This window comes from Tenrec ecaudatus, chromosome 14 (genome assembly GCF_050624435.1).
Source record: "Tenrec ecaudatus isolate mTenEca1 chromosome 14, mTenEca1.hap1, whole genome shotgun sequence".
NCBI lineage: Eukaryota > Metazoa > Chordata > Mammalia > Afrosoricida > Tenrecidae > Tenrec > Tenrec ecaudatus.
The window spans coordinates 35,474,387-35,615,456 of NC_134543.1; the positions used below are offsets into that span (position 1 = coordinate 35,474,387).

Here is a 141,070-nt window from a genome sequence, read left to right on the forward strand (position 1 = left end):
CTCATTTGTGATTAGGAGTCAGAATAGCAGTTACCTAGGTCAGGAGGCCGGCATCCCTGGGTAGAGTAATTAGTTTCTTCTTGACTCCTTGAAAGGTTGCTAGTTTGAACTTAACATAGGCTACAGCCCCCCACCATCCCCCCCACCCCAAAAGCCTGACAATCAACTTTCGTGAAGATTACAACTAAAAACTCCATTACAAGGGAGTACTCCTCTGAAAAACATGAGATTGCCTCTTCTTATCCCCATGTGGGCATTCTCCAGGAATGGCCTCAGGATGTCAGTCCCACCCATATGCACACCTGTCTACTCTAAGGGTTAGGACCAGGTGATTGACAGCTTGCTGGGCAAGTGGATCTGGACATGCTAAGGGTGCCTGCACGTGAAGTTCACTGTGTTCAAACTCAAACAGTGAGGTGGCCCCAAACTGCACCTCTTTTCTTCTCTATCTTGGGTGGCTCTACTTCCACCCTTCTCGAAGACATCGAACTAGAAACGTACAGTAAGTGTTCACGACCTTGGCACTGCTGATGTCTGGGCCCAGTACCAGCTGCTCTGTGGCAGAAAGATGTCTTCTACTTCCATAAAGATTTACAGTCTTGAAAACCCCCAGGGGCAGTCTACCCTACCCTATAGGGTTGCTATGAATCAGAATTGACTTGATGAAAGGGCAGTGTTTTCTCGTCTATTGTTTGGCTGAAATGGATACACAGAGGCCAGTTGAGTTCCAGATGTAAATGGTGACTGAGGGTCATGATATCTTCTCCAGTCTTACTGAGGGATACTTCTAACAGGAGCCCTGGGGTTACATCTCTGACTCCTCTTTCATGGCCCTTTGATATCAGGGAGGGGTCCCACCAGTTTCTCTCTGGTCTATTTTTTTGTGTTGCTGAGTTTTGTTCCACCTTATTCTCTCCCTCTATCCAGGACCTTCTAGAGCAGCCGTTTTCAACCTGTCGGTCGCGACCCCTTTGGGGGGTTGAATGGCGCTTTCACAGGGGTTGCCTGATTCATCACAGTAGCAAAATGACAGCGATGAAGTAGCAACGAAAATAATTTGATGGAAAAATAATAATTTGATGGCTGGGGGGATCATCACAATATGAGGAAATGTATTAAATGGTCGCGGCATTAGGCAGGTTGAGAACCACTGTTCTAGTTTTGATTCTAGGTTGTATTTGCATCTTCTAAGTATTTCTTGCAAATATGTTCTTCGCCATTTCTAACAGGGTTACTGCAACAACTTTGCAACCAGTCTCCCAGTTTACAGCCAGTCTCATTCCCCTGAGCTCTGCCCTTCACCCAGCTCATGGGCCGGTCTCTGCCTTGAGTTTCCAGCCCAGCCATGTCGAGAGACTCCAGACATTTCTCTGCACACCAGGCAGCTTCTGCCCCCGTGCATCAGCTCACACGGTTCCTTCAGCCTGGAGTACCATGCTATCCTCCTCTTCAGCTGGCTGACTCGATTCCACCTCCTCCAACAAGCCCTCCCCCAGCCTTCCTCTCTATGCTGGGCTGGCCAATAGTCCCCTGCGCTCCCACCGCCCCCTGGACAGCCGGCTCTCCTGGCACATGTCTGACGGCATTTGGTTTTTTGCTGCTGGGCTGGAAGGTACCGGGATTGTGTGAGTTCCTTCTCCATAGAGGGAGCATCCAGTACGTTCCCCAGCACACAGAAGGTGCTCAGCCAATATTTATTGAGTGAATACAGCGCCATCGTTACCCCCGGTGTTACCATTGGAGTCAGAGTTTAGAAGTGGTTATAAAAGAGCCCCTAAATCCGCTGTCTCAGTGGCTCAGAAGCAGTGCTTCCCCAGCCAGGGCTAACACTTGCGTCCATGCGGGGTTGACTAACGATGCAGGGAGTCGTGACAACCCGGCTCTCTGCTTACAGCAGCATCAGCTGGCTCCCAGTGGAGAATCGCTGCCACCTTCTTCACCTTCTCCAGCGCTGAAGACGGTGGCCTTTCAACTTCCCTTCTTCATGGCCCTTCCTCAATTAATCCCTTCCTCTCCTTCCACCCCACTCACCCCTGGGTTGGCAGACTTGGGGTTTGCCCTTCCCTAACCCATGATCACGTAACTATGACACGTGTTCCTTGGGCGCTGTATGCTGTGCGCCAGGGCAACTGGTGGCTTCGTCTGCGGTGCTTAGGGAGGGCTGCCTACCAGAGTGTGTTTACTACTGTCCTTTAGAGCTTGCGCCCCTCACAGGGGGGGAGGTCTGCTTCTGCCCGGCGTTTCTGTCTCCACAGGACCCTTCTCCCAGGAAGGCCGCCCAGGCCGCATTCCCAGAGGCCAGGGACAAAGCAGAAGTTAGAGGTGTTCAGTCAATCTTTCCCTCCTTCCTCCTCCAGTAAGGCTTTGTGTGTCCGGCGCAAGGCTACCGGCTTGGCTTGCAAACCTGAGTTCCTTTGCCCGGGCTTAGCTTCCGCGAGCCTCAGTTTCCCCATCTGTCAGGGGTGTGTGTGGGGGAGGGTGGGTGTAGAGGAGGTAGATCGCTCAGGGGAGCTCCCTGGCTGTATTCAGGATATTGCTCGAGTGTGTATTAAGTAGAAGGACGCTGGGTGGGCGAAGGCAGCCCCCCCAGCCCCCACCCCGCGCCCGTCCGGCCGTACCGCGGAGATGACCTAGCAGGGGAGCCCCCGAGGGCCGCCCTCGGGAAGCTGGCGGCCAGGGGCCCGATCCAGAGGGCAGGCCGGAACGGGCCGGCGGCGAGGCGGGCGGGCGGGCGCGCGGAGAGCCTCGGAGCGCCGCTCATTGGCGAGAACCCTGGCTCTAGGGGGCAGCGAGGTCTCCAGAGTCCCGCCCGGCGGGGACAGGGGGGTGGGGCGGCAGCACCAGGAAATTCCCAGGAAATTCCTTTCCCTGTGGTCCTCTCCCTGCCCCCCTTTCCTCGGGTTCTCATCCACCGGGACCCAGGGCTCCCTGGGAAAGCGAAAAGACCGCTTTTCGGGATTTCTGGTGGCCGCGCGGGGGCTTGGAGGGCGCGTGGGGGCACAGGAGCGGCCCGGCGCCCAAGGAAGGGGCCTTTCCGCGGGCGGGGAGCGATCCTGTCCCCCGAGGCTCCGAGCGCGTTGCCGCTGGGTCCCCGAGCTCGGCGAAGCGTCCCGTTCAGCCTAAGCTGGTGTCACATGAGCCACCGGGGAGTGGGAACCCGGGGAGTGGGCGGGGGCGCGCCGGCCGCGAGGGGGCCGCCCAGTCCACCTCTGTGCGCGGCGGCCGGGCTGACGGATGCCAGGAATTCCCAATGAGCGACGCTCGGGGGAAGTTTGGGCAACTCCGCCTGGCCAATGGGGAACCTCGGGAGGGCTCGGCCCCTTCCCCCCGCCCCCGCCCGCCGCCTCCCGCAGCGCGAGTGTGCCCGCCTCGCTCAGTGTGCGTGGAGATTAAGTCCGAGCGCCGGCCCCGAGGCAGGAGTCGCCCGCGCCCGCCGCCGCCGCTACCCGCGCCGCCAGCCGCAGCCTTGGGAGCAGCGCCGCGGCTGCCCTGGACGCACGGGAGCCAGTCCGCCCCCAGCCCCACCCGGCCCACTCCCTCCCCGCGCCCGGGCAGCAGCTGGAGCCGCCGCTGCCGCCGCCGATCGGTTGGAGAGAAGGTGGAGGAAGAAGCCCAGCTCTTAGCACGCGCGCCCCATCATGGACCATTATGACCCCCAGCAAACCAACGACTACATGCAGCCGGAAGAGGACTGGGACCGAGACCTGCTCCTGGATCCGGCCTGGGAGAAGCAGCAGAGAAAGGTTAGCCGCCGCCTCCGTCCCCCGCAGCCCCCGATCCCGGCCCGCTCCGCCCGCGGCGCGCCGGGCTCCGAGCGGGTTCCGGGCGCGCACGGGCGGGGGCGGGAGATACCGGGCGCTGGAGGTTGGGGGTGTTGGGTTACAGCCGCGGAGCGGAAGGGAGAGCGCCCCTGTCCCTGAGCCGGCGGGCTCCCACTCGAGCGCCCGGAGGTGGGGTAACCGGCAGACTGGTCGCCGAGGGGACGGGGATCCCGGCACCCTGGCTTCTGCCGCCCTGTCGCCATCCCGCGTGGGCTGAGCTCGGGGGCGGTGCTAGGGAGGTCGGGGCTGAGACCCCCGCCCGGAGGCTGCCGGCGCCCGATCGATTTTCCCTTCTCTTCCCCGCCCCCTGGCCACCTCTCCGTGTGGTGTGCTGTGGCTGCCGGCTCCGGGGCCGCCTTGGGCTACGCACCTGAGGGGACCGGCTTCCCGGGGCTCTGCGCCCCCAGCCCCCGCCGGCAGCCAGGTGGTAGAGCCGGTGCCCGAGGGATTAAGGCGCCCAAAGGATTGGCCGCAGCCTCTGGGTCTGCCTGGAGCGAGGACCCTCTGGCTCGGGCTGTGATAACGGGGTGGGGTGGGGGTGGTAAGCGAACTTCCCCGGTGGGCCCTGGGCAGGCGGGGTCTGGGCTGCAAACCGTTTTATTGCTTCACTCTGTGGGTTGGTAGCTGTGAGCCGCAGATAGGTTGGAGCCCACGTCCTGCACCTCCGAGCTCCTGTTTGTCTGTGGGGAAGGTGAATTTGGGAGCTGGAGCTCAGCCGAGGAAGTTCATCCCCAGCTACCCAGAGGATGCGGGGTCGGTCACTGGGCTCTAGCGATAGAGCTGTGTCTCCAGCGCCCTGTATGTGTGGCCACAGCTTCGGAACTAACAGGGGGACCTGGGCACCACGGCCAGAAGCAGGAAGACGTTAGAAAACCAGGCTCGGGGAGGAGGGCGCCCCAACCCTCTCGCTGCCCCTACCAGGTCGCTGCTTCCTGTCTGCGGGGTGAGCCCTTGCCCCAGGCGGCCACGTACCCTGAACTACACCCCCTCTCCCATCCGGCCCCTCCCTACTTCGCTCCCCCCTCCCCCCAGCTGATCTGGGAATGGGCTCTGTGTGTGTGTGTGAGGGGGGGGGTGCGGGGCGGGAGGGCAGGATGGCGCGTCCCTCTGGATAGTGTGCGGTTAGGGCTGGGCTTGAGGGAGAATGCTCATGTCCAAAAATGGTAACATTCATTCCCTTTTTTAAACTTAAAAGGGGGGGAGTTTAGGGAGCCGACTGAAGTTTTTTTTTAAGCCAAAGGCATCCTGTCTTAGCTCACTCAGGAATCCTAAGCCCTGAAAGGGCGCCGTTTCCCTCACTTCATCAGAGCCGCAGAGGTAATTTAAAACACACCACAAAGGCTTCCTCAAAACTTGGGGACCTAAGGGCCTCACGGGCGGCTTCCATACGGCCTTGGCCCTACAAAGCCTCCTGAGAAAGTGCCCCCGTTTTGAGCAGACTCCTTTGTCATGTGGCAGCTTCTGATCCACCTCCTCTCCCCTCCCTTTCCTTTCTGTCTCCCCTTAGGGAGAGGGGGCTGCTGGCAGCCTCCCCCCACTCACCCCGAGTTACCCAGTTATGTCTCAGAACCCTTGGGCTGGTGGCCGAGCTGAACGTTGAGTGGGTAATTTGATTTCTATGGGGCATTTCTCCAGGGTGAAGAGTTCTGAGAGGAGATTTTAAATTGATCAGGAGGGCGGGATGTGAAACTGGGTATCTTGGGGTCTTCAATGATGTGTGCAAGAGGAGGAGAAAGCCTTGCTAACTGAGCATCTACTTTGTGCCTAGGGGTCTGGTGGGTGTAAGAAGGCAGGACTGAGCCACATGCCTAAGAGGCAGGTCCCTCCCCTTAAAGGCTGTGAGAAGACCTTTCTGGGAGCCGAAACTTGTCCCTTTAGCCCCAGTACCTGCCCTGAACTTAGTAAACCCCAAACTCACTGCCCTGGAGTCAGCTCTGACCCGCAGTATTCATGAATGAATGGGTGGATGGAAGGGTGGAGGTGTTAAATGTCATTGGGAAGAAAAAGACTCAACACAGCTCTGATCTGGGTGGAGGTGGGCGCAGACCTCTGAACAGTCAGCTGGGAACAGGGTCGCTGGGGGGAATTTGGTCCCCAAGGGCTCTAACTCCCACAGTTCCTAGAGCTCACGTTTGCTGCGGACTCACTGTGTGCCCAGTGCTGGCTGTTGTAATCACACTGTGCAGCTAGCTCAGAGGCCCTGTGCTGGCACCTGGTGGGGCTGGATGCAGCAGCAGTCTAGGTACCTCCTCATTGGTGAGGGAGGTGGGAAACCTGGGCCAGGCCTCTGGGACCTGTGAGGATCTCTGGACCAGGGGCAGCCACCACCATCTCTGCTGGGGTTGATGGAGAAAGACCCTACAGGAGGAGCCTTGGGTCAGTTTTTTTTTCACTTTGCCCCTGAGTCTCTGTGTGGCCTCCCTGTGTAGGCCTCAGCTTCCTGATTTGTCAAGTTTCTGCCTTGCCTAGCTTTTGTGGGTTGGTGCAAATATTAGGAGGTGGCGTGACATGCCGGGAATCAGACTTAAGTAACTTGTTGCTTTTGACACCTTTCCTATGGACTATGGGAGGTGAGGGTTGAGTGGGACCGGAGCCGGAGCCGGCAACTGGACCAAGAGCGACGGGCCCGGATGGAGGCAGAGGAGTGAGTGTGAGCACACAGGGCGAGGACACGGTGTGCTGTGATAGAAAGGCTACATGGGGTGGGCGGGGAAGACCTTGAGTCTAGCTCTTGGGGGGGCCAGGGGGTTCTCTGTCAGATTTTCATAATAATCTCACTTCTCTGGGTTCCTGGATCATTCAACACCACTAAAGGGGCGCCTCCTCGGAGCCAGCCAGGGGTCAGATTGCAGCGGTTCTCAACCTGCGGGTCGAGACCCCTTTCACAGGAGTCCCCGGATTCGTAACAGTAGCAAAATGACAGTGATGAAGTAGCAATGAAAATAACTTGATGATTGGGGGGTCACCACCACATGAGGAACTGGCTGAGAGGGTCGTGGCATGAGGAAGGTGGAGAACCAGAGCCTGAACAAGACAGACACACGCCACTCCTGTTCTTAGGGTGCGACCCTTTCCCTCTTCTGTGAATGGGATGCTGGCCAGTCTCCCGACCCCCTCGGGGTTGTCACGGGGAGCAGGTGAACTGGGGTGGCCGGAAGTGCTTTCTTAGGGATCAGCGTGGCCAGGCGAGGCTGTGCAGCAGGCAGAATGCCTCAAGAGCCTGTCTTCAAGTAGTGTGCGGAGCAGAACCCGTTCGTTGGTGTCTGGAGCACGTGGAATAAAGGCATTATGTTTTCTTCTTGACCACTTACGAGGCTGGGCTCTGAAGTCACCTTTTCTGTGGGCAGCAGGCTGGAATGCCCATCTGTTCAGGGTGGTAGTGGCCCCTGCATCCCCACCAAGCTCCTGCAGAGATGTGTATGCTGGGTGGCAGGCAGTGAGTGGGGCCAGCCCCAGAAAGGCAGGACTTTGAGTACGATCCAGGCTCCACACTTCTGGGCTCGTGGCCTTGAGCAAGTTACTCAACCTCGCTGAGCTTCTGTCAGCAGCGCGCCTGCCCACCTCGGCAGCAGAAGTTACGAAACATGGCGGCTTCTGCCATGACTCTGCCCTCCCTCCTGTAGTCCTGGAGACAGTGGCTTAATGCGTATTTCCACAGGTGCCAGCCCTGGGGCTTTTTACATGTGGGAGCTTAATCAATATTTGTTGAGCAAATGGCTGTTGAAACAGAGGAGAGGTGGGTGAAGGGAGCGGGCCAGGCCTGACAGGTGAATGAAGATGGCAGCTAAATTAGGCCCAGGCCCCTTGCCTGCACTGAAGTAGGCGGGTGGAAGGGGTGGCAGGCTGGCTTACAGACTTGTGGATGGTCCTGGATGGGAGACTGAAGAGGAAGGCTGCCCATGGGCCTCCTGTCCTCTCTGAAGGTTAGGGCCCGTGGTCTAGATTCACCGGCCTACCTGTCAGGTGGGAATCGAGCCTGAAAGAGGAGGGGGCTTGGCTCTGTCTGCGTTCTCCTACGTCTTCCGTTTCGCACTTCTGCCTGCTTCACCCTGGACCAGGCTCCCCAATCCCTGAGAACAGGGGTCCTGCCTGTCTTGTCCTCTGCCTGGTCCAGGGGTGGGCTGGTTGTAGGGGGCCCGTGAGTGAACAGATGCCATCCTGTGTGACTCCCACATCTGGACAAGGAATGAAATGCTATCTGTTCCAGATCTCTCACCCCATTCTAGGACTGGTCCCAGCTTCTGCTGTGTTCTGGGTATACTATCGGTTCAAATCACGGTCCTTCCATTGTGTGATCTGGGGGGTGAGCCACTTACCTGTCCTGTGCCTGATGATGCTAATGAGGATGCAGGGATAACACCAAGGCCGTCCAGGGCCAGCTGTCGTTGCGTGGCGGTTTACACAAACTCAGGTTTGTGCAGAATATGGTATAGCCCCTAGCATTGGGTGAGTGCTCAATAAATGTTAACGATTTTTGAGGAAGTCCCTGGCTAACGTAGATGGTTAATGAGCTCAGCTGCAGACCAAATGGTTAGAGGTTCAGGTCTTTCCAGAGACACCTAGGAAGAAAGGCCTGGTGATCTACTTCCAAACAAGCAGCCATTGAAAACCCTGTGGAGCACAGTTCTGTTCTGAGACACAGGGCGGGGCAGGGGTGGGGGTGCCTTGAGTCGGGGACAAGTGGACAACCACTGCCACTTTGAGTGTTTCTGTGACCTTTCCCTACAATGCTTCGAGACAAGACAGTGTAGCTCAGCCTTTCTTTCCTTGAAGGAGCCAAGGATGGGTAGGTGTGCACTGACCTCTGTCCTTGCGCCCATTCTAGTTCATTTTCAGTCAGTTGATTGCTCTGATTTCTCAGCCCCCACCCTGAGATGAAGAGCCCTGTCTACCCTCTTTGCTGCTCCGGGGAGGGGGAGGTCAGGGTGGAGGGATGGAACTCAACGTGCCTAAAAGCCTGTTAGCGTGTATCAGGTCCCATTCCTGCAGTGCGTGTGCTTCCTCTTAAAGAGATTCAGCCAGACCATGTCCTCCACTCCCACTGTTAAATAGCCAAGGGCACCCTTTGAACCTGGCCCACACTTCCATCAGCGGCCAGGGCCCTGCTGCAGCCACATTCCTCCCCAAACTGAGAAGAAATACAGGCGGGGTGGGGCAGTGGTTGACAGAGCCTGAAGGAGAGATGGACAGGGACGAGGAGCTGGGGTGCCCATGGAGGCCAGCTGCTGGCTGCCTCGGGGCGGGCAGCGGCAGGAAGGCCTGGAAAGCACTGAAAACCAGACATTGCCGCTTTGGGAAATGGTAGGATCCGCGCCCAGGACACCGGAGGCGAGCTTGTCAGAGGAATAGGTAGGTTCCAAGCTCCTGCAGGTGCTTGGTCACCGGCCCTTCGGAAAGGAGAAAGGAGGAGATGGATTTCCTCAAGTCTGACTTCTGCCGCAGGGGCTGCACTACTGGGATGGGGCTGGGGTCCCTGGCCCCTTCTCATGGGGACTTGTGGGTATGTGGGGCTAGCCAAGTCCAATGGGAGTGCGGTTGTTTTGGGTCGGAGTTGTGGCCTTGTTTCTCCATATTCCCAAGGAAGACCCGAGGCAGGGTCCCTGGCCAGCAGTCACTCCCAAACCTGGCCTGAGGACTTATCACTCAAGACTCGGCCCTCCTACAGACCTGCGGCCAGGCCAGGGCAGCCGGGACTGAGAGATGACTGCATCACAGGCCCGATGCTGTGAGGCCCTTGTTTCTGCTCCTCCTCCCTCAGCGTGGCAGGCATTTCTGTGGAGCTCTTCCACGAATGCCAGTGGGCCCCTGGTAGGCACTAGGCAGCCCGCCTCGTGTTGGGCCCGGAGCACCAGGGCTTTATGGTGGAGGGGTCGGAGAGGCACAGGATCAGACCAGTGGTGTTCATGATGGCCAGAGGCATGGCCAAGACAAAGGCCTGGCCACTCCAAGGCGGAGCCCGCACTGCGGCCTGGGGTGGCACCTAAGCTGGATGCCACAGGATAGTCAGGAAGAGAAGAGGGGTGTGTGGGGAATGCTCACCCCTCTGGCAGTTAGGCCAGATACACGCGTGTGTGTGGGGTGTGTGTATGTGTGGTGTGTGTATATGTGTGTATGCGGTGTGTGTGGCACGTGTGTGTGGTATGCCTGTGTGTTTATGTGTGCATGGTGTGTGTAGTGTATGTGGTGTGTGTGCCTGTGTGTATGTATGTGTGTGTGGTATGTGTGTTTGCTGTGTGTGGTGTATGTTTGTATGTGTGGGATGTATGTGTGTGCATGTGAGTGGTATGTGTGTGTTGTGCATGTGTGTGTGGTGTATGTGTATGCATGTGAGTGTGTGTGGTATGTGTATGTGTGTGTTGTGCATGTGTGTGTGTATGGTGTGTGTGTGGTGTATGTGTATGCATGTGTGTGTGTGGTGTGCCCGGCAGAGAAAGAAGCCTGAATGGCCATCACAGGTGCAGGAGAGCCACCTGCCAGCTGGCACCACGCCCTCCCATTGTTCTTCCCGCCCGCCCAGAGCCAACTGGCCTCTCCGCCTCTCAGACCAGGTCATCTGTTCACTGGCCCCATGAGTCTTGCTGCCTGTCAGGTTGGCTTCGCCCAGCCTGCCTGTGCTGCCCCCAAGGGAACCCACCTGAGCAGGCATCAGAAGGCCTTCCTGTGGCCACTGGGCTGTCTTCCCTGTAGGGAAGAATCCGGGTGGAGAAGACTGGAGGGTTGGGGACTCACAGTCATTGCTGAGCTGGCCAAGCTAAGCCACTAAGGGTGCTTGAATGCAGTGACCAGACGTTAACATTGGTAAAGCGGGACGCCATTGATAAAACCCATATCCTGGCGAAATAGCCACACGACAGCCGCAAACAGTATACCCTAGCTTGTTGTGAATTTTTTCCAAAAATCGGGACTTTTTAAAAAACGCCGTGGGACGCGTGAAAAATTGTTCAAAATTGGGACTGTCCCGTCAAAAGCGGGACGCCAGGTCACCTTATGCTAGAAGGGTCCCTTGACCCACCCACAGTTCGTGACTGTGGCGGGGCTCTCTGAGGTCACGGCCGAGAGGCCACAGGCTGAGGAAAGCCCCTTCCTTCTCGGTAGCGTGGTCAGACCCTGTGAAGGCCTGATTCATTCCTGATTCACTCCATCTGCCAAGATTAGATGAAGTACCGCTTGCCCCGGCTGAGAAGGAGTGGCAGGGCAGGGCACTCACAAACCAGGTGTGTTAGTATGGGTACTTGAGAGAAACAAATACACAGAAACTCATGGATAGGAGAGAGTTTTATGTAAAGGTTACGTGCACATCAAGAAAATATTCCAACCCAGTGCTGCCCAAGTCCATAAGTCCAACATTAACCCATATGTCCAACACCAATCCACAAAGTCCTCCTCCATCTCACAAAACACACGCAATGATGCCGACTGCAGGAGGAAAGCCGAGTCAGTGAATGTGTAAGCATCTCAGCGCTGGCAGGGGTCTCCACACGGCTGCTCCAGCACCCAAGGCTGCATCAGGGTAGGTCCATGTGGCTTCTCCTTGGGGACGTCTTGCAGGAAGTCAGCCTTGCCAGCTGAAGCAGAGAACTGCTAAGGCAGCTGCACCCTGGTGTGACCATCACAAAGCAAGATACCCAAGAACTCACAGCCATTTATCCCTCCACCCTTCAATTAACCCCACATGTGTTTGTCGGCCAGATTGACCCAATAAACTAACTCACCAGGGCTCAGAACCACCCAGGAAGTCCACCTTACATTCAAAACAGCCAGTTGCTGCTGCGTTGGTCCGTGACCATGGTGTCAGAGTAGAACCGTGAACCTCAGGGTTTTCAACGGCTGGTAACCTCTATACCCCTCAGCGACTCCGTTCCTCTTAATACATGTCCACACAGTGCTCACTTGTCCCCCTCCTGAGCCCCAGGTCCAAGACCCCAGGAATCCTCCTGGTCAGCCAGGTTGGCCAGGGCTGCCTTGCTCTGTCTCGGACAGGGTCAGATGTGTGGGGCACTTCCAGTTGGGGCTAGTGCTGAGGGGGCCATCAAAGCTCCGTGAAGAAGCAGTCATGGCCTCAGCCGACCCCTCCACCCATGACCCCGTCAGCCATCCCCAATGCCGCCATGGAGTGCAGAGGGGGTAAACACAAGGACAAGGGCTTAGTCCAGGCCAGCCTGGACGTGGTCATCTTCCCAGGCCAGAGAGAGGAACAGGATTGGTTGTAAGTGTGAAAACATAAAATTTCCCCTCTTAGTGATCATAGTGACATGCCTTTTTGAGCACCTACTAAATACTGAAGTTCTCTGAGTGGTACCTCAAGGTCAGCAGTTCGAAACCACCAGCCAGCTCTGCAGGAGAAAGATGAGACTTTCTACTCTCATACAGAGTGACAGTCTCAGAAACTCAGAGGGACAGCTCTACCCTGTCCTATCGGATCGCTGTGAGTCAGAATGCATTCCAGGGCAGTGAGTTCGGTTTTGATTTTCTGGGTGGTGGATACCATCTTGCGCTTTACTACTAAATATAGCTTGGTGGTTCAAACCCCCTTACCAGCGTGGAGGAGGAAGTCTGGCAATCTGTGAGAAAGACAGCCAAGGACACCCTGTGCAGCGGTCCTACTGTGTGACACAGTGGGTCGTTAGGAATCAGAGTGCAAGCAATGGCTGTGAGCTATTTACTTTTTAAAAGTTATTTACAAAAAAAAAAGTTATTTATATTTTTATTTCCTTCTAAAGTGTAAAAATTTTAAATAAAAATAATTCAAATGAAGTCTCCAGCACTACCCTAGGGGCTCCGCGCAGTCACCCTGGGAGGGGAGCACTACTCTGGTCCCTGGTTTGCTGCTGAGGGAAGAGGCTCAGAGCAGCTCAGTCGCTTTTTCAAGAGCACGCAGACAGCTTGTGGTGGAGCCTGGCTCCCCCACCCCCCCTCTCATGCCCCTCCCCCCCCTTGCTGATCAAACAAATGCTTTCACAGGGAGGAACACAGAACCCAGCCAGACGAAACAAAAGCTCAGTGATGACAATGGCCTGGGGTTAGATGGTAGATGGTTGTACAGCCTTGTGCATCTACCAAAAGCCATCAGACCATAGACCAGTGGTTCTCCACCTTCCTAATGCCGTGACCCTTTCATATAGTTCCTCATGTTGTGGTGACACCCCCAACCATCAAATTATTTCCCTTACTACTTCATCACTGTCATTTTGCTACTGTGATAAATCGGGCGACCCCTGTAAAAGGGTTGTTTGACCCTCAGAGGGGTCGCGACCCACAGGCTGAGAACCACTGCCATGATCTGTTGAAGGGGGGATTTTAGATCCTGGCAAGTAGAGCTCCATTGTCAAAAGGCCTTCAGGAAATACTAATTATGAAACGCCAGGGGTCCGGAGGAGTGAGTGGGAGCCAGCCCAGCTGAAGAAAACGTCAAAAACGGCAGCTTTGGCAGAAAGCACGGTGTGTGAGATGGCACTTCTCCTGGCTGCTGCCTCAGAGGAGATCCCAGATAAGCACCAGCCAGCAGGGGTGGGGAGGAGGAGGAGGAGGAGGAGGAGGCGGCGGCAGGCAGGCCTTCCCCCTTTGGTGTCTTGGGGGAGATTCCCGTGGGCTTGCATCTACAGACCCTGCCTAGATGGCTTCTCACCCACAGACCTTCCTGCCATCCTCAGGGTGAACAGGAGGCCTGGGGCAGACTCTGGTGGTGCAGCGAGTTAGGTATTGGGCTGCTGACCACAAGGTTGGCGGTTCAAACCCATCAGAGGCTCCTTTGGATAAAGAGAAGCTGGTCTGTACCCATAGAGCTTTACAGTCTCGGCAACCCTGCAGAGTCACGTGACTTGGCAGTGGTGTTGTTCGTGGGTTTGGGGGTTGGGGAAGGAGAGAGGCGAGGAGGGTCGAGCCCTCCCTGGAAGGCAGCTATACAGCACTCTGGGAGGTTGCCTAGCAATAGTGAGAAAGGTGGCTTAGCCCACCACAGAGGTGGGAGGAGAATACAAGACAGTGGAGGATGGAAACCCGGAGTAGATGCAGAGGATGCGGTTTCCCTGGAAACCGCCTCCTTGGTCCTTGGCTACAGTGGGCTACTTACTTCTGGGACTTGGATCGGTTGTTCTTGGTTGAGAAGGGAGTAGGGTCCTCTCCAGGCCTGTCCCCCACAGGCTAGTTGGAGACAGGAGGTGGAGAGAAATCTTTCTTGCCAGGGACTGTGTGTTAGACATGTTCTGCCTGTGGCCTGGGTTAGCAATCACAGCAGTGTAGTGAGGCATGCGGGATCATCTCTCTTTGCAGATGAAGTGCTTGGGCGTGGAGATGTGAAATTACATGCTCACAGTGCACAGCCAGAAAAGGCCGGGAGCCGAGAGCTGGTGTCCTGGGTCCTTAACCACAAGCCTCAGATCCCGGGGGGGGGGGGGGTTAGCTGTAAACACTGCTCACCCCCTGGAAGGATGAAGGAGCTGAGCGAGGGGCCACTGGAAAAGGGAGCTGTCTGTTTTACATCATCCAGCCACCACCCAGCATACAAGGTGGACCTTCTTGGCATTCCCCAAAGAAGTGAAAAGATTAACAGCTCACCCTGATTGAAGGCTGGGTGGTCAGATGACCTCACCCTGTCAGACAACTCTCAGAGAAAGACACTGCTGATTTCCTTGTGGCGCTGGTGCTGGCAGCTCACTGGTTCGCCCCCAACCCCTGGTGCCCCCTCCCCCCCTGCCCCCCCCGCGTGGAATAAAAGACTTCCCGGGCCTGCACCAGCCCCATGACTGGATTTTGCTGGCTGTTTGTTTTTTCCAGATGTAGCTCGCCAGGCTTTTTCGTCATACCCGTCTTGGTCTGGAAGCTTGGCTGAAACTTGTTTCGTGCCCTAGCAACCTGCAGGCCTCTGCTGTTGGTTGCGGGGTGGCTGGAGTTGAACCCGGGTCTCCTGCGTGGAGATTTTTACCCCTAGCCCCCTAATGGCTCATTGCCTTGTGATATGGAGGCTCTGCTGCCGTGAGCTGACCACAACCACAGAGGCACCCTTTGCTGGAAGCTGTTTACGTCCATGATGTAGTAAGCTAGTAAGAGCATCTCTAGCATGGCGAACGGTTGAGTACTCCTATGATGCCTGGTTTCTAACATTTGTGCTTTCTTTTTTCGTCCCCCCCCCTTGGGGAGTTTCCTTGCTCCTAATCGTGGTGAGTAGATGGATTCCCATTCTAGGACTGGGAATGCGAGGCTCCCAAAGGGACTTTGGTGGCTTGATCAGGGTCTGTCTCACCGCTTGAATGTGGCGGAGCTGGCTTATTTATTTATTAATCATTTTATTAGGGGCTCTGCACACGCATACATGAGGAGGCTTCAGAAAGTGTGGAAGAATGCCATCATCTTTCAACTCCGCTTTTCCACTAACTCTCTGGAGTGTGTGTGTGTGTGTCTGACAAACTTTGTCCTTCTGATCATGTTGAGGTGTAGAATTCGGTGGCCCTGACAAGCCCCGGTTTCGCGCAGCCAGCACCACTAGTTCCAAAGTGTGTCGTTGAGAAAGCCTGTGCCAATAAACCACTCCCCGCGCGCCCCCGTGTCTCCGTGCGTTGCCCATTCTAGAGATTTCCCGTCAGTGGAATCAGACAATCTTTGCACTTTTGTGATGGGCTTCTCTCAGTTGGTGGGTTTTTCAGGTCTGTCTCCACTGTCCTCCGAAGAAGCAGCTTCTGTCCTGAGTAGATCCCATGATCCAGTGATCTGGTGCCCTGAAGCTGGAGGGCCTCAGTGACTTCAGCCAGAACCTTCTCATCCCAGCAACCTGCTGTAGGAGGTGGCAGGCGCTGCCCTCCCCCCCCACCTCCAGCCAGTTTCTGCTCCTTTAGTTTCACCTGCCTGGCCTTCCCCTTGTGTGGGGACTCTTCCTTGTGGTCACCAGGGAGCCAGGAACATTGTTGACGGATTTACAAGCATGTGCTCCTGGCTGTGTGGGAAAGTGAGGGCCTTGGGTTGGGGTAGCTGTGTTTGGCTTTCAGGCCTGTTGTGGGTCCCAGATGGTGAGCTTGTGCTGATGGGGGTTGGGGGTTTGCCCTTTTCTGACCCCCCTTGGAAACTTGCAGGGTCTAAATCAAAGGCCCCCAAATGGGTCAACTCCGGGAGCAAATGCAGCCTCCCGACCCCGCCTCCCCTCTGGTACCTTGTTTTTCCTGTTTCTTGATAGTTCCGGCTCACAGGGCCCTGTGGAACCTGGTCCCAGCCTGTGACTTCAGCCAGGCCAGGGCTTGAGGAGAAAGATTTACCTTTTTTTTTTTTAATCTTTTTATTGGGGGCTCTTACAACTCTTATCACAATCCATACATACACCCATTGTATCAAGCACATTTGTACATTTGTTGCCATCATCATTCTCAAAATATTTTCTTTCTATTTGAGCCCTTGGTATCAGCTCCTCATTTCCCCCCTCTGTCCCCCACAAACCCTTGATAATTTATAAATTATTGTTATTTTTTCATGTCTTACATTGTCCAAGATTTACTTTTTCAAAGCCATCTGCAAAGCGGATTATAACTCATAGGGGTAGAGTGGAGCGGTGAGCTCTCTTTTGAAATCCTTTGTAGGTGAAGGGAGCTAAGTAAGGAAGGGGGGACAGGGACTGGGGAAGTGGGTGACTGCTTGCAGGACTGACCAGCAGCAGGCCTTTGATGTGGTCTGGAGGGAGGGGTTGCTAAAACCAAACTAGTTTTTGTCTTTCTGATGTTTCTACCAGCCTGTGCTTTCAGGGATGGAGAAAGAATTCAAAGCTGAGTCTCAGCGTCCTGAACGAACGAACGAACGAACGAACGAACGAACGAAGCCACTGCTTTGTTCAGGTCTGGGTCTGGCACGGCCCTGGCACTGGCCCTCGGGGGTCCGCTTGCGCGTGCTGCTCTATCTCTGAGCTTTGCTTTTTGGCACAGCCTTGACTTTGACAGGAGTGGCCCTTTTCAAAGCCCGCAAACATCCTCTCTGGATGGCAGATAAGGGCTCTTCCCAGTGGAGTTCCCGCTCGCTCCCTTGGAAGGGCCTTTCTTTCCAGGAACCCAAAGTGCTTTCCCAGACTTGGCCCTGGGCGCCAGCAGCTGGAGGCGGGGCTCCGGGCCGGGGGAGGGGAGGGGAATGGGGGAGTGGGGCCACCTTCCTGGTCTCCTGCCTGCCACCCTGGGTGCTGCATGGGCCGGGCCTCTTTGTAAGTCTCTTCGCAGGCAAGAAGCCCCGAGGTCTCTCGAGAAATTTGAGTTTTCCCAAACTTTGGTCGCTGTCGTCAGGGGCTGTCCAGTTGCAGAATGCAACGCTGCCGGTCCTGTACCGTCCTCCCAATTGTTGCTTTGTTTGTGCCCATCTCCTTGAGGGTCTTCCTCACTTTTACTGAGACAGTGGCCTTCTGTCCTTCCTGGTGACATAGGACATGCTCGGAGTCTGAGCCATGAAGTCTCGCTCTCCATCCTTGCTCCCAAGACAGAGCTGTTTATTCTTCTGGCTCACTGCCACCGAGTGGTGCCGACGTTGGCTCCTCCTTTCCTTTTAAAAACCAAGCCACTGCCATTGAGACAACCCACAGCGACCGACCGTGTAGGACAGGGTAGAACTGCCCCTGTGAGTCAGCAGCTCTTTTTGTTGTTGTTGCAGTTGCACTCTTGACACACTATGATGAGTCAGAGTTGACCTGATGCCTTCTGTTCTTTATTCATTTATAAACCGGTTTATTGGGGACTCTGGAGCCGCTTCTCATGGTTTCAAACTGCGGACCTTGCAGTTAGCAGCCCACTGCACAACCACTGCGCCACTGGGGCTCCTCGTTGTCTGGTGGCTGCGGTGTGTGCTTTAGCCTTCACTACAACTGTCACTCAAAGGCATACACTTTAGGCGCAATGAACGCCACTCCCCCCCCCCCCCTTTCGAGTTAAGCAGCAGTAAATTTGGAGGTTTGCTGTATTTTATTATCAGTTAAACAAATTAAGGCAAGCCATGCTGGGGTCCATGATGGGGCTCCCTGGCACCCCCCTAAGCAGGCTTTCTGGTAGGTGCAGAGAGACCACCATGGGACCCAGGGTACCCGTGTTCCCCCCCCCCCCCACTTACAGGAGCCGCTGTTTCAGGAGATGTGCTCACCCTGCGAGCCCAGGGACTACGGAGCTGATCAGCCATCCTTCTCCTCGTGCCTCGCACAAGCTGACCTGATTCCTGCTAGGTACCAGCCACATTTCTAGGTGGCTCACTGATGCTACCTCATGTAATGTTCACAACAGATGGCTGACCAGGAGGCTGAGGAGCTTGGAAAGGAGCTTGCGTAGCCTGAAAGGTTCAGGTGGTCACAGTCCGTGTTTCTAGATTTCCTGATGTCAGAGACAGCTCACAGCGACCTCGTTAGCTCCTGTCTAATGTAAAGGAATAATACATTCTAGATCAGGGGTCGGCAAACATTTGAGACGGACGAGCCAATCCTGCCCCTCGAAACAATTGAAAAATGATTTGAGAGCCATAAATACATTTTTAAAAGAAAACAAATGAAATTGCCATGAGCTGAATAATGTCCTTCGATTTCACTTCAGAGCCACATGGAGGCACCTTGAGCGCCGCATATGGCCCCAGGCTGGTTGGACTTGAGGTTTCTGCATTCTCGGGCCTGCACTTGGGGTTTTCGTCCCCAAGCGCACACTTGCACATTCCTGCATGTGCAGTTAGGTAGCCTCCAGTGTCGCAACTTAAGTGGCATCGTACTCATGCCCTTTTGCACACACCTCACCTGCGTCCCTAGACAGCTGTCTCGGTGGCCCGACGTAGCCCTGTGCCCCCATTGGGTGGATCAGGAGGCTTGGGCAACTTTGGCCTGGCCATATAGCTTCATGCAGGGGGTCGGTGGAACTAGAACTTTGGCTTCCGCCTCTGTGGGTGGGATCCTGGGGTCTTACCTGCCACTACGAGACTGATTGAGCTCCCAGACTTGCTGGTATTTGATGAGAGAGGCAAAGAGAAGACAGTTCTGTTTTCTCCTATATGCATCTTGTTGGGCACCCGGTTCCTATCCCCTGTGGGTCCTGCACCCTCGCCTGCTGCTCTGTCTCTGCAGGGCTCTGCGAGGCAGCTCCTTGAGGGATCCACACCACTTGGCCATTGTTTTCTCTCCCAGGGTAGCAGCTGGGTGTGTCGTGTCTGTAGATGAGGCACGCGTGTGTGGCGACCAAAGGCCGCCGTGGAGTTGGGCAGGCTGCGGCGTGATTGTCGATTGCATGGCTCACGGTGGCATCTTGCAGTGGTTTGGAAACTAGTTGTCTCTGCAAGATAGGGACTGTACTGTTGTCCAGAGGAGCTGGGGCTGTGCAGAGGTGAGGGTGGGAGCCACAGCTCCGGACCACAGCCGGGGAGAGCACCATCATCGCCCCTCTGCAGGCGCTCGACTTTTTAACAAACTTCCAGTTGAAGTGGAAAGGCAGGAAGGAGTCTGTGCAGTACTGCTAACAGAAAGGTTAGTGTTCGAAACTGTCCACAGGGACCTCGGGGACCCTGCAGGACACAGTCTGCTCTCACTCACACCATCCAGGGCACCACCATTTGGGGTTGACTGGCAGCCACTGGGGCTGTAGAGGTCTTGAGTGACTTTGCTATTTTCTACCTTATAACCAAGACACCAAACCAGTGCCACTGAGCCCATTCTGACTCATAGCAACCCTGTAGGGCAGGTGGAACTGCCGCCTTGGGTTTCTGAGACTTTAGGTCGTTCTGGGAGAAAGCAACCATAGCTTTCCCCCCGCGGAGCAGCTGGTGGGGTCAAACTGCGACCTTGCAGATGGCAGCTCAGTTCCTAGCTGGCTCCTTTCCTTTTAAAAACCAAGCTCAGGGGGAGAGGGGAGGGAGGGGAAAAAAAAAGAGGACCTGATGCAAGGGGCTTAAGTGGAGAGCAAATGCTTTGAGAATGATTGGGGCGGGGAATGTATGGATGTGCTTTATACAATTGATGTATGTATATGTATGGATTGTGATAAGAGTTGTATGAGTCCCTAATAAAATGTAAAAAAAGAAAAGAGGAGAAAAAATGATTAGGGCAAAGAATGTACAGATGTGTTTTATACAATTGATGTATGTATATGTATGGACTGTGATAAGAGTTGTATGAGCCCCTAATAAAATGTTAAAAAAAAAGAATATTAGGTAAAAAGTAATAAAATACAAATGAAATATGTACTATTGCTCTTTAAAAAGAGAAATCAAGAAATTCCTGAATAAAGCAAGATATATCACCTTAAAAAAAACAAAAAACCAAGCTCACTGCCATTGAGACAACCCACAGTGACCTTGTAGGACAGGGTAGAACTGCCCCTGTGAGTTTCTGAGACTGTACCTCTTTGCTGGAGTAGAAAGCCCTGTCTTTTTCCTCTTGGAAGAGAGGGGCAATTCCACTCTGCCCTGTAGGGGTCCTTGTGAGTCGGCATCAACTTGATAGCCCTAAGTTTTGTTTGTTTTTTTCTGTTTGTGAGGCCCAGACTTGGGGAGGGAGACAGACGCGCAGCCAGCCCCCTTTGTTAATTCTCTGGAAAGCGGAAGGCGAGAGCTAGCAGGGAGTAGTTGCTCACCGGATATTGGGGTGTTAATGGATGGGGTGTGGGCAGGCATGTACCAGCAGGAGCCATCTGGCTGATCTGGAAGGTACCAACTGGTGAAGGTCAGAGTTTCCACAAACTGGCTGTTCCAGTGATGAGGTTGATGCCTGGGTCCTGGGCAGAGCCCCAGGCTGGGTCCCAGAACTGCAGTATGCCCTATACCAGCTGTTCTCAACCTATGGGTCGCAACCCGGGAGGTGGGGGGGGAGGGGGTTGAACAACCCTTTCACAGGGGTCCCCCGATTCATAACAGTAGCAAAATGACAGTGATAAAGTAGTAATGAAAATAATTTTATGGTTGGGGAGTCACCACCACATGAGGAACTGTATTCAAGGGTCACGGCATTAGGAAGGTTGAGAACCGCTACCCTAGACTCTAGGGCCTAGAGTCAGGAGGAGGCCAGAGGCCAAGGAAGCTGGACTTACGATTGGGACCAGGTCAGAACCGGGAATGACCTCAGCTCCTGCCATGCCATGGGGCCACCCCACCCAGGATTGTGGAGTGGGGGAGTCAGCCCCAGCCTCCCCGTTCCCTGGTAGGCAGCCCAACATGTTCTTTCCTCTTTAGGTCAGCTGTCCACTGCAGATTCCTCCCCCAGGTGCTGGCCGTGCCGGCCCCTCCCTCTACACCCTGCCCTTTCCTCTGGGAGGTGGGGGGGTCATGTGGCCACCGTGGACTGAGATCCCCTTCAGAAAGTCTTCTGGCATTTCTGTTTGTGGTGGGTGGCCTTAGGGTTCTTGAAGGAAGTAAAACCTGGCCGCAGTTTCCCTTCTCATTTGAGCTCTGGGGTTGCGTGGGGGACACCTGCTGGCTAGAGACCTCAGCCCACCTGCTCTGTATGCTTCTTGTCTCAGGTGAGGAAGCAGCATCTGGGAGAAGGGTAGATGTGACAGGCTGACCTTTCCAGACCCTCAGGCCTGGGTGCTGCTGCTGGAAACCTTCCCTGGCCCCTCGGAGGAGGAGGACAGTTATGCATTTGGGTTCCCAGCCTTGGGAGACCTGTGTTCACCTAGTGCTTCTCAGGATGCTGGACTAGCCACCTCTGAGCCTCCCTGAAGGGGTTCGGTCAGGTGTTGGTGGTCATGGCACCAGCATCAGCAAGGACTGTCCTTGACATGTGTCTTGGATTTTCACAATGCCGTTATCTCCAGAAGGGACCCTGGTGGTGTAGTGATTACCAGTGGTTACTGAAAGCGCCGACGGTTTGAAACCAACAGCAGCTCGTTGGGGAGAGGATGGGGTTTTCTACTCTAGTGAAGAGTTAGAATCTGGGGAACCTACAGGGACAGTTCTACCCTGTCCTGTGGAGTCGCTGTGAGTCAGAATTGACTTGATGGCAGAATTAAGTTTTTAAGAAATCATCTCTGTTCTTGAAGTGACCTTGAGATTGACCCTTGGGCTTCCTAGGTTGGCCCTGAAGCCCAACCTGCAGTCTCTTCAAAAGGCTTCTATGTTCTTCGCTTGCAGGAATGTGTCTCCACCCTTGGGGGAGGGTGTAGGTGGGGGCCAGGTAAATGGCTTCTTCTCCTCTGGACTCAGAAGCCATTGCTCTGCCTTCTCTCCCTTTGTCTGCAAATGCCTCCTTGGGATGTGGCCAAGGACCTGGGGAGGGGGTGGGCGAGGCCTTGGCTTGGGGCTTCCAGTTCCAGGTGTGGTCTGAGGGGGAGCATCTACCCACTGTGAAGTGGGCCACTGATAACCAGCCTATTGTGTAGGCTCCGCTGAGGGTAGGAGAAACGCCCACCAGGGCCAGGAGCAAGGGTTTCAGCCTGGAATCTGGCCCAGGGGCTGTGCCAAGAGGCAGCCTTGTCCTGCACTTTGTTTACTCCCGGAGCCCAGCTGGATCCAGTCGCTCCCTGACCCAGGTTCCAAGAAATCAACTCGTGACCTAAAGGCCACGGAATCCCTCAACCTCCCCCCAGATGAAGAGGCTGAGTCTGTGGTGGTGATCTGCCTGGCTCATCCGATCCTTGTGGGGCTGGTTTTATTCCAGGGGAGAGAGAGAGAGAGAGAGAGAGAGAGAGAGAGAGAGAGAGAGAGAGAGAGAGAGAGCGAGCCAGAGCCCTTGCTGGAAGCCTCCAGATCTCTAGCCAGAGGGTGAGCTTCCAGGCTCTGAAGTCAGCTGAGCTGCTGGGGCCTCTTCCTTAGCTGGGTGGTCAGTCCCAGGGGGAACTCACACATGCCGGGAGCTGGCAATAACTCAGCAGGCCCTTTGCATGGCTGCCTGTTCTTGGCTGCTCCTGGGATTGGCTTCGGAGGTCTGGTAGAGGGCAGGAGTAAGGAATGAGCTGGCGGGAGCAGGGGCAGCCAGCCTCAGGGCGGTGTGGTGCTGGTGTTTATCAGCCAGCACTTGGTCCTGTGCTAAGTTCTCCCCTGCGATGTGCCCATGGACCATCTGCCCACTGGCAGGATAAGCCCTGTTACGTTGCATCCCCATTACTCAGAAGAAATAGAGACTTAAAGATGGTAGGTGATGTGCTAACTCACACAGATTCTAAGTGGGTAGCTGGACTTTGAACCTGGGTCTGCCTGGAAAGAGGCCACCCTTCAAATCCCAGCTCTGGTTGCTTTTGCACTGAGCCCTTTGCCTCCCTCCCCCAACACACACACACACACACACGCACGCACGCACGCGCGCGCGCACACACGCACGCACACACAGTGTGGAGGAGACAAATTCCTCATTCCAAGTGGAGTTGACTCTCCAGCCTCCCTGGGTTCTAAATACTTCTCTCCTGACAGGCACATTCCTGAGGACTCAGGAAGGACCCGCCTCCGCTCAGGCCCAGAGGTGGGAGCAGAGGCAGCGCAGGGCCAGGCAGGCCACCTCTTCCCTCCATGCATTTCCTTCTTTCTCTGGGCCACCCTCCTTTTGCTTCTCAGGGCCCCATGGGCTTGGGTTCCTCATACAAATGCATGTGGAAGTTGGACATTGAACGAGGAAGACTGCAGGACAGTGGGTGAACTCGAATGCAGGTGCTGATGAAGAGGGTTGAGAGGACATGACGTCCAGAAGAACAGACAAATCTGTCTTGGAAGAAGAACAGCCAGGAGGCCCCTTAGGAGCAAGGATGGTGCGACTTTGTCTCACATCCTGTGGACATGTTATCAGGAGAGGCTGGTCCCTGGAGAGGCACACCATGCTTGGGGTAAAGTACAGGGGTAGCGGAACGAGAGGACGCCCCCGACTGAGCTGGATTGACGCAGTGGCTGTAACCATGAGAGCAAGAACAAGCGTGAGGGTGAGGAGGGCCTGGCAGTGCTTGGTCTTGTGCACAGGGCTGTCATGAGACGGAGCAGACTCACGGCACCCAACGACATCCTGCTGACGCTGGGCGTAGCCACAGCCTGTTGGCTCTGTCAGGGAGGCGTGGGACTTGGGTGAGGTTAGTACTTCAACCCTGCCAGCTGCTCCCGTACAGACTTACGGGCTTAGAAACCCTCTGAAGGGCTGCTGTCGATTGAAGTCTACTAGATTGATGCTAGTGGCTTTGTTTTTATGGGGGTTAGATCAGTGGTTCTCAACCTGTGGGTCGTGACTCCTTTGGGGACAGAACAACCCTTTCACCAGAATTGACCGAATTCATAACAGTAGCAAAATTATAGTTAGGAAGTAGCAACAACAATAATTTTATGGTTGTGGGGTCACCAGCACATGAGGAACTGTATTACAGGGTCACGGCATGAGGACGGTTGAGAACCGCTGGTTTAGATAGAGATCATTTGGAATCGCTGGGTAGCTCACATGGTGAAAGGTTCCCGAGAGGTTGGTGTCTTGTGGATCTGCCTCTAAAGGGTCCCGGCTGGGAAACCCTAGGGAATAACTCTTCTCTGATAGAGAAAGCCCTCTGTGACTCGGTGGAACCCCAGTAGGGTAGTGGATTACACGTGGGTCTGCTCACCAGGAGGTCCGCAGTTCAAACCCGCTAACCACTCTGCAGGAGCAACGTGAAGCTTTCTACCCAGGGCGGTTTGAGAGTCAACTTCACTTCCAATGAGGAGTTTTCCTCCTCCAGTCAGGCGCATACTGTGTGTGGTGGGGGAATGGAAGGATGGGGTGTTAGTGTGTGTGTGCGTGTGTGTGTATGTATGTGAGTGAGTGTGTGTGTGTGTCTTAGGGACTGGGAGTAGGGTGGAGGTGTTGAGCAGCACAGAAACAACCAGAACAGGGGTGTGAAGGGTGGGCTTCTGTCAGGCAGCCCAGGTTCGAAGTCCAGCTGCCCTAACTGTGGATTAGCAAATCATTGACCATCTTTAAGCCTCCATATCTCCTGTGGAAAGGGGATGCGCTGTTAGCTGGTATTGATTTTTAGGGCCTTCTATGGCCTGCTGGCTGGGCATTGCCCATCCCTGCCCTAGGGGAAGATACCAGTTAGAAGTGTTTGGTAGCGTGGTTATGAGTTGGCCTGCTAACCCCAAGATCAGTAGTTCGAAACCACCAGCCACTCTGCAGGAGAAAGATGAGGCTTTCTGCTGTAGATACACACCTGTCTGAACCTTGGAAAACACAGGGCAATTCTGCTCTGTCCTGCAGGGTTGCTGGGAGTTGGGATTGACCTGGTGGCAAGGGAGACTGAGTGAATGGCCAGGTTGGGGACAGGCGCTGCTCAGAAAAGCTCAGGCAGGAGAGTACACGATACAAGAGCGACCAGTCTGAGCCTGTCCTTCGATTCTGGCCTTTTCAAATGGAACCGCAGTGCCCATTTTCCTCCTGCCCCCGTGTGCAGGGCTGTGGGAGCCTGGTGAGCAGACCCACGTGTAATCCACTACCCTACTGGGGCTCCACCGAGTCACAGAGGGCTTTCTCTATCAGAGAAGAGTTATTCCCTAGGGTTTTCCAGCCGGGACCCTTTAGAGGCAGATCCACAAGACACCAACCTCTCGGGAACCTTTCACCATGTGAGCTAGCCAGCGATTCCAAACGATCTCTATTTAAACCAGAGGTTCTCAACCGTCCTCAGGGAGGTGACGTCTGGTGGAGCATCACAATGATGACAATGGTGGTGGCGTCATACTTGCTAACTCTTCCCAGAGCTGTCCTCTGCTTTTTCACTGTCAGCACCGGGACAAGTACTTTCCACGAGGCAGACACCAGAATCCCGTTTTACAGATGGGAAAACCGAGGCCCAGGGAGGTGACGTCATTTGCCCCAGCTCCCACAGCTGGAAGTGGCATGAGTCAAGGATTTCTAGCCCATAGGAACATCAGGCCATTGAGGGCAGGGCCTCCACATGACCTTAATTTGTGTGTGCCCAATGTGACAGAGTGCCTGACCCCGGCGAGGGGCCAGCAGCTGGACCGCTCGGATGAATGGCATTTGGAATTCTCCCCGTTGGCGGAGAGTTGCCTTTCAATTGGAGGGAGCCTGGCAGGGCTTCTGTGGGTGTGGGGCCTGGCAGCCACCCTAAGGTCACTCGCAGGGCTTCCTGCGGCCACTTACTGCCTGGGGGGAAGCCTAGTGTGTGGGGAGACTGCACGGGAGGTGGAGCAGTGGGGCTTGAACCTCACCCCGGAAGGCTCCCTGCTCCCCAAGGTCCCGGAGATGCGGTCCCAAGGGCCCACACAGAGAGGAGCGTCTTCATCTTCATCGCACAGATGCTGTTAGGCATTTTATTCCCAGGGAGGAACATGGTGGCAAATAATTTAGGATTTCATAAAGCGACCAATTCACCGGAGGACGGTCTGCTCCTCATTCAGTCCTCAGTGCCTGGCGTGTGGTTGACCCTTAAGGAAGGTTAGCCGTGGAAGCGAACGCATTAAATAAAGCACGAAACGCCGGCTTATGCAGGAGTCAAGCACAAGAGCAGGGAGAATAAGATGGCGAGATTCGCCACCGCCCATCTCCCTGGTCCCGCAGTTAAGCAAGAGAGCAAGTGATTTTGTGTGTACTTGTGGGCCGTCTGGCTGTCTGACAGTGCGTCTGATGGCCCAGTGACGCTTTGCCAGGGACTTGGGGAAAGGAAAAGCCTCTGCTGGGGCAGAAAGCTCCTGGAATGCTGGTGAAAGCCCACCTTCTGCTCTGACAAAGGTTTGGTCGTTGACCTGGTGGTGGTGAGGTCCAGTCCCCAGCGGAGCGGAACCCTCTGCAGGTGGAGTCAGTGGGAGACAGGAGAATCTTGAAACAGAGCGATGTGGGGCTACAGCCGTGCTTCCGCTCATTCAATCAGCATCGTACCCCCCCTTTCTAGGATCGTACCCCCCCTTTCTTTTGATGACCCTCCAAACATAAGCGACACCCACAGGTCTAGTTTTAACCAATGTTAAGCACCATCTCTTAGCAGGTGCCTCAGAGGAGGGGAGTGGGGAAATAGGGCCTTGACCCAGGCTCTTGATCAGGATCTGCCTCTGGGATGAGCAAAGGGAGCCCTGTGTGAGGGTCCAACACCAAACCCATACTGAGGAAAGAGGGGGAGGAGATCTCAAGGCCTCCCTGGAGGAGGCGGTCATGTGTTAGGGAATGTGAGGGTGAATCAGGGGGAGGAGGTGCTGTGGGAGGGGGGCCAGGCACGCAGTGGGGTCCCCGGTGTGTCAGGTTCGGGGGGAGGGGGAGCAGTGGGAAGAAGTGGGCAGGAAGCAGCTGGCATGGGTGAAAAGTGCCTGGGGGGTGGGTGACAGCACCCGGTGAGTCAGGAGGACAAACGGGCCATGTATGGGCAATCTCAGGAGCTGGACTTGCCCTGAGACGTGCCGAGCACAGGCTATCGGAACCCTGCACGGTGTGAGATGGCAACAACCCCCCCCCCATCATTAGTGATCCTATAGGATAGGACAGAGTCGCTCCGTGGGGTTGGGATCTGTACTGCCTCGTCTTTCTCCCTCTGGCAGCAACCTGCTGTTTAACCCCACAGCACCATGAGGGCTCCCGAGAGGGCTCTGGACCGGTGGGAACCCATTGACAGGGAGAGGTAGAAGGAGGGTGCCCGGCTGTGGTGTGGGGCTCCCCAGACGGAGCTCTCTACTCCTGGAAAGACTCACCCCGCCTTGGAAAGTCCCAGGGCAGTCAGTCCACCCTGTCCTTACAGGGTCCCTACAAGTTGGTATTGACTCTGAGGCAGTGGATTTGTGTGTGTGTGGTTCGTGTGGCAGAAAAGCTGTGGTGTTGGATTTGCTCAGGAGTGGGGCCAAGGGGAAGAAGAAGCAGGGCTTGGTGGAAGTGGTGCAGAGAAAAGTTCACAAGAGGGATTTTGGAAGGGTCAAATCCAAAGAAGAAATGCATTGCTGGGGAGGGAGAGTTATATTCTTGCAGGTATGCAGCTAGGCTCTGAGGGGTTCAGGCCTGGTGGGGGCGCGGGGAGCAGTTGGCATTGCCTGGCTTCTAACACCCCCTCCCCCATCCCTGTCCCAACACTGTGTTCTAAGGACTTAGACTGGGGGAAGTGACCCGTGGGCACAAGGAGAGGATGCTCCAAGGATGGTGACTGTGGAGGAGGCGCTGGCCCCTTGCCATGGGAACCATCTCTGCTGTGGGTTTTCATTTCAAAGGGTGGCCAGGAAGAGAGTGAGCTCACCCACCTGAAAAGGGATGAGTCAGCTCTGCCTGAGTTTCTTCTTGTATCCAAGGGGCCGCAGGAACCTGGAGCGGCAGACCTGCCCGACCCTCCCCAGACCCCACTGGCGGGCGGGACCCTCCGGGACCCTCCCCAGACTCCACCTGCAGGACCCTCCCCAGACCCCACCTGCAGGCTTGCTGTTGCCTTTGAGGAGGCGATGGAGGCGGCACCAGTTGCTGGTCTTTCTGGCTGCGCCAGCAGGGACATCCTGACAGCTGGCAGGGACTGCTCGCAGTCCAGTAGGCTGGTGGGCACGGAGAATAAGATGCAGGTGTCTTAAAGGAGTAGGACAGGCCGTTTGTGAACGTCTGTAGGTCTGGCCGAGGGGCAGCTCCTGGGGACAGACAGGGAAGCTTCCTGGAAGGGGAAGCGTTTTGATCCGAGACTGAAAGTATCACAGGGAACTAGTCTGCTGCGGGGTCCTAGGCACCTGAGGTCAGGGCTTAGGACTCCTGCTCCTTTGCGTCTCCCACTTTCCTTGTATTGTGTCCAGTTCAGGGTTCCTGGAAGGACATGTCACTTAATCACAGAATTACAAGACCCGCAAAAACAACCGTGATGTCAGAGTACCCAGCACCTTCCCCATGCCACCAGCCATTGGATTCCAGGCCTGAAGATCCACTTGGGGCCGTCTGGAGCCGGCCTTTCTTCCCAGGGCTGTGACCTGGCTGGCTGGCTGGCAGAGTTGGACGAGTCAGGGGAATGGCCTTTCTTGCTTCTGCGTCTTGCTTGCTTCTCCCATAAGGACCCCTGTTTCCATTCGAAAAGATGATTTAAACAACTCCAGGCCAGGGGTGGGTGGGAGGTGATCGTTGAAAGCCTTTTGCCTGAACACAACTATTTATGTGTTCACAAGCCTATTTTTGTTTCCATCCTCATGCACGCCTAATGTTGATAGTTGCATCCACAGTGCATGTAGAAATTAATTCGGCTTCTGTATTTCCCCCACTCGGCATGTTCTCAAAACCACGTGTGCCTCTATGGCGACCCAGAGGAAAGCAAGCCCCCAGGATGGAGCTTGCTTTCGAACATGTATTTGTGTGAGTCCACATTTCCAGCATTTGAGGCCGGCTCTTGACAAGGCTCAAGGGGAGCAGACTCTCACGCCACAGATTCCGAGCTTTGTCAGGACAGGGGTGGGGGTCAGGCCTTGCTTGAGAGAACTCAGCCCCGACTCTGCTTCGGAGCTTCCTGGCGGCTAGAACACTGAGGACAACCGGCCAGAAGCATCGCAGTGGCTCCTTAATAAAAGGGAGGGAGTATGCCCGTTGAGTAGACGCTTAACATTTTAAAATTGGTTTATTTCTGGAAATAAAGATTGGTTTATTTCTGAAAAAAAAAAAAAGAAAAGGTGTTGGCTGCACTAGCATTTCTATAGTGTTCAAATTTAATTCATTTAAATAACTTCCCACCAGATTGGCAGGGGGGACGGGGCTGTGTTCTTTCTTGCAGTCACCCTATTTTCCCCCATCAATGTTTTTCTTTAAGAAAAACAGAAATGCATTCATGACACCTCACCATGAAGAAAAAACGATTCCTCACAACTGACCCGCAGGCAACGCAATGATCAATGCGGAAAATATTCAAGTTGTCAAGCGTTGCCTTTCACTGGGATCAACGCCTGTTGTTGGAAGCAGAAGTCAAGAGTCAAATGACATGTTATTTTGGGGAAATCGGCTGCAAAAGACCTTTCTAAAGCGTTTGGAAGGAAGATGTTCCCATAAGCATGAAGGTGGATTTGATCCAAGCCTGGCATCTTCAGTCACCTCTCACAATGAATAAGCACCACCAGAGAAGAGTTGATACGTTTGAATTGCACCTCACTGCCAGCAAGTCGATCCCAACTCATCTTGAACCCAATAGGACAGGGCGGAACTGCCCCTGTGAGTTTCCGAGACTGTACCTCTTTATGGGGGGAATTCCAGTGTTGGTGTGGAATATTCCATAAGCCAGAGGAACAAACAGATTGATCTTGGAGGAGGTACAGCCAGAAGCTCCATAGAAGCAAGGGGTGGGGGATAAGGCTTCATTTCACAGGCGTTGAAGAGGAAGAGCCAGTTCCTGGAGGGACGTTATACGCGGTCAAGTAGAGGGTCTGTCAGCAAAAAAAGAGGAACCCCTTAATGGCTTAGCTTGGCACAGTGGCTGCACCCAAGGGCTCCAACATTGCCGTGCTTGTCGGGGAGTGTGGGGCCAGGCAATGGTGTGTTCCCTTGTATGTGGGTCTGCTGTGTGTTGAAATCAACTTGATGACCCCTCACAACATTGCTGTGTTGGAGGGACTGCCCCAAGCTGTGCCTGCTACATTGTCACCAGCAGGAGATAAGGGTTCCCGTTCCCCTCCATCCTCACCGACATTTCTTGTTTTCTTTACTTGTTTTTCCTATCTTCGCTCTCCGCCTTGCCATTGAGTCCATCCTGACTCATAGTGACCCTTTAGGGCAGTGGTTCTCAAACTGTGGGTCGTGACCCCTTTGGGGTCAAACGACCTTTTCACAGGGGGGGTTGCCTGATTCATAACGGTAGCAAAATGATAGTGATGAAGTAGCAACGAAAATAATTTTATGGTTGGGGGGGGGTCACCCCAACATGAGGAAGCATTAGGAAGGTTGAGAACCACTGCTTAAGGCAGAACTTAAATATTTATATTTTCTGAGACTGTAACTCTTTATCAGAGAAGAAAGCCTCATCTTTCTCCCAAGGAGTGGCTGGTGATTTCAAACTGCTGACCTTGTGGTTAGCAGCCCACTGCACCCCAGGGCTCTAACGCTATTCCAGTAGAAATGGACCGGTAGCTTACTGCGGTTTTGATTTCCATCTCTCTGGCTAAGCATGCTGAGCATTTTTTCATGAGTTTGGTGGCCATTTGAGTGTCTTCTTTGGTGAAACGACTCTTCAGTTACTTGGCCCATTTTATGATAGGTTTTTTGTCTTTATTTTGGTCAAGAGGTCAAGTTTCATATTTATTTTGAGAGTCTTGTCAGATGTGTGTCTTCCAGAGACATTCTCCCAGTTGGTCGTTTGCCATTCCACTTATTTGGTCAAGTCTTTTGATGAATAAAACCTTTTCATTGTTGTTGTTGTGTTAGGTGTCTTTGAGTCGACTCCGACCCATAGTGACCCTACAGGTCACAGAAGGACACACTGCCTGGTCCTGCGCCATTGTTCCTAACCACAATTGTTCCTCAACTTGAGCCATGGCTGCTGCCACCCTTTCAGCCTGTCTTGTCGAGGGCTTTGCGACCCCCCTCTTCTTGTGTAGATGTCCTTTCCAAGGACTGGACTCTCCTGACAAGATGTCCAAAGTCTTGCCATCCTCGACTCTGAGGAGCGCTCTGGCTGGGCTTCTTTCAAGACAGAGTGGTTTGCCCTGTTGGCATGCTGTTCATATGCTACTTTCCATCTTCTTCACCACAATTTAAATGCAGCAACGCTCCTTCGGTCTTCTTTATTCAGTGTCCAACTTTCACATGCGCACGAGGCCATTGACCATGCCCTGGCTTGGCGCAGGCGCACCTTCGTCCTCAAAGTAGCAGCCTCGCTTTTCAGCGCTCTGACGAGCTCTGGGGCCGCAGCTCGTCCTTTGAACTCTCGACTGCTGCTTCCGTGGGCCTTGCTTGTGGATCCAAGCAAGACAAAATCCTTGTCAACTTCAGCCTTCTCTCCATTGATCATGGTGATACCTATTGGTCCAGTTGTGAGGATGTGGATCTTCTTCACACTGAGTTGTCATCCACACTGACGGCTGCCGTCCTTGATCTTCATCAGCAAGTGCTCCAGGTCCTCCTCACTGCCAGCAAGAGAGGTGGCGTCATCTGTATATTGTGGGTTAATAATTTTTGGACGGTCTCGTTTATTTGTGTTTTTTTGGGTCCTTTTTAAAATTAATAAATCATTTTATTGGGGGCTCTTCCAGCTCTTATCACAATCCATATATCCATTGTATCAAACATATTTGTCCATATGTTGCCATCATCATTTGCAAAACATTTTCTTTCTGTTTGAGCCCTTGGTAACAGCGCCTCTTTTTTTCCTCCCTCCCCAGCCTCCCACCCTTGTGGACCCTTGATAAATTATAAATTGTCATTATCTTCATATCTACACCATCCACTGTCTCCCTTCGCCCAGGTTGCTGCTGTTCGTCCCCCTGGGGGATGGGTGGGTGTGTCTCTTGTTAGGATCTTAGCTAAAGCCTGGTGTAAGTTAGGCCCGACAGCATCATCCCTGCTTGTTCTTTCAGGATCTTCCTGGTTTTAGTTTGCACTTGTAGGTGTTTAACCCACTTAGAGTTTGTATTTGTGGATGATGTTAGGCCTGGGTCTGTTTTATTTCCCATGTGCGGAAATTCAGTTTCTCCAGCACCATTTACTTAAGAAACTATTCTTTCTTCACTGAATGGACTTAGCACCTTTGTCTAAAATTAGTTGATATGTGGGTTTATTTCTGGATTCTCAGTTCTCTTCTGTTGGTCTCTGTATCTCTTGTTATACCAGTACCAGTACGACCTTCTATAGGGTTGCTAGGAGTGAAAAATCAACTTGAGGGCAGTGAGTAAATTGTGTTCTCCGATGCAACCTGGCAATAGACCAAGAGTCAGTTCTTCAAAGAGAAAAAGGCTAACTGCCTGGGTTAAAATCAGGAAAGGTGGGTGTCAGGGTTGGATTCTTTGACTGTACTTAGTCAATCTGTGTACTCGAGCAAATGGTCCAAGAAGCTGGGCTGTGTGAAGATGCCTGTGACGTCAGGTGTGGAGGAAGGCTCCTTAGCAAACCTGTGACATACAGATGACACAACCTCGCTTGCTCACAGTGCAGGCTGACGTGTAGCACTTACTGATGGAGATCCAAGACTGTAACTTTCAGTATGGACTGCACCTCAACCTAAAATGGAAAGCCCCTCAAGTGGACCAAGATGTCATATAACAATAAGCAGAGAAATGTGGAAGATGTCAAGGATTTCATTTTACACCAGTGCCTATTGAAGCAGAAGTCAAGCAATCAACCTGCTGCTGCATTGGACGGATGCAGATCTTGTTAACGAGCTCTTGCAAAAGATTTGGTTAAAGTGTCCCAAAGCAGAGATGTCACTCAGAACTAAGGTCCGCTTTGACTCAAGCTAGAGTGTTTTCGATGGCCTCTTCTGTTCGTGCACAGGGATGAAGGAAGATGGGTGAATAATTGATGCCTTTGAATTATAGTATTGGCGGAGACTTGGGAGGGTACCATGGACTACCAGAAGAAAGACCAAGTCTGTCTTGGCAGAAGCAAGCCAGGATGCTCCTGGGAAGTGAGGGTGGTGAGACTTTGGAGGATGTTGTATGACTGACAAGGACAGACTACAGTCTCAGTAGTACCCAGCACTCAGCCTGGGTCACCAAGGGCTGGATAGAAACTAGGTCAAAAGTGCCCTATTAGGAACACAGTACCGGGCATCTGCTCCCCTTGGGTTCTATAAAAATATTAAAATATTAGTAAGTTTTTTTTCCTCCAATGGGAGCTTATCCACCCCTTCTCCAAGCCTCACACGCCTCCTCTACCCCCATATTGACTTGAATTTCCAGTAGGGTTCACTTACCACTCTTACAGGAGTACCTGTTGATTTGGGGTGACCTTAGCACAATGTTGTATGGCAGCCACTGAATGGCCTTCTCCACCTCCCGTCTTGTAGAAGCTGAGGTGAGGTCTCCTTTGTTGCAGTGGTTTTTAAGATGGACGCATAAGGGGGATCGATGACCTGTGTCCCTAGCACTCGCTAGGCAGGCCCGCTACCTCAGTGCCTGGGAGACTGGATTAGAAGACCGGAGAGCAGACGCCCGCCCTGCTCTGGGTGCTTCTCCTTAGAGTAGCGGACTCATCCCATGCTTGACTTCTGCCGATGGACACTTGGCTGTTTCCAGCTTGTTAACAACTGTGGACTATGCTGCAGTGAGCATGGGAGCGCGTGTGTCTGTCTGTGTTCTGTCCCTTATTTCTTTGGGAGCATAAATGCCCCGCAAACGCATTGTTGGATTGGATGACATTTTTATTCCGCGCTGTTTTAGGTAGCACCATGTCTCTTTCTGCTATGGTTGTGCATTTCTTCAAGCCCACCGACAGTGTGTGAGAGTTCGGATCTCTCTGGGCCCTCTCCAGCATTTATTGTTCTGTTTTTGCCTCCCCTGAATTCGGCTATTGTTGTAGGTGTGAGCTGATACCTCATTGCTGTTTTGATTTGCATCTCCCAGAGGGCTCGTGTTGGGAGCACTTCCTCATGTGTTCATTAGCCACTCCAGCTGTGTCCTTTGTGAATTGTCTATTCATGTCCTTTGCCACTTTTTAATTGGATTATTTGTTTTTTCCCTTATTGAGTGGTTGCAGAATTCTATAGATTTTAATAATCACTCTCTTGTCCCTTGTATCATCACCAAAGATTTTTTCCCCAGTCCGTGGGCTCGCGTTTTACTCTTTTGATGAAGTTTTTTGATGTGTACAAGTGGTTTATTATTTTTCATCCGTCCTCGTTCTCTATTTGTCTTCCACTCTGTGTGCTTCCTTTATTGTATTTGGTAGTTGGTGCATGTCCTGCAATCGGACTCTTACAATTGTCCCAGTTTTCTCATTGATGATCCTTATAGCTCTGGAATTGACATTTAGGTCTCCAATCCATTTCGAGTTCATTTTTGTGTATGAGTCAAAGTCTGGGGAGCCTGATTCCTTACAGGAGTAGAAAGTCTCATCTTTCTCCCACGGAGTGACTGGTGGTTTCGAACTGCTGACCTTAGCAGAACAACTGATAATCTAGTCAGGGTTTCTGACTAGAAACTCTCAAATAGTAGTTACCGTACATATTCGTGTATAAGCTGGGGTTTTCAGCACATTTTAATGCAGTTTCTGTGGTAAAATTAGGTGCCTCCGCTGATATTTGGGTCGACTTATACTCGAGTATATACGGTATTTGAAGAGTGTTGGTGAGCAGTTTGTGCGTACACCCTGGCCTAGCATTCAGAGGGTTTCTGAGGCCAGTGCAGAGCTGCTAAGAAAATGCCAGTGTGGTCTGCCTCTTTCTTTGTTAAGAAAATGTGAGCTTGCTGCCCAGCCCCCAGCTGCTCCCTGGAAGCAGTTTTGCATGTGCTCTGTGCTTCAGACTCTCCGGGGCCCAGAGCTCTTTGCCATGGACCAGGATCGGGTCCTAAGGAAGGAAACCATGGCGTGAGCTGCCTCATGGTTCACCAGGTGACACACGCGCTCTGACCATGTTCCCAGCATTGGACATTTGTGTGGTTTCTGGGGTTTGCCTACCCTAGATAATAGGTCAATAAGTAAACCTTTCACGTGGACACGTTTCTTTATTTTGGGATAATATGCAGGAGCTGGCTTAATCTGTCAAAGTAGATGGTTGCGTCTGATTCCTCTTAGTTGCCTTTAAAAGACTGACCAACGTAATGTGCCACCAGTGATACGCAACAATTTCCTTTTTCCTGATTGAAGAGAAAAGCACTGTTTATTGTGGCCTGCTTGGAAAATCCAGCAGCATTCAAGGAAGAAAACAAATCCCTGAAATTCTGCCACCTGGAAAGAGCTACGGAGGGCTGGGTGGGGTGGGGGGTGACTGTGCTGTGTCTGCTCAGGCAAGGCTTGAACTAGGGCTGTCTCCTGTGAGTGGCTGACATCAGGGATACCCCGCCCACCACCCACACGCCCACCCTCGTGCTCAGCCACCTACCTGCCTGGTTTGGGGACTTACATTTCTCAGGTTCTGAAGATCCCTTGAACCATGTTCATTTAGGTACATAAATTAATGCTTGGTATACAGGGGAAGGTGGTGAGGAAATTTAAATATTTTGGAGAAATAACTCCCAATTTAAATATTTTGGAGAAAAAGATGAAGTCCTTCTCACCCACTGGCAATCCGGCAGACTCTCCAGGAGCTACTTACAGGCCAGACAAAACCCCAAGGGGAGGGACTCTGCGCTGAGGGTTTTGGTGGAAGTAGTGGTCAAGGAACATTTTCCCCAAGTCTGGCTCCTGGTTCCTGTATGTGTCTGAGGCTGGTCTTGAGAACCAGGGGGTCTGGTAACGTTCAGGGGAAGTGGGGGAAGTCAGACATGAGGCCTGAACCTACCATCTCTGCGGGTCTCACTTCTTGGTTGCCACTTCTTGGAACCAAAGGTTCATGGTCCAGGTAGATGCTCCCTCCTGGTCCCCAGGCTTCCAGAGGAAGCTACTTCCGATGCTGGCCAGAGACCTTGCTGAACCCCTGGCGAGTGGCTGGCCGTGACTGAGAGTTGCTGGGAAGCTCCGTGACACCGGAGCAGTTCTGTGTCTGACGGAAGTTCCCCAAGCTGGGTCAGGAAGATGGCCTGTTCGAGGACTCGCTTGACCTCAAATCGAGAACGAGGCCTCAAAGATTTCTCGGGTGGCAGCCAGCGCCCAAATAGGTGAGTGTGCTGGGCGTGCTTGGTGCACACAGTAGGGCCTCTGACGATGGGTGAGCCCCGGCTCCGTATGTGGAACCGTGACGGGGAGAAGACTCCTTTCCCCTGCAGCTAGCTCCGGCTTTTCTGTTGGGTTCCACGGGGTTTGAACAGAGTCAACAATTGAGGTTCATGGGTCTGGCTTTGGGGAAGAAAAGAGCGCTGCTTCAGTGAAGATGTCTTAGGTCACTCCACCTCCCTTGTGCCATGTGTGGAAACAACGCTCAGCCTTCTGGAGGGGTACTAGATGGTGCTTCATGCCCTCGCTTGGCATGGCAGCCACTCTCACCTGCGTCGTTTTCCAGTTTCCAGGGACTGTGGGTGATCAAATTTTGGAGCCAGGAGGCTGACAGGGAACATCTTGGGGGTTTGGGGACGTCTCCTTGGGGGCCACTGAGGGGGAAGCCACTGGAATGTCTCAGCTGCTGTTTTGTGTTTGAGTAAGGAACTCCCTACTGGGGCCTCGCTACTCCTCCAGCTTGTGGCCATGTGGAGGGCCTGGGGTTGATTTGTTCTGTCTGGTGTGTTAGACACTCTTTCACTCCCCACCCGATTCCCCAAACCACAGTGAACTGTACAGACTGGTCCGGCTCAGATTCATGGTCACTGGGAGAGGGTCACTTGAAGACAGTGCCTCTGTGTTTCGGTCTGTGGAGAGGGCTCCAGGGCTGGAGGAGTGGAAGGCGGGCAGCAGCGAAGGGCCTCTCATCCAGTTGGTGTTCACGATCATCCACGCCAGATGACCACGGCATGGCCTGGTTCCCTGGCCTTGTCTACCCTCGCTGTCACCGAAGTAGAGTTTCATGTGAAAACCGAAGCCTCTGGGCCTGCAGAACGGAATGTGCTGGAGCCAGAGCCCAGGAATCTGCATTTTTAAAAACAAGTACCCTTTGGGCTGCTACCTGTTAGGTCAACAGTTCAAAAAAACCCAGCTACTCCAACGTCCGGACACCCACAGGGGCAGGTCTACTCTGCCCTCCAGGGTCGTTGTGAGCCAAACTTGGCTCCACGGCAGGATGTAGGAAGGACTACCCAGGAGGCTATTATTGCTTCCACCTGAGTGGTGCGAGTTGAGCTCAACAACCAGACTCCTTCTCTCTTACCCTCTCTTCTTCCAGGATAGTTTAAGGAAGCTTCGTCTCTCGTAGACTTGGACCATAAACTCCCTAGCCCCCAGATGTGAATCCTTAAAGCCTCCTGGGTAGCAGACAAGGTGAAGCATGGAATGGGAGACCTTTTGCCTGCCTGCCTGTAAATAGTTTTGGACATGGGGGCGGGTGGGCTGGTTGGTTACCTGCAAGGCTGTATGAAAGCCTTATCGCCGCTACAGCGGGAAAGCATGTTTTTCACATCCTAGGGCATCTGAGGCAGGTGACCCGCCCTGCCCACCGATCCCTCACATGCTGCTCAGCGGCTCTTCCCCTGCCACCAACTGGCACAAACATCTGTGTCCTTCAGTGACCGGCCAGCTCCCTTGTTTGGCTTCCTGTGGAGAGAGTGCTGTTCAGCATTCTGCATCCTGCCTCGCCTAGCTCCTCCTCCCTGCCCCACCTTAGTGACCTCTGACCCTCTGCTCTCAGCTGAGCCAAGTCCTGACTGTGGACTGTTGTCTGGCGTCTAGTTTTCATCTGAACTGCATGACAGCTGAGACCTGGGCTGGCTCGCGCGGGACTCCGTAGATGCTACCCTGTCATGATGTGGGATCGTTTTACCCAGGACACTGCCCAGCATTCATGTTTTTGCTGGGATAGACTCAAATGACTCCTGGGGGACAGAGGCAGTGGGAGACTGGATGGTTCCCAGAACTCTTGTTTGAGAGATTTCTCTAAAAACCCTACACCCCCAGGGGCCTCCATCTGGGAGGCTGTAGGTCAAGAAGCTCGCTGGCTACGCCTCTGACTTGGAGCCTTGGTAAACCCTTGGACTGCATCATGACCTTGTGCTGGGGGGTCTCCCTCGTCCAGGTGATGCTCCCGCGTCTCTGTTTTGTGTGTGTCCTACTTACGACTTAATTCGTGCGCTGCATAAACGCCAATGGAGATTTGAGTTCTCTTTTGTGCCCTAAGACAATCCCGAGAAACCCTTCCGACTGAAACAGAGCAAGACGTCACAAACGATCATCGGGAAGCTTCGATGGGAAGAAGATATTCAATAGACTGACGAGAAAGCGGACCGCTAGATCATCTGGACATGGCGACCGGCTGCAGCTGCAAAGCCGCCGTGGAATAAGGAAATAACTTGCCGCCATGGGGACGGTTGGGTGAACATGCTAAGACTAAGTGCGTTAGAGAAAACGACTGAAATGTTACAGCAAGTCAGGGCATTTCCATCTGAAGCGTCATCCTGCTTTAAATATTTTTCGGCTATCATCTGTCGTCCCTTAAAAAATTATTTTGGATCCTTTTTTTAGAATTGGGGTAGTTAAATCAATAAATAATGTGAACCTTTGTCACTTCATTGTGTCTCAGTGACCTTGATGACACCAGGCATGCTGGGGAGGCGAGGATGGTCGGTGTGTGCTGGGGAGCCTGTAGAGGGAATGAGACGTGGTCCCCGGACTTACAAGGCCAGGGGAGGTGGCCCTTCCCTGGGGAAGCCCGAGGTACCTGGGTTGGGCGAGCTGATTTGTGCTGGGAGGGAGGGCCCGGTGGTCTGGGCTATCAGCTTCAGTTGGCAGGTCCTCTGGGGGAGCCCTCAGGACTGGGAGCTCCCACCCAGAGCAGGGCAGCCTGGAAGACCACAGTGCCCAGTTAGGAAAGGCAAGGTCCTGGCCAGTGCCTTCTGCTGGGAGTGTGCTCAGAGTTAACAGCTATGCCTGTTAATGGTAATGGACTCCATTTTCTAGAGACTGCAATGAACTCTTCCAGGAACCTCTAGGATCCCCCCCACCCCCAACTGGTATGCAGACCGGCTCTCTGCGCGTTGGCTGTCTTCGCCAGCCCATCCGCGCACCACCCCTCAGACACAGGAAGCCAGCTGCTCTGTGGGTCCTTTGTGGACTGGCTGGCAGTGTTGGCGGTGGAGGGTCCAGCTTCCCCTCGCCCCCACTGACCCCTTCTTTTAACTTGGCCCCTGGCCTGCATGGGTGCTGGGCGCTCCTGGGAGGCCACCCGCCGCCCCGCTCTCCTTTGGGGGGAGCTCAGACATTTTGTTTAAACTGGGATGTGATTGAGAGTGTGTGAGGGTGAAGGCCGGAGGCATTGACTCTTTAAGGCTTGGCCCTCCAGTGAGTTTTGGCTGAGGAGATGCCCACGGACATTTAATTGGAGGGCCGAGGAGGGGGCTGGGAGTGGGGAGAGTCCCCGCCAAGCAGCTGGTTTGCGTTAAACCTTCCCTTCCCTTCCGAATAGGGTTGTGTTTATGGTTAAAATCCGGCAGACATGGGGAGAGAGGGACACCCCCTCCCACCCCCCTGCACTGGGCTGTGTGGTACAGGGGCAGTGGCACCACTTTCTGACTCCCATCCTCTGACCCCCCATCCCAAGTGAAACGGTTCCAACATTGAGAAGCCCCCGCATCCGTTTCATGCCCGACGTTAAAGCAAACACCTTCAAACAGCCCCCAGCGGCTGGGCTTGACTACACCGAAGCTCTGCCCCCGTGCCTGCGGGCTGGCCGGAGCTGGCTGGCTGTCGGCCTGCTTGGCTTGTCTGGAGTCGGCTGCATCCCGGGCAGGTCGCTGCTGGTGCAGCTGAGCAGGGGGCCCCTGGGAGCTGAGACCCGAGAGCTTGGTCCATAGGCTGCCTTCCCCTTCAGGACCAAGAGGTTGGGGTCTCAAAATCTCCTAGACTGCCAGAGCTGAAAGGCCCCACAGGCACAAACATCAGGACCCCGCACCCCCCCCCCCCAACCCTCGCCGGCACTTGGGCACATAGAGAAACAGGCCTAGAGAGCTGCTTCTTCAAGGCCACCCAACAAATCAGGGCTGGCCTCAGGACTCAAAGCCCGCTTTCACGACAGAAGCATCTTCTGCCTTGTCTACACTGCTCTTCCAGGGCTGGCTTTGGGGCCAGGGGCTGCAGGGTCAGAGCTTGAAGCTCAGGGGCAAAGTTTGCTAGGCTGAGCTCCTCGAAGACTTGGCTCATTCCAAGCTCATTCCTGGTACTTGCACGGGTACGAGATTGTTGTCGGTGGGTGAGGGGGGGGGGCTGAAGGATTGATGGGGGTGAGGGAGCTGCCGGGGTTCCGGTTAGAGCCCTTGCTGCTGGGAGGAACAGTGGCCGCGAGTCTCTGGGCCTATCTTCTGCAGCCCTTTCTCCGTCCTGCAGACCACCCCGCTCTTCCCGAAGCCCAGGGTTGAAGAGCTGCAAAGGCCCTTTCCTGTCGTGAGTGGCCGAGGGATTGCATCATAAACCTTAAGACACGCGCATGGCTAAATAGATGATTTATGCGTCTCTAAGGTGGCTTCTTCCCCACCCCCGTTGTCACTCCCCGCAGCCAGCACGGTTCTTGTTCCCTGGTTGCATGTACGACTTCAGTGGTGATTTCCACTTGGTATGCTTGCTGGCCGACGTACTGCTCTCAGGCATCGAGCAATCACCCAGTGAGGGGCTGCCGGGTCAGCAGAGCGAGCCCTGCACATCTGGCCGGCTGTCTGCGGAGTGGGCAGGCTGTCGGAGCTCCCTCAGAAGAGAGGCCACAGTGGCTGTGGGGGAGCTCTGGGGAAGCCTGCAGCAGCAGCAGCTGCGGTACAGAGACGCTCCGGCATCTTCTGGGGGACAGAACCAGATTCCCGCTGCCCTTCCCACCGACCTCCCGCTGCAGCCTCCTGGTCCCGCACGTCGAGCATGCGCTAGTTACAGACATGCCGGATTCCAGAGAGACCCCAGCCACGGCCACTGATAACTCAAGCCCGCGCTTCTGACAGGGCTTCCGAGACACTTGGTTCTGCGCCTCCCACTGTTCCGTGGACAACTTCCTTCCCGACGCTGGACGTCAGAGGCACCATGATTTTTGTCTTTTATCCATTGCACGTGAGGTGACTGACACTAGGCGTACCATACGTCAGGCTCCCCCGGGGCCTCAAAGTGCTTTGGAACCATGACGTGTTTATTGGCAGCAAGTCTGTCACGTGTTGTGTGATTTTGTGTGTGTGTGTGTGTGGGGCCATGGGTGTTGATTGTGGATCCAAGCAACATGAATTCCCGGACAACTTCTTGACAGTCTTTCTTGGTTTAGCCTGCTGTCTGTTGGCCCAGTGGTGAGGATGGTTGTTGTCTTGTTGCGGTGCCATCCACACGGAATCGGTTTCGTCTTTGGTCTTCGTCGGTGAGCGCTGCAAACCTTGCTTGCCCTCAGCAGACACGGTGGTGTCCTCTCCAGAGGGCTGACGAGTCTCCCGCCAGCGCTGCTCTTTGGGGCTTCGTCCTGTCTCGCTTCTGGTCTTATTATTTGCTCAGCATCCGGGTTGGATAAGCAAGGTGAAAGGATACCTCTTGATGTAAAATCAAAGAATTGTCTTGGCCTAGTAGAATAGCTCCTTCCTGATCTATGTACAGGTTCCGCAGGATCACAACTCGGGGTTACAGAGTTCCCACCCTTTGCGTCGTTCTCCATCCTGAGTTAGGGGTCACAGACCCAGTGCCTTTGCGTCGTCAATGGAACCCATCTTTCTGGTGTGCTCTGCTTTCAGCCACGGTCCAGATGCCGTGAGCAGTGATAGCCCTTGTTCCACACCCTCATCTGAATTCATCCGGGGTTTTTGGCAGTTCAGTGTCGATGTGCTGTTGCCGCTCTTATGAAACATCTCAATTGGCGTTCCGTTGCTCCTGCTGCCGGTGCCGTCAGTGCAGCTCAGACTTCTTCCATCAGCACTCTGCATTCATTCTTAACCGTAGGCTGTCTCCTGAAATGGCTGAATGTTGACCGGTTATTTTTGTTGATGTTTTCTGCATCATTCCATTTTTTACCCATAGGACCTTCTGGCATTGCACCTTAAGACTTGAGTTCTCCTTCATTTCTGTCAGTTTGAGAAATGCAGCACCTTTGGGCTTTCTAACGCTGTCTTTGCCTATTTCACTGTAATACTTGTCTTCTCAAGTTGTCCCTTGGAGTCTTCGAGCTCGGCTCTTCTCTCCATCATTTGCTGTAGTAACCACGTGGAGAGAGGCTTACCAGGTGGCAACGATGAAAATCATAGCAGCTCCAAGATCGACTCCTGTTCCCCTCGCCCCATCCCCTTGGCACGCTGAGGGGTCGCTTTGCCCTGGGACATGCCCGATGTGCAGTGGTGATGGGGTGGGCTGGGGTGAGTAGTGCAAGCCCCACTTGGGCTGCTCCCATCTGTCTCCCTTCTCTGGCTTGCACAACCTCTGGAGAGGGCTGTACACACCTGAGTCCTGACCACCTGCCGGTGGAATGGGAGGCCGCACCTGCCTGCCCATTTCCACGGACACCTTCCCAGCTGTCAGCTGCCTGCTCCCTGCTGGTCCTCTTGCCGCCCTGCCCCTCAAGCTAGGCTGGCCACGCCGAGGTGCTGGCTGGCCGGCCTGCTGGGCTGCCCTTTATGTGCGAACTTCTAATGGGTCCAGTGGTCCGCCCAGAGGGCAGGTGTGCCATTGGCTGCTCGTGGCCCACAGGTTGGCTGTAGCTCCCTGAAAAGGGCTTTTCGATTTCTGTGTTGCTGTTTAATTGTGGACCCGTGTGTCACATTTTGGGGAGAAAACACAATTTCCTAGCATGGCCGGTGAAGAGCATGCGTTGATCGTGTCTCTGGGTTCATGGTTCCCTGTCGTTGTGCGTTTATGCAAGGCCACTGTGTGCTAACCAAGCTCCCGCGGTGGACACCCAGGTCATCCCCAACACACAGAATGCCCTGTTGCCTGCCTGCCTGCCTTGGATGAGGGCAGGAAGTTCGCCGTAGGGGAGAACAGGAGCTCAGGACCTGCTGAGGGGAGCTACCCAGACTTGGGGACACACTGGGCCCCTCAGGGCTTCCAGAGACCATTGAGTACACTAACATCATTTTTTAAACAGGCCCCTGGAGTCCTTTAAAAAGTTTTTAGTAGTCAAGATGAATCTATACACCTTGCATTCGTCTGTATACGCGCACATACACATATACACACATGTGCGTACCTATGAGGGGACGTCAAACACTCATGGAAAATTGAATGAAAAGATAATGGAATTTCTCCTTGAGCTTTCTGAGCTCCCTCCACTCCCACCGCCAGAGAGAGAGTGTGTGTGTGTGTGTGTGTGTGTGTGTGTTTGTTTCAGAACGTTGCTCATGCCATCCTTTTGTCACGTACAGTGACATTAACTACAATCAGCCTGGTGTGCCGCCATCATCCCTGCTGGGAGCCAAGTTTGTGGTTTTCCACGGATACCCCGTCTTGCCTTTCTTCTCTCTTGTCCTCCGGCGGTGAACTCTCGCCACGTTACTTCTGCCTGTACCACAGTGAGGGGGGCCTTCCTGTCATCAGTTAGCTCGTCGAAGCCCCGTAACAATGCAGGGAGAAACGTGTGACCGCATTTTACAGATGAGGAACCCGAGGCTCAGGAAACCCCAAGAGTGGCTCAGGTCTCAGGGTTAGTAAGTGGCAGGCCCAGACTGGACCCGGGGCTTCTGCACCCCAACCAGGATCCTCGGAGCCACCAAACCCGTGTTCTTCAGCGTGGGGCTCGGTACCAGTGCCACCAACGGCTGCCTGTTGGAGAGAGCGGCAGTCAGCACCGGCCTCTGACTTCCCGGCTCGGGAGGCCTGGGACTCACTTCCCAAGCCCTCCGGCTCATTCGCATGCAGCCTTGAGCTGGAGCACGGCTGTGCCAGCCGCCTCTCTTTCTCGTCTCTGTGTGTCTTCTCGGTCCTGTTTCCCTGCCTGGTCATCAGGTGGGCTGAGAAGAGCTCACTTGTGAGATGTATCACAAGTCCCCGGGCGTCACCGGAAAACAAAACCCGAACCAAACTCCCTGCCAGCGAGTCGATTAGGACCCGAGTGACCCTCGAGGACAGTGTAGACCCGCCCCTGGGGGTTTCTGAGACCACATCTCCTTGTGGGAGTAGAAAGCCCCCTCCTCCTCCCCTGCAGAGGCCTTGGTGGTTTAGAACTGCCAACTTTTCAGTTAGCAGCCCAGTGCGTAAGGCCAGTATTGCCAGTTGGGCCCGGGGTCTTCTAGAAAAACCCTGCCCTGCCCGCCCCCAAAGCCACTTGACAGAGAGAGCTGTTGCCCCAGCGGCCAGCCCAAAGACCGTGGGCTCAAAGAGGCTGGGCTGGCCAGGCGTGGTCTCTGGACAGTCCCTGACAGAAGCTCCAGCCGGGGTGGTCGTTTGGGGACCCCCGAGGGGAGGCGCAGGAAAGGGCTTTGTCCAAGCAGAGTCTCCTTTCTTGCAAACGTGATGAAAAGCAGATTGAGCTCTGGCAGCTTGGCATCTAGGCAGGCTTGTCGCTCCCAGGCAGCCACGCGGTGTCAGCAGAAGGGACTGGAGGTGGGGAGCCCCACGGTGCGCCTCCATGCTGACCACAGCCCCAGGAGAGCGCACTCGATCGGACTCATTTCACAGGTGACCCGTGTGAGCCCGGACCTCTGAAGGGGAAGGTCCTTCCCCGGGGTCACACATCAGCGACGTGGTGGCGTGGAGGATGGGCCACCGTTCGGTCAGGCCAAATTCTGTGAACACCAGGTTGGGCCACATCCTTGTCCTTTGGGGACGTTGTTTGTGGGATGGGTGACCCGTAGCTCTCTGCATCTGTGCCAGGCAAACCAGATGACCTCACTTTGGGTGCCCTTTCCTTCTTTGGATAAAGGATGTGCAGGCCATTCCTGTGAGCCGGGGCGCAGTGGACTCCAGACGTGGGGGTGGTGGGGGGGGAGGGCGGGTTGTTCCAGGCAGGACCAGGCTCAGCATAGCTCTGGCGTTTGGCTGTTCACATTGGCTTCCCGACAAGGTCACAGGCTCCTAGAGCCCCCAGGGAAGCCCTGGCTGCAGTGCCACCCTCCTGAGATGGGCAGACTAGACCCCGCGTCACTCAGCTTCCACTCTGGGTCCTTGCTCAGTAGCTGAGCTCATCAGTCCCCGGGAGGGCGAGGGCCCGGGAGCTGCCCTGCCTTTGAGACTGGCTTCTTCCCTGCGGACCTTTTTACTTCCATAAAAGACTTAGCGGGGTCCTGGGGTATTTTTGTGGATGTGTATTTTACTTTTTTCTTTTCAAATCTACTTTTGTTGTTTCGTTGAGAAAATGCGCAAGATAATCTGGAACAGCGGTTCTCAACTTGTGGGTCGAGACCCCTTCGGGGGTAGAACGACCCTTTCACAGGAGTCGCCCGATTCATAACTAGCAAAATGACAGTGATGAGGTAGCAACGAAAATAATGTTATGGTTGGGGGGGGGGGTCACCACCACACAAGGAGCTGTCTGAAGGCTTGAGCATCAGGAGGGTTGAGGACCTCTGCTCCAGAACAATGTCACAATTTCTGCCATGTTTTCCAACTAGTTCCTCCTTATCCCTGTGAACTGCTCCGAGTGTGCCCTGTCTCATCTCTCAAGGTGATGTGTCAGCTTGGTCCTGTGCAGATGGTCCTTTAATTAGACATTCTTTACGACTTAAGCTAAGCTAAAGAGGAAGACCGAAGAGGAATCCGGGCATTTGAACGACGGTGCTGGTGAAGAGGAAGGCGGGCTGTCAAAGGGACAAACATCTATCTTGGAGGAGCGCAGCCAGAGTGCTCTCTAGAGGCAAGGATGGAGAGAACTTTGTCCATGTGCTTCTGGCCTGTTGGCAAGAGAGACCGGTCCCTGGAGAAGGACGTCATGCTTGGTCAAGTGGTAGGGCAGCGAAAAAAAAGGAAGGAAGGAAGACTGTCGGCAAGATGGATGGACACAGCAGCTACATAGATGGACTCAAACGGGAGAACAAGTGGGCCCGGGCCCGGGGCTGGGCAGTGTTTCCTTCTGTCATGTCGAGAAGGTCGCTGTGAGTGAGAACAGCACGATTTTGTCAGGGGCCTTGGCAGTGCCGGTGGAGGAGCTCGGCTGCTGGCTGAAGGGTCAGCAGTTTCAACTCCGGGCTTCTCCATGGGAGGAAGGTGTGGCGTCTGCCGATGACAGCCGGGAAATGGAGGTGGCTCCACTCTGTCCCGCAGGGTTTCTGTGGATGGAGACAGACTCAGCAGCAGCAGGGTTTGGCTTTGGTTCATTGTGGTGCTTTAAAGAAGGCTTTGCGGGACATTTTCAGTCTAACAAAGCCTCCGTGACTCCCATGAGTCTGGATACCGGGAGAGTTTGAAGTTCAGGTCTGCATGTTCCTCCTTTTGATCTGGACCTTTCAGGAGAATCATGGATCAAATGCCCAGGAGATCCCATCGTGCTCTGAGGGGTTCCCGGGGGCAGTGAGACACGAGTGTGTTTTCAGTCACAGCTTTATTGAGAGAGAATTCATGTGCCGTGCAATTCAAAGGGCCTGATTAGAAGATTTCGAGTATAATTTGTGGAACTGTGCATGCGTCACCTGGTCAATTGTTGAATGTTTTCATCGCCCCAGAGAGAAACCCCGTGTCCTCCTGCCCAACTCCCCTAGACGCCCCCTGCCTGAAGCAACCATTGGTTTGCTTTCTCCCTGTCACTAGGAGGGCTTTGGGTTTTTAGCATTCTGCAAGCCAGCACTGTGCCCAGCCTTTTGCACGGACTCTTCCCTTACAGCAACCAGATGGGACAGAGACTTCCTTTGCTGTGTTCACTGATGAAACCACAGCTCAGTGAAGCCAAGCAGCTGCTTCAGGATTACAAAACCCACAATTGACAGGTCCCGGGATGCCTGGGCAGTGGCTGTGGGCTCCCTGGCCCCTGGGGAGAAGTCAGGCTGTGAATCATGGCAGATTAGTGGTGGTATGAGAGGCAGGGAGGGAATGCGCGATGTGGGTCGGCATTAGCCAGGAGCTAAGAGGACAGACCTTGCGTCTTCCCTGGAACCATTTGTCCACCTGTCCACTTGTGAAATAGCTCTGGATCCTTCCAGGAGCCCAGACTCCACCTGCACTGGGCAGACAGGCCTCCCTGGGGCCTTGGCAGGAAGGCCATTCTTGGGCTTCCTGGTGGGTCTAGAGCCCCTCTCCAACCAGGCGGTGCTCCTGAGGTCGGAGAACCCAGCACTAGGTGCACCCCCAGCATGGTGTGACCTCTGGGCGACCTGCAGCCACAGCGGGCTGCAGATGGACATAAGCCAGCCTCGGTCTCCTCACCCCGGCCTGGAGACAGGTTTCAGAGCTTCCTCATCCGTGGAAACAGATAACAGGACAGAAACCAAACAACAGGATGGTGAATGATTAACGTTGGTTACATAGAAGGGGGCTAGGAAGTGAGGGTGTGATGACGTCATGGGGACAATTGCTGAGCGCCTCTTGTGTCCCAGGCTTCTCCGCTGCCCCAAACTTGAAGGAGCACTGGGCGGGGCGGCTTAGGTCAGGACTCGCAACCCAGCAGCCACTCCCCGGAGAAGGATGCTATCCTGAAGATTCCTGCCTTCCAGACCCTGTGGTTTTAAAGATGGCCTTGGGGCAGTACCTGGGAGAGGGGGGTGGGTGTCTTATCCAGAAAGTGTGGATTCCAAGAGAATTTGAAATTCTGTTCCCGTTTACCCTCCAGGGCTGCTGTGAGTTAGAATCGATTGGATGGCAATTTAAAAAATAAATCTTAATCTTGACAACATCCCCAGTGATGGTTGTTTCTTCCCACTTGGCGGAGGCAACCGGCAAGGTTTGACTTATTTTAGGTCAGCCACACAGCCTGTGAGCCACGAAGGTGTTTCTTCAGCATCTGCTGTGGACGAAGCCCTTAGTGCCTATGAGCTGATTGGCTTTTTCCTAACTTCCTGCTGTTTTATGGGTGAGGAGCCTAGAGACTGAGGGGTTAAGGCTCTTGTCCTCAGAAAGGGCTGAAGCCCCAGGTCTGTCGGATCCCAAAGTCTGGCTCCTTCCCTTTGGATGTCCACGCCCTGTCCGCCCCACACAGGTGAGGCCTGTGTTTCCAGGTGCTCAGAATCCCTCCCTGTGTCCCTCCGGGCCTGCTGTAACAGAGCTGGCCTTTCTGCAGAAAGGAAATTGCCTGGTGGCTCTCCACCTGCTCAGAAACCACTCCCAGCTGGGTGGGAAGTAACTGGATCTGGGTGGAGCTGAGCTGTGCCTGAGCCCTGTGCTTTTCTTCTGCGAGGGAAGCAGCTGACAGCCCGCTGTGCAAGGCTGGGCAGTTGGCTCTTGATAAGTGAACCAGATACCCTTATTTACGCCACCAGCAAACCGGACATCTGAGATCACTTCTGGGCAGGTCTCTGCTTCAACCCCGCAGTGCCCGCGCCCTGGCCGACCTGGCCGTGGGTGGGGTCACAGGACCTCCGGGACGCCGAGAGAGCGAAACAACAGTCCCCAGCCTCCTGCCGTGACCTACCAGCGACAGCAAAGGTTTCTAGAATAAGACTGGTGCACGTATGCTGGCCGGCCTCTCTGGGGGTCCTGGCTAGATGCTTGTACACCGCTGGCCAGCAGCCGCCCACCCACAGCCTCAGAAGGGGCTGGCTCTGCTAGCGGGTGGGCTGAGGGGCCAGTGAGTTGCCTTCTGACTCCATGGGCACAGAGGCCTACTCAGGAAAGACCGCCAGCCCCACCTGAAAGAGACCTGGAAGTGTGGATAGGTCTCGTCTCTAGGGGCACGTAGCATGGTGAGGGGATCTGCCTCCCATCTCTCCCCACAGTCATCAGTTTGCCCTCTGGCTGTTTGGATGGATGTGTGCCTGATGGCTACTTTGTCCTCCTGTCCTGGTCCCAACTTCCACTGCCATTGGGTCAATTCCACTTCAACAACCTGCAGCTCAGAGTAGAGCTACGCATGACGGTTTCTGAGAGTCACTCTATAGGAGCAGGCAACCTCAGCTTTCTCCCTCAGGAGCGGCTCATGGATTTGAACTGCCGACCTTGCAGTTAGTAGCTCAATGCCTAACCTACTGCACTCTCAGGATGCCTTGGTCCGTACCTGGGCCTCCTTTATCGTATCCTACACTGAGAAGGCACCTTAAGATAATTCACACAGCCCTCTCCTTACACAGCGTCTTACTTGGTCCTCTTAATAATTGGTTTCAATATGGGATAACTTTTGTCCTTTTTTTGGTGGTGGTGGTTGTTGTTTAAAACACCTTTTTTCTCCTTTGATAAATACATGATCAGTGTACACTCCTTATTCCCCCATCCCCACCCACCCAAGGGGGGAAAAAAATCCTAGAGGCGCTCGAAGTCCCTTCCCTCCCATCCCAGATCCAATGTCCATGTACACATTCAATGGGCTTTTCTCTATAGTCTTAAAAAAAAAACCCAAACAGGTAATGATTGAACAGGGTGCAGAACTCACACAGAACAAAAGGGTATTCAGCGAAAAGCGGCTGCCCCTCTGTCCCTGCCTGGAGCCCCCCAGGTCCCCTCTCCGGAGGACCGCTCTCCCAGCTCCTCCAGTGTGCTCCCAGCACTGGCCAAGAGCTTTTATGGCCTCCCCAGGAGGGTAACAAGAGGCATCTGTCTGGTGGGCTGTAAGGGCCAGTCTTGAGAATGACCAGGCTCGGAGCGCCGTGCGATGCAGCAGGTCGTGTGGGATGTAGTGGGCTTCTTGGACAGGGGGCAGAGCCCGCCCAAAGGAATGAGGCCCATGTGGGAGCAGACGTCTGTCACAGGGTGCTCTGTCTGATTGTGTCTTTTAATTAGGTGCCCTGTGGTGGGAGGGACAAGTCGCTGCGCTTCCGGCCTGCAAGGTCTCAGGGATGCGTCTGGGGTTACACAGCTGGGCGAGGTTTGCTGCTTTATCAGAGGCCCCATGCATGCCTGACAAAGCCAGAGCGGGGCCCAGGCCTCCTGACCCCTGACCCCTGACCCCTGAACAATACCTTCCCCTGGAGTGACCTCTGTGGTGTGGTCCACACGTGAGGCCCCGGTCTGGTGGCCGGGTGGGGTGGCACCCCCTGACCGCACGCACGGCCGCTCTCATTTGCCTATCCTGTTTGCTCTGCACAACCAGTAGGAAAAAGCGCCTTTGTCCACCGAGGCTTCTCAGGTGCCGGCTCAGGTGAGGTCAGCTAGGAGTGGAGGGGCGGGGAAGCAGTTGGAGCTGAAGGGCTGTGATTTTGCTTGAGGTGGGGGCCAGCGTTTGGAAACGGGAGGGTGGTGGTAATTCATGTTGCCGGGTTATACACCGGAAGGTGTTAACACCGCCAAAGACCGTATACTTTTTAATCCCATGCGCGTGCGCAAAGAAGATAGCCGGGCTTCCTCTAAACAGTCGATGATGTAGAAAGAAATGCTTAATGCCTCTGGTTCTGTAAAGTGAATAAAGAAAAGTTCTCTTTGCAACGTCCCCCCAAAAAAAAACACAAGCAGAGAGAAAGAACAGGAAGCTGATCATTCATTGTAGCCTAACCACGTTCAGACCACTTGGCACATAAAGCAGGGGAGCGGGGACCGACAGGTCAGCGAGCAGAGCCCCCAGCGCCGTGTGCCGTCAGATGCATCTTCCTGGAGCTGTGCTTCAGCTTCCCGTTCGACAGTGTTGTAGCCTGCAGCTCATACGGGTCCACATTATTCTGCTTTTGTTTGGTTGGCCTATAGAATGTCATTTTCCATCACAGTCCGTAATGTGAGTCCGCGCCACTCTGGCTCTGTGACGTCCCCATTAAATGGATGTGAACAGTATATGACTTACTTTAAAACCCAAAGAAAAAAAAAACCCACTGCTCTCGAGTCAGTACTGATTTGGACTAACCCCGTAGGATGGGGTCGAACTGGCCCCGGGAGTTTCCGAGACTGTTGACAGCAGTGGAGACCCCAACTTTCCCCTGCAGACTGGCTGGTGGTTTCGATCCTCCGATCCTGGGGATTGTGGCCCAACGGGTAACCACTGTTCCGCCAGGGCTCCTTCATTGACTCGACAGATGCTGTGTTCATAGAACATCGGCTGTTTCTGGGCATTGACGCTCAAGTAAGACTGCATGAATGGCCTCCTGCTCGCTGCTTTGCTTTATTTAGCGTTATTTACCCAGGGACGCGTGTCCCGGCGGAGCTCAGGGCTCATGCCCATTTTAGTGCACCTTGGCCGGCTGCTTCTCACCAGAGCTGTCCCACAGCCCCTCCTGCAGCCTCACACCCTGTGCCTCCTCGTCCTTGTTCCCTGACATTCTGAGTGTGCAGTAACCCCCGCCCTCCCCCAGATGGAACGAAGGAAGGTAGAACTCTTGTTCTAATTCACCAGGCATGGGCGGTGTGGTGTGTGCGGCCCCTGTGACACGTGTCGGTTGTTGAGCAAGCCTGGATGACAGGAAGCCCCCATCAGCTTTTGCTCCCAGGCTCGCAGGAGGCTAATGTTGCCTGGTGGTCTCTTGGGTGAATGCAGGTGTCTGCCGCGAGTGGGTGCTTGCCCCAACACACCCCTCGAGTCTGAGCGTGTATAGCTCTGCGAGGGGACTGGGAAGCATCTTGTAGGTACATCCCACTGTGGAACGAGAAACCCAGTGAATCGGAATTCCGGTCTGGTTGTATGTTTTTTGTGGGTGGAGGGGCTGAGGAGTGTCTTGCTTTAAGACTGATCGGGATTTGCCCATAAAAAGTCCAGATTGCTGACTCCTCTCTCGTGGTGAGCGGCGTCCCTGCTCCTGGACCCCCAGGTCAAGGCTCTGAGGGCCAAAGGCCCAGCCCCTGACTCAAACTTATGACTCGGTCCTCCACACCCAGATATCTGCTGCAGATGATGAACGGATATCCTTTCGGCGCCTGACATTCACATGCTCGCTTCCTGTATTTCAGGCTCGTGAAAGCATTTTATTAATATAAATCGGAAATATTACTGTCTTACTTAATCTTGATTACCATCCTGCCTGGTTAATGCCCAAGCCAAACTTGATTCTGACTGAAAGGACCCTATAGGACAGGTTAGAACTGCCAGCGTGGGTTTCGGAAAAGGCTGGAACCCTTGACAAGAGGAGGAAGCCTCATCTTTCTCACTCGGAGCAGCTGGTGGCTTTGAACTGCTGGCCTTGTGGTTCGCTGCAGAACACAGAACCACCACGCCACCAGGATTCCTACCCCATTTTACAGATGTGAAAACCGAGGCTCCAAGAGGCCTGTGTGACTAATGTCTGATTAGCTTGGTCTCCCAAGCCCTGCGTCTTTGAGACACGTGTTGAAGGGACGCTATTGAAATGATCAGGTTAAACAGAAGGAAAGTTTGCTAGTGGGATCTGTGTGAAAGCAAGGCCTTGAGCAGACACGGGGGACGGAGGGACTCTGAGTGCCGCTGCCCCGCCATGTTGGAACCTGGCCAGGCTCCCGTTTGTAACTTGTCCAGGCTCCTGGACAGTTACCGTTATTCTCGATTAGACGTGTAGATGGTTCGGGTCCAGGGAGCCCAAACAAGGTCCATGTTCTCTCTCAGCTGTCCCTTCTCTGTGCAGTCCAGTTGCGAGGGGGGGAAGGGGTAGACTGTGGGGAGGGGCTGCTGCCACTCTGCTAACTCTCCCCAGAATGGCCTGAACCCCCAATTCACTTTTCCTGAGACTGGTAGCCCTGAGCCCCTTTTCCAGAACAGAATCCTCCCTTAGCCGGCCTGTGAGTCCGAGCATGGCCTTGGAGATGACTGAAGAAGCCCAGGATGGGACTCTTGGAGCAAAGGGGTCAGTTTGTATAGGGGGTCGGGTTGGGACTGAGGCAACAAAGTGACCCTTTATCAAGGAACCGGGGGGTGGGGGCAGTGGGCTATGTGCTGGGCGGTGAACTGCAAGGTCCTGGGTTCAAACCTACCAACTGTCTGCTCTCCTGAAGATATATAGTCTCAGAAAGCCATAGGGGCCAACTGTACTCTGTCATCTAGAGTCCAGTATGAGTTGGTATTGACTATGGGTTTAAGGCAGTGGTTCTCAACCTGTGGGTCACGATCCCTTTGGGGATCGAACAGCCCTTTCACAGGGGTTGCTCAATTCATAACAGTAGCAAAATTACAGTTATTCGGTAGGAACGAAAGTCATTTTATGGTTGTGGGGTCACCACAACATGAGGAACTGTATTAAAGGGTTGTGGCATTAGGAAGGTTCGGAACCCCTGGTTTAGGGGGTCACTATCCCCAACTTACTGTTAAGGATGTTGAGACAGAGGGGTGGGGGTGTCATACAGCTAATTAAGGGTGCATACAAGAATTAAGCCCAAAACTGGCCGAATGGAATCCAAGCCCCACCATCTCCTCGTTGGGCCTGAACTCCGTGTGCGGTGCTGTTTGTTGAGGGAACAGGGTTGAAAATGGTAATGCTCAGGGCCTCGCTCGGTAAGTAACTGTGGGAGTCGGGTCTGGAGCTTGGGGTTTTAGAAAGCCCCGCCCTCGATGCCCACCACCCCTCCCCCCATCCCCCACCCAGACTTTGAGCTCGAGGTCTGAGCAAACACAGGTGTGGTTTTGTCTCTGGGCGCCAAGCCTGGCTTCCCCAGGAAATGTGGCCTGCTGCTTTCTCCATCAGTTTTCCGCTTTCAAAAGCAGCAGCTTCTGAGAAAAGCCTTCTCTTCCTCCTTCTCCCCGCCCCCACGCCCCAGTCCACGGGGCAGAAAACAGTGAGGTTACAGCTAGCAACGGGGAATGGGGTGAGGGGGCGCGCCAGACCATTCCCCCCAGGACCCAGACCACACCGGGCTTGACCAGTTGGGGGGAGGAGGCACGAGATGCTGACAAATGCGCAAAAGACCCCCAACCCAGACACGGGGGTTTCTGGGTGGCACAAAACGCTAATAGGTTGAGGACCAAACCCTCCAGAGACACAGTGGGATAAAGACCGAGTTCACATTCCCAGCACCCCCTGGAATAGTTCTCTGCCGACACACGTGGGCATGTCCGTGGTCAGAATCCACTGGTTAGTTTGTTTTTGCTCCAAAGTGATTATATCATGGGATGGCCATTGGGCCAATGGCATTGGACAGATGGGAACTGGAAAAGACTGTGCCCTCCAATAATAATAATAAAAATAGTAACGACAACACATTATTTCGTTATAAGATGCACGGTGCTTTCATACTGTTTTATAACAATAAAATGAAAGAAAAAGGAAACTCAAGGATCAGGTTCACAATACCAGCACTAGAGGGCAGGCACCCAGAAATCCCCTGTGTCTGCTGCCGCCTCCGAGCTGTGTCCGATTCCAGAGGGCCGGAAATGCTGTGTGTCCTGTCACTCCCCTGCCTACCACTCACAGGCCTCCGTGGATCTTGCAGGACCCTCCAGCTCCGCATCTGTTTGATGCCCATTCCTCGCCCAGGCACTCACGTTTCTCTCCCTAGCACGCTGACCGCACAAGGGCAGGGTTTTCACTCTTGTTCCTGGCTGTATCCCTGGCTCCGGACTGGGGACCCCAGAAATACAAAAGGGAACATGGGGCACTCTCTTGGGGTGCCCCCCAGGTGGCAGTAGAGATCAAGGAGTAGGGAGGGGACAGGGAGCTGACCAGTGGCCATGCAGTGTTGGTATGTGGGGTAGGATGGAATGAGTGGACCGCGTGCCATGGACTCTGTGTGCCCATCCCAGGCACGGCGGTGTCTATCTAGAAGGCTTCCTGGAGGAGGCGATATGCTAGGCTCAATCTAGAAAGATGAGTGTGACAAGCGAGAGGTAGTCCAGGCTGCCCATTCCCAGTCCGTGTGCCGGCAGAGAGAGCTGGGGGGTGACATTGTTCCTAGGGAGACATACCTTGAAGACCCTGGGGGACGGTGTCATACACTCTCTCGCTCATCCCCTGTCTGCACTCATGCCTCGTCTTTGCACTCCCACTCTTGGGGGCAGGCTCTTCGACCCTTCCCTGACATCTCTTTTCCCCTCGTGACCACTGCCATGCCATGCCCTCCCCCCTCCTTGCCATTCCGATCTGGAGTTCCCCAGGGGCAGGAGGAAGTAGCGTGGCTCAGGAGTCAGGTGACCTTTCCTAGGAGGAGGGGTGTTTCTAGGGTGGCCTGCTGCTGGTATGATGAGTAAGTCATTCTCTCGGGGGGGGCGAGGGTGGGTGGACAGCATGGGAAGACAACTCACTGGCCCTGCTGTAAACTGAACTCATTGGTGCAGAGTTTTGCCGTTGGCCAAAACACGTGTCTGATCGAAAGCACCTTCTCTCTGCCACAGGCCTGAGTTTTACAGGAGGGTGTGAAATTCGAGCTCCCACTTTGGTTCTCTTGTTTGTTGAATCACTTTGTTCCTGTGTGGGCCACCAGGTGGAGGTGTTGGCACAGGACAGCTCGGTTTGGGATCTACCTGATGGATCCTGGTTTGTGTCTTGCCACCGCCGGCTGCTCTCTCCCCACAACCTTCAAACCAAACTCTGCCATCGAGTCGATGCCGGCTCATCTCGACCCTGTAGGACAGGGTAGAACTGCCCCCATTGCGTTTCTGAGACTGTAGTTGTTTATGGAACTAGAAAACCCTGTCTGTTTCTCGAGCTGGTGGTTTCGAACTGCTGACGTTGCGCATCGCAGCCCAATGCGTACCCACTACACCGCCGGGCTCCTCCGGACAACCTTGATCATCCCCACCTCGACAGTCTGTGCATGCAGTCCCCTGGATTCCCTTTTTTGGAATTCTTCCTCTGTGTTTGCAGCGTCGCGTCTCTTCTCTGCCCGATACACACATGGACATTTTGGGGTACTAACCTTTTGCCCTTGCAGGACACACCTTAGACCATGCGACTTCGGGCAAGAGACTGACCACGTGCTCTTCTTTCCTTTGCCAGACGTTCACGGCATGGTGCAATTCCCATCTCCGTAAGGCGGGCACTCAGATCGAGAACATCGAGGAGGACTTCCGGGATGGCCTGAAGCTCATGTTGCTGCTCGAGGTCATCTCAGGTGGGCTGGGTCCCTGGGTCCCTGGCTGGGGCGGTGCTGGGGCAGAGGCAGTGCCAGGTGAGCTGGGTCCCCGGGTCGCTGGCCGGGGGAGTCCTAGGGCAAAGGCAATGCCAGGTGGGCTGGGTTCTGCCCTGACGCCTCTGCTGTGGCCCCTTGACAGAAGCCGGGGATGACACGGATGGATTCAGGTGCTAGTAGACCCGACCTCATTCCTGACTCTGTCCTGGACCCACTGTCCATCCTTGGGCAAGTCACTTTGCCGTTCTGATCCAGCAGCATTATTTATAAAACAGCAGAGATTTGGAGGGTAGTTTCTGAAGTCTTTCCTATGCTGACGTCCTAGGATCCTCTGGTCAAGGGCACAGTCAAGAATGAATTTGCAAACCTTGATTCTGCTCCTTCCTTCCTACCTACCAACCATCTGCCGACCTACCTACATACCACCCTACCTACTTACCTACCTACCTACTCTCTACCTACCTATGTACCACTCTACCTACCTACCCACCTACCAACCTACTATCTATTTACCTACCTACCTACCAGTTCACCTATCTACCCACCAGCCCATGTAAATCAGATGATCCCAGCCCAGGATCAACCTCTCAGCTTGGAATTTGGGTATCCAAATGTTTTGAGGGTCGTCTCCACTTGAATGTGCATTTCGGCCCTCTGGGTGCTTTTCCTTCACCATTCCCGTAAGGCTGGTGGCTTCTAAGGTTCCAGCCTGTTCAGACCGTAGGCAACCTCAACTACTCTCTGCACTTTGCTTTTTACCTTGATCCCAATTAGCCCAGATACAGACTCTGTACGGACTTCTCCCCTGAGCCCCTCATAAATACCACGCCTCTTTAGGCATCTCCACCCAGATGTCTCACCGTGCCCACAAAATTGCCATGTCCACAGTTTACTGCTGCTGCTCCTGTCCCTAAAACCCACCCCACTGTTCTCCCTGCATGCTTCCTTATTCTTGATAAATGATAACACTGTCTATCCATTCTCTTGCATCTAATCTAGAATTCCTTTTAGACAGCTCTTGTTCCTCTTTCCGATTTGGCATTCAAATTCTGTTCATTAGATTTCCTTTTTTCATAACCTTCTTTTACCCTCTTTGACCACAGTATCAATGCGGGCCTGTGCCGGCTCTCAGCTAGCTGAGAGCCTCCCTCCCTCTGTGGTGAAGGACAGGCCAAATCCGGTCATGCTGCTCCCTGCTCGAGACCTTTCCAGGCCTCCACATTCCTTCGCAGTCTGCTGGATGCTGTGTGAGGTGGCGCCTGCTTTATTTTCAACTGACTGTTCTCCAAAACAGGAGTTTCTTGTGGCACAGAGGCTAAGGCTTTCCGCTGCTAACCAAAAGGCAGCGGTTTGAATCTACCAGCCGTTCCAGGCGAGACATGTGGCACTCTGTTTCCATGCCATTTACAGGCTAGGAAACCCTGCGGGTAGTTTGGCTCTGCCCCCTGCAGGAGCGGTAGGAGCTGGGATTGATATGAGGGTGTGGGAGTCCACAAAGGTGCCAGACCCTCTGCCACCCATGGAGCCACGCAGCGCTCCCGGGTGTGATGCACCCCTGACCCCTGCCTTGGCGCCGCAAGCTCCAAGTGCCGGCTAGAATGTCTGCCCCTGCTTCCTTTCCCAGCACGCCTCCAGTTTCCAGAAAACAACTTGGCCTGACTCTTTCAACTTCCCACCAAGACACAGTTCCTTTTAGAGGCCTTCCCTGTCCCCCTACCCCCGCACCACCCCCCCTCACCCCGCTTTTGCTGCCTGTCCCCTCGAATTCCTGTTAGAAGGCAGGCGAGCAAACCAACCAACAAGCCAGTTGCTGTCAAGTTGCTTCTCGCTCGTGGTGTGGACCCTGGCCCCTGGCCCTCTGTGTGTCAAGAGTTGAACTGTGCCGGGTTTTCAGTGGCCGATCTTTGGGGAAGCAGATCACTGGACCTTTTTTCTTAGGTTCTTCTGGGTAGTCTCGAACCACTGGCCTTTAGGTTAGCAGTTGAGAGTGTTAACCATTTCCATCTCACAAGAACTATATAATAGCACCTCATTAATGAATTCTCTGCGTGCCATGTGCCGTGTGGTAGAGTCATTTTTTTGGCCGACGTGTTTTTAGCCCTATTTGATGCTGAGCTCCTGGGGGCAGGGGCTCCCTCCGCCCCACAATGCTGGGAACTGCACTTATCGCAAGTAGACAGACGGTGCTCAGAGCGGTTGGGCCGGAGCCTGCCCCCGGGGAGTCGAGCACTTCTATAGAGCCCGCCTGTCCTTGCCCAGGGCTGGGAGACATCAGGGTGCCAAGATACTCACTGCGCTTTCCTCCTCAGTTGGGTGTCTGGCAGGGTCGAGGAGAAGGAGAAAGGGGTGCTGCCTACAGAGACAGGCTCTGAAAGTGTGGCCCTTGGTCACCACTGCAAAACCCACTGATCTGCTCGTTCAGAGTGTGGACTCCCAGACTCCTCCCTAGATGCCCCAGGTTGGAAATTCAGAAGCAGGAGCAAGGGGAGCCAGCAGCGTGGGGAAGCAAATTATCCGGGTGATCTTTGTGCAGACTGTGTTTAACCTTTACCCCAACGCTTTCTTCACCGAAGAATTCCCGTCCCAGCCATCCCCATTCCTCCACAGAGGGGAGGTCTCCCTCAGCAGGATCGGGCTGGGGGCTGGACGTACATTAGCCAGTACCAAAGATCCTCCTCCATCCATCCTGTGGGAGAGAGCTCCTCATGAAAACAGCGCCATCTTTCATGATGGACACTCTGTTCCAACAACTGTTTGGTTTAGAGGTGGCTTCAAGGGTCGTTTCGGTTTAAGAGCGACTGTTTAAGATCCAGTCGGGGCCGTAGTTTAGTGGGGGTCATCCAGCTCCAGGGGCTCCAGAGTCTGGATTCTATGAAAGCTTGAAGTTCTGTACTGCACCACCCCTCCTTTTGACCAGGAGTCTTCTGTCAAATCTTTGCTCCAATCATTTAGTCATGGCAACGGCACCATCCGGCTCTGGTCTCATGACAAGAAGGAGGCTGTTAGTCCCCCTTATCTTTTTGGAGATCTCTTACTGTCTGTCCTGTTCTTTTGTGTGTCCCTCGCAGTAGGGTTCTCGGTCAGCCGTGCTTGCCTGTCGGTCTGGAAGCAGGTGGCTGGAAGCAGGACAGACAGATGTTCCCCTCCATGCCTGTGTCCCTGTAAAGCCGTGCCTGGGCTGAGGGTGGTGTGCTGCACTCCTGCCTCCTGGATAATAGCACCTGACCTTCACCTTCCTCCCTCTGATCAGGTGAGCGCTTGGCCAAGCCGGAGAGAGGCAAGATGAGGGTGCACAAGATCTCCAACGTCAACAAGGCCCTGGATTTCATAGCTAGCAAAGGGGTCAAGCTGGTGTCCATTGGAGCTGAAGGTAAGGCCTGCCCCTGGCTTCCCGGCGGAGCCTGACCTTGTGCACTCCAGGTTCCCGCAGCCTGCCCCCACCCTACCCCATGGGCAGACCCCCCGCACCTCCATCTGGTCAACTTGTGGGTTCTCTAACTAACAGCAGTCTTTCCAGCCTTGGAGTCTCCTCTTTCATGGTCTCACACCCAGAGCTTGCTCTCCTTGGTTCTTGTCACCCCCCGACATCCTGGCACTGTAGATTCTATGGGAGAGGACAGGTAGGGGAGGCTCCTGGCCCACAGACCTGCCTGGGCTCTGCTGCATGCTGTGAAGAGAGACTCCTGTGGCTGGGAGAGCATAGACACTGGGTGCTGAGGGGGTGGGGGGGACCCCAGAACCCGGAGCCTGGCAGAGCCTTCAAGAGCTTTCAGGCAGGACAGCCCCCACGACCGACATGCAGCCAGGTGCCCTTCCCTCCAGCCGACTGTGACTCTGGGCTGACCATGCGTGTATTAGAGCAGAGCCTGCACCCTGGGATTCAAGTGGCTGATTTTTCAGAGCCTGGTTATTGGGCCTTTTCCCCGATGGGGGAACTTGAACCCCCAGCCTTTGGGTCAGCATTCCAGGCCAGCGAGCGCCTCCTCTGTTTGCCCCCCGCCCCGGGCCCCCTCACCACTTGGAGCTGCTTGGTGGTCTTTCCTGTGCAATGCTAGGTCTGGTGGTGACGGACTCATCCCATTTGAAAAACAAAACCAGGAACCCAGATTTTTTAGAAAGAAAAATATGACAACTAACTTCAGGGGGGAAACTTAAAAAAAAAAATTCTAAACCACTCTTGAGTACCTAAGCGCCCAAACACTGCGCAGCAGCCTACTTACTATATGTGGATTCCAGCCCCCCTCCCCCCCACACACACACTTGCCCCCAGTATGTGTGCCAGGCCCAAGTGTGCCACCGCGGAGGAGGCTGAGGCTCCGTGATGATCGCCCCAGCAGCCGCCTGGGTCAGACACTTCATCTCCTCAGCTTTGCCGTAGCCGAGTGGAGGGGGGCGAGGCAGACTCTGAAACAGTCACCTCTGAGCGGGAAGTCCCTACCCCCCAGCTGGTCACAGCTATCCAATTTCTCTAGAGAGTTTTTTTTTAATCACTTTATCACCATCCATCCATCTATTGTGTCAAGCACATTTGTACATTTGTTGCCATCATCCTTTTCAAAACTTTTTCTTTCTACTCCAGCCCTTGGTATCAGCTCCTCATTTGTTTCCACCTCCCCTCCCACCTTCATGAACCCTTGATAAGTTATAAATTATTCTTATTTTCATATCGCACCATCTGCTGCCACCCTTCCCCCATGCTTCTATTGTTCGTCACCCTGGGGAGGGAGTTATATGTTGATCGTTGTGACTGGTTCTCTCTTTCTCCCCCCACCTTCCCCCTACTCTTCACCTTCCCCCTACTCTTATGGTATTGCTACTCCCATTATTGCTCTTGAGGGGTTTATCTGTCCTGAATTTCATATGTTGACAGCTCTTATCTGTATCAGTATACATGCTCTGGTCTAGCCAGATTTGTAAGGTAGAACTGGGGTCATGATATTGGGGGGCGTTTTCGGGGGAAAGGGAGGAAGCATTAAAGAACTAGAGAAATGTGTGTTTCGTTGGTGCTTTACTTCCTTGAAACCCTTCTGTGAGGGGATTTCCAATTGTCTACAGATGGGCTTTTGGTCTCCACTCCATCCTCCCTCATTTGCATCGATATGATTGTTTGTTTTGGATCTTCTGATGCCTGATACCTGATCCTGTAGACACCTCATGATCACACAGGCTGGTGTGCTTTTTCCAAGTGATGACTGCTTGTTTAACTTCAAGCCTTTAAGACCCCAGATCCTTGCTATATTTTTTAATATCTGGGTACTGTTAGCTTGCTTCACCATATTTGCTTATGCACCCATTTTGTCTTCAGTGATCGTGTTGGGAAGGTGAGCATCATGGAACACTAGGTTAATAGAACAAAGTGTTCTTGTGTTGAGGGAGTACTTGAGTAGAGACCCAATGTCCATCTTCTGCCTTAATACTTAACATATAAATATATGTACATAGATCTGTGTCCCTATCATTTTTATATACACATATATTTACATATGTACTTGCCTGTATTTAGACCTCTATAAATGTCCTTTGCCATCTAGTTCTTTCCTCTAATTGCTTTCTTTTCCCTCTAATTGCTTTTATCTTTTTCTTGTCTCACTATCATGTTCGACTTTCATTTAGCGCTCAGGAATTCCTCTTTGCTACACTGCACTTGATCAAACCCCACCAGGCATTCTATGCCCTCCTCGCCATCAATTTTAGATCACTTATTGTTCCCTTGTCCCTGGGTTTATTGGCTCCCCCTTTCCTCTCCCACTCTCCCATATCCTCCTGGAAACGGTGGTCCCATTGTTTTCTTCTCGGGATTGTTTATCCTGCCTAGATTATATAGATAGACATGAAACACAAAACAGAACTATAAATAGTTGCAGGTCTGTCTGTTCTCTCTGGAGAGTTTTTCAAGACCTTTAACCATTAGATTTACCTTATTGTCACCGCTGGTGCTTTGAGCTGAGGTGTCCTGGAGCAGCAAGGTCATGTCAGGGTGGCTGCCCTGCTGAGCCAGGGAGCGAGCGAGAGGAAGCCCGGGACAGGCTGGGTGTGTGCTGCTGAACTTAGAGAATACACGATGGAGCATGGACAGATGCACCCAGGGCTGCTGGGGTGCAGTACCCTCAGACCTCTGAAGGATGCTCTTGAGGTACGAGGACTAGCCTCTCCCTGTGGGCAGAGTCAGATGCAGGTGGGAGGCCCTCTGGGCAGGTAGATGGCGACCAGCGTGCAGAACCTTAGGGAGTGCATTGGGGAGGTCCTGCGCTCCCTGTCCTTGGAGATGTTGAAGTGAGGCTGCAGACAGGGAGGGTTCAGAATGGCCCCTCGGGCTTCTTCTAAATGCCTGAATTCTTGGTTATTGCTAGCTGCCCTTGGACAGGCCCTCTGGTTCAGAACCGAGACTGGAGACTCAGTGCTGTCCAGCCAATGCTGACTCACAGCGACCCTCTAGGACAGGCTGGCCCCGCCTCTGTGGTTTCAGAGATGGTCCCTGTTGACAGAGGAGAAGGGCCCGTCTCTCTGGTGCAGAAGTGGCTGGGATTTGTCCGGGAGGAAGGTCCGTGGAAGGGCTGTTATTTGAAAACCTTGGGGAGGGCAGCTTGACGGCTTCCTTTTTCCAAGGTCCTGGGGGTGGGCTCAGTGACCTCACATCTGTTTGCAAGAGGGAGCGGAGGTGGTGCCGAGTTCCCGTTTCTCTCATCCTAATCCTTCAGCATGTCATTGATTTCTCTGTCCAAACGGTGCGGGGAGAAGCGCCAGCGGGGAACAGCTTTGCCGTAGCTGTAGACTGGGAGTGGCAGACACACGCCCCAAGGCCACCAGGTCCCTGCACGAGCATACCAGCTCATCTGTTACCTGAGTTCCCTGTCATGCTTCGGGTGCACCTGGCATCTCCTCTGGGACCCAGTGGTCCAGATACGCCTTATTCCCACTAGAGATGAGGGCTGGGATAGTTATATAATTCCATGTCAGCTTGTTAAATAGGTTATAGGGGTGGAGTCTAGCCTGTCAATCAGGTCATACTCAATCATGCCTCTGTGTGGGCATGATCTTTTCCTGAGAATCATGGGAACTCCTGTCTTCCTCCCTGGAGGCAGGACACTCTCTGCCTAACATTCTGTTTTTTAAAAAAATTTTTTTTCTTTTCTGCCTAACATTCTTGATGACAAGCCACATGAAGCTACGCTGATGGAGCCAGAGCCCTGGAGCTGAAGGAGCCACATGGAGACCCACGCCTGCGCTGAGATGCTTACACCGCTGGATCTACAAACACTTTCCACCCACTGGCCTGTGATCTTCCTGCATTCAGTGTCATTGCGTGTACTATGTGAGTCTAAAGAGGAGGAATTTATAGATTGGTATCGACATGATAGACTGGTATCGGACATATGGGCTAATTTCAGACTTATGGACTTGGGTTGGGCTGTTTTCTCAATATACAATTACTCGTTTATATAAAGCTCCCTATTACACACGAGTGTCTCTGGATTTGTTTCTCTAGTCAATTTGGACTAACACAAGGCCCTTCCTACTGGGGTAGGGTCTGTCACTCCTCATCCCTCTGAGGGCTGGTGTAGGGGCTGGAGAGGCAGGGCACACCCCAGTTTCTTTGCCATAAGTGCCTCCCCTGTTTCCTGGAGTGGGGCTGCTGCTTTGGCGTGGTGACAATTCAGTAAGCACAAATCCTGGGGTGGGTGGCAGGGGGTGGACTGAGCACCTCGGAGAGCAGCAAATAGGAGAAACCACCCACAGAAGGCCTTGCTTAGTGCAGGGTGCTCGTCCTTGAGGGCAGATGACTGAGCTCAAGTCCAGTGGGCGGTCCAGGCATTTGACCTTGACAGAGTGGATATGTGCGAGCAAGATGGCATGGTGGAAGCTGAGCACCAGCTCTGCAGCCCCCAGGCTTCTGGAAACACTGAGCTGGGGGTTCCCAGCAGCCCCTCTTCTGCTGTCCAACTCAGGGCGGGCCCCGTGCACAACAGAGGGAACGACTGTTCCAGCTGGTGCCGGCTCCACCATTTGGGTGAGCTTGAAGCTATGGGGGAGGTGGGGTTGTATGGGCTCTGCCGGGAGCCACAAGTCAGCAGCTCGAAACCACCATCTGTGCTTGAGGGAAAGAGATGAGGCTTTCGGCACCCCTAAAGATGTTCGGTCTCGGAGAGTCCCAGGGGCAGCCCTGCTCCTCTCTGTAGCGTCAGCATGAATCTGGGTCCACTCGACGGCAGTGGGTTTTAACTGAAGCTGATCCTCCAGTACCGGCACCCACCACCCATTTGATGGCAGCAGACAGCCTGTGTCGGTACAGGTTGACTAGAGAAACAAATCCAGAGACACTCATGTGTATCAGAGAGAACTTCATATCAAAGAGCGATGGTGCATTAAGAAAACACCCCAGCCCAGTCCAGATCAAGTCCGTAAGTCCAATATTGCCCCATATGTCGACACTGGTCTGTAAATTCCTCTTTAGACTCACGCAGCCATGCAATGATGCCGAATGCAGGAAGATCACAGCCCAGTGATCCAGTGGTGGTGGAAGCATCTCAGCGCTGGCGTGGGCCTCCGCGTGGCTCCTCCAGTTCCAGGCCTCCGGCGCCATCAGCTTATCTCCATGCGGCTTGTCAATAGGAATGTCTCGCAGGGAGTGAGTGTATCTGGCCTCCCGTGGCTATTTATCTCTGTGGCGCCTCCAAATTGAGGTCATCAAGCTTTGACCTGGTGGATGACAGGCTAGACTCCACCCCTTATGTAACTGCCACACTGCCCCATCTTTCTCCCTCAGAGCAGCTGGTGGTTCAATGGCCGAGTTTGTAGCTGGCCGCCCAGGGCTCACCGTAATCCTGCCAGCACTCCTTTCCAGCACTGTATTGGACAGTAGTCTGCCGTAATCTTTAGGGTTTTCATGGGCTGCCAGGTATCTGTTCCTAGTCTTAGTCTGGCGGCTCTGCTGAAACCTGTCCACCGTGGCTTGATGCTGCCAGTGGTTGCAATTCTGTAGCCACCAGCATTACAGCTAGCCACGAGCTGCCATCATATTCCCAACTCACCGGCAGTGGTGGGAACCCCTGGGCCTGAGCCAAGTGTCTCCTCATCGTCGACCTGCTGCGCATATGGTTGAGCCCCTGCCTTCCTCTACACTCTCCACACGACTCGGATTCTCAGGAAGCCACAGAGCCCCACAAGCAGAATTGCTCGTGGCTGCACCAGGAGTCCAGTTGTTGACGCAGCTCTGCTGGGGGCCCATACCTGAGACCTGATCCTGCCAGGAGGGGACTGAGCGCTGTCCTTTGTTCTCGGTCCCACCTGCTCTGAGTGCCCGTGGGAAATCCATGTGTTGGACAGATACTGCTGGAAGAGCCTTCTCCATTCCAGGTGCTTGGCTGGGCTCTTAACGGGCCTACTGCCCAACATTCTCACTCACTCCCCCCAACCACAGCTCACTGCTGTCAAGTCCATTCTGACTCAGTGTGTTAGTCCGGGAGACTAGAGAAGCGAATTCACAGACACTTTCACACGCCTAGCAAAGAGGGTTCTATCCAAGGGCAGTTGAGTGGTGAGAAAACAGCCCAGTCCAGATCAAGTCCATAAGTCTGAAATTAGCCCATATGCCCTATACCAAACTGTAACATCCTCTTCAGACTCATGAGACACACGCAATGACCCCAAATGCAGGAAGATCACAGGCCAGTGGATTGGAAGTCTTCTGGAGCCAGTGGCGCTGTCAGCATCTCAGTGCTGACTGGGGTCTCCACACGGCTGCTCCAGCACCCAGGGCTGCATCAGGGTAGGTCCATGTGGCTTCTCCTCAGGGATATCTTGCAGGAAGTGAGCAGAGAGAGAGTCAAAGAGGAAATCCAGGAGTTCCCAGAATCCTCAGGAGAAGGCCATGCCTATACAGAGGCCCCATTGGCTATGACCCGATTGACAGACTATAGAGTCCACCCCTTCACTCGTAATCCTCTCAAATGAACACCAGATTATGTCGCTACCACACATAGTGACCCTGTGGAAGACAGCAGTGGAGCAGGGGTCAAATGGGTGAGGGAGGTAGGTCTTGGGGAGATGTGTGAGTGCAGGCTGGGAGGGAGAAGCCATGTGGATACTTGGGTGTGGGGTGCGGGGCAGAGGGACTCTTGTAGCTGAGCTGGATGGGAGGGGCTGAGAGACCCAGCTGGCCAGGCCATGAGGGCCTCGCTGCCCACTCACTGACTTTGACTGGGGGGCGGGCAGGTGGAAGAGCCATGTGGCTTTGAGCTGAGGGGAGGCGGGCCTGGGATTTACTCAGTCCGGAACTCCCAGCGAGTCCCCCGGTAAGAACAGGCTCACCACACATGCCTTCAGGTAGAAGTCTCCCTCGGCATTGGCTGGATTTTTCTCTCAAATTGTTGAAAAGTTGTTTCTGTGTTTCTAATGTTTAACCAATTTACACTTCTTGCTAAGGTGTGGTGACCTTGTTAACATCAAAAGGGTGTGTGTGTGTGTATGTGTGTGTGTGTGTGTGTGTGTCTGCTAATTTAATAGCCTGGAAAATGGGATTTCTTTGCTTACACATGGGTTTGAATGTTCTTAGGAACTGGCTGTTTATAGTTCTGAATGTTCTGTGAATTGTCTGTCTGTGAGTTTTGCCCATTCGTCTATTAAGACGTTAGACTTTTCCTAGCCATTTAGAGAAAGGCTTTGGAGGTTACAGATGCAAGTTGCAAATGCGATGTCACGTTTTTCGTTGCTGGCTCCTCAGACGTGATTCTGCACAGGGCTGGAGCCTGTTTCACCTGAGGATACACGTGGGTTTGTGCTGAGGAGCCCCTGGTGTAGGGGTGGGTTTGGCCTCTGGTGTCTGGGGCTCTGGGAGGGGCATTTGTGGGCCAGGCAGGAAGTGGTACACCTGGTCCCTGTCCAGACTGGGTACTGTCTGTACAACTTGGTGACCCCCAGCTCCAACACAGTGACCAGATGCCAGCCTTGCCCCATGTGCTGTCCCTTGTTGGTCTTAAAGCAATGTGTCCTTTTGCCTGGGCTTCGAGTGTGACTTCCATAACAGAATTCCGCTGTTGCTTTAAAGGGTTTGTGGGGGAAAACTAGCCCCAGGGGGCCTGGCTCACGGAATCACTGCTCCCTGGAAGTTTCTTTCTCTTGTGCTTCAGTCTGGCCGGAGGAGAAAACAAGATGTTCTTTGGGGGACACGCCGAGAGTGGCCCTTACCATTTAGCCGAGAGTGGCCCTTACCACTGGCCAGGTTACCCTCACGGGGCCAGAAGCAGGCGAGGGGAGGAAGTCGGCATTTCCACGTGTGTCACCTGGCCAGCCACGGGGACCATGACTAGCCTGATGTGTTTAGCTCCTTAAGGGGCTTGTTTGTGTCGTCCCTGCCTTCCGGCTTGGTGTGGGGGTGGGGATGGGGGAGGAAGCTTTTATAAAAGCTAATGGAATGTGTAGCATCAACCATCTAAAAAGCGTTTGTTGCTCGGACTGAGCACGGGGAGGCTGCCTCGCCACCATCTGGAAGCTGGCTGGCTTTTGGATACCCCGTGTTAATACCCAACTGATGGCAGTACGAGCTCGCTCACAGGGTGAGTCAGTGGGTCAGTCAAGGTGGCAGTTGCCCTGAATGGCACGGAGGTGGAAGAGGCTGACCTGGCTTCTCTATTTCGCCGGGGCTGGAGTCAGACCAGCCTCCCCGCTCCCTCCTTCTTTTCCTACTTGGACGCCGGCCCTTGCTCCTACCCCATTCTGCACCTATGCTGGGCTTGATCATCTGTGGCCGTGGCCCCACTGAACTCACAGGTGATGCTCACGGTTAAGGGGGTTTAGGAGGGGAGTCAATAGGTTACCACGGTCCTGTCTGCAAATGGCAAAGAGAGAGTCATTGGTCTCCTCAGCCAGCAGGGGGGGTCTCTCTTAGGTTCTTAGCCCCTTAGCCACGTGGTCCTTTGGCCTTTGCCTCTCTGGGCCAAGAAGCCAACCTGTCCCTCCACCTGATAGTCCCTTAGTGTCGGGCCAGGTGAGGAGAAGGTGTCCCGTAAGTCACGGCCCTGCCACTCGGAGTCTCCTTGCCACAGTCTCTGCCTGGTACGTCCAGTTGCGGTGGCCTCTGCCGCTTCAGACAGAGACGTCGGAGGTGCTAATCTTCAAGGTGCTCGGGGGTTCTTGGCTGCTTCTTCAGAGACGGCTCCTCCTTAGAGACAGAGGGGTGGTCACGGATCCTGACCAGTACCCTCTAATTGTGTACGCGTGCCCGATTTGCATAGCCTCATCCCCTCCTTGGTTGGGAGTTGCAGACTTGGGGAGAAGGGTCACGTTAAGACACTGCACTTCCCGACAGCATGTCTATAACAGATGTTGTTCAGCTTGCTACTTTCTGTAGCACTGGCTTTGGGGGGGATGGAGGGGAGCGGGGAACCTCCTGCTTGAGAACTGTGGTTGCCCAGGGCTCCTCTTCTCCCAGGGTTGTCGGGACATCCGTGATGGCTTAGAAACTCTTCTCCTACTCTCAATCTGCAGGGAGAGGCCTGCTGGTCCTGAAGACATCCCTTCCCAGTTGCCTTTGCTGTCTCCAAGAACAGCTAAGTCAACCATATGTGTTTGGCTAGGTTGACCAGAGAGACGAATCCAGTGACACTCACCTACGTGTGAGAAAGCGCTTTATATCAAAGATGAATTATATATGAAGAGCACAGCCCAGCCCAACTCAAGGTCATAAGTCCGCTAGAAGTCCCTCGTCAAGACTCATGCAGCCACGTGCAATGATGCAGAACGCAGGAAGTTATCACAGGCCCGGGGTGCAGAGTCCTGTGGATCCAGTGGCGGTGGTCGTATCACAGGGCTCTGGCAACAACCAGGTCAGGTAGCAGGAAGGTGAAGGCAGGTTCCCAGGACCCATCTTATGAGAAAGCCACACCTACAGGCTGATTGATACGTTGAACACCACTGCTACACTTGACACCACCCATGCCCTCTGGGAACACCTCTAAACAGACTTTTCTCCCGGGTACACGGGAGACTTTGTAATGTAATTTTTTATTGGGGTAGTTAGACCAGTCACGCAACCTTCACACAGAGTGTTCCGTGTACTGCATTTGCTCTTCACGTTCAGCCACCATCGTCCTTGAATAAAGCCTGCCCTAACGTGTCCGGCTGGTGTTTCCATAGAAATCGTGGATGGGAACGTGAAGATGACCCTGGGCATGATCTGGACCATCATCCTTCGCTTTGCCATCCAAGACATTTCTGTGGAAGGTAGGTCTCCTCTTCCCTGCGGCCACACCTCTGCCTCAATCCTCCATCTCTCGGGAAAGAGATGAGGCCCTTGGTCATGGGCCATGTCCTGGGCTTCTGACTGGTTTCTGGACCTTCGCCCGCCCTCACAGTCTATAGAGGGAAGAACTGTTTGGGGTGCTGGTTCTCACAGGCATGTTGCCCTCCAGGGAGCACTCACCCTGGGAGCACCCACCGTGGGAGCATCCAGGAGGTTGCCATGGGAGAGAGCAGATGTGTGGGAATGTAGGAAGAGTTGGTCCCATGGCTTCTGCCTCGCTCTCCGAGCGCCCTCTGGTGGCCGCTCAGCGAGCTGCAACTGTGTGGACTCTAATCTTTTTGATGGTTAAAGATCTGAGTTAAAATATCATGTATTGTTTTTACCTAAGTTTTATTCTTTCGTTGTGGTTAAAAATAATGTAATGGCATTTTCCATTTCAACACTTTTTAGACATGCAATTCAGCTGCATTAATGAAATGTATTATGTTACATTACCTTACAATTGTTTCCAAATTTTTTCACCACCACCTACACCCCCAGTCACTGTTATCATTTTATTGGGGGGGGTGGGGCTTGTACAAATCTTATAACAATCCATCCATTGTACTAAGCACACTTATACCTGTGTCGCCATCAACATTTCCATAACATTGTCTTTCTACTTGAGCCCTTGGTATCAACTCCTGTTTGCCCCTTCCTCCCCCACCCTCTCACCCTTGTGAATCCTCGTGATCAGTTATATATTGTTGTTATTTCGTGTCTTACACTGTCCGTTGTCTCCTGTCACCCTCATTCTGTCATTCATCCCCCTGGTGGGGGAAGGGGTGGACTTTATAGCCAACTTGCAATGGGCCCCAGTCACTCTTAACAGAAGCTCAGGCACCGGAATCCTGAAATAGTTTTGCTCAGAATCATCTAAAATGAGCACAGTGGGGTCTAAGATTGCTTCGCTAGGGAAGCCTTAGTTTCATGTTTGGGATGCGTGCAACCCCGTGAAGGCCCCCACTTGTTGGATGAAGTGGTTGAAAGGCCCACAGTCGTCCCGTGGACACGGTTCTGGTTCATGGTTACGGACCTGAATCTGTCGTTCAGATCGCCTCCTTGTCAGCATTGAACCTTTTGGGCCGACTTATTGTCAGTCCTGACCGAACCGTTCTGTGACACGGCTGAGACAGCGCGCGAACTGGGAGCTGTGTTAGATGCTGAAGTGGGATCACATCGCGGGCACACTCTGCTGGGTGCCGTGTACTGCTGAGGGGAAGGTCGAGGGTAGCCCTTCTGGGCTGAGGCACCTCTCGCCCCTCAGGCATCCATGACAGGTGGCTACTTCATACACTATCAGGAAGCCTGTCTTGTAGATGGAAACAGAATCTGACCAGAGCTCTGCCCATTCTTACCACACTGCTGGGTGCACTCCACGCTGGCACAGAAAGGCCCCTCCCTGGAGACTCTGGTTCCTTAGACTCCACAGGCCAGTAAAGCCCTCCTCACCAGCATGGTGCCCTGGCATAGGTCGCCACCTCACTGTTTCCCTACCATCTTGTTCATACAGGGGGCAGGGGAAAGACACTTCTGCCAGTGTGGCAGGCCGTGTGCTCAGGATTTCAGTGTGAGGTGCCTGGTTGCTTCTCTGCTGGGTGAAGAACTTTTCAAACTCTTGTCAAGGGGATGGTCCTCAGGAGCGGCAGGGCCCTCTGGTCGAAGGCGTAGGGCCACGTGGGCACAGTGGGGTGTATGTGTCCCTGCTCCCCCACTGGCGTCCCTGCCCACCCCTCCTCTCCCTTCACCACAGAGACCTCAGCCAAGGAAGGGCTGCTCTTGTGGTGTCAGAGAAAGACGGCCCCTTACAAGAACGTCAACATCCAGAACTTCCACATAAGGTGAGTGACTGCTCTAGAACCCGCCTCTCTCCCCCCTAGGGTGCCCTGGGCAGGGCCCCTGGGTTGGGTCCGTCTCAGCTCTAGCACAAACACAGCAGAGGCTTTATGGGATGATGGATGTATCACCATCCATTAGAATCCTACGCCCCCAGCCCCTTCCCAGGACAAGCTGCTGCCTGGGTACATCCCAGGTGACGCTCATGCTACTGAGAAGTTCCGACTGGTGCAGAGCCGGCTAGGGGCATAGATCTGGGGGTGGGAGGGTAGATGGGGCGGGCTTGTCCCAACTGGCCAACACCCCACATCATCTCAGTGCCTCGGTCCATGGCAGGGAGGCGTGAATGCCCCTCCCCTCCTGCCTTCCCCCGACTCCCCATCTCTGGGAACAAGACACCCCCGCTGCTTAGTGTAGTGCCTTTGGCTAGTGCCGAAGGGATGCAGCCAGGGAGTCTGTCCATCTGACCTCACTCACTGGTTCGCCCACCTTCTCTTCCTGGGACAGCTGGAAGGACGGCCTCGGCTTCTGTGCCTTGATTCACCGACACCGGCCTGAGCTGATCGACTACGGGAAGCTACGAAAGGTACGTGTGCTCTCCTTGCACCCACTGGTCTGGGGCTGCTACAACAACAACAACAACACAATATCACAAGGGGGTGCCTTTAAAGAACAGACCATTATTTCTCACTGTTCTGAGGCATGTGAAATATGCACGCGGATTCTAATCGCAGGGGTCAATGGAGTGCTGGCAGTGCTGTGGGCTAGGCGGAGCCCTGCTAACTGCACGGGCGCCAGTGCAGACCCGCCAGTCGCTCTCTCCACAGGAGAAAGATGAGGTTGCCCGCTCCCATAAAGATCTGCACTCTCATAAACCCTTTACAGGGTGTAGTCATCTCCCGCTCCCAGCCCGCCAAAGAAAGGCGTCAGGCGCTCAGCCATTGGAGGCCAAGGGAGCTTGGTAGGCCAAGGGAGCTTTGCACCCAACCCAAGCCAGGGGTATTTCTAATGGCGTGAAAGTTGGAGTGTGTACCCTCCAGACACAACCGCTGGAGACAAATGTGTGCATAAGCAAATGTGGTGAAGAAAGCTGATGGTGCCCGGCTATCAAAAGATATAGCGTCTGGGGTCTTAAAGGCTTGAAGATAAACAAGCGGCCATCTAGCTCAGAAGCAACAAAGCCCACATGGAAGAACACACCAGCCTGTGTGATCACGTGGTTCCGAAGGGATCAGTTATCAGGCATCAAAGAATAAAAAATCATATCATTGGCTGCACACCTCCATGATACGATCACTGAGGACAAACAGGTGCATAAGCAAATGTGGCAAAGAAAGCTGATGGTGCCCGGTTATCAAAAGAGATAGCGTCTGGGGTCTTAAAGGCTTGAAGGTAAACAAGCGGCCATCTAGCTCAGAAGCAACAAAGCCCACATGGAAGAAGCACACCAGCCTGTGCAATCATGAGGTGTCGAAGGGATCAGGTATCAGGCATCATCAGAACAAAAAAATCTTACCATAGTGAATGAAGGGGGAAGGGCAGAATGGAGTCCCAAAGCCCATTTATCGGCCACTGGAGATCCCCTTGCAGAGGGGTCTAGGGGAGGAGATGAGTCAGTCAGGGTGCAATGTAGCACCGATGAAAAATACAACTTTCCTCTAGTTCCTAAATGCTCCCCCCCTCTCCCCCCCATCATGATCCAAATTCTACCTTGGTAGTCTGGATAGAGCAGAGGATGTACACTGGTGCAGATAGGAGCTGGAGGCACAGGGAATCCAGGGTGGATGATTCCTTCAGGACCAGTGGTGTGAGTGGCAATACTGGGAGGGTAGAGGGAGAGTGGGTTGGAAAGAGGGAACCTAATATAAGGATCTACATGTGACCTCTTCCTTGGGGGACAGACAACAGGAAAGGGGGTGAAGGGAGACGTTGGACAGGGCAAGATATGACAAAATAATAATTGATAAATTATCATGGGCTCATGGGGGAGGGGGGAGCAGGGAGGAAGGGGAAAAATGAGGACCTGATACCAAGGGCTTAAGTGGAGAGCAAATGTTTTGAAAATGATGAGGGCAATGAATGTACAGATGTGCTTTACACTATTGATATATGTATGGATTGTGATAAGAGTTGTATGAGCCCCTAATAAAACGTTAAAAAAAAAAAGTTGGAGCGCAGATAAGGTTAAACTGGAGAAGAATGGATGCACTTGAATTAGGGGATGGACAAGGATCCTGAGAGTACCGTGGACTGCCGGAAGAACAGACACATCTGCCTTGGACAAAGTACTGCCCGCGTGCTCTTTCGAAGCGAGAGGGGTGAGACTGCCTCTCAACCTTTGGCCACGGCTTCCGGGGAGAGCAGTCCCTGGGGAATGGCGTTGTGCCTGGTGGTGAAGTCGCAGGGCAGAGAAGAAGACGACTGTCGATGGGATGAGGGCGCAGGGGCTGAAACAGAACACGGACAGCAGGGACTAAAGGCGGCGCAGCTGGGCGGTGGCGTTTCACGCCCTGGAGCCAGGGTCACTGGGCTAGAAGGAAGGGCTGGCCCGTAACAGTGGGGGCGCCGCAGCTCCCCTTGCTCTCTGCCCCTCTGTTGTTTTCTTTATCCCAGTCCGCTGCCCTCTGCCCCTGCCCATTTCCCCTGCTTCTCAGTCTCTTCCCTTTCCATTCAGGGGCGTCACTGTTAACTGTTGTCTGCCGCCCACATCCGAGCACAGACCCGCCCAGCTGCAATAGGAATGGTTTCCTGGAACAAGAGGTGGCCGGAGCCAAAGGGCGCTGCCGGGGGCCAAGCAGACTGGGATGCTCCTGCCCTCCTGCGCGGCCTTGGGGTCGGTGGGGAGAGCTGGTGGTCTGTCAGTCCAGCTAGTGAGCGTCACCTGGGGCCTGGAAACGGTCAGCCGCTGCTCACAGCCCTGGGCAGATGTGCCCACCGGTGTCTGGCTGAGTTTTTGCCATCCTGTCGGCTGCCAGAGACTTCCAGTGATGAGCCCTTTCCTCCTGAAGGCACCTCCAGGGACTGGGCTTCTCTCTCTGCTCCACCCTGTCATCCTCACCACGAGAGATGGGGAAACAGAGGCCCGGGCTGACGACCGCGACCGGCTCTTGTGCGTCTGGGGAGCCAGGAAGAGGGCATGGTTTCGGCGAGGTCCTCGCTCTGTCTACCGTGTTTTCTTTCGTTTGGATTTTTGAACCTGTGATTTGGGAGCCAGTTTTCCGTTTGCTCGCTCGCACACGCTTCACCTGTGACTGCTGGCCATGCCCACAGGGTAAACGGCCACAGGCCTCTTTGCCCTCCCTGGGGCTCCCGTGCCCTTCTGTCCCACCCTCTGCCTCGGAGCTCCACTCCCTGGCTGTGCTGCTTGCTGCTACTAGGCCGGTGAATGATCCTTGAGTGTGTTTTCCGGTCAGGGTTGGTTTCTTTAGGAGGCAGGCGCCGCCAAAATAGGCAGCCCACCCACTGCCATCTTATCGATTCCAACGGGCCCCCTGGCTGTGGATCCTTAGGACAAACAGGTGGCCTCATCTTGCTCCTGCAGAGCAGCTGGTGGGTCCAAACTGCCGACTTGTGGTCCGCAGCCCAACGGGAGCCCACCTTGTCGCCAGGGCTTCATTCCGGGCATAGGCGGGCATTCTGTGGGGTGTGTGCACCAAAGGGAACCGATATCGGTTACCCACGTTGGAGTGCCACCTGGCTGGGGCCGAGCAGAAACCAGAAGCAAGACTGCTGGTGCTGAGACCAGTCCCCTTCCCCTCGTCGCTGCCACAGCAGCTAGGATGTCCTCCTACACTCGGCCCGTGACCTCTGGCCCAGGGGCAGCCTGCCTGACCCAGGAGCTGGGAGCGGCTGTTACAGAGTCCTTCTGCCCTCCAGCTCTGGTCTGGCGGTCACCTCGGGACAGTTGGGGTCTGGTCTGGGCTCTCACTTCATCACCCCTTGCCCCCCTAGGATGACCCTCTCACCAATCTGAACACTGCCTTTGACGTGGCAGAGAAGTACCTGGACATCCCCAAGATGCTGGATGCTGAAGGTAAGGGGTTCCTGCCTCTTCTCCCACTGTCTCCCAGCAGCCCGGGGCCGGGGGTGGGAGTAGATAGGGCAGCACCCTGAGGATGAAAGGGGGAAGCCCTGGGACTCCGGAGTCCCCCGAGGTTCTGCGAGAGGCGGGTAGCTGACGCTGAGGAGGGCTTGGATGTTGGTGAGGCGGGTAGCTGACGCTGAGGAGGGCTTGGATGTTGGTGCAGAGGCTGCCTAGGGCTGGCCAGAACCCCAACGAGGGCTGTGCAGCCTCCGGCGAGGGGGCTCGGCTCAGCACCGCAGCTGCACTCCTCTCTGGGCTTCCAGCCCCAGTACCCTGGCTCACAGATCCCAGCCCGAGCCAGTGGGTCCCACGCAGAGTCGGGAGAGCCAGTGTCCCGGTGAGGACTGGCTTCCCTGGCCATGCCGAGGCCCGTGCGTGCCAGACCTTATAGCCGGCCACCGCCTTGTGGCCTTTGCTGTTGAGTTTGACCCGATCATCATGTCTTCACAAAAGACAGCCCTGGGTGGAAAACCCAAGTCTTCTTGTCCATGGAGCCAGCCCATCACCTCTCACTGAGGGGAGCTGTGCTGGACGGAGCAGAGGCACGGAATGTCTCTGGAGGGAGGAAGGGCCTGCTTCAAGGCTGAGCTCAGTCTCATCTCCTTGCCCCCATCTCCATCCTGGCCCCACCTGCTCGACCTCGGGCTGCCTCTGGCTGCCTCTGTTTGGGGCATGGCTGCTCAGGAAGGGCCAGGGTGGTTTGCAGAGGCAGGTGGGGACCGTGGTAGCCACCAAGGCTGCTTCCACGTCTCCACTTTCTCCTCTCCTACCTACCTGGTACCCTTATTTTTTAAAGATCATTTTGTTGGGGGCTCTTACAGCTCTTCCAACAATCCACACATCGATCGCACAGAGCGCATTTGTACATAGGCTGCCTCCCGATGTCTTTTGGACCTCATCATCATTCCAAGAAAATTTCCAAACACATCATCCCAAAGCGGAGAGGCGTATTCAGGAAGCTCCCACCATCAGATGTGACAGTTAACTGAGATTTTTTACCACACCTGCTCAATCTGGAATTTTCTCCCCCATACACACTTCCAGATCTCTGCCGTATACACAGGGATTTTCACACCCACGGCAGGCACTTCTTCACAGGCAGACCAACTGGCTGAATGGCCGCCCAGACAGCTGTGGCTCCAGGCTAGCTCTTGCCTCCATCCCTCCGATGAGCTCTCCTTCCCACCTTACAGAGAGAGGCTGAGCTGAGGCAATGTCTAACAGGGAAAACCATCCCTAGAGCCACCCTAAAAGGGCCACCAGTTTAGCAGACAGAGACAGGGTGGCCCACCTCACCTTCTACATCATCATTCGGTCCATCCATCCATCTGCCCCTGGTTTGTGAAAGTACATCCCCGTGCTCCCGAAAGGCCTTGTTCAATGCTTGCCCCTCCACGAAGCCCCCTGGCATTGCCTTCTCACTCCCCGTACCTCCCTTGCTGGACTACTGCTGCCACCTCCACCACCCCCACCCCCGGCACGTTCCCACCCTGGGCCAGGCTGGTGTAGTTGCTGTCCGTGCCCCCAGCTGGAAGCCGAGGGGCAGGCGGTGTGTGTGTGTGTGTGTGTGTGTGTGTGTGTGTGTGTGTGTGTGATTCTCCCACACAACAATCAAAACCACTCTACCTGACCGCCTGACGTGAAGGGTCTCTGGTCGCTCACCACGCGGCCTTTTAGAGCTGGCTGGCCTTCCCCGGGAGCTAAGAAAGCGGGACACAGAGGACACAAGTGGTTCTCTTTCTTAACTCTGCTCACCCAGAGCACATCCCCTTCCTGCCGTGGGGCTTCTCGCAGGGCCAGGGCCTCGGTCCCCAGAGCATTTCTTATTCTGGGATGCTGATGCGTGTCCTCGGTACGCCACCAGCGAGCTCATTCCTTGAGTTGTGTGTTCCTGAGGATGGAAGCTGGCACCGCAGTGCGGTGTGGCTTGGGCTGACCGTGCTGGCCAGGAGACCTGGTGGAACCGTGTCAGGAGATGGCAGTGGCGTGCTCTGACTCTGGGTATCTCTTGACAGACATCGTGGGAACGGCCCGACCGGACGAGAAAGCCATCATGACTTATGTGTCCAGCTTCTACCACGCCTTCTCCGGAGCCCAGAAGGTACCTGGGCCCCCAGCTCCTTCCATACCCAGCACACCTCATGCCGGACTCCCAATCCATGACCCCCCTTCCTGCCCACCCCTCCCAGGTCTCTGGATGATGTGGTTTCTTTGGTAGAGGTAGTGGCTGCTCCTCCCTCCCCATCCCCAGTGGCTTGTTTCTGTTCGGCTAGCCCACCCTGATCCTCCTCATCTTCCTCCACCGTATCCAGAAACATTCAGCCTAGTGTTCCCTCGGGGACGCAGGCGGCTGGCGGGCTGTGCGGTGTAAGCAGACCAGGTGCTCTGCCAGCCCAACGGTGCCTCCGTTGAAGCGACTGCAGGAGAGGGGTCTGGGTGGGGGGGACATCTCTTCACAGCCTGGAGAGATATCTCCTGGCCTCACTTAGCTGTCTTGTTTGCCAGGTGCTCTCCATTAATGGACTCGACCTAGATAGCCTGTCCAGCCCTGTGGACACCCTGCCCGAGTGCCCCATGTCGTTACTTGCTCTCTCTGTCCCCTGTGTTAGTCTGGGTAGACTAGAGAAACAAATTCATAGACACTCATGTGTATAAGAAAGAGGTTTATCTACAAGAGCAATTGAATATTGAGAAAATATCCCAGCCCCATTCAGATCAAGTCCATAAGTCCGATATTAGCCCCTATGTCCAATACTAATCTATAAAGTCCTCTTCAGACTCATGCGACACATGCAATGACGCCAAATGCAGGAAGATCCCAGGTCGGTGGGTGTGAAGTCTTGTGTATCCAGTGACGGTAGAAGCATCTCAGTGCTGGCAGGGGTCTCCACATGGCTCCTCTAGTTCCCAGGGCACAGGGTCTATCAGTGTGGTGCCCTGTGTCTTGTCAGGAGAGCGTCTCTCAGGGAGTGAGTCTTGAGTCTTATCAGTAGAGGGCTTCCAAGGGAGTGAGCAAAGAGGGACAGTGTCTCCCACCTCCAAGGAGGGAAAGCAGGGGTTCTCAGAATCCTCAGGAGGCCACACCCACACAGAGGCCTCATTGGCTAGATCCCAATTGACAGGCTAGCCTCCACCCCTGTACTCTTAATCCTCAAATTGACACCAGATTATGTCACTCCTACACTCTCACCCCCAGCCGTAAGCACAGCCCCTTACAGGGAGGGAGGGAGGTGCTCAAGGAGCCTGAGGTTACAGCCAGGCTTGGCTCAGGCACTTTCCTGCACGTATACCCACGTGGGCGTGCAAGCACACGCGCAGCAGGACCCCAGAGCCCCAGGCTGTCCTGTGCTCCTGCAAACACCCACCTCCGCATGGAGTCTGAGGCCTTGCCTTGAAATGCATGGTGGGCACCCCGCCTCCCTGCGGCTGCCCGAGCTCTCCTGTCCATCCCTGGCCTCGTCTCCCTGCCCCCTCTCCCGCCACCATCTCCGCTCCTCTTCTCTTTCTACTCCTTTCCGTCCCTTCTGTCTGTCTGTCTGTCTGTCTGCCTGCCTGCCTGCTCCGTGTCTTCTCTCTGTCCACCATGGCTGTTTGGTTTGCTCTGTGCTGCTGCTGCTGCGGAACTGCTCCTCAACCTCTTCTCCTTCTCTGTGCAGATGTGTAGGCACGCTAAGGCCGGATGGGAAGGCCATGTGACCTAATGTTTCATGTCACTGCCACGCCTTCTCGGGGGCGCAGAAGGTGAGCTCTCCCCGGCCTCGCCCACCCTCCCTGGGCCCTCAGCCCAGCTCCTCGACCTCCCAGGACTGGAGGAAGGTGCTGACAAGGCCCTTCTCCCTTATAGGGGACAGGGCGCTCTCAGAATTTGGCCAGGACACTTTAAGGCTGTCCTCTTGAGCCTCCGCCCTGCTCCCTAGGCAGAGAGCAGCCCACAGAAACCCCTTCCCTGGGCCCTGAGTCCGAGCCCACACTCCTGGCAGGACAGCCCTGGCTCTGCTCTTGCCCGTCCCTTCAGTGTCCTAGACCCCCTCGCTCCTCTGCACCGGCAAGGCCATCCTGGTGAGTTGAGCCAGAATCAGGCAGGGAAAGGTATTCAGGCCAGAGGCTCAGAGCCCTTCCTGATCCTTGTCCACCAGGCCTGCCGTGAATGGTTGTGCAGGTTACGTACCACCCCAGGATGCCTTGACTGGAGGGCACCATCCACAAGGCAGATGTCAGAGACAGGGATGCTACTGAAATTAACCTGTCGATGGCAGTAAGAATGCCTGGTGACAAAATCAGTATGAGATCTGCTCAACAGGAGCACCCAGAGGAAGAGGTTCTTTTAAAACCGACGATGACCGGCTAGCAGCAGCCCTGTGCCCTGCCTGGGTGGGCACTCCCAAGCCCTCCTCACCATCCTTCTAGGACCACTGGTTGAGAGCCGGGAGAGTAACTTCCTCTCATCGGGGTCGTGGTGTTCCGGGCCACCCTCACTGCTGCTTCTGGACCTCCCTCCCCCCGCTGCAGCACCCTCTCCACCTCCTCTGCCCCCTCACCCCTACCTTTCAGGCAGCATCTACCTTCTCGCCTCGCCCACCCCTGGTGGTCTCAGAGCCACAGCCCCACGCAGGCTCTCTCCAGCTTCCTCGCTCCTCTCCTGGTTCTTCCCCTCTCCTTCAGAGGCTCCGTCCTGGGCTCCCTGCCCACTGACACTGGCGTGCCTGTCTCTGAAGCGCCCCCTTCCCCCCGCCCCTGTGTTCTGGTGGATGGCAGTGCTCGGAAGAGTGTATCTGTGTGCGCGTGTGCAACAGCCTGCTCCCCACAGGTCTCCCCCGCCTCCTCCCGTGCCCCTTCCCCTCATCCCTGTTGCAACCATTTCATGCTCCTTCCGTCCCCACCCCAGGACAAGGTCATGTGACAAGGAACCAGCTGGGTTTGGGTGGTGGTGGGGGGGGGATGGGAAGGGGCGGCGTTCCTATTTTGTCCTGGCCTAGGGGTCTTACCTGGAGTCACCCTGGCCATTTCAAAGTGCTGAGCAGATTGGTGGGAGGGGATCCCACTTCTCTTTCTGGGGGGGGGCGCAGATAGAGGAGGAGCCTCCTTCACCCACCCGGAAGCGCTCCCAAGCCCCAGCCTGGTGCTCTGAGGGACAGGCCGACGGGGCTGATGTGAAGGTGGGCCGTGCTGGGCACCTCAGTGGGTCTGCAACTGGAGGGTGGCCGCTTGGCCCAGGTTCTGACCCTGCCTAAACTCCTGCGGCACAGAGGCTGTGTTTGCGCGTGGACAATGTGGGTTCACGTTCCTGGTCTGTTGGGGAACGAACGGGTCTGGGTAACACCCTCTGAGGCCTGAACCTTCACCCTCGCTGGTAAGGGACCCTGTCCCTGACCTTGAGGGACTGCTTCCACCTGGGCGATGTGTACTGATGTAGATGGCTGCCTGCTGTTGGATCCGTGGGAGGGAGGGGCAGGGAAGGGCGTCCTGCTCAGGGGCTCCGTGTGGACTGGGCAGCGGGTACACTGCATTTCAGGAAGTCGACCACGGCTTCTCCCACATGGCCACGGTCAGGAGTCCCAGGGCCTCCGTGCCGGCTCTTGCCCAGGTCTCAGTGGAGTGAAAGCCCGAGGGCCAGCCACACCCATCCCGGGGGCCCCTGGGGCTGAGCCCCCTCCTGATGTGTTAGCTGGACTGGGACCGCTGTGGATTGAGGAGGAGGGACAGGCGAGGCAGTGGGTAGCTGTGGGAGGAAGGACTGGGTAACTAGTTCGACGAGGGGGGATTTCACAGAAAGGGTCCCCTCCAAGCTCGCCGAGGCCCTCGGCCTGGTGACATTGGACTGTGTTGAGATGGGCGATTTCGTCTTCATTTAAGGGTGGTCTTCTCTAGACTCGACCTGCTGCAGGCAAGCTCCAGGGATGATAGTCCAGATAGTTTTAAAAGTCACTGTCAAACTCAAACCAAACCTCGTACTACTAGTGCCCGTGAAAGTGGTTCCTGGAGGAGATGGAACTGCCCAGGGAAGGTTAGCGGGCCTTTCTGGAAGCTGTTTCCCTTTGTGCCTGGAAACCACCATTGCGTTCTGCACCTGCAGCAGCTCTGCTCAGCCGGCAGAGGTCCCTCGCTTGATCAGCCTGCTTGATCCCATGCATAGTCTTCCTGTCTCAGGGAAGTCTGGGGCTCGGGCTCTGCTTCACTGGGTTTAAGGGGAAGGGTAGGGGTGGGATGGGCTCCTTCCACAGTCGCTTCCATTTCCGAGTTTCTTGTGGCGATCGGGACCTTCCTGCACTCTAGAATAGATCTCGCTTCGGGACTAAAACGCACGGCCACCTAGTCGATGCGGCTCAGAGCGACCCTGCGGAGCAGGGTAGAACTGCCCAGTGAGGTTCTGAGACCATAACTCTCGACAGGAGTAGAAAGCGCTGTCTTTCTCCCAAGGAGCAGCTGGTGGGTTCACGCTTCGGACCTCGGGGTTGGCAGCCCCGGGCACCACCACTAAGCCACCGCTTAGAAACAAACACACTGCATTGGAGTCTATGCCAACTCACAGTGACCCTGTAGGATGGGCTAGAACAGCCCCTGTGAGGCGCCTTGACGAAATCTATGGGAGTAGTGAGCCTCTTCTACCTCCTGAGGAGTGGCTGCTGGTTTCGAACGGCTGACTTTCGGGTTCGCAGCCCAGTGTCACCCTGTGTGCCACCAGGGTTCCACAAAACCGCCTCTACCTGGTGCTGGCTGTTTTCTTCATGGGTGGGGTTCTTGGATAGCTATGAGGGAAAAGTCAGCGACCTGGAGAATGGGGAATGGTGGGGCAGGGGCAGCTCTCCCCCTGGGTGCCCCCAGCGAGCTTCAGAGCAGGCTGCCGCCTTCTGTAGAGAACGGTCTCTTGCTTCAGGAAGCTGCTGCATTAGATCCATAGACTGATTGCCTGGCGACAACCAGGCCTCCTGGCAGTTTCTCCCCCTGGTGAGGCCACGCTGGGAGGGTGAGACCCGGGCTTGGCCAAGAGGTTGGGTTTTGGGGAAAAGTCTCCAGGAGGCACATTCCAGAATCTCCCTGGATGTCTTCCAACAGGAGTGCCCTTTGGCCCTGGCTCTGCACTCGATGAGTAACCTAAAGGTTGAGGGGGATTCGGGCCCCTCTTTGAGTGCTTTGGAAGAAAGGCCTGACACCACACCCCTCAACCAGTAAGCATGTCGCTCAGAAAACCAGCCCTGAGGAGCAGTGCTGCTGACCTACAGCATGGGGTTGGAGTCCACCGGCGGTGATAGGTTTGGTTTGGTTTAGTTTGGTTTGGGCTGCGGAACTGTCAGCTGTCAGCAGAGCTGAGGGATGGTGGCCAGACCCCCGGCACATGTGTCCTAGAACCCCAAAGAACGTGGACCTGCAGCTGTCAACCTGTTTGATGCATTGATACAGTTGCGGCCCTGGGTCCCGGATTCCATGGCAGATGAGTTGAAAGTCAAGGTGATGGTAGCCCTGTTTAAGTCATGCGGAGACTCATTCTGACCTCAGCTCCCTGTCGCCTCTTCCATGGTCACCTGTGTTCTTACAGGTGTGTCCGCGCCAGAGGAGAGCGAGGGGCCTTCTTGCCTTGCTGGCCGTTGGCCCTCCTAACTGGCAGGGCCACCCGCTACCACCTTTTATGGGTACATGGCCTGCACAGGGCCCTACTTGATATCTGGGGCCTACGTCTTTGGGGTGGGCTTGGGGGAGGACTTTTTTCTCCAGGCTGGTCCGTTCCCCGTGGTTACCTGGTTCTCAGGAGGGGTGACTTCTGGGTTTCCGTGTGAGGAGGGGCCAAGGTATCTTCAAGACCGAGTAGGGTTGGGGGCAGGGGCTGAGGTTTTGGATGTGACCCCCACTTTGGAGGACATATGTGTGCCACTCACTGCTCTTTTAGAATCTCAGCCCATCTGGTCCTAAAGGGCAGGGGCCCCTCTTGACTTTGCATCTGCGAGGGCCTTTAAGAGCTTCCCGATTGGGAGTGGGGGAGGGGATGAGGAGCTGATACCAAGGGCTCAAGTAGAAAGAAAATGTTTTGAGAATGATGATGGCAACAAATGTACAAATGTGCTTGACACACTGGATGGATGGATGGATGGATGGATGGATGGATGGATGGATGGATGGATGGATGGATGGATGGATGGGGGGATTGTGAAAAGAGATGTAAGAACCCCCAGTAAAATGATTAAAAAAGAAAGAAAAAAGAGATTCCCACTGGAGGACTCACAGTCATGAATTGGGGGGGGCAGGGGGGGCGCCTAGGTCTCTCCAGCTTGAGAAGTTCTTCAAGGAAAGCCCACCGGGAACTCCCAGCGTCTGGCCCTTCGTTACCAGAAAGGCCTCCTGGTGCTGCACCTGGGTTATCTTGTTCATCAGCCAGTTGCAAGGCCCGTCTCTGGGACCGTTGTCACCGGCTGGTCACCCTTCTCGGCTCCCAATGTTCCCCCGGGACTGAGGCGTGCCGGTCCTTTCTCTCCTTGCCTGGGACCCGCCGTGCGCCTAGCATTCCTCGGTGAATCTCATGTCGTGCTGGGTGTGAGCCTTGGGTCTCGCCTGTAGTGACTTTCCCTCGGGTCCCTCCAAGCCGGGGCCCTGGGGCGGCCTTGTCGGCTCAGGGGTATGCCACGGGCCCCGCAGCTGGAGGGCAGACCCTCACCTGCTCTGTCTTGTTGCCAGGCGGAGACAGCAGCCAACCGCATCTGCAAGGTGCTGGCCGTCAACCAGGAGAATGAGCAGCTCATGGAAGACTACGAGAAGCTGGCCAGTGATGTGGGTACCCGGGCTCCTCCTGCCGGGCTCCGGGCTCCACCACAGTGAACAGTCTGTGGTTCCCGCCTGGCTGCTCGGAACTCCCCCAGGTCTCCCCGGAAGGGAAACAGAAGTTGGGGGGGGGGGGCGTGTGGCAGGGCGTGTTTCAGGGAGCTGAGGCTCTTAGCGTCAACACATTCTGAACCTGGGACGTCTGTCCTCCCCCCCCCCCCCCCCCCGCCTCAGTTTTCTCACGGGTACAGTGAGAGCTGAGCCAGGGGCTCTTAAAGACCTTTCCAGCCGCCAGGGGCTGCTCTGTGGGTTTCTCAGAAACCAGGAACAAAGCGTGTGTGGCTGCCACGGAGTGGTGACCCTAGGACATGGCAGCCCTGGCCGCCGGCTGGCCTGCTGGTTGGGAGTAGGATGGGGGTTATTGGCATGTCTACTGCTGGCTACATGAAGTGGCCCCGTGAGCTGTCCCGCTCAGGCTCCTGGGTTCAAGCCTCCACTCCACATCCTAGCTGGGCCCTCACAGTCAGTCACGTCACCTCGAGGTGCCTCCTTTGTCCCCGCTGCAACTTGGGAACATCTGTAGCACTTAACCTTACAAGACTCCCTGGATGATCCAAATTCGCAAACTCAACGCAAGTGCCCGGCCGTCTGTTTCTTGTGGCTGCTTATACGCGTCCTCCCTCTCCCACACACATGCCCTCGGCTCAGGAGAAAACCAGCCAGCTCATCCCTGCGTGTGCCCCACTCCAGAAGCCCACCCCTGCCCTTTGGAGCCCAGGGGACCCCTTTCTAGAATACTTGATGTTCAGGTGGACAAGGGCCTGAGGGAGCAGCTAGCTCTTGGCCCATCCATTGTGCAGATGGGGATGCTGAGGCCCAGCCTGCTGGTAGCAGAGCTCCGGCCTTCCCACCTGCAGTAAGCGTTCTTCCTCTTGCAGAGCCGGGCTTGGGAGGTGCTGGCTGTGAGTGCCTGCCCTGCAGGGTCCCCCAAGGGAACCCCTGGAGTGCATGGGAAGGGTCGGGGGCGCCATCATCTGGTGTATGCCTGTGGGAAGGGCCCGAGCCCCCAGCCTCCGCTTGCCCCTCCCTCCCCCAGCTGCTGGAGTGGATCCGCCGCACCATCCCCTGGCTGGAGAACCGGCTGCCCGAGAACACCATGCAGGCCATGCAGCAGAAGCTGGAGGACTTCCGCGACTACCGGCGCGTGCACAAGCCGCCCAAGGTGCAGGAGAAGTGCCAGCTGGAAATCAGCTTCAACACGCTGCAGACCAAGCTGCGCCTCAGCAACCGGCCCGCCTTCATGCCCTCCGAGGGCCGCATGGTCTCGGTGAGCGAGCCGCCGGCCACCCACTGCCCGAAGCCTTGGCCACTGCCGGCCACAGGATAACCCCACTGCTCCTGAGCCCCGGGAAGGGTGCCTCGCTCCCAGGCTTGGGCCCTCTGCCTCTGCTCCCCTAGCCCCTCAGGCACCCTTGCCTTTCCAGCACCCATGTGGGTGCCTGGGGGTGGCCAGAAGAGCAGGAGACAGTTGGACTTTCTGGTAGGGTCTTGGTGGTTTTCCAATCACTTTTCCAGACAGCCTTTCATGACGTAAAGAGGTCGTGGTGTTTTCATAGGATACTTCAAAATACCAGTGAACAAAATGTGGAAAAGGGAAAGGACCCATCCCAGTACTGATTTTTTAAATTCCTTTTTAAGATCCTTGTAGTCTTCCTGTGGAAACATTATTTGAAGGGGATCTTTAAACAAGAAAACCCAGCCCTTTGCCAATCAGTGGGTTCCGACGGATAGCTGCCCTCGAGGACAGAGCAGGCTCATGACCCCGTGACCTCCCGCCTCCCATCGAGGGGTGCTTGTGAAGAAGGCTGGGTGGGGCTTGATTCTCAGGCAGCTGGACGCACCTCACCACAGCTGTCTCCAGCGGACTCTTCACTTCCATGTTATGACACCCCTCCCCCCCTTTCCTGGTTGGCCCTGGGACAACTGTCCTTTAGCACGAAGACACGTGTGCACTAGAGGCCAGCAGTGGACGCAAGTGGGGTGCGGGCAGGGAGGCAGGACCCTGGGGCATGTGTAGCTTGAAGGAAGAGTGACAGGCCTTTGATGGTACCGGTGCTATTTAGAACACCGTGCCCTTGCCGGAGGCACAGGGCTGAATCCTGCCTTGCAGGCCGCCAGCGGGGAGCACTGAGCAGATTCTAGAAGACCCCCTCCTTTGGGCATATTCAGCTCAGCGCCGGGCTGATGGGGGCTGCAGGGCCATGCTGGTGGGAGGGTGGGTGGGCTGGTGGACGAGCGGGTGGCGTGGGGCCGCCGGGCCCTGACCCCGTGACCTCCTGCCCCCCCCCCCCCCCCAGGACATCCACAATGCCTGGGGCTGCCTGGAGCAGGCGGAGAAGGGCTACGAGGAGTGGCTACTGAACGAGATCCGGCGGCTGGAGCGGCTCGACCACCTGGCTGAGAAGTTCCGGCAGAAGGCCTCCATCCACGAGTCCTGGACCGACGGTGAGGCCGGCCTGGCCCGACCCCGACCCTGGCCCCGCGGCCAGCCACGGCCCTTTCTTCTCCTGCTTGGTTGTGGGCGCCCTCTCCTTCTTTGACAGCAGGCAGGGCTGGGCCGCCTCGGTTGGCTTCTGCACAGGGGGAGGTTTGAGGGTGCGGGGAGGCCCCGTGTGTGAAACGTGGAGAGAGGGCCCAGCCCAGCTCAGCGAGAAATGTCTCGCATTCTTGTCACAGCGAGGCGCTCTTCCTCCCCGGGGTCTGTGAGCCTGGGCTTTGCACCCAGACCTCTGCCTCTCAGGCTGAACGGGTGGCCACCATCTCGTTAGCGCCAACTCCTGGGGACCTGCTTTGGCCTGGGTGGGGCTGTGTGCTCCAACAGAGGCTCGTCCACGGCCAGCCGGGGCTTCACAAAGCCCTCGCGAGCGCAGGAGTGGCCGGGAGAGATGGGTGGGCTTGTCTGTAGGGTCTCTGTCTTCTGGTCTTGCTAGAAGGTCCCCTGGGGATTCTGGGCTGAAGAAAAAGGAGGGAGGGAAGAAACGTCGTATTGGGATGCAGCCCTCAACCTCGAAGCCCCGCCTTCGTGGACCGAGGGGCGCTGAGCGTCTCTGCAGACAGGGGCTGGGGCTGGGCCGGGAGCAAGGCCTGGCCGGGGTCTAAGAGCAGTTCCCGAAATCGCTTCTCTTGCCCACTCTGCTCACTTGGAAACATGTCCAAGAAATGCAAGGCCTGCCCCGCTCGCCAAGGGCAGAGAGCCGCGCACCTAATGGCCCCTCCGGCTTGGGTGCCCACGAGTGGCCATGCTGACTGTCTGCGGGAGCGTGACAGCCACCGTAGCTGGTGAAAGTCTAAAGAGGCCTTCGCCGGAGGTGTTCCCCGCATGTTGTAAATGAACACGGTGCTCTGCGTGCTCGCCTGCCCTGGGTTCCTCTGCAGCCTTCATACTTACTGGGGGTGCAGTCGTTAAGGGTTCAGCTGCTAACCCAAACGTCAGCGGTTGGAGTCCACTGGTGGTTCCAGGGCGGGGTGAGAGACTTGGTCACCTGTCCCCCAAAAGGTTACAGGCTAGGAAACCCTGTCGGGCAGCCCACCGATCCAACTTCCTCCCGAGCCACGTTCTGTGAGCCTCTGAAGTACTCCTCCTGGGATCGTCAGGAGCCCTGGTGCCTTAGGGGTCACACGCTGGGCTGCCAGCCTCAAGGACGGCGGTTCGAAAACACTGGCCGCCCCATGGGAAAAGATGAGGCCTTGCCCTTCCTTAAAGAAAGGTGGACGGTTCTGCCTGCTCTAGAGGGCCGCTGTGGGTCTGCCGAGGTGCCATGGCAGCGAGTTTGGGCATGATGCGCCCTGGTACTGTGCTAGTTCGTTCACTCTCGAGCACCTCCTTGGGCTGGGGAGCTCCTGGGGCCCTGCGGGTGGGTGGTAGGGGCCGAGGAGACCGGCCCCTGGCTCCTGCCCAGCCCGTGCCCCTCTCTCTGCACCAGGCAAGGAGGCCATGCTGCGGCAGAAAGACTATGAGACGGCCACCCTGTCCGAGATCAAGGCCTTGCTCAAGAAGCACGAGGCCTTCGAGAGCGACCTGGCCGCCCACCAGGACCGCGTGGAGCAGATCGCCGCCATCGCGCAGGAGCTCAAGTAGGCCCGCCCCTGCCCGGTCCCTGTCACCTACCCCCCCTCCACCCCCACCCCCTGCTTGCCTTTCCCAGCTCCTGTGGGGTGAGGGGATGTGGCTGTTACCGGTGAGGTGTGTGGGTCCACACAGGTGCGGAGGCAGTCAGTATACAAGACAAAGATGAGGGCCCTGTCACAGGCCTTCCATGCTTAGCCGTGGCTAGGACAGAGCCAGCGGGCCCCTGAATCGTGGTTCTGAGCCTGAGCTGCTCTCAGGGCCTCGGCAGGACCCTGCTCTTGGGCTTCGGGGTCAGGGCTGCCGGCTCTTCCAGCCAGTGTTGGATGCGAGCCCTTGGAGAGAACCGCTGTCCTGGTCTAGCCCCCTCCTTTCAGAGGGGCGGGGAGGAGGGAGCACAGTGGGGTCCCTCCCACACCCCTCAGGCCCAGCCCCCCCCAGGCGGCCCTGACTCCTCGGCTCGCCGCTCCTCTCTGCAGTGAGCTGGACTATTACGACTCGCCCAGCGTCAACGCCCGTTGCCAGAAGATCTGTGACCAGTGGGACAACCTGGGGGCCCTGACTCAGAAGCGGAGGGAAGCGCTGGAGGTGAGGGCCGTGCAGGGAGAGCTCAGCCACAGCCAGCAGCTGGAGGCATCCACTGGGTCCCCTGACCCCCATCCCTGGTCTCTCTGTCCCTCGTTCCTTATCTCATCCTTCGGGTCCGGGCCACCCACTAGCCCAGCCACTTGAGAGCTTCTGTCTCTCACTGAGCAGACTCTCTGGGCAGGGCAGGCAAGGTCAGGGGGTGTCCTTCCGGTCCACGTGGGACCTGCACCCCAGAGAAGGGTGCTCCTCCGCCTGCGTTAGCCCAGTGCTGGCCCACCTGGGTTTGGGGTCCAGCCAGGAAGATCTTGAGGCTACCGGGTGGGGAGTTGTGGTAGCCCGCTGTTCAAGATGCCCCTCCCCCCGGCCCTCCCAGCGGACGGAGAAACTCCTGGAGACCATCGACCAGCTGTATTTGGAGTATGCCAAACGGGCCGCCCCCTTCAACAACTGGATGGAGGGGGCGATGGAGGACCTGCAGGACACCTTCATCGTGCACACCATCGAGGAGATCCAGGTGGGCACGGCCCCTCCCCTCCCAGGGACCCTGGCTGAAGCTGGAAGAGGATGGCAGGGAAGGTTTACAGAGGGGTCTCCCCTCCCCAGAGATAAGCAGCCTGACCAGACAGTCTGCACGTACCAGCAGATACCCGGGCCAGTTCAACCTCCCTTCTGCACACGAGCAGTAGTCTTATCTTACACACACGCTGCACTTACTAACATGACTCAGGGGTCCAAAGACCAGGCCGTTAGATGAAATTGGCATGATGCTAAGTACCACCCCCCACCCACCTACCCCATGTGTCTGGCTTTCTTGTGCACAGCTCCTCAGAGCTCACAGATTCTTGGCGGTGGCAGCGGTGGTTGGATATTGTCCACCGCCTCCCAATGGATGGAGGACCCTGCTAGTCCTCCATCCACTCTGACCCACACAGTCCTCTTCCCGCCTTCCCCCGCCAACCTCCCCACCAGCATCTTCAGCCCCTCAGCTGGCCTTCCCCGGCCTTCCTGCAGTGATGTGTCCCCACATCCCCTGTCGTCAGACCGAGATGCCAAAGATGAATGGGAGAAGGTGGCCCACACAGTAGACCACCGTGCCTCCTGTGGCCCAGCCAATGCCAACGCCCCAGTGTATGTGGGAGTGGCACTCAGGGTGTGGCATGGTCCTGGGTGGGGCCTGCACCATTTCAGGGTGCCGCCTGAGCTGATCCAAGTGGTTGTAAATGGGAAATGTCAGGTGATTGTGAGGAGCAGGTATCCACCGTATCCTGATCCGAGTAACTTCCTTGTGCATCGTTGTCTGTCTAAAACTTTCTGCCAAGAGCTAAGGAAGCCCTGTGGGGAGGGAGAGGGGGTCTGCAGGGAAGGAAACGTCTGAGGACACCCCTGGCTCCTAATCTGACGGGCGGGAGGTAACAAGATGGCACCGTATGGTGACTTCGGTCTGCCCCAGCTCCAAGCTTGGAGCCGTGACTTGGATGGCTCTGCCTTTACCTCCCCGGGGCCAGCTCTGCCACCTGGTTCTCGGGCATGCACATCCTTCCTTGCCTGCCACCTCTGGTCTCCCACCGGCAGTGGGTCCCGCGCTCATCTTGCCTAAAGATGGCGCCAGTCCCTCTGGGTGAGTGTGCCTGTCCTGCCCCCCACCCCCGGCCCCCATCTCTGTCCAGGGACTGACCACAGCGCATGAGCAGTTCAAGGCCACCCTCCCCGATGCTGACAAGGAGCGCCTAGCCATCCTTGGCATCCACAACGAGGTGACGAAGATTGTCCAGACCTACCACGTCAACATGGCGGGCACCAACCCCTACACCACCATCACGCCGCAGGAGATCAACAGCAAATGGGACCACGTGAGCTGACGGGGCGGGGTGGGCTGTGAACGGAGCCACTGTAAGGGGTGGGATTTGTGTCTGTCTGCCTTTGTCTTACTTTTTCATTGGTTTTCATCCATCCCACTTATCCGGATCAATTCCACATCCTATTGCCCCTGTATTCGTTTTCTAAGGATGCCCTTAAAAGGAGCGGGGGGCCTGTCCTCTTCACAGTTCACTGTTCTGGAGCGAGAATTGAAATCAAGGTGGTGTCAGTAGGGTCGTTAGAGAGGCCGTCGTCTTTGTCTCGAGTGTGTAGTAGCTTGACCTCGGGCACTCCTTGGCTTGTGGCAGCGCACCTCCGGTCTCTGCCTCCGCACGCTGTCCTCCCTCTGAGCCTGTCTCTTTTGGACTCTTCTTTTAGAAGGGTAGCAGTCAGGGGGCCATCGAACTAATAGAATCAGTGCATCTGCAAATAGACTATTTCCAAACAAGGTCACATGCACAGGTCCTGGGCGTTAGGGTTTGCACTTACCTTTGAGAAATGCTAATCCACCCACATTAGTCAAGAAGCAAATGTTTATTTGTTTATTAACAATATTCTCTTTATTGTAAATTAGTTGGGGGGTGTTTACATTTCAGATCATCAACCTTGTATTTAATAGTTTAATCAAACTCCCTATTCCCCCCTCCCTCCAAGAGCTTACCCATCACCCGATCTTGGGTTTCTCTTCCTCTTTCGGGTGCTGTCTTCTCCCATTTCACCCAAGTCCACACCCATCAACATCTAGCCCATTGCTTTCTCTGCCCTCAGATGCCCTCCGCCACCTGGAACGCTCCCATACTCTGGTATGGAAGTCTTTTTCTCTTATTTGATCATTTGTTTGCTTTCTCCCCTCATAGCAGTGGTTTCAAATATTTGATGACCTTTTGTGATTGGCTAATTTCACTCAGCCGAATGTGCTTCAGGTCTGTCCGTGCCACGAGGCACTTTGATTTCCCCGTGTGTGGATGTACCACCGTCTCTCCACCCACCCATTCCTTTGCTGTACCCCTCTAGGCGGTTTCCACCGTCTTTGCTCTGATGACCAGTTTTGGTCACATGGGCGCATGTGTCCTGCTGTCGTTTGCCTGTGCTTCTTTAGGATATACACCCAGCCAGAGGCTCTGCTGGATCATGTGCAATGTCTAGTCCCAGTTGTCTGGGCCAGCCCCAGGCTGTGCATATGGTATGGTTCCCCCCAGCAGGTTCCAGGTCCCCGGCAGCCTCTCCTGCAAGTGTTACGTTAACTGGGCTGTCAGAGTCAGAGGCTACCTTGTTTTGATTTGCATCTCCCAATGGCTAATGACCGTGAGTGTCTGTTTCCTCATGTGCCCGTTGGCTGTTTGAGGGTTGTCTTTGGTGAACTGGCTGTTCACGTCCTTTGTGCAATGGTTCGTTGGGCTGGCTTTTTCCTATTGAGGTGTTGCACTTTTCTGTGGATTTCAGACATCAGTTCCTTGCCAGTTGCCCACAGTTTCGTTTTCCTGGTCCTCGGGTTCCCTTTGTACTCTGTTGACGGAGGGTTTGGATACACATTGCTTCTTGTTTGTAAGCCCCACTCATTTCCCGTGTGTGTGTTCCCTTAGTTGTAGTTAATAGTACATCTGTACCCTGCAAGAGGGCCTGTAAGCCCGTCTCTGTTTTCTCACTGATGATCTCTACATGTCTGGTTTTCACACGCTCCATCTTGAGTGCATTTTGGGGCACCCGGGGTGAGGTGTGGGCCCTGCTTCCTTCTTCTGTGGCTGGAGAGCCAATTTTGCCAGCCTCATTTCTTGAAGAATCTCTCTTTCCTAGCAAGAGTGAATGAACCTGCATTTCCAGAATGGACCGGCATTTTGACTCCCAACTGCACAACCCAGCTACCCTTTGCCTCACAGCCCCTCTGTTTGCCTACGGGGAAAGCCAGATGGCAGCCGGCCCCAGCGTCCCATGTTGCAACCCCCCAGGTACGGCAGCTGGTGCCCCGGAGGGATCAGGCCCTGACGGAGGAGCATGCCCGCCAGCAGCACAATGAGCGGCTACGCAAGCAGTTTGGGGCCCAGGCCAATGTTATCGGGCCCTGGATCCAGACCAAGATGGAGGTGGGTTCTGCCGTGGGGGCAAGAATCATGGCCTCTCACCCCTTCCCAGAGCCATGTCTGACAGCCGGCCTTGCCTTGTCTCTTGGGCGGGACAAGTGGGAGCTGTGGGTCGTTAGTCCACATTTGGTCTGCTAACCCGCCGAGGAGCATGGGGGCCTGTGCAGGGAAGGCCTGACTTAGAAGCAAAGACCAACCCAGGGACATACCATGGAAGAGCCACAGGAGCAGGGCACTGCCACGGGAGGGATCAACTCCTGGGGTGGCTGGTTTGGCTTGGCTGGCTGACCAAAGCCAAACCAGACTCTCCCATGAATCAAAGCCCACTCACAATGACCCTATAGGACAGGAGAGAACTGCCCCTGTGAGTGTCTGAGACTGTCACTCTTACGGGAGTAGAAAGCCTCATCTTCTCCCAAGGGGTGGCTGGTGGTTTCGAACTGCTGACCTTGCGCATCGCAACCCAACACGTAACCACTCTGCCACCAGGACTCCTCTATCTGGTTGGCCAGGTCTGGTCTCCCTTTCATCCACCCGTTCCCAAGCGGTGAACTTGCCAAAGATCAATGAAAGAACCTCCCAGAAAGTAAAGCATATCTGGAGTGGGGAGAGGGGAGCTGCTATCTGAGGGCTCAAGAAGAAAAATGATGTTTCGAAATTGATGATGCCAGCCATTGTGCATGACTGCTTGATATAATGGGTGTGTGGCTTGTTAGAGAATATATGGAAGGGCTCCCGATAAAATGATTTATTAAATATAAAAAGAAAAAGAAAGAAAAGCATGCCTGGGGCCAGCATAAAAGCACGTGGGCAGGTGTGTTGGTTAGCTGATGGGGAGCGAGACCACTTGGGCAAGGATTCGGCATCTGAGTCAGTCCACATTAGTGGCCGCCACCCGCCTTATCACCAGCTTGGCACATTGTCTCAGGGGCAAGAAGGCTGACGTGAGTGACAGAAATGGGGATTGGGCTTGGCTTGCCCAGATTGGTGAACTGCAGGCATCCAAGAGTAGCAAGAGCAGGCCACTGGCCGCTACTGTGACACCCCGCCCTCCCTTGCCCCCCAACCCCCTACCCCCCAACCCCCTACCCCCCACCCCACCCCCCGTTGCTGATGCTGTGAGGAACTGACTGGCACAGCAGACACCGGCTCCCTGTGGGGGCACCGGATGGAGATGAGATTTGAGGAAGGGGTTTGAATGACATGCAAAAGCATGAGCATTTAGCTTAGCAGCCCCCTCCATCCTTGAACTGAACAGTGACCTGGCATCCCCCCACTGGGGTTGATCCACTGGGTGATGACAGTCCTGGGACAGAAACCTTGTGGTGCTGTTTCCATCCTGAGGTCCCAGGTGTGTGTTGCCTTACCTGTCGTGAACACCCGTGCCACGTGTGTCCTGCTCCGAGCGGACCACCGATGACAAGGGCTAGGTTCCATCCTCTGAGGAATTGACCATGGCCCTGGGGGGGTCCCTGGGGGACTGCGGGGGCTGTTGGAGGGGAGGGTGACCCGGCGTCTCCTCCCCGGGCGTGCAGGAGATTGGGCGGATCTCCATCGAGATGCACGGGACCCTGGAGGACCAGCTCAGCCACCTGCGGCAGTATGAGAAGAGCATCGTCAACTACAAGCCGAAGATGGACCAGCTGGAGGGCGACCACCAGCTCATCCAGGAGGCGCTCATCTTCGACAACAAACACACCAACTACACCATGGAGGTGGGTGCGCGGGCCCTGCTGCTCGCCCCTCCGTCGCCCCAGGAAGCTGCTCACCGTCGGGGGGCAAACTGTGGCCCCGCACGCTCTGGGTTTCTGATCTTCAGTGCTTTTGTGACTTTCCCATGCAAACTCTGCTTGGTGAGAGGGCAGGTTTCGAGGCCCTGCCCCCAGAATAAGGTTCACTAGGTCCCTTGGCCCAGGGAGGGCCGCAGGAGTCACGGGCACCGCTGGTGATTCTGGTGGGAGTAGGCTCCAGGCTGGCTCCGATACCTGCCTTCCTGGTTTGGACAAGGAAGCAGGGAGAGAGAGAGAGAGAAGAGAAGAGAATGTGCGTGAGCGTGCAAGCATCCTATAATCTCGCCCAGGACCATCTCTACTAAGGACCACCCTGAGGTGGCTGGCCTTTGTTGCCCTAGGCAATGAGTGCTTCCGCTGCACCCAGAGCCCATTCTCCCAGGAGGCTGCCTTGGTCTCGGACCGCCTTCCCTGTGGTGACTCTGAATGCAGACAGGACTGCTGGGGGCAGGGTTTTCCTGGCCCTGGTGCTTCACAGGCCCCTCACTTGCTGTCCCCAGCACATCCGCGTGGGCTGGGAGCAGCTGCTCACCACCATCGCCAGGACCATCAATGAGGTGGAGAACCAGATTCTGACCAGGGATGCCAAGGGCATCAGCCAGGAGCAGATGAACGAGTTCCGGGCCTCCTTCAACCACTTTGATCGGGTGAGAGTCCCACGCCAGCCCTGGCCCAGGGCCCTGGAGGACAGTGTCCCGGGAGGGATGGTGCCCAGGATTTAGGCTGACCTGCTGGGGCAAGAGAGGGACGAGCACCACCCTTGACCTGCAGTGCCCACTGCGCACAGGTGAGGCTGTCCTGAAAGGCCCATCCGTGCTCCCAAGGGCTCTCTCCAAGTCTGATCCTGGCCCTCTGGAGAGAGGACCTGTGTCCCTCCCCCCAGGCATCAACACCCCCCCACCCCTGGGAGGGAGGCTAGCCTCATGAGAAGGCCTCTGCCCACGCCTCCAGGCACCCTCTGGCCCCTCCACCAGGTTTTCCTCGGGCTTCTCCCTCCCGGGCCCTGGGGACTGGGGGCAGCCGTGAGGGTGGGAGCATGGGACCACGGGCCTGCCCACCTGCCTGCCTGCTTCACTGCCCTCCAGGTCCCTTGGGTGGTGGGAGGAAGGTTCGGAAACCCTGGGAACCTGGGGTAGGGGCGAGGATGGGGCAGGCTGGAGCACTTCCTGGGGTCTTTCCCCACCCATGGCTCCCGGGCTCCCCTGCGGCTCTGCCCTGGGGGCAGGGCTTCACCTACCAGGGCACAAGCCCCCTGGCACCTCCTCCGTGTGTCTAACGTGTGTCCTTTTATTTCCCCTCCTCCCTCACCCCCACCCCCCACCCTGCCATTCGCATGACTTTGTGTGAACCTCCCCCCTCCCTCCCCACACGCCCCCCTTTGCCTGGGGCATGGCCCACTCCCCTCACCCCCCCCCTTCACGGCTCCACCTCCCTGACACCGCATGGCTCGCTGCCTGGCGCACCGCCGCCCCAGGATCACTCCGGCACGCTGGGCCCCGAGGAGTTCAAAGCCTGCCTCATCAGCTTGGGTTATGATATTGGCAACGACCCCCAGGTACGCGACTCCTGCTTGGAGTACGTTCAGGGGAGGCAGCCGGGCGAGAAGTAACTCGTGTTTCTCCTTTTTCTCTTCTCTCTCTGTGTGGATCTCCCTGTTCCCCCTTCCCTGTGGGCTGCGGGGCGCTGTCCTCTCCTGCTGCCCTGGCCCGCCCTGGGCATCTCTGCCGGAACCTGGGAGCCCGCGTCTCTCTCCGCTCTGCTCGCTGCTCTCCAACCCCGATGGATTCTCTTCTCCCTGCTGCCTTCCTTCGATGGATTCTCTTCTCCCTGCTGCCTTCCTTCGATGGATTCGCTTCTCCCTGCTGCCTTCCTCCGTCCTGTGGACCCTCTCCACCGCTCCGCTCCATATTTGCATCTACGGCCCCCTCTGTGCCTCTCCCTGTCCTGTCTTCCTGGCCCTGGGCCGGCCCATCCTCTTCCCGCCTCTCTCTGCCTCTTTGGGTGTCGGTGCGCCTGCGTGCACAGAAGAAGACAGGCATGATGGACACGGATGATTTCCGCGCCTGCCTTATCTCCATGGGTTACAATATGGTAATGTAAACCCCGCCTCTGTCTGCTGGCCACGCCCCCTGGGGAGGGGCTGCCAGCTGGCCAGAGAGCTCAAGTCCAGCGGGCTCAGAGTGCTTCAGGAGGGACTGCCCATCCGGGGGCGCCTCCAGTGCCGCATTCCTGGGGAAGGGGTTCCTGAGTGGCAGGCCTGACCTCCCACCCCAACTCCGCGCTGGCACAGGGTACTGACTGTGGAGCCTGGCGGGCTCGAGGCAACTGGCAGTTCTAGGTATGGGATTATGTTACATCATCTCACGAGAGATGTGTCTACGTCCGTGTCTGCGTCCACCTCCGCCCTGACATGGCTCCAGCCTTGTCTGCCACCCCGCAGGCCTGACCTCTTGGGTCTGCCTGCCCTTTGTGCAGGCCACGGTCTCTGAACAGCAGGGTAGGGGCTTAAGCTGTCTCCTGGGCCAGGAGGCAAGTCAGAACCTACTGGTTGCCCAGCTCAGGGCCTTGGCCCATGGGCGCTATTAACTGAACCCAGGGTCAAACCAGCCTTGCCCTCCCCAGCTGTGGCACCGGGTCAGGGGATAGCTGCTCTCCCTGTGACACTAATGTAAGGGTAAATCTGGGTTCCCGCTGGAACGATTCAGGGGGGCTGCAAAGGTGGACACGTACACCTGGTCCTGGACTACGGGCAGCAGGATGACCGTCTGTCATTGCTAATGGGACACTGAGTAGTTTATTTTCTGTAAAGGGGGTGATGGGCCAAATCAGGGAGGGGGACTTGGGGGTAAATGGATGCTGAGCCACATGGCTAGCACGGGGTGCTGGAGATGGGGCCAGCCCAATGCACGACCCACCTCACCCGCTACCTAGCTGTGTGACCCTGGGCAAGTGACCCCTGTGTGGGCCTCCGTTTTCTCAGGGATACAATGGAAATAAGAGAACCCCCCATACGCTCCCCAGGAGTTCAGAGTTGTAATGCATTGTTGGCGGCGGCAGTACTGCTGGCTCCTTGGAGCCACAGACCAGGGTAGTGGAGTGGGGCGGGGGTGGAATGGCCTGAGCAGCACCTTGTGCATACTCATGCCCTCAGGACTGCCCAGGGTAGGTGGGGGCCCGCTGCGGTCTCCCCTTACAAGCCCAGTCCCAGGAGATGCGGCCGCAGCTGATGGCAGGGCTGGCTCTTCCCTCCCCCAGGGAGAAGCGGAGTTTGCACGCATCATGAGCATCGTGGACCCCAACCGCCTGGGCGTCGTGACGTTCCAGGCCTTCATTGACTTCATGTCCCGAGAGACAGCAGACACAGACACTGCAGACCAGGTTATGGCGTCCTTCAAGATCCTGGCCGGGGACAAGGTGGGTCTGCCCTGCCGGCGCGGGGGCCCGTGGGTACAGTGGAGGTATAGCGAGGCTGCCCCAACACAGTCTTACTTAGTTCAAGGGTGTCCCTTGCTAGGAGCACTGTGTATCCAGGAGGGGCTTGTTTAAGTATCTCAAGATGAAATGAGGGTAGTGCAGGAAGACGGGGCAGAGGCTGTGGTCAGGGGTTGGAGAGAGAACCCCTTGTCTCTTACCTCGTCCTAGAACACATGCTTGGACTCTAGGCGGGGAGCAGGAGGAGCCTCTGGGAGGCATGTCTGCATCATTTGTCTGCCCTGAACAGCAGTCAGCTCTGGGTTCCCAAGTCTCCCCGCGTACCCTGCTCTATCTCCCCTGACAGTGGAAAAGTGGGGAGCCTGCTACAAACGGGCTGCATGGGAGCCAGGGGCTTAGGCAGGACTTGGCTGACAGATGGCCATTGGTGGGCCTGGCCGTTACTCTGTACCACCACCTTCTCTAGTCGGGGAGTAAGCGGGACTGATGGCGCCAGGTGGTTTGGTTTGGGTACAAGCTACAGATCTCTCTGATAGTCTCAAAATAGCCCAAGGAGCCCCCCTGAGGAGACTGGATTCCCGGAGCCCAGGTTTCCTTTCCAAATTCATAGGAGTTCCCATGACAACCGTATCTCAGAGCCGAGTGATCCCCAAACCAAACCCACGTGGTGAGTCAGTTCTGTGTCAGAGAAGCCCTAAGAGACAAAGGACAAGTGTCCCAGACCCTGTCCCAAGGCCAGCTACAGCTCGGGGACATACACTCATACTGGGGACCAGTGTGAGTCGGGGAGACGTTGGGGTGGGGGTGGGGGGGTAGCTCATCGAATTAGCCTGGAAAGACAATGAAGGTAGGTATTGACGTGCGTTAAAAAGATATGTAGGTATATAAGCGAGCCATCACCACCAAACCACCAGATGTACGGCAGGCCCTAAATGTCCAGAGGGAGAGGTTTGCCGCGGCTGCGCCGCTCTGCGGCCGCCTCGCTTTGCGCCTGCGCTGACTCTGTCCTCCTGCAGAACTACATCACCGTGGACGAGCTGCGCCGCGAGCTGCCGCCCGACCAGGCCGAGTACTGCATCGCGCGGATGGCGCCCTACGCCGGCCCCGACGCCGTGCCCGGTGCCCTGGACTACATGTCCTTCTCCACGGCGCTGTACGGCGAGAGTGACCTCTAACCCCGCCTGGGCCAGCGGGCCTGCCCTGCCTCCCTGCTTTCCCCTGCCAGCCCGGGTTCGGTTCCCACGCTTGACCCTGATCGGGGTGAGCGGGACCCAGTGGCATCAAGCCTTCCTGCCCGCCGCGAAGTGACAGTTTACAAAATTATTTTCTGCAAAAAAGAAAAAAAAAAAGTTACGTTTAAAAAAAAAGTTTAAAAAACCACATATTTTATTATAGAAAAAGTATTTTTTTCTCCACCAGACTTAAATGGAAAAGAGGAAAAATTAACTATTTGCACCGACCTGTTCTGTTGTGTTGCGACATAGGAAGATAACCAAGCACAATCTTAGAGTCCGTCCTTCTTGACTTTTTTTTTAAATTTCTCTGTTTCATCTGCTGTATTCATTTCTCCTCTCATGTCCACCTTAGAGTGGGGGTGTGGGAGTGGGGGTGGGGGCCGGGGGATGAACTTGTCAAAAGGCACATTGGTGCATGTGTTTGCTAGCTCACTCGTCCATGAAGATATTTTATGATATTAAAGAAAATCTTTTGAAGTGGGCTGTTCTTGGTTTTTTGTTTTTCAGGAAAGGGGGGTGCGTTATGTGGCTTTTTTCCTTTTTCAACCCAGGCGTCTGGTTGGTCGTTATCAGCGCACACATTATACAAGCTTCTCATAGACACTTTAAGCAGGGCCACCTTGGACAGACTGGGCAACTTGGATTCTGCTTGGCACGAGCCCTATGAAAACACCAACTTCTGTCTCTGCTCCTGGCTTACTGCTTTCCTGATGGGCTAACACCCCAGCCTCAGCTCAGGTTTACACCCGGTCTGCACTGTGAAAAGGAGGTCATGGCGTGCTCCCAGGCCTCCTGGGAGCTGGACGTGGATACCTTCACTGCTACAACGACTCTGCCCCGCCCCCTGGACCCTCCCCACCCTCCCTTCCTGCCCCCTTTTTTTCTCCTTGCGATTCAGTTGTCTGCATGAGAGAGACCTAAACCCCACTATTCAAAATATGGCCCTGGGAAAGGTTGCTGCCTCCCGTTGCCTCAGGCTCCTGTCAGACCTGCCGAATCAGAATGTGCTTTTCAGCCAGACTCTATGGGGCTCTTACTAAAAGCAGCACTAACCATTTGCTGTGGAGTTATTTGAACAACTACCAAAAAAAAAAAAAAAAGGTGCCCAGAGCAATGTCATGGGAATAAGTAATAAAGCCAACCCCACTGCCAGTGGAGTCGATGCCAACCCGTAGCAGCCCTATAAGACAGGTGCCCTGTGAGTTTCCGAGACTGTAACTGGTTGCCCCAGTGTAAAGCGCCCTATCTTTCTTCAGTGGAGCACTTGGTCGTTTTGAACGACTGACCTTACAGTAAACAGCCCAACACAAAGCAACCCAGGGTCTGTGCACCAGACAGTGAAGAAAACAGCCGGAGCTAACAATCACAACACCACAATTGACTGAAATTCCGACTCCCTGGAGAGGCAGGATATGTAAGAATGAAATTCAGCAAGAATAGGTACATGAGGGGCTTCAGAAAGTTGGCAGGGAGGCGGGATGAAAATATGGATTCTTTTTAAAGCCCCCTGTGCAGGTGGGGTGGCGTGATTGGCTAGAGTACCTGATTGGCAGCAGATGTGCTCTTTGTTTGTTACAGGGTGGCTGTGGGACAGGGGTTTCAGGTAGCTGCTGTAAAACGTGGTTTCTCGGTCCTAACTGTCAAGATGCAGGGCCCCACGGCCCTTCTGGTGGGCGCTATCACGCTTGCATCTGTTTGACCGTAGAGGAAAGAGCCCCTGGAAATCTAAGGTGGAAGACTGTCTCCTTCAGGGTATACAGTGAGGTCAGCATTCAAGTTAGAGGGCTGCTATTAGGAACGTCCCCTGAGAAGGGTCACAAGGAGAAGACAAGCCAATCAGGGCAGCACCGATGAAACATAATACTTTCCTCTAGTTCCTTAATGCTCCCCCCCCCCCACTGTCAGGACCCCAATTCTACCTTACAAATCTGGCTAGATCAAAGCATATACACTGCTACAGATAAAAGCTGGAAACGGAACCCAGGACAGATCAACCCCTCAGGACCAATGATGAGAGTAGCAATACCAGGAGGGGAAGGGGAAGGTGGGGGGAGAAAAGGGGAACCAATCACAATGAAGGACACATAACCTCCTCCCAGGGGGATGAACAACAGAAAAGTAGATGAAGGAAGACATGGAAAAAAGTTATAAATTATCAAGGGTTCATGAGAGGGAGTAGAAATGAGCTGATAACGAAGGGCTCAGGTAGAAAAATGTTTTGAAAATGTTGATGGCAACGTGTACAGATGTGCTTGACACAATGGATGGATGGGTTGTGATAAGAGCTGTACGAGCCCCCAATAAAATGATTTTGTTTAAATAGCAAAAGATAATTTAAAGAAAAAAGGAACGGTGGCTCTGAAATCCAGCATGGATTCATGGATTCCAGGCTTGAGGCAAGGCTTTAGGACGGAGTTAGGCTGCGCTTTCAGATGTTACCAAGGGCCAAGTCCTGAAAGACACGAGTGTCCCTCACCCCCCTCACCTCACTCTAGGGCAGCGGTCCTTAAACTTTTTAAAACGGGGCCAGTTCACTGTCCCTCAGACCCGTTGGAGGGCTGGACTATAGTTTTAAAAAAAAACTATGAACAAATTCCTATGCACACTGCACATATCTTATTTTGAAGTAAAAAACAAAACGGGGCATAAACACCCGGTGGGCTGGGTAAATGTCCTTGGCGGGCCGTATGTGGCCCACAGGCCGTAGTTTGAGGACGCCTGCTCTAGAGCAGTGGTTCTCAACCCTCCTAATGCCGTGACCCTTTAATATGGTGTTGACCCCAACCATAAAATTATTTCATTGGTACTTAACTGTCATTTTGCTACTGCTATGAATTGACATGTAAATATCTGATATGCAGCATGTATTTTCATTGTACAAATTGAACAAAATTAAAGTATAGTAATTCACAAAAACTATGTAATTCTATATTGTAAAATATTTATTTCTAATGACAAATGCAATTTTGTCTTGAAGCATGGTGTAGCATGGGTAACAGTCTTAATATAAACTTAATATAAACTACATTGCTACATTTTGTGACACCATGTATAAAAAGCCAAGGTCACTGCGAAGGTTGAGATAGCTTCTTTCTCACCAGATCAGCACGTGAGCAGACCCGCCTGAAGACCCAAAAGGGTCGCGACCCACAGGTTGAGAATTGCTGCTCTAGAGACATGCCCACCATCCTCTGAATTTCCCAGTGTTCAAGTTGCTTGTGTACGTGCAAATGAATATAGTTACTTTGTTGTAGTAATTTGGTTTTGATTTTATTGCTTATTTTCCCCTACAGGTTAGCACCTAATGCACATATGCAATACAATAGTTCAGTCCTGTCTAGAAGAGTCGTACAGTCATTACCACAATCCGTATTAGAACATTTTCTCCTTCCTTGTACTCGCTGTTATCAGCTCCCCATGTCCCCCCAACCTCCCCCGCCTAACCCCCAAGGAGCCATTAATCCAGGTGCTCTCTCAATAGATTGACCAGTCCTGGATTTCTAAAGTGATGTAAAAAAATTTAAACCTGAACATCCAATTTCCCCCTTAGAAAAACAACACATTTGCTTGCCCTTTAACATTTAGAAATTCATGTTAACAGGTTAATTCCCCCACCCTGAAACAGTTTATAAACTTAACTAAATTCATTTGCGCATTTTAAACCATATTTACACATTTCATCAAGTGAACTCATTCAAATTCAAGTCGTAAAATCTTGCTCAACTCAACACACTAGCACATCTTAGGTGGGTCGTACACCTGGTTCTCTGGAGCCGAGCCGCTCCAGCGACTCCCTAGCCATCTGATTCTTGATGCTGTGCGCAGAATTTCAGTAACCCGGTTCAGAGGGAAACGACGTGAGTGTCCTTCAGGTTCAGCTACATTTCTTTAATGCACTCTCAAGACGAATCCCTACAAAACGACCTCATGTTTGAAGCCCTAACCCGTTCAAAGGGATGCATGCTTTGTAAGGGTAGCAATGAGAGCAGGGAGATCTGTTAGTGGCTTAGGCTTGGTCTAGAGTGGAGGGTCAAGTCCAAGGTCAGTGTGGATGCTTCAGGACTCTTGGAAGCAACTGTCTCTGCCTCCCACCACAAGTGCATGGATGGGACTTGCCCTGACGCTGACCATTCAATAAGCGTGGCCAATATCCATGATGGGGACAGAGGTGGGGGTTGGGGAGGGGGAGGAGGTGGTGGTGATTGCCAGAGGAAAGGATTTGGTTCTGGGTGGGGATGTGGGTTGTACCAGGTGAAAACCCATAGCATCTGCTGTCACTGCCCACTCAAACCTACCTGCCAGTCACCTCATGTCTGCACCCGCAGGCCCACAGAAGACCACTCTGCCGGAGGAGCTAGCCTGTGAGACAGCCCGAACTTTGAGGAATCTGTGCGTGAACACCCCAGCTCCCCCGTCCCTTGGGTGGGATGATTCTGGGGTGTGGTTTGGAATCGAACTCCCAAGTTTCCCCAGAGAATTATGTCCATTTGTCCACTGCTAGCCGAGGTCACTGGGTGTTTTATCAGCTGTCTGCCCAACCTGAGTCATTTCCCTACCCTATGCCAACACCCCCGACACCCACCTCAGTCACGCACCCTAGAATCCTCATCTAAGACAAAGAGGGCCATCGAGACACATGCTTGGGGCCCATGGCTCACTTGGGAGTCCTGTGGGAAGCCGCAGCTCTCGCCGCCATTACAAGATGGCGCCGGGCAGTCAGGGCGGTGGCCCAGTTAAGTGGTAAACAACCACTTAGAGCATGCGCACTGCTTAGATGACGTAGTCATAACTCCACCCTGGAGTATGCTAATAAGGGTTCTGGCGAATGCACCAATCAATGCACAGCACGTCCCCATAGAGCGCATATAAGCAGCAGTAGTTTGGGGCTTCGGGGTCTTTTTCCGCATCTGCAAATTGAACCCGCATTAAACGCCTGTGGAAGAATCCTGTTGTGGCGCGTCCTTCTTGCTGGCGAGACTGAGCGCGCGACAGAGTCCCCCAGGCTCCTCAACAGTTCTAGACACTGGTTGAAGAAAGCTATCCTTGCTGTTGGGCTGATAAGGCAGCTTGGCATTGAACCACTGGGTGACCGAGAGATGTCTCCATCCGAGGCCAGGTCTGCAGAGAAGGAGCTGCCACTGTTTTCCACGGCCCCACGCCCCTCTCATGGGTGGGGCAGGGTAGGAAAGAGCAGCTTGCACTGCAAGAGTCCAGACTGGCTGGTGTGGAGGTTTTGGAATAAAAATCCCCATTTTAAATTCAAGGCAATGCAAACCTCAAAGTGAAACTTCTCTCTTTTAGAGGCTGTGTTTAAGGACACATTCCCTAAGGGCTGTCTGGGAGATAACCCTAACTCACAGGGACGCTCCAGGACAGGGGTAGAAATGCCCTCTGTTGGTTGGTTTCTGAGTCTGTAGCTGTTTACAAGTGGATGACCTCGTGTTTCTCTCATGGAGCAGGTGGTGGTTTTGAACTGTTGACCTAGCAGCTCACCTTGTAACCCCAGGCCCCTTACCCAGTAAGCTCCCATTAAGGGGTCGACTTCACCACACAGGCTGCTGAAAGGCATATTTTGGAGGCAGTTCCTAAAACCTGAAGCTGATGGATGCTTCCCTCTGGTGGCCAAATCTGTTATTACAGGAAGTCTGTTTTCTCACAGCTTCCTCGTGGGTTTCCACTGGGCCTGCTCCCAGCTGGGTTCCAGTGAGGCTGCTGGAGGGCCTGGTATATGGGCCAGAGGGAGGACAACGGACGAAACCACTCCTTTAGCAGGTGGAGAATCGTGGCTGACGTTTGTTGAGCACGCCCAGGTCTTAATGATGAACAAGCAGTGAGTAGCCACGGGAGACAGAGTGGGTTTGTCATCAAAATCTACTGCGCATCAGGTTAAAGGGTGTTTTATAGGTAGGGGTTGGAGGAGGGAACCTCTGGAGCAATCCAACAGGCTGGCTGGTTCTTAGATCGTCCTAGTTGTTGGGGGGCAGGGGGGCATCTCTTTCTTGCTGCGAGTAGGGCTCTCTCCTTCAGAGCTGACTCCCCAGAGTCACTGCAGCGACCCTGCAGTGCAGAGCAGACCCGCCCCTTCCGTTCCCTGACTCTAACTCCTGAGCGGGTAGAAAGCCTCGCCTTCCTGCGCTCCGCAGCCTAACATAGCCCACTGAGTCACCAGGGCTCTGTCTTTCGAATAGAGATGGTGCCATTCCTAACGTCTAACCTTTAGAATCTAAAGGCCTGTCACTTCATCCGGGATGCCAACAGAACGGCAAGGCTGAAACCGACAACAGTGTCCAGAAAGCCCCAGCGAAAGGAAGGCATCGGAGCTCAGGTCTGGGTTTGTCGGTCTGAGGTTTTGCGCCTACGGGACTCCATGTAGGGCCTGATGAACAAGCACTGGGCTGCACACAGAAGGGTCAGAGGTTCAAGCCCTCGTGGCCACTCCTAGGCTGTGACGGTTTCCAGCCAGTGGGTCACTATGATTGGAACTGACTGGGTGACAGTGGAATGGAATGAAGGGAAATGTTATTCAGTTTTTCCATCATAAACTACCAATGCCCAAACTTGGTTTTAAAATATGAAGTGTGTTTATTCACATAAACACAAACATTAAAAATGCTCGTAGCTTTTTCAGTTTCTGGCGTGGGCAGGTCTAAGGCTCGACCTTCCAGAAACACTAACGTGCCAGTTGTGTGAGACTGTCAAGTGGGTGGTCCACGTTTCCCTTTTCTTCTGCCCACCTGGCCAACCCTGACCAATTAATGGAATGTTGCTCGTTTCTAGTGCGCGTGCCCAATGGCTTTAATATGCGCATGCCCAGCTTTGGGTCTTCCCCAGGTGCTTCTAATGTGGGCCCGGTTTCTTTCAAACCTCTTTATTTGTGGCATGGCCGGGTACTTTTGGTGTCGCGTGGGCATTCGGTGGAGACAGCCCCCTTTCCCCTAATCTTCCTGCCGGTCGTAAGAACGGAGGAGGGCTTGGAGGAAGGCTTGTAGCACAGATTGTGAGGTTCAAGGCAGGGGTCCCAGTCCACTTGCTTGAGTTCAAATCCTGGCCCCGGGGTTTTCCCCACTGTGTCACCGTGGGCAAGACTATTCTCCAATCGCAGTTTCCTCCGTCCGGGATTCCGTACATGTAATTAAACATAGACCTCTGTTTTAGGGCTAATTCTTGGATTAAAGGCCGCTTATAACAATACTGCCACAAGTAGCAAACTCTCAATGATACACGTTTCTATTCCAATATTGTGTTTGTGTATTGATGAGCGAATCTCTCCAGGAAATACACCCAAAACGTCCAGTGTTCATTTCTGAATGGTGGCGTCATGGTGATTGTCACTTTAAAAAAATGTTTACGTCTTTGTCTTTTCCAATTTCTCCATTAGGGAAAAATGTCCACTTAAGCTAATAATAGAATTGTCAACCATTTGATCCAAAGAATGAAAGAAATCCCAAATATTGAGGGCCAGCGAGTTCTGTCATAGAGCTTAAACTCTGAGCCCCCTGCTTTTCCAAGGCTATGGATGGGACCTTCCCAAATCCACCTGCAGGGTCCCCACACAGATGAGGCCTCCACTGAGTTGTTTCTGATCATTACTCAAGGTGTAGCTGATCGGGCCCTTAAGCGGAGTGCTTTGGAAAGGAGATAGGCTCCACCCCTCTCCAGCCAGCCCAGGGAGGGCCAGTCTCTCTCAGGGGTTTGTTTGCCTGAGAGTGTCCTTAGTGGAGACCATTGTCCTGGGGGGTCAGGTGGCCATAAGTCATGCCCTGCTTGCCTGGTCAGAAGGCCCTAGGCTGGTCTTGTAAGCTCGTTGTGTCTGACAGTGTCCATGTCTCAGTCATGGTCCTGCCCCTGCTTCTGTAGTCCCACCTGTAGCCGATGTATTAATCTGCCACCAATCACGAATTAGTGACTGTTTCCTTTGTTCCATGCCTTGACTTTGAATCCTCAGACGCTGTTTTAACCTCGTGCATAATGCCCCTCTCACCCCCGACCCTGTCCAGATAATATGTCTGTGTTGTTGTCTCTTTTAAGACTTAATGAAATGCTCTCGTTATATTTGTGACTGGGGTCTCTTTTGTACCTGTGCTAGTCCGGGTTGTCTAGAGAAACAGATCAGTGACGCTCATGTATGTATAAGAAAGAGCCTTATATCAAAGAGTAACCATGTATCAAGAAGACATCCCAGCGCAGACCACATCAAGTCCCTAAGTCCCATTTTAGCCTATGAGGCTGATGCTAGTCCATAAACCCCTCTCAGACTCACGCAGCACATGCAATGATGCAAAATGCAGGAAGACCGCAGGCCAGGGGATACGAAGTCTTGTGGATCCAGTGGCGGTAGAAGCGTCTCCAGAGCTCTTGCAGGTCGCAGCGTGGTTCCACGTGGCTTGTCAACAGGAAGGTGAAAGCAGAGAGAGGGTCTGGCCCCCAGCAAGCCATTTATCTCGGTCGCCCTCCAGTCGAGCTGCGACCTGATTGACAGGCTGAACCCCACCCCTTCACTCTCACCGCTCTCAAGTTGGCAGGAGATTGCTGTCTGTAACTACCACAGCACCCGGCAAGAGTTCTCGCCAGGAACTCACTGGAAAGGCTGCTGAGCTAGGTTTAGAGGCTCGGCCACAGGTTGGGAGTCAGACTGAGGTTCAAGGCCAAGCTCAGTCCTGTCCAGTCTCCAGGTGCCCATTTCCTGATCTATGGTCTCTAAAACAGGAGTAGGACTAGCCTGGCAGGGTTCCAGTGAGGATTAGGCAAAATAATGAAAGTAACACAATTAGCCTGGGGTCCCAGGGCCCAGCTTTCATGATGATCCCCCTTCTCTCAAACGCATGGAGTCCGTGCTGACTCCGAGCAACCCCCGTGGGTTTGTGAGACTGTCGCTGCTTACAGGAGTAGAAAGCCCAGGCTTTCGCCTGCTATTCATTGTCATTTGTTCTGCTAGGTGAGGTTCTCCGTGATCCTAGGATGCTTCTGGGGGGCCGGAGGTGAACCAAGGCAAAGGGGTGGGGGAAACTCGGTTAAGACACCGGGCGTGGGGGCGGTTACACCCTCTTTGAGTCCCCAGCTCAAAACTCCCACTCACGCCGATTCGGCCTGGTGGGGAGCCCAGAAGGGAGGGTAGAACCCTTGGAAGGAAGGCCGGGCCATGGACCACTGGTCAGGCGCCTTCTATTTGGACAGTGGGGAGTGGCCCCGAGTCACAATCGATTGGAAGCCTTTGTTGTTTTTACTCTTAGTAGATCAGTAGCACATACTTGAGAGTTCAGGAATCCTTTTATTTATGTTATAGTCCATTGATTTTGGACAAAGGTGCTCAGAAATTTGTTGAGGAAAAAAATCATCTGTCTGGGAAATAGTGCTGAGTAAACCACTAACCAGAGAGGGACCTGTTGACGGGGGGAGTGGGGAGAATGGTATTGGGACCACTGGATAGCCACATTCAAAAAGATGAACTTAGACCCTGGCCTCTAGCAATGAGGTCAAACGGTCAGTAGATTTAAATGTAAGCGATAAAAGATGAAACTGTTTAGAAGAAAACATAGGGGAAGATAGTTGAACTTGGGCCAAAAAAAGGAGTCCATGAAAAAAATAAAAGGGATAAATTGGACCTTAATGTTCACAGTGGTTTTCTTTGGGAAAAGTACTGTAGCTAGATTTTTTCCCCCAACTAACGAGTGTGAATTTGGAATGATTGGAGTGAGAACTAATCCTCAGACCTGGCTTTGGCCGTAACGAACTGAGAGCAGACACCACGGGCAAGCTTCCTAGCATCAGTCAAGCTCAGTGTTCTAGTGGGTAAATGGGGACCTGTCTTTAAAACTGTGATACACAAACACACACACACACAGACACACATATCTATCTCTCCCCCAACATTTGTCAACTCAGCAATTTTTGCATGTAAGTCAATGACTTTATTATGTTCACCATGTTGTTCAACCATCACTATGATTCTTTTTTCTAAATTAACCACTAGAAGCTCAGTGGCCCCCCAGCAGTGACTCCCCCACCCCCTATAAGCACTTAGAAACACTGGATTCTATCCATTTGCCTTTTCTAAATGTTCCACACGAGTAGCCTCAAACGGTACTTGCTCCTTCGTGACTTCCTTGTTTCACTCAGCGTAGTGTTTTCAACCTTGTAACAACCTGCAATTTGCAGATGACGCACCTTGTCTGCTGAAAGTGAGGAGGACATGAAGCCCTTGCTGATGGAGATCAAGGACTGCAGCCTTCGGTGTGGATTCCGACCCAGTGTAAAGAAGACCAAAATCTTCGCAACTGAACCGACAGGCGGCATCATGATAAGTAGCGGAAAGGTCAAAGTTGTCCAGGATTTGGTCTCGTTTGGATCCACAGTCGCTGCTCACCGTGGAAGCAGCAGCCACGAGATCAAGCGACACATCACACAGGTGGATGTGCTGCACTCTACCTCTTTGAGGCATCGAAAAGCCAAGGATGGTCCTCTGAGGACGAAAGTGTGCCTGACCCAGACACAATTGTCTCATGTGCATGTGAAAGTTGGACATTGGAATAAGGAAGACCGAAGAAGAATCCATAGGAAAAAAAACCCAATATGTTTGAATCATACTGCTGACGAAGAATATTGAAATTATCATGAACTGCCGAAAGGGCAAACAAATCTGTCTTGGAAGAAGTATGCCCCTCAGGTCCTCTGGACGTGTTGTCAGGGGAGACCAGTCCCTGGAGAAGGACATCTTGCCTGGTAAAGTAGAGGGACGGCGAAAAAGAGAAAGATCCTGAACAAGATGGATCGGGATGGTGGCTGCAACAATGGGCTCAAATGTCAGGATGGTACGCGGCCGGGCGGTGTTTCGTCCTGTATAAAGGGTGGCGATGAGTTGCCCCCGCCCCCCGCTCGATGGCACCTAGCCACCTTTTTGAGAGGTTCCAGGTTGTGGCATATATCTGAGACTCACTCCTCTTAATGCTTGGGCTAATGGCCCTCAGTAGGTATAAAGACCTCTTGTGAGCATTGTGGGAAATAAAACATAGATAGTATTTAGCCGGCTGTTTGGTACTTAGCATCCAGTACAGCAGCTCTCAACTTGTGAGTCGTGACCTCTTTGGGGAGTCGAACGACCCTTTCACAGGGGTCACCTAAGACCATCAGAAAACACATATTTCCGATGGTCTTAGGAATGGAGACACCGCTCCTCTGTCCATCTCCAGTCGGGTCTGCCCACATGCAGATATGCTGATCTGGTGAGAAAGAAGCTTTCTCAACCTTCACACTGACCTTGGCTTTTTATGCATACTGTCGCAACATGTAGCAATGTAGTTTACTGTTGTTATATTTACTGTTACCCATGCTACACCATGCATCAAGGCAAAATTTCATTTATTTGTCATTAGAAATAAATATTTCACAATATAGAATTACATACTGTTTTTATGATGAACCACTATGCTAAATTATGTTCAATTTGTAACAATGAAAATACATGCTGCATGAGATTTTTACATGCTGATTCATAACAGTAGCAGAGTCACAGTGATGGAGTAGCAATGAAAATAATTTTATGGTTTGGGGTCACCACCACATGAGGAACTGTATGAAAGGGTCGCGGCGTCGGGAAGGTTAAGAACCGCTCCTGTAGGAGATTGAATTGTGTCTCCCCAAAAGATAGGCTAGAATCCTAACGGGGCTTATCAAATCGTTTTAAGATGTGTGTCCCGTTTGTAAAGCCAGCTGAAAAATCCACAGTTCATGTAGGAATGGCTGGACAGCCTGGACACGGCCTCGTGGGACGCCTGGACCACTGACCTGTGCTTTACCTCTAGCTTGGCCGGTGGGCACTGCACCTGGTTGATGAGGGCTTACTCTCATTTCTGCTTTCTCTCCTGGAATCCCGCTCTTGGGGCCACTTCCCGCTAAGGTCAGCAGGTGGCGCTTGGACTCCCCACAGGTTGGTGAGATTGGACTTTATATAGTAATCTGATGTTGCCCCGAACATGTAATTTTCAAACCTCCCATCCTCCCGCAAGGAAAACCTCTGAGGATTTTCTTCTGGGAAGAGCAATTAGGCTAACCTCCTAGGAGCAGAAATTGCCTCGCCATGCTTGTCTGGGAAAGCAAATAATCCTCCCAAGACAGGGTGGACAGAAACCACCACGGAGGTGGTGGTGGTGGGGGGGGGGGGTGGCCGAGGGGAGAAGGTGGTGAGAAGGGTGGGAACTGCCGGCAGGGTGTAGGCCTTGGGGTGGGGCCCTCTTGGGCCTGAGGGCAGCCAGTCCCTCACCTGGAGGGCAGTGGGATGTTTTCGATGGAGGGACTGGGTGAGGGCAAGATTACTTGAGAGAGTGGGGAAGGAGTAATCTTGTCAGCCCTCTGGGGGCCCGGCTGGCTGGGTGCTTAGGAACCCCTCTCCCCCCCCTCCCCCCCCCCCCCACCAACCCCACCTTGACTAAAAGTCAGAAGCATTAGAGACACAGTTGTGACAAGTCCCTGAGAGGTGCTGATCTTCACAGAGCCTGTGGCTGTGGGGGAGGGAGGGCGGTGACCCAGCATTAAGGGGACTTCTTTAGGTGGCTGTGGACCATCCTCTGGACTGAGGAGACTAGAGTGGAAGGAGCCGTCTGGGAGCAGAGATGGGCCGAGGGACGTGCAGCAAGGACAGAAAGCCAGTTTCTGGGGGTCCGGGAGCAGGGAAGCAGGGGCGGGGAGGCCGGAGCGAGAGCCCAGGGCCTGCGCAGCGTTGGGCATGTGGTCCCAGGCACAGATGAGGCTGAAAGTTGCTTGTGTGTGGTGTGTGTTCTGCTTTGAGGAAACCCTGCCTGGAAAGGTGCTGAGTGGGGGAAAGAGAAAGCGAGAATGCAGAGAAGGTTCTAGAGAACGACCCACCCCTTCTCTCAAGGACTGGGCAGTGAAATCTCAATGGAAGGAAAGAAACAAAGGAAGTATGTGAGTGTTTGAGTGTACACACGAACCGCACACCACCCAACACCACCAAAAGACTTCAGTAATTGACGCCGAGGAAAATGGCCAAGGCTATGTGGCCTTGGGCAAACACTTAATCTCGCTATACCTCAGTTCCTTTGTCGGAAGAATGGGTACAATATTAGTATCTACCTCCTCAGAGGAGTAAACACAGTAACGTGTGTGAAGCACGGGCCCCAGGACCTAGGAGGATCTCACACGCGACTACTGTTTTCGCTTCTAACAATAACGACGTCTGGCCGTCATCTGCTGTAAGAGAAGGCAGGGTGTGGCTTGGCACAGAGGGATGGGCGCACAGGATGGGGAAGACCATTCCCAGCTGGGGAGGAGAGAGAGAGAAGGTGGGAGCAAAGAGGGAGGAAGGTACAGGCTAAATCCTCGCTGCTCAAAGTATGGTCAGAATCATTGGCATCGGCCTGGCTATTAGAAGATAGAGCATCTGGGGTCTTAAATGCTTTAAGTTAAGTAAGCGGCCATCTAGTAGGGAAGCAACAAAGCCCACCTGGAAGAAGCACACTAACCGTGTGATCATGAGGTGTTGATGGGACCTGGGATCAGGCATCAGAAGACCCAAAACAAACAACCATTTCGATGCAAAGGAGGGGGGTTGTAATGGAGACCCAAAGTCCATCTGTAGGCAAATTGGACATCCCCTCCCTCACAGAAGGGTCACAAGAAAGTGATGAGCCAGCCAGTATAGCACCAACAAAACACACATTCCTCTAGCTCTTTAATGCCTTGCCTGTCCCCGCTGTCCCCCCTCCACTATCATGACCCCAGTTCTTTGTGCGTGGGGCTCATGCAACTCTTATCACAATCCATATATACATCAAATGTGTCAAGCACATTTATACATTCATTGCCTCATCATTCTCAAAACAATTGTTCTCCACTTAAGCCCCTGGCATCAGGTCCTCATTTTTCCCCTCCCTCCTCGTTCTCCCCTCCCTTATGAAACCTTGATAATTTATAAATTATTACTTTGTCATATCTTGCCCTGCCTGACATCTCCCTTCACCCACTTTTCTGTTGTCTGTCCCCAAGGGAGGAGTTCACATGTAGATCCTTGTAATCAGTTCCCCCTTTCCAACCCACCCTCCCTCTATGTTCCCAGTATCGCCACTTACAGGACTGGTCCTGAAGGGATCATCCCCCCTGGATTCCCTGTGTTTCTGGTTCCTATCTGTACCAGTGTACATCCTCTGATCTAGCCTAAGGTGGCCAGATTTTAACATTAGTAAGGCAGGACACCATTGACCGGGGGGCGGGGGTGGTGGTTCTTGATTAAAAATTTGGTCTATATGGAGCAACCAAAATTTTCATAGAACGCAAAAATAGTATTGTAATATTTTTAAAAATTTCAACATAAGTACAATTTACAAATATAATACATTAAATTTATGTATAGGTATTATTTTATTCTTTGGCATATTTCTCATTTGAGTGAATTTTTTTAGTAGATTGCTGTCGTTTAAAAGGTCATGAAAATTTTCACAAGAATTTGTTAAATTATATTTCACACATAACATGGCTTTCAAAGTCTCAACAGTTCATTGTGATTTTTCTGATGGCCACACTTTATTTACTGTAGAACAAACGCGTTCAGTCGCAGCATTAGTTCGTGGTAAGGACAGCGCGTATTCCACAATTTTTAGTGCATTCTTGTATGGAACATGGTTTGTTTCAAAATGATGAAATATTTCTAACCATTTGTTCTCTATTGTAATTTTTGCTGATGCCCAAGATTTAACCTTTTCCTTACCAACATATATTTTTAATAATGATATCTCATTAAAAAGATCATTTTCGGAAATATTACTATATGGGAAAATTTGAGTAATATGATTGAATGATTTTGCACATCATTCCAATTAAGTTCTTGTTTTAATGTAACCCAATGAAAATATTCAATATCATTGTAATGTACCATCCACTCTTCTAAATAATCTATGCAGTTACTATAGAACTTTTTAACGTGATGCATGATATCTGCACGATTTATTGCTCCTTGTTCTTCTAGCTGGCTTTTACTATTACGGATAGTTAACAGATGAAAATTATTTTCTAACCGCTCTTGATACTGAAATTTTAAATTAGTAACTTCATTTGCTACTTTGATTACTGAAATTTTGTCACCTTCAATAAGTTTTATAACATTTTGAAAAAGAGCTGCTTGATTGTGTACAAACTCTAGCCAAATTTGTGAAGATTGTTTTTCAAAAAACTCTTCTAAAATTCTAGGACATTTATCCTGTGATAGAAAGTAGCATTTCAAAGGATCATATATTTTCAAAATTCTTTCGACAGCTGGCAAAAGAGCTAACCCAGTACGTTTTACCGTATCCAAGTATTTTCTGATATTCGACTTCTGCAGTTTAACAAAATTCTTTAAGCATTTCAATGCACACAGTGCATGTATAGAAATAAGAATATATATTTTTAATTTAATAAATCATTTTATTGGGGCTCATACAACTCTTATCATAATCCATACATACATCAATTGAGTAAAGTACCCGTATACATTCATTGCAAGAATATATTTTAATAACCATATTTTCCACATCTGCAGGCAACAAATCAGCAGCTGTTTGAATGTTGTTATGTATTATGTGTGCTGCACAACCAACACCAATAATGTTTTGATTAAGGTTTTTGCTTAATTTATAAAAAATATTACTTGTACCTCTTCTCGCTTTTCCTCCAAAATTTGTGCCCGTGTTGTCTGCACAATATGCAATCATTTTGTGTTTTAAATTGTTTTTTCCAAAATATTAATAATGGAACTGAAAATTATTTCAGACGTTTTTCCTGGCACAGAAACAAAATCTAAAATTCTAATTTTTATTCCAGTTTCTGAATCAAAAAATCTAATAATGGTTAGAAATAACTTTATATCCTTATGATTAGAAGTGTCAGAATATATGGATATAAAATTAATTTTTTCTAGATTTTTGTTTAATTCTGAAAATGCATATGGGGAAAGCACATTACACACAATTGCCTTGGATTTTGTTCTAGCACAGGGAAATTTTTTGTTGATTAACTTTTTGACAACTTGTGATGTACAGTCCATAGATCTGAAGGAATGATTGTGATTAGTAGCATGAAAAGATATAAGTCCTTCTGATAATGCTAATTTCTTCATCTCCATAAGTTGTTTTCCGAAAAAATTCCTGTATTTTGGAGGAAGATGCAGCAGTATTTAAATATCTTTTATGTTTCTGTGTCTCCAAGTGCTTTGTAATATCATTCTTCCTGCCGTGCGAAATAGAAAATTCACCATTACATTTCTCACATTTTACCATGTAATCGCTTTTGTTTTTTTTAATAAAAGGAAATTAACTTCTTAGATCATCATTGAATTTGCATCCTCTTTTCTTACTCATTATGTTAAAATCTAAAAAAAATTATATTATAAATTATTATATACATATTGCTTAAAACACAGCAAGTAGGTACATAATTACATGAACATATTTTACTGGTAATTTATAAATTAAATTAATTTGACTGTTATAAAGTAACTATATTTTTAAAATTATCTTAATTTTAATCCTATATTTCTTTCTAAATAATCACAATACTAACTTGTATTATTTTTTTCTCTGAATTTGCCATAACGTAAGTCATGTCACTTTCAAGGTCGGCCCTAGACTTTTTGCCGCCACTAATAAATATAAATAATACGAGTACTGTCTGCTAAATTCAAGAAAATGTATGTATTTATGAAATAGCTGATTTGTTGACATCCCTTGTTTAACTAGCACTAGCCCGCAGTACAATGTGTATCGTCTGAGAGACAGTTACAAAATGTTTTCGTTGTTGCCAATGCCAAAAAATGCCATTGTTCATTAAGTCCAAACAATGGTGGTGGAATTCTAACAACTGATCAACAATGCGAACTTTGAAAAGCAGTTCTCAATAATCAGTTCTCAACAATTATTTGTTACTATTTTTTTAATTTGTTACTATTAAAGCTTAATATTATACAATTAACAAAAATAATATAAAACTCATATCCTGGCAAAATAGCCACACGGCAGCCAAAAACCATATATTCCCTTCCCGTTCTCCCACCATTCCCTGCTTGTCATGCATTCTTTCCAAAAATTGGGACTTTTAAAAAATGCTAGGGACTCGGGACAAATTGTTAAAAATCAGGACTGTCCTGTCAAAAGCGGGACGTCTGGTCACCTTAGTCTATCCAGACTTGCAAGGTAGAATTGGGATCATGATAGTGGGGGGGGGGATGGGGACAGGTAGCATTTAGGAACTAGAGGAAAGCTGTATTTTTCATCATTGCTACATCGCACCATGTCTGGCTCGTCTCCTCCCCAAGACCCCTCTGCAAGGGGATCTCCACTGGCCTAGCACTACCCCCCTCATTCACTATGGTAAGATTTTTTGTTCTGATGATGCCTGATAACTGATCCCTTCAACACCTCATGATTGCACAGGCTGGTCTGCTTCTTCCATGTGGGCTGTGTTGCTTCTGAGCTAGATGGTCGCTTGTTTACCTTCAAGTCTTTAAGACCCCAGACGCTATATCTTTTGATAGCCGGGCACCATCAGTTTTCTTCACCACATTTGCTTATTCACCCACTTTGTCTTCAGCGATTGTGTCGGCCAGGTGAGCATCATAGAATGCCAATTTAATAGAAGAAAGTATTCTTGCATTGAGGGAGTACTTGAGTGGAGGCCCAATGTCCTTCTGCTACCTTAATACTAAAACTATAAATATATACACTATATACACATAGATCTATTGCCCCATCCTCATATATAAATATATTTGCATATATACATGTCTTTATCTAGATCTCTATAAATGCCCTTTGCCTCCCAGCTCTTTCCTCTATTTCCCTTGACTTTCTTCCTGTCCCACTATCATGCTCAGTCCCCACCAGGGTTTCAGCAATTCCTCTTTGATCATGCCCTACCAGGCCTCCCACACCTTCCTCACCACCAATTTGGATCACTTATTGTACCCTTGTCCCTGGGTTTGTTATCACCACTTCCTTTCCCCCCACCTCCCCCTCTCCCATGTCCCCCTGTAACTGTCGGTCCGGTTGTTTTTTCCTCCAGATGGTTCATCCAGCCCATCTTATTTAGACAGACCTGTGGAGATAATAACATGCACAAAAACAAGACAGAGCAAAACCAAGCAATATACAACAAAACAACAACAACAAAACAATGGCAAAAAAACACACAAAATAAAACAAGAAAGAAAAGCTTGTAGTTAGTTCAAGGATCGTTTTTTGGCCTTTAGGAGTGTTTTCCAGTCCAGTCTGTTGGGGCACCATGCCCTGGCCCCAAAATCCACCTTCAGCATTCCCTGATGACCCCAGTTCTATCTTACAAATGTGACTAGACCAGAGCATGCACACTGGTACAGATAAGAACTCTTAACATACAGAATCCAGGACAGGCAAACCCCATAGGACCACTAATGAGAGTAGCAATACCATGAGGGCAGGGAGAAGGGACAGGAAGGGGGAACTGATCTCAATGATCAGCATACAACCACCCCCAGGGGGCAAACAACAGAAACATGGGTGAAGGAAGACAGCAGATGGTATAAATTATGAAAATAAAAATAATAAATTATCAAGGGTTCATGAGGGTGGGAAGGGAGAGAAAAAAGAGGAGGTGATATCAAGGGTTGAAGTAGAAAGAAAAAGTTTTGGAAATGATGATTGCAACATATATACAAATGTGCTTGATACAATTGATGTATGGATGTTATAAGAGATGTAAGAGCCGCCAATTAAGTGATTTATTAAAATGAAACACAAAAAAAGAAAAATCAGCATCTGCGTCCTGATGGGGGTTTGAAGAAATGAAGACTCTTGGGCCTCAGCTCTTGTGAACTGCATATTATGACGCGGGGCAGTTTTGTTTGCGTGGGAAAGTCAGAGAAGACAAGAAGGAGCAATGGCCAGAAAGCTAGAGAGAGGGGTTGAGGACCCAGCCAGTCCACGTTCCCCTATACATTCCCACAGGCAGGCTGTGGCCTATACATCCGTGCATACACACCTGTTACTACTGAGTCAATTCCGACTCATGGTGAGCCCCAGGGTACAATTTCGTGGCTCAGGGTATACCCTACAGGGTATAATTTCGTGGCTTTTAAAAACTTTCTGACCTTTCTTCTAAGTTATCTATGAGCGGGTTCGAACTGCCAGCTTTTTGCATAGCTGCCTAACGTAACTGTGCGCACTGCTCAAGTTACCTAACCTAACTGGGTACACAACTCGAGGAGCCTAGCCCAACTATGCGCCCTATTCAGGACTTGGCGTTACCAGCCTGGGCTCAGTGTTGGCTTACCGTTGCCTTCCTTCGAGGGACACTTTACATATAAGGAAAGGTCCTTACCCACTGCGCCGCTAAGTTGTGACAAGGGCAAAAGATGCCAAACTCCAATCAAGACAGCAACCCCGAAGGTTCCCTTCTGTCTCTTCCCAACACCCCACACCGCAGCCCAGCTCCCACCTGCGGCCGCTGCCTTCTTTTCCTCCAGTGACAAATGTGTCAGCACCTGGTGGGCATCGCGTGGCGGGTCCTCCCAGGTAGCGCATCTCCCACATCGTAGTAACGTTTCTGAGCCGCATCCAACTCGCTGTGCCCATCGGGAATTTGCCCTCTGCCAGTGCGGGGCTGTCTTCCCCCCGTGGAACACCACGGTGCTTCCCGTCCAGCTGGTTCCAGTTTGGGGTCCTTAGGAACCTTGCTCTCTCTGACGTTTTGTGAACACACGCTTTCTTCCTCTTGGGAAGCACCGGCAGTGGCGGGGTGCTGGGCCGGGGAGGTGCGTGTGTCGTCTGATGAGAAACCGCTAGGTCTTTTCCTGAGCGGCCGCCACATTACACAAGGTGTGAGCCGTCCAGCGAACACCCTCATGCACACCGGCCTTCGTCAGCCGTTTAACTTTAGCCACGCTGGTGGCTGTCTAGGGAGGCAATGCTCTGTGGTTTGTTTGGCACTTCCCTCATGACGAATGATGTTGATCATCTTTTTATTTATTTATATATTTTTTTAAGGTCCCAGCTGGGCGTGTATACATCTTCTTTCCAGGCGGGTCCCTTCAAATCTTTGGACCAGGTTCAAATGGGTTCGTCTATGGACGACTGTTCGCGGGAGTTGTTTCCATAGCCTGGGGTCCGGTGGCTTGGCTGGTGGCTGCTTCGCTCTGTGAGATCCCAGGTGTCGAGCTCAGCACGGAAGGGCAGGGTGGCATCTGCGGGGACGTTGCTGTAAGGGGCTCCCTACGGTCCCCCTCCCACAGAGCTGGTAGGACGTTCAAGGGAACCATGGAAGGGGTGCGCAGTAGAACAAGGTGCGCTAAGTTCCTACCATGAAGATGACCTCCCCCCGTACATCGGGCAGGGGGTCAGGAATGGCCTCCGTTGTTAAGATGGGAAGCCCCGGTGGGGCAGTGGTTAGTGATAGCCCCAAGGTTTGTGCCCCCACTAGCTTCTCTGCTGGAAAAGACCATGGAGCAGCCCTGCTCTATCCTGCGGCCTCACCCCGAGTCAGTGAGCTTGGTTTGCTCTTAAAGTCTGATCAGTTAGAGTGTCTGAAAAAGCAAAAACAAACAACGAAACCACAAAATACCCCCACCCCCCACTCCGACACAGGTTTGGCATCACATCGAGGTCCAACTGTAAATCCTGCCAATTTCTCTGGGCGTGCTCTTGAGCAAGACCCCAGCTCCTTCGTGACCTGGAAATAACACCTGCTTCACAAGGGCATCGAGAGGATTCCGAGTTCGGACTCCTGGTGATTGGCAGGAGGCTCAGCTGAGGGCGTTGCTCAGGGGGCAGTTGTGCAATGCCCACAGTGACCTTTGTCCGAGGAAGAGAAGCCTCGTTGGTCCTCAAGTGCTCCTGGGGCCCTGGGGGCAGTGCCCTTGGGAGCCTCCTGCCGATTCGGAGCGCAGTCACTAGAGGGCGTGGGCCGCTGCCTCCGGGCCTGTGCGGAGCCTGCTGAGACTCCATCCCAGACACATGCACAGAGAGGCTTGCTGTTGTGCCCCAGCCCTAAGCTGACCTCTGTGGCTTTGTCCATGACGGGTCCAGTCCCCAGAAGGCTCCCTTTTGGGGTAGGGAACTCCCAAGCTGGTTCTGCTTGTCGCAGACCAAGGCGGTCACAGCTCGGTGACTGGAGTGTTGGGGGTGGGGTGGGGCTGAGGGTTGGCAGGGGCTGGGGCACGGGTGACAGCAAGGGCCCTGCAGTCCAGGCTTTCTTTGCCCCTTCTTATGGGCACCTTCTGATTTCTTCTCCCACTTTCCCCACGAGGCGATGGCACTGAGGCACCTGCCCTCTCCTGGCCCTGGGACTCAGTACAGAAAGGGGATAGACAGCTATGTCAGTCCATCCTAAGGCCTCGTGGGCCCCATAGGGGAGCCGGGGAGGGTGGGGTGGGGCTGGCAGATCAAGATGTTCTGCAATATTTTATGTATTCCCTCCCACACACACTAGAGGGGGCTTTCACACTCTGTAGTACATCCATCACCCCCCTGCCCCCAGCCCTTGAGGATGGAGGACAACACTGGGTCTATTCCCAGCCAGACATGACTTGGTGGTGGGGGCGGGGGTGTCTCTCTTTGCACTTCTGTCCCAAAGTAGAGCAGCATTCGGGTCTTGTGCTTCAGAGAAACTGGGCAGCACCCCCTCCTGGCTGACTTTAGCCTCCCCTAGAGAGGTGGCTGGGTGCAGGGCAGAGGGGGTCCCTCTGAAAGTCCTTTAAGTGAAGAGTCTGCCCTGGACTTGGTCCACTTACTTTCCCTTCTGGACCACAGTGTCCACCATGGGGGGGGGTGTCTTACAGACCCCTAAGCCCCCCTCCCTCCTGCTCTAAGACATGCAGCCATAAATCAGAGCAGGAGACTCACCCTTCAGCCTTCTGCCACTTTCTCCACACCACAAACCCTGCCCCCAGGCCTGAGCCCAGCCGTGGCAGTGACCCCGTGATGAGCCAATCCCACACTCCCCCGAACCCACCCCCTTAGGCAAACAAGGCCCGGACACTGACCCCTGGGGCCCGAGGCCAGTGCTGTCCCACCATGGCCACCTGCCCTCACGGGGCAGCGGTGAGGCCTCTTGACCATCTCCCCACCTCCAACTTGAGCAGACCCAATGGGTCTTTTCCTCCGGTAGGCGTCAGTGTGTTGATACCTGGCCCAGGTTCCTCTTAGGCAATGAGCTGTAACTGGCCTGTTGACGAATGGCCATTACTTAGTTGTGGAATGTGCATGTCAGGGGCTCTGGAGTCCCCCCAAAGACTCTGGTCCTAGAGGATTTCTTTCTTTTCAGAGAGGGAGACCTGGTCGGGTGGTCTTCATGGGGGGCCAGCTTCCCACTGGGCTGGCCCACATTCCTTCTCCCTTCTCCCTCCCAGAAGACAACCTGACAATATTGTCGCTTCTCTCACCAGCTTAGCCCTTTAACTGCCCAACCACGCACCCACCCACTCCCTCACTCAGCCCTGCGTGCCCTCTCGGGTCCCCTCATTCATGCACGTATCCATTACTCACTCGCCCACACAGCCCTCACGGGCCAGCTCACTCACAGCCCACTCCCCGCCCTGGCATTCGCTCACTCCTCCCCTGCCCATTGCTTAGCGGCTCTTCTGCTCTCTGCTCTCTTGACTCATTCCCCTCCATCCACTCACTCTCCTGTCTAGTGACCATCCACACACCCTGGGTTCCCATCTCGGTGCTGAGCCCCGCCGGGGAAACACTCAGGAGGCTGTTGGGGGCAAAAAGCCTTTGGACTTGGGTGAGTGGGTGGCGCAACTGAGAATCCTGACTACACCGTGTCCACACCATGGGACATGGGGCAAGCTTTTGCTAACCTGTTTCCTCCTCTGTGAGGTGGGGACCCTGATGTGCCTGCCGCCCGGAGTGGTGACAAAGACTGGCTGTGGGATCGCTTTCACTGAGCTGGAGCCCGGGAGAAGGAACAGTGGTCGCCGGGCCTCCTGGGGTCCTTGGCTTGGCTGTGAGGCTTGGAGTTGGCATGTTTCTTCATGGCTGCTGCCCCCGAGCCGCCCCCAGTACAAGCGGGGGCACAAACCTGCCTCTTGGCTGGGCTGTGTGCCCTGGGCAGGTGGCCTCCACACCTACCCCTGACTTGGAGGTCGGTAATCACCAGCCTTCCCACGCAACCCTTCCTACTGCCTTCTTGCCCACAGGGAATTCTGGGGTCGAGTCAGGTCAGCCAAGACACCTGGAAGATCAAGCTCCCTCTCCTTTGCTGCCAAGTTCCTCAGCCCCAAGGGGTGGGGGGTGGGGAGACAAGTCTATAGCATCTGATCCCTGCAGGAGTCATTTCTTCCTCCTCCCCTCCCGACACCCAGGCCTCCCCCAGTCAGCCCCAGGGGGGCTGTTCCCTCCAGTTGGCCTGGAGTGCCCCTGGGGCAGGAGCTGCTTCTGGTTAACAAGGCTGGGAAAGCTGGGGTGGAATTGAGGACCATGGAGGAGGAGGGGCTGTGACTCAGGGCACTTCCTCTCTCTTCTCACACCTGGCCAGTAGGCAGGGGGTCATGGCTCCCTGAGGTGGAGGAGCTGTGGAGATGGCCTTTGAAGCAGGTCAGCCCAGTCCCTTAAAATTCTCTGTGTTGGGTGACCTCGTAAACTGCCCTCCCCTCCACCCCGCCGCTCAAAATCATGGCCATCCAGTCAATGTGGCCTCGTGATGACCCTATAGGACAAAGAGGGCAGAGAGGACCTGGGCGAGGCCCCTGTGCCATCCGGGGATTGAAGAGAGCAGGGGACAGGCTCAGTATGTGCCTGGCACCCAAGATGCACCACGGCTGCCACAGAGCGATGGCGGGAGATGGGCCTGGCCCAAGCCCATGGGCAGTGACCAGTCCGGTGGCCCCCGCCACACCCAGCTCCTCCTAAAGTGATTCAGCAGAGCCCTGTCCAGGCTGCAGGGCCTCCTTTCTGCCCCCTCCCCTCGGCTGGCTGCTCCTCCCTGGCCTCCAGCACACTGGAGAGAGGAGAGGAAGAGGAGAGGCAGGGAAGGAACCCAAGCCACCAGGCCTGTGTGCTCTGCCCTCGTGGGGAACAGTCCAGAAGTGGGCTTGGCTACGGGTGCACCCCTCCAGCGGTAGGTGCTCCCCTCAGCTCCAGCCTGAGTATTCCACCTCACCGAGCGCCTTAGACCTATCGGCTGATTTCTTGCACCTTAGCAGTTTTGTACCCTCTTTCCCCAGAGAGGGGCTGGCAGGGGATGAAGGAAGACCGGAACCCGTGGTTGAATTGGTGCTTGGTGGGCAGCGGCCTGAGCGGGGTCAGTGGGCAGTGAGTGACTATTGTCTTGGAAGTGATGGTGGGTGTGAGCAGGCAGCCGTTCTAGGCCCTTGTGCTCAACCTGTCCCGTGCCCCCGGCTGCTCCCAGGCCATCGGTGGGCACGACAGTCCTACTTCCTGATGTCAGGGTTCCCTGTGTGGGTTGCTCAGGTGTGAGCTGGACCCTCGAAGCTCCCCCACCCTGCCCTCAGGCTCCAGCCCATCCTGTCATTGTCCCCAGGAGCAAGTGGCCTCCCATGCTGCTGCCTGGCTTAAGGTGGGTGGTCAGTAAGTGCCTGGTCATGGAGGGGCCCACTTGCTGGCTGGGGCAGCAGCTCAGTCCTGGGGCCTGATGGGGGCAACTGTCCCTACCCGGCCTGCCCTCAGGTTTGCCCCAGGGCAGAGAGAGCACCAAGCCCCCAGGATCCGGCTGTGAGGAAGGATTCAAACCCCAGCATGGCTGCCCTCTGGGCTAGGTCAGTGGCTGTATTCCCCAAGGAGGCTCCCCCAGCTTCTTCAACCACCTCCTGGCCTTGCCTGGAGTAGTGTCACCAAGTGTCCATGACTGCCAGCCTCTGCTGAGAGGAGGTTGGGTCACAGTGGAAGAGCCAGCACCCACGCCTGGTGGCAACTCTCCTTCGGGGCCAAGACACAGTGCCAGGCAGGGCCAGTCTCTCTTGGCTGTCGTTGTGTGGATTGACCGTGACATAACCTTTGGACATTCTTTCCGCCAGGCCCGTTTCTTCGTCTTGTAAAGTTGGGGTGCTTACATACAGTAAGGCGTGGGTGACACAGATGCTTAAGGCACAGAGGGAGCCGGGAGAGGTGGGCAGGGCAGGAGGGAGGGAGAGAGGTTGGGAGAAGGCCTAGCCAGCTGCTTCTGAAGGATCAAATCCAAACCAAAGTCACTGCCCTTGAGTCGGTGGCAGTTTGCGGCAACCCTGAAAGACAGGATAGAGCTGCCCCTGTGGGTGTCTGAGCCAGTAACTCTTTAGAGGAGTAGAAAGCCCCTCCTTTCTCCCTCAGATGGGCTGGTGGTTTCGAACTGCTAACCTTGTAGTTAGCAGCCCAAGGCATAACCACTGCACCCCCAGGATCCTCCAGAAGGATTATCCAGATTAGGCAGAGCCACAGAGATGGGCAGTACTTGGTGGCAGCCAGGGCCTGGGGGTGGGGTCGGAAATGGGGGCAACTGTTGAGCTGGTCCAACTTTCCTCTTGGGGTAATCACGAGGTTTTAGGAGCAGGGACAGGCCAGTTGCCCGACCCCAGGAAGGCACTGCTGTTGATAGGTGCCATGGGTTAGGGCAGACCCATAGTGACCGCTCAGACAACGGAAATACGCGCTGCTGGTCCTGTGCCATCCTCACACTGCTCCCGTGCTTGGGCCAAGGCATGGACCCCGTGCCAGTGAATCTTTCCCTTGGAAATGGTTCGTTGTGTGGTACGTGGCCTTCAAGAAAAGAAACGCTGCTCTCAGAGGCACTGGGCCTGACGCCCCACTCTGAGAGGACACTGGTGAAGGCCAGCCAGCGAAAGGTCCCATCCTTTCCCTCTGGCAGCATCAGCCCCCGACAAGGGTCAAGATTCCTCCGTCTGCTGTGCCACTTTGGGCCGGCCCTTTGACCCTGGCTCTTTCACCTGACACCACCACCGAGGCGGACCCGGGCTCCTCTCTGCCCCCTTCCTGGAGGTATTGTGAGGAGAAACTCTGGGGCGGATGTGTCACCCCAACACCATCCTGTCCACTGCTCTCTCTCCTCCACAGTGCAGGGCCCTGGGGCCAAGGTTAGGTGTCCTCTTGGGTCCTGTGGTTGCTGACAGTCTTCCACACAGAATACAAGCTCGGTGAGAGCCAATGGCCAATGTTAAGTCTTGTTGGCTTGTTCACAACTGTCCTTCCAGCATCCAGCGCCTGGCACACAGGTGCTCAGGAACTGTCAGTGGCATGAACAAATGCATGGATCCTCCTTCTTTACATGGAGGGCATAGCAGGTGCCAGGTCCTGCCTGGACTGCGTGCTGTCACTTGAGGGGGAAGTTGTGGGCCTGGGAGGTGGGGCAGCCATAGTGGATTTGGACCTGGCCATCCAGCTCTGTGGTGCTGATGGGTAGGTGTTGAGCTGCTAACTGAAAGATTCAGTGGTTCAAACCCCCCAGCTGCTCCTCGGGAGAAAGATGAGGCTGTAAAGACTGTCAGCCTCGGAAGCCCTCTAGAGCAGCGGTTCTCAATCTGGAGGTCGGACGACCCTTTCGCAGGGGTCGCCCGATGCATAACAGTAGCAAAATGACAGTGATGAAGTAGCAAGGAAAATAATGTGATGGTTGGAGGTCACCACCACATGAGGAACTGTCTGAAAGGGTCGTGGCCTGAGGAAGGTGGAGAACCACTGCTCTAGAGGGTCCCTGTGAGTCAGAACTGGGTCCAGGGCCGTGGACTTGGGTCCAGCGACAGAACTCCTACTCTGAACCCCCCGGCCGAAGTGGGCCCCTGGATTTGTAAGAAGCTTGGGGCTGGGAGCAAACTCACTTCTGCCCCCTCAGTCACCCAGCCCGTCCCACTCCCAGGACCTCAGTGCTGGGGCCCCACACCCACCCGCAGCCTTTTTCTCAGGTTCGCAGCCACCCCAGTCCAGCTCCCTCCCCTGAGAACCTGTGTCATAAAGAAGGTGAGGTCCTGGTCTAGCCTGTCTCTCCGCCCCGGGCAGTCCTCACCCAAGGGAACCTTGGTTATAAATACAGGGGTCACGCCTGGTGTTCCTGTGAAGCACCTTTCATTTGGGGAGCTCCTGGCTGCTGGCAGGCTAATTAGCTGCTCAGAGCAGAGTGAGTCAGTGGTGACGTCCCCAGCTAGCTAGGCCCCAGTGGGGCTGGCCCTCCTGGGGAGAAGTGGGCGGACCATTAGGGAGGGCCTTCCACCCTTCATGTCTTTTTTTTTCCCATAGCACCTCCACACCTGGGTCCCTTCCCTCAGGTTAACCACGTGTGGGTGGCAAGCACTGGGGCTGTTGTGGAAGAACCCTGGCTTCCGTTACAGCCTTTACTACTTCCGGGTCTCCACCTGTGATCTCAGGTGCCGTGCGTGGTCCAGAAGCAGCCCTTGCTAGTTAGTGGTTGTTACTGATCCCCACAATGATCCATCGAGTGAGGTGGTAGGCTTTGTCCTCCTCCGCTGCTGGGGAGTCCGCTCTGCCCAGCTTCCTAGGATTGTCTTGGCAGTTACCTTTTTTTTTTTTTTTTGCAGTATCTTTATGGGAGCAAATTGCCAGGTCTTGTCTCCTAAGGTTTAAACTGCTGACCTTCAGGTTAGTAGCCAGTGGGCAAGGTGTGGACTGGAAAACTCGGGGACTCTCTAATGCCATTCATCCCACCCCTAGTTTGTCAGATGACGATACTGCAGAGGAAGGTGGCTGCTCTCGGTCAGGGACTAACAGGAAGGAGCTTGCTGGAAACCTGAGGGAGCTGCTGAGCGCACCACCCCCTCCTCAGTAAGTATCCTCATTTGCTGACCTGGCCCAAAGAGCCCCCGCCGTGTAGTGGTTACGTGCTGCAATGGCCTGGTTGGCAGTTCTAAACCATCAGCAGCTCCTTGTGAGAACGAATGGACTTTCTACTCCTGTTAAGAGTTACAGTCTCGGAAACCCACAGGGGGTCGCTATGAGTCAGCAGTGAATGAGTGAGCAAGCCTGTCCCAAGGAATCACCTGGGAACATTTGGGTGGGAGACAGGGACATGCAGCAGGTTGAGGGCTGAGACTGTGGACAGCCCGCCTCGTAGGGAGCCCACGTTGCTGTGGACTAAGTACACACACACACACACACACACACACACACACACACACACACACACCAGTGTTGGGTCTGAATCAACGCCTAACCTAGCAGTTAGTCCTTGAGAAGTTAAACATTTGTGCCATCCAGGGAGGGATTCCACAAACTCAAAACCAAACTCGCTGCCAAAGAGTGAATACTGACTCATAACGAGCCTACAAAATAGGGTAGAAATGACCCTGTTGGTGTCTGTTACAGCACACCTGGAAGGCCCTGTCTTTCTCCCAAGGAGTGGCTGATGGTTTGGAACCACTAACTTTGCAGTTTAGCAGCCCAACGACTCCAAAAGAGGTTCTTACTGCAGCTAGCAAAATGTCAACGTTGTCCGAATGAAATCAAAGTCCATGTCTATATTTATGTTGACTTGCGTCTCCGTGTTCAACTCTAAGGAGCCCTGGTGCCTAGTCCTAACACATAGGGCTGCTAACCACCAGGTCAGCAGTTCGAAAGGGTAAGCTGCTAGGCAGGAGACGAAATGAGGCTTTCTACTCCTGTAAAGAGTTACAGTTTCAGAAACCCCCAGGAGCAGTTCTGCCCTTTCCTGAAGGGTCACCATGAAGTGGGATCAACTTAATGGTGGTGAACTGAGAGAGCTGAGTGCATTAGAATCTGAAAGTCCATATGTACTGCTCCCAACCCCAAAGACAAAGATCTGCTTTATGAAGATACTGATATGAAAATCATATGAAATATGAAAAGTTATAACAATAAAAATCGTATGAAAAGTTAAAAAAAGAAAACATTGGGCTTACACGAGAGCTTATTTATGATAGCACTATCAGAAGGGGGTGCCGTGGTAAACTGAGGAAGACTTGTATTTATGGGATTGTTTCCATAAGCTAGTCTGGCCCCTCTGTTATACGCTAAGCTCCACTCTGCTGGAGAATGTTGGGGTCACTCTTGTCCCCAGTCCCTAGCAGGACACAGGACATAAGGAATGAGTGACTGACAGAATGAGCAAATGGGGTCCCAGGGCCAGCGGGAGCTGCAGCACTCCGGTCACCTGGGAACGGGTTTGAAGTGGACATTCTCTGCCCCCAACTTGGGGCCCAGTAAGGTGACCAGACGTTCACTTTTGGCGGGACAGTCCTGATTTTTAACAATTTTTCCTGCATCTCACGGCGTTTTAATAAAGTCCCGATTTTTGGAAAGCATGCATGACAAGCTAGGGTAACGGTTTGCGGCTGCCATGTGGTTATTTCGCCAGGATGTGAGTTTTATCAATGGGGTCCCGCTTTACCAATGTTAACATCTGGTCACCTTAAGGGCCTCCGAGACTTTGAGTGTGAGGCTCGAACAAGCCGTCCAGGGGTTCTCTGGCAGACTATTTGAGAACCACCAAGCAAGGCCAACAGTCTACTACTCAGTGGCAACCCTTCTTTAATCAGGAATGGTCCAGTGTTTGGACCCTGGGCTTCTACCCCACCCCCAAACTGGGCCCATGCATGCGTGTGGCGTGCTGGCCACTGGAGGGCAGTGTGGCCACGTCCATCTCATTGGCCTCTGATGGCTTCAGGGAGGCGAGGTGGGAGCAGTCCGGGGAGGCTGGGCCGGGTGACCAGCTGGGCGGCTTCAGCCTGCAGCAAAGAAATAGACACGGGTCTTGTCCCAGGCTCCTAGCCCACCTTCCTCTGTCAGCTCAGGGCTCCCAGACGGTCTTAGAAATTAAAGGCGTTCAGCACTGGTGGGGGTTGCTCCTCCCTGTATCTCGGGTGGGCTACAGGTTCGACCGGGAATGGCCTTGGGCCAGGAAGCTCCGCAGCACAGAGTGACTGCAGGTCACCCAGGAGAGGAGATGCTGCCCTGGCCCTGTGCCACTATCCCCCAGAGACAAAGGGCAGCCTTCCCGCGTGACCCCTCGCAAGCCCAAGCCAAGTTCCAAGTTGGCAATCAAGGCCGGGTCTGGCTTAACCCTCTCCTGGCTGTGCAAGTGCTTGTGGGCAAGAGGTGGGGGCGGGTGGGGGCTCCCAGCAGGCCATCTAGCTGATGCCTGTCCTCTTGGCCCGGTCAGAAAACTGAGTACGGAGCTCTGGGCAGGCTTATTAGGGTTTGGAAACTGAAACGCGGGGGGGGATAGGGAATTTCTAAGAACTGACTACAAGAAAACCGTAGACCTTGGCAGCCTCCCCAGGGGTGTTTGGAAATCCCTTAGCACTGGCCATTCCTGGGGCAGGGCCAGAGCTTTTGTCAGTGGACTGGATTTGTTCCGGTCACCTTCTTTCTTTTTTGTCCCATATTCAAAGAGCGCCACGTTAGAGGTAGCTAGAAGTAGGTCGCAGTGGTCATCAGGTGTTTGTGGGCAGCTGAGGGTCAGGGTCCAGAGCAAGGCATGCTGCCATGTTGACTGTCCAACCTCCAAAGGTCAAGGATGGGCAGCCTGGAGAGGGATGTAAGGGGACCAGGCACTCAGTCTCTCTCTGCCGTAAGGATTTCCAGTGTATCTGAATGCAAGCCTCAGCATTGCTAACGTTTTATATTCGGCCTCCTCACACCCTGATACACTCTTTCAGTTGAGTGCTTTTCCGGATTCTGTCATTGCGTCTTCCTAGACAATGACTGTTCTTAGGGGATTCGTTTTTTTCAAGGTCCAGCTTCAGGATCAGCTCCACCCGGTGGCCTTCCTCCATCCCCCCACCCTCACCCCTTTATCTCCAGCGTAACCTGCCCACCACCATTAGCATCTGTGGTCCCCAAACCAACTGCCATTGAACAAATTCCACCTCAGCGGCCCCATAGGGCAGAAGAGAACTGCTCCACAGGGTTTCCGGGGCTGTCCATCTTTACAGCAGCAGAAAGTCTCATCTGTCTCCCTCAAAGGGGCTGGTGGGTTAGAACAGCTGACCTTGTGATTGGCAGCCCAAAGCCTCTTCAGAATAGTGCTCTGTCTCTGTCCGATCTTTACTAGTGGCTAAGTGCTTCCCCACTGAATTGTGAGCCCGTGTGTACAGGGGCCACAGGTCTGTATCCCCACAGCCCCTCACACCTGAAGATCGTTCCCCAAGGGCCCTCACACCTGAAGATCCTTCCCAAAGGGTCGCTGCATAGGAAACATAAATTACTGATTGGGTTTGGGGTTGGTAACAAAGTTCCCAAACATTCTGAATCTTGGGCAAAGAAACATGTAATAGTGTTTTCTTAAGCACTGCAATGGAATGCTTTTGTGTTGAAGTTATTTTTAGTGGAAATGTACAGGTGCTGTGTGTGTGTGTGTGTGTGTGTGTGTGTGTGTGTGTGTGTAAACCGATGGATCTGGGCTCTGCCAAAAAGCACTAACCCCTGAACCCTGGGTTCTTTGGGCCTCTTCTGTGGCCCTGGGGTCAGAGCCTGTGAGAAAGGCCTGCAGTCTGTAGGTCAGGAAGGTCCGACCTGGAGTCCCTGGATTCTCCACTGTCTTCAGTTGAGCTCCTGAGTGCTCACTGGGGCCATTAAAAAAAGTGTCCCGAGGGTCTTAGAGAACACCAAAGTCAGAGGAGGAACCCTTTCTTTTTCCTTTAAAGCCAAAGGAAGGGCTGGAGGAGGCCAGAACCTCCCCCTCCCCCCTTTCGTGCCTCACCCACAGGTGATCTGCTGACCGCTCATTAAGGAGAAAACAAAGAAGTGGTTTTGTTTATTTATTTAAGAGGAAGAAATAAATGAGCTGTGACCAAACGACTTGAAACCAGGCACCTCCTAGACCTGGGCTTTCACTTCCTTGATGGGAAGTAAAACAGAGAATGGAGTCCCCCTCCAAATAAAAGTGAAGTTAACATTCAGACAGCCAGCCCTGAGCCCCGCCACATCCTGCGTCAGCTCCCTCCCTCCCTCCCTCCCTCCCTCCTCCCGGAGCCTCCGCCACGGTGTTTATAACTGGAGGCGCCCTCCCCCAGCTGCCCTCCCGCGGAGCCCAGGGCCCGCTTAACCCTTTCCTCCCCTCCCCGGGTGTGCAGGGCGTGCCTACGGGAAGCCCGGTCCTGCTCTGAGGGTGGCAGGCTGCTCACAGCCTCACGTGCTGGCACGCTGGCTTCTGCAAGGGTGGTTTTCCTCAGGGGTGCCCACCTGGGTCTGTCCCCTACAGGCAGCCAGCCTATCAGCCTCTAAGAAGCCCAACACAGACTCCTGTGCCATTTTCTATTTGTCTCACGGAAACCCCAAAGTGGGTTTAGGAAGGCTGTCCCCATTGGCTCCCCGTCCCATCCAAGGGGACACTCAGTCGACCCATGCCCACGCCCAAAGTGGGACTCATGGTCTCCAGGAGGGCTGGGCCTTGCACTGAGTGCGTGCCTCTCCGCTGCTTTCTCTGGGAGACCTGCATCTCTCCCAGAAGGCAGTGGGGTCAGTGGCAGCACATACCCCTTGGGCCGCTCGCTAACATTTGTGGAGGGAGAGGGGTTCTGTGCACCAGACACTGGTCTAAGCGACAACTTTGCCCATTTGTTGTTAGGTGCCTACCGGTCTGTTCAGACTCTCAGCGGCTCGGTCCTGTGGTAGCCTCAAAACTTGTTCTTAGGTTTGAGCCCTCTGTTGCGGCCACTGTGTCAGTCCATCTTGTTGAGGGCCTCCCTCTGGAGGGACGATTGGAGATGCTCCTTTAGAGATGAGGAGATGGAGGCACGGGGGTTAGGTAACTTGCTCAATGCTACAGAGCCCAGAAATGGTAGAGCGGGGGCTTGAACTGCGGCATTCCGGCTCTAAAGCTGGTGCTCTGCGTCCCTGCACTGGGGGTGTCACAGCCAGAGGCTGGTCTCCTCTCTGTGGGAGTGTGTCCTGGCGGTGAGGGGAGGTTGGGGACCCCCAGGAAGCCCCATACTTCAAAGGCACACAAGTCCCAGGGCTTTTTGAGAGTGTTCAGCTCTGTCTTGGGCCGGCCTTCCGTTTCTCCCTGGGGGTGAAGGCACAGACCAGGCTTTGAGAGCAGGCTGAAACGAGGCCAGTCTTGTTGTCAGTGCCCCTCCCTGGGATGTAGACAGTTGTGTAAAGGAGAGACTGGGAGGTCGTTGTAGTTCTTTGCCATCAAATAGGCCCCCTGGCCCCTGGTCACCCCAGGCACCATGGAACGAGAGCTTTCTGAGTCTGAGCCACCCCCGCGATCACAAGCGCCCACTGACAGGCAGTGGCTGGGCATTGGATGCAGTGACCAGTCATCAAGTCTGGGTCTCCTCCAAGTTAAGTGAAAATTCTACCACTGCATGATCAATGCCCCTCGAACAAGATTCCTACTGCCATCACGTTCATTCCGGCTCCTGGTGACCCCTCCATAGGGTTTCGGGGACTGCCTGAGTAAACAGAGTCTCAGCTTTCTACTATGGAGTGGCTGCTGGGCTTTGAACCTTCAGCCTTGTGGTTAGCAGAGCAACGCTTCTTACCCAGCAACGCCGAAGGGTCGAATTGAGCAGTTCTGGTCTGGTTGGCGGGAGCCTTAGAGCAAGGCTCCGTGTGCCTGCGCTCTCGAAAGCTCGAGCTACTTCCTGCTGAAGTGCCCTGTCTCTTCAAAGCCTGTCTCTGTGCTTCCCTCACCCAAAGTCACAAACACATCTTCTGGCGGAACCTCAGTTCGCAGGAAGTCGCTCACCCAGGGACCTGGGGGAAGTGGTGAAGGCTTATGAGCCGGCTGTGTAGACTTCCTGCCGCCCCTGAGAGCCCTTGCTCTGCATGTTCAGGCTACCTGGCCAAGTTCTTGGGAGGGTTTCTGTGGCCCGGTCACCTTGCCCGGCCATTTGTCAGGTCCCTTTACAACATGACATGTGGTGCAGCCCCTGGTGTCTGGAGATCTCCGTGGAGCATGGAAGCCACTGACCTGATACTGGCTCAAGAATCTCCCTGATGAGCAGGTTCTGCTTGAGGGGTGGGGGTGGGGGTGGGGAATTCATTCTAGTTTAAAATGTACCGAAACCAATGTCAAAATAACGTAGTTTACAAACAAAGAGTGGATACCAGTCGTACTGGGATTTCCCCTCTCGTTTTTTGGGAGGCCCGTCTGAGGCTGAGATAGAGCACAAGTCTTGGAACGCCCACAGGGTCAGGCCCCAAGCAAACCCGCTCTGGAGGGAGGTGGACTCACAGACACCCTACGGGAGTATCTGGTGGGTTCGAACTGCTGACTTGCAGTTAGCAGCCCACCCCGTCCCCCCACGACGCCACTGGGGCTCTTTCACTAGGGGATGGGAGGCCGGCTAAGGCGCTTGCTTGACTGTGGAGGATCATTGTCTTCCTGTCGCTTCTGCAGCTCTCCCAGGCTGCCCCGAAGACCCCCCCACAGACTCATCTTTCAGAAGAAAGAATTGTGCTGCAGGACAATAGGAGTCACTGAGATAAAGAATGTCCCACCTTCTTATGAACATAAAAAGCAAAACTTATACACAAATCTCAGCTATAGACATGGGAGTCTCAGGATGAGTGACCCCTCAGCCAGCACCAGAGCATGGCCAAACTTGCCCATTTTATGCCACTGTATCCCCGCCCCTCCACCTCGTGTGCAATTGGGAAGCAAATCTTATCTATCACCTCATCTATAAATAGTTCAGTCTATGCCTCCAGAATGGGGCTCTTCTTAACATGTTACGATGTCATGATTTTTAGCTTATCATGATCTAAGCTAAAAATAGACACTTCTATTTTTGTGTAATTAAATACTTTTATTGGGGGCTCTTACATCTCTTATCACAATCCATAGGACACTGCTTCTTCTTCTTTTTCTTTTTTGAAGCCCAAACAACAAATGCCCTACCCTTTATTTTTCTCCAAAGTTTTACTGGCAAATAGTTCAAATAACACACAATCCAATAGTCCATTCACATCATGAAGAGTTATACAATCATCACCACCATCAGTTTCAGAACATTTTCTTCATCCTTGTACTCCTAATTATTAGCCCCCCTTTAATCCCCAGCCCCTGCCACACCCACAAAGAACCATTAACTCAGTTACTGTCTCTATAGATTTACCTATCCTGGATTTCACATACAGGAAATCGTTAAAAATAGAAACGAACAATAATAACACAATAAAACAGATAAAAAGTTTCTATTGAAAGAAAGAAAATATTTAAAAAGTAGAACAAATTTAAATGGATCATAAAGGAGGTCAAATGTTAGGATGCTAAATTTTAACCCGTGTCTGCAATCATCCACTTTCCAATGCCTTCTGCATGCTAGCAAGCCTATTCCGATCCCTGGTCCGCGGGCGGGGGGATGCATCAGCGGCGGAATCCACGGGTATTTCCCTCCCCCCCAGCTTTTTTTTTTAAACTGAAACAGCTCTAAAATGGGTCAAAAGGGAGATCAAAGGATAAGATAGTACATTTTAACCTAAGCTATATCTGCCATAATCAATTTTAAAATGCACTCTGACTGATAATAGGGCCATTCACATCCCTCCATTATGATCAGAGGAGATTCACCAGAGGCTTCATCCATATGAGATATCATTTTGATTGGGATATAAGGGCAAGTTGACAGAGAAGATCATCAGGTTTGCAGTCAACAATTCATGCCCATTTTGTTTTATCTCATTCATCACAATCCCCTCAATTTAATACAACTTATCCTACTTCCACCCTGTTTGTCTGATTTCCCTTCCTCCCCCTTTCCTAACCCTTCGAACTTTGCCATTGGGCAAATGCTGACCTTTTGATCTCAAAGGGGTGATGATTCTAAGGTGCTTGTTCCCCTTGTAAGCCTGTCTGTTGTTTGGCTGAGGGGTCACCTGCTGGACGGACTGCTTGAAACCACCAGCTGCTCCAAGTGAGAAAGACAGGCTTTCCACTCGCATAGAGTTCCAGGTTCAGAAACTGACGGGGCCATTCTACCCTGCCCTCTGGAGTCTCCAGGAGTCAGAATAAACCCAATGGTAGGGTGTCTGGTTTCTTACTGTTTGACTGAAAATCGAGCTATGGAGATGCGTTCATTTCCAGAGCTGAGGACTGACTAAAGCCACAGTCCCGGTGGTTCTGACAGTCTCTATTCCACCAGTAAACATGGTCTCCTTTATGCTTTTTAGTTTGAGCCACCTGTTCCTCCCACTCCATCCAGGGCCTTCTAATGAGGACACTGCTTCTTAAGGCTGCAGCGCTACTTCGGCTGTCGAAAGGCTCCACGCTTGAGCTTCCCACTCCCCGGACAGCAGAGCTCCAAGAAATCCTGCTTGGGGTTCGGAACTTTGCTTGATAGTCGAATTGAGAATCCAGCTTCCAAAAATCTGGACGGGTCCAGAGTGAGGAACGGACGCGTGGTGTCTTGTTCACAGAGGGGTGACCTTCAGTCTAAGTGCTGTTCTCGCGCAGACCATCTCTAGTGTTCGTGGGGGGTTGAAACATTCGTTATTGTGCTTTTGGGGGGCCCTTTATTTGTATAAAACATTGTAGTTGCATTTACTGTCTTGTGTTTTGATAGTGTGCTCACTTATTTGCATTTAGTATGTTGAGATGTTTTAGGGGGTATTTCCACAACCCAAGCCTGCTAACGCTGTGTTCAAGGCCTAGAAAAATAACTGGAATTTACAAGTGTAATTTTGGAGCCTCAGAACCAGTTATTTGGAGCACACACAGGGTCAGGCCAAAAACCAAACTCACGATTCAGGGAGGTGGACTCACAGATCCATATTTGGTTTTCCATTATTTCTTATGGGAAAAATGTATTCAGTTCTCAAACTTTGCCGCATTTGAACATGACTCTGGAACGAATGGAGTTCGACAAGCGAAGTAATCACTGTGTTAACATTCCAACGTCAGCCTTCAGATTTCCAGAAGAGTGTTGGAGCTCTTGGCTTTTTCCACTTACATGCACACACCACCATCACCGCCGCCACCGCCGCCACCGCCACCGCCCCTGCCACTGCCACCACCACCGCCACTGCCACTGCCACCGCCACCACACCCTGCAATAAGACCAAATCTCCGAACTTAGTTATACCTCCCCAATCTAGCTCATCTAAGAGATGTCTCAATTATTCCAGTGCAGAGGCACTCATGGTGTAGTGGTTATGCCTTGGGCTGCGATCCTCCAGGTCAGCAGTTTGAAACCACCAGCTGCTCCTCACGAGAAAGACAGGCCTTTCCACACCTGTAAACTGTTACAGCCTTAGAAACTCACAGGGGGCAGGTCTACCTGTCTTAAAGGTTCTAGATGAGACGGCAGTGAGATGGGGTGTTTTCAGGCCATGCTTTGTCTGCAGAGTGGCTGCGGGTCAATATGGGCCGCATTTCACGTATGGATAAGCACATGCGGTGGGGGGGGGGAGGGATGCAGCCAGGCTGAGCTAATTCGGGAAGACTGGAGCGCAGCCCCCTGCGTCCTCCCACCCACGCAGACAGACGCCCGCCCGCAGTGAGTGGCTGTCCTTGGCGGCCTCCACCAGCCAGCTGCTGCGCCCCCTCTGGGACCCTCTTCCTGCGCTTGCTAGGGATACTTGACTCTGCTCCATGGAATCCCACTTGGTGCGGCCTCCAACGCGCTCCGTCTTGCCAGTGGCAGCTTCGCAGACAGCCGAGGTGACTGGCGGGACTTTCAGGGGGAGGAGGGACGCTCACACGAATGGAAACCATGCCAAAGGCTTTGCACAGCCCCGCCCTCTGAGCACCCCGGGAGTCGAGCGCTGCGGCCCCGCCATTTCAGAGGCAGCGAAGGGCGAGAGCAATCACGTCCCTTGTCTGCTTGCGAAGGAACAGGGCCAGAGCTTGAGCCTGGCCGCCCTGAACACCGGGTGGGTGCTCGCCATCACGCTGGCTGGTGCCAGCTGCTGTTGAGTGGACTCCAACTCTGGGCCACCCCGCGAGCCAGCTCCGCAAGGTTGCCAATGGCCCATTTCCCAGACGGGGAAGTTTAGGACCTTCTTCTGAGCTGCCTGCGCGTGGACTCAGCTGCCGGCAGCGTTAACTCTGCACTATCCAGGGACCCAATGCCATGGTATTGGCTCCCAAATGCGAAGGCTCATTTAACAAGTCTCTGAGGCATCTTGCCTTAAAACCAGCCACTTCCTTTGGACGGCAAATCTCCACAAATTGGGCTCTGCCCTTACCTGGCGTGTTACCCTCCCACGTTGGAATCTTCCTGAGTGGCTACAGCAGGACGTCTTAGTATGTACACCCTCATTAGGAGATTAGCTCGGTTGAACAGAATACATGTTAGGCCATTCAGTCTCCAATTTCCGGGTGTGTCTTTTTTTTCCCCCCACAGTTAAATAATGGTTTTGAGTCACAGGTCATGCGACTGTGACAGGTGGGAAGGTTAAGAGGAGGTGAGATGCGATGGTGTGTGTGTGTGTGCAAATCAGGCCCCAGCCTGGACAGAATCCCTCCTATCCTTCTGAGGACATCTCCATTTTGATTGACTTTGGGAGTGTACAGAATTGGGCTTAAGTACTCACGGATTCTTGGAAGGAGATGGCGCCGGCATGGGCACCCGCAACTAGGGCTCAGTTGGTCAGTGGGAACTAAGGAGGTACTGGGTTAGGTGGTGAGATGAGGTTCAGTGCTTGCCTGCCTGCAGACAGCCTGGGCACTCCATGCTGGGTGCTCAACCTGATGTGGTTGTTTTTTTTTAACTTCCTCTGTGCCTCAATTTTGACTTGGTGTGCTTCAGCTCTGTCCCAACTCCTGAGGCTGTGGGGAGATGGAAGAGTGAGCAGAGGAGAAGTCAGACAGTTGGAAGAAGCAAAGCAGTGAAGAGAGACGGACAGACTCACTGGAGAAAGAGGCAACCAGAGCCCGCCCGAGAGAGGCCCACCAGACCAAGGGCAAAGCCCGTGTCTTCTACACATCCTCTGGGGATTTTGCACACACTAGGCATTGAAGGTGAACCCCCAAGAAGCGGTTTGCCAGCCACGGTAGTGGGCAAGCGGGGGCTGCCCGTAGGCTCCCCGCCAGCTTAGTTGTTTCTGGAGGTTACAGTGCTGGGACTCCCCCCGACTTTGCATGGAATTGGGTCAGGCAGTCAATCCTTCCTGGCCGGTTCGGCTCCAGGCCTGGTGTGTCTGCAGGTCGGAGATGGAGGGGTGGGGGGGGAGCAGACCATCGCTCTTTCCGCTCCACCAGCACCACCCCCTCACATCCCCCAGGGAGCGCCCTGGGAGGGCCCCAGGACAGAGGTGGCCATACTTGGGGCTTGTGGGGGGGGGGCAGAACTGGTTTTCCATCTTGCCCCACTAGGCAGACCAGTTCTCACTTTGCAAAAGATTAATGGTGGGGTGAGCTAGGAGAGCGGGAGAAACTGCGGCGGAAGGAGAGCTGGTTTTTCTAGGACCCTGGCTCAGGGCTTGGGAGAGAGAGTCTAAAACCCACAGATGGCAGCCTGGCTCAGTGGTGGCCACTCCGAACATAAGCGAGAGTGAGCGTGGTTGAGGGGCTGCCTGGCTGTTTTAAATTCACTGTGGCCTTCTTTTCTTTCCTGGGTCTCTCCACCCCCCAATCCGTCTCCCCACTAACCTGGGGGTGTTTGCTTTCCTATTTTCCTCTCCCTTCAGAAGATTGGTAACTGTCCCCTTCCCCACCCCACCTTCTTGGCATAATGCTCCTTCCTTTTGGCCTTCCTTGGTTTACGTCTGGATTCCCGGATGGTTTATCGTGCCGGTTCTAGAATTTCTCTCCTCCCTTATTTCTTACTTTTCTTTTCTTCTCTTGGCTTTGTTTATTTTTTCCCTTGAAGCTTTCCCTGGGCCACCTGAGGTGCCCCTTCCCGTTCACCTGTTTCAGTGGCACTGGCGAGGGGGAGGCCACAGCCGGCAGCCACAGCAGCAGCAGGGAACTTGGGCTCCTCAAGAGCCTCCTTCCAGCCCTGGGGCCCTTGGAAGAGGAGCTTCCTTCAGGGCCAGAGCCAATGCTGCTCCCCCACCCCCTTGTCCCTGTGATGCTGTCTGCCAAAGCCCAGCTGTGGCCGGGGGCAGATGGTAGGTTTTCCGTGGTGTGTGGGCCTTGAGCCCCTTGCTCCAGGGACCCAATGGAATCTATCCTCCGGGTGATGGGTGTTCACCAGGTGCGCCAGCCAGGCTGGTGCTCAGGAGAAGGTGCACCCACTGGACACTTGTACATGAAAAGCTCCATGTGCTGGCAAAGGGGGACTCCACCCCTCTCGGGTGCAAATGGGTCTTCTTTGAGGGTGCTGTTCTTCTCGATCTGCCCGGGAATCCAGAGCTGTCAGCAGGAGCGCAGAGTTTACAAAAGGCCTTCCTTTGGCACAACCCACTTTGCCAGGAGGATGTGGGGGAGGGAAGATGAGGTTGAGCATTGTGGGGCATCGTGTACTCTGGGAAACAACGGTGACTCCCTCCTCCCCATGGGGGGGGGGCCCTGAGGGTCATTCTAGGTACTGATGGAGGCAGGTGGCACTTCTTGCTGGGCAGAAAAATCCTAGAAGTTGTGGCCGCACCCCTCCTTGTCTTGAAGGCGGGGCTTGGAGGGTAAGCAGTGGCCTGCGCAATATCCCCCAGCTGTCTGAGGCCAGTTGACTAGAGTCCATCTGGCTGGCCCCGCTTGCCCATGCTTCGCTTCCCATCCTTGGTGTCAATGCTGCAGGCCTGACTGCTTCCTCTGTGGACCCCGCCGAGGTGTAGCTGCATTGCGCCCCCAGGGTGGAGGGCGCCAGGGGCACAGGGGGTGACTAGCCTGGCCACTAACCCCTGTCTAGGTGGTGCCAGCAGCCATGCTTCTTGGGCCCGTCGTGACAGCCAGGGCACCCTAGCTCTCCCTCGCCCATCTCAGCCTTCTGCAGCCTCCTCGTGCTCCACACAGCTGCTTAACCACTCTTGGAAAGTGCTCATGGTGATTGGACAGAAACCCGTGCAGAGAAAGCTTGGCTTCTCTTGTCCAAGCCTTCAGCCTCGGGGTTCAGCATCCTTTCAGAGTGACCGATCCAGGGCCGGAAGGCGCCGCTGGCTCGAGACGCACATGCATCCATCCCAGGGACCTCGCGTCTCTGTACAACCTCCTTCCCAAGGAGCTTATGCAGAGGGCCTGCTAGGTGCTATACAAGGAACTATTTGGGGTGATGACTTTTCTTCTGAGTTGCTCCCCTCAACTCTGGTCGGTGGGGGTGGGTAAGGTGACTAGATTTTGACATTGGTAAAGCAGGACAACCAGTGGGACACCATCGATAAAGCTCACATCCTGGCGAAATAGCCACATGGCAGCCGAAAACCACATACCCTAGCTTGTCATGCATTCTTTCCCCAAATCGGGACTTTTTAAAAACGCCGTGGGACAAATTGTTAAAAATCAGGATTGTCCTGCCAAAAGCGGGACGTCTGGTGGGGTCACCATTTGATGTAGGAATTTAGCAGGGAGTAGGATCCTGGCCGCGAGAAAGAGGGGGCTTTCTAAACCCCCAAACGGTTTCTGTCTGGGAAGCTCACAGGGGCAGTTCTACCCTGCCCTCTAAGGTCACTCAGAGCGGAATCCACTCGAGGGCGGTGAGAAGGGAGGCGGGCAGGCAGTCTTTGCAGCGTGTCTGGCTCCTGAGACCTGGGCTGCAAAGCCCACCTAGCAAGTGCTGACACCAGGCCCCGCCTCCGTGCTGCTCTCTTTCTTGCCACCTCCCTCCGCCTTCCCACTTCCCACGCACCACGTTGTATAAATATTTACACCCCCGGGCTGGCAGGAATCTTCCTCCAGCTGCTGCCCTTGGCCTCTAGGAGAGCTTGTTCTCTCGAAGGAACAGCTGCAGCGGATCTGGTTGCCTTTGGCCAGACAAGGGCAGACCCTGGTTTGGGGGCCCGCAGTC

General features: G+C 54.0%; 1 protein-coding gene across 3 annotated transcripts; it reads left to right on the forward strand.

Moving 5' to 3' along the window:
• Window positions 1–3,364: 3,364 nt before the first annotated feature.
• ACTN1 (actinin alpha 1) lies at window positions 3,365–99,777 on the forward strand. Of its 3 annotated transcripts, XM_075530494.1 has the most exons (22): window positions 3,365–3,743; window positions 56,118–56,232; window positions 59,501–59,620; window positions 69,382–69,468; window positions 71,280–71,367; window positions 71,870–71,948; window positions 75,314–75,395; window positions 77,462–77,547; window positions 84,111–84,203; window positions 85,291–85,521; window positions 86,552–86,699; window positions 88,178–88,328; window positions 88,800–88,908; window positions 89,282–89,422; window positions 90,576–90,758; window positions 92,712–92,846; window positions 94,379–94,558; window positions 95,134–95,280; window positions 96,108–96,188; window positions 96,659–96,724; window positions 97,889–98,047; window positions 99,082–99,777. In XM_075530494.1, exons 1-22 carry the CDS (start codon window positions 3,639–3,641, stop codon window positions 99,238–99,240), a joined length of 2,745 nt encoding a protein of 914 aa, XP_075386609.1. In that variant the 5' UTR covers window positions 3,365–3,638; the 3' UTR covers window positions 99,241–99,777. The 3 variants fall into 3 exon arrangements, with proteins under 3 accessions (XP_075386609.1, XP_075386607.1, XP_075386608.1); XM_075530492.1 differs by lacking the exon at window positions 96,659–96,724; XM_075530493.1 differs by lacking the exon at window positions 96,108–96,188.
• Window positions 99,778–141,070: the final 41,293 nt, after the last annotated feature.

Bases quoted from the DNA above. Each gene is read 5' to 3' on its own strand.
- ACTN1 (XM_075530494.1), top strand. From the start codon at position 3,639: ATGGACCATTATGACCCCCAGCAAACCAACGACTACATGCAGCCGGAA. The intron at 85,522-86,551 runs GTGAGCGAGCCG...CCCCCCCCCCAG, and splicing joins CCGAGGGCCGCATGGTCTCG to GACATCCACAATGCCTGGGG. The intron at 90,759-92,711 runs GTGAGCTGACGG...GCAACCCCCCAG, and splicing joins TCAACAGCAAATGGGACCAC to GTACGGCAGCTGGTGCCCCG.